The 144,179-nt window shown below is 40.6% G+C and overlaps 4 protein-coding genes across 13 annotated transcripts; 2 read left to right on the top strand and 2 right to left on the bottom strand.

Annotated features, from left to right (window-relative positions):
* The first annotated feature begins 84,846 nt into the window (after nt 1-84,846).
* Nucleotides 84,847-91,353, top strand: LOC117766926 (chromobox protein homolog 1-like). 2 transcript variants are annotated; one of them, XM_034594382.1, is made up of 5 exons: nt 84,847-85,107; nt 87,959-88,259; nt 88,511-88,682; nt 88,863-88,957; nt 91,079-91,353. In XM_034594382.1, exons 2-5 carry the CDS (start codon nt 88,213-88,215, stop codon nt 91,227-91,229), a joined length of 465 nt encoding a protein of 154 aa, XP_034450273.1. In that variant the 5' UTR covers nt 84,847-85,107; nt 87,959-88,212; the 3' UTR covers nt 91,230-91,353. The 2 variants fall into 2 exon arrangements, with proteins under 2 accessions (XP_034450273.1, XP_034450274.1); XM_034594383.1 differs by having other exon boundaries at nt 87,956-88,259.
* A 5,771-nt stretch (nt 91,354-97,124) lies between these two features.
* LOC117766872 (endoplasmic reticulum membrane sensor NFE2L1-like) lies at nt 97,125-113,716 on the bottom strand. Of its 2 annotated transcripts, none has more exons than XM_034594284.1 (9): nt 113,688-113,716; nt 111,393-112,056; nt 110,737-110,928; nt 101,480-101,665; nt 100,078-100,146; nt 99,834-99,980; nt 99,566-99,734; nt 98,429-99,112; nt 97,125-98,291 (listed from the first exon to the last, which is right to left on the bottom strand). In XM_034594284.1, exons 2-9 carry the CDS (start codon nt 111,675-111,677, stop codon nt 97,294-97,296), a joined length of 2,730 nt encoding a protein of 909 aa, XP_034450175.1. In that variant the 5' UTR covers nt 111,678-112,056; nt 113,688-113,716; the 3' UTR covers nt 97,125-97,293. The 2 variants fall into 2 exon arrangements, with proteins under 2 accessions (XP_034450175.1, XP_034450173.1); XM_034594282.1 differs by having other exon boundaries at nt 97,126-98,291; nt 113,580-113,700.
* A 4,664-nt stretch (nt 113,717-118,380) lies between these two features.
* praf2 (PRA1 domain family, member 2) lies at nt 118,381-121,263 on the bottom strand. The gene is made up of 3 exons (XM_034594378.1): nt 121,053-121,263; nt 120,013-120,230; nt 118,381-119,796 (listed from the first exon to the last, which is right to left on the bottom strand). The coding sequence occupies exons 1-3, from the start codon at nt 121,229-121,231 to the stop codon at nt 119,657-119,659; spliced, it is 537 nt and encodes a 178-aa protein (XP_034450269.1). The 5' UTR covers nt 121,232-121,263; the 3' UTR covers nt 118,381-119,656.
* Nucleotides 121,264-124,350: 3,087 nt separating this feature from the next.
* copz2 (COPI coat complex subunit zeta 2) lies at nt 124,351-142,549 on the top strand. Of its 8 annotated transcripts, none has more exons than XM_034594377.1 (10): nt 124,351-124,502; nt 128,553-128,621; nt 129,232-129,316; nt 130,766-130,857; nt 131,627-131,682; nt 132,950-133,027; nt 133,242-133,293; nt 134,321-134,359; nt 135,738-135,770; nt 138,165-139,330. In XM_034594377.1, exons 1-10 carry the CDS (start codon nt 124,485-124,487, stop codon nt 138,210-138,212), a joined length of 570 nt encoding a protein of 189 aa, XP_034450268.1. In that variant the 5' UTR covers nt 124,351-124,484; the 3' UTR covers nt 138,213-139,330. The 8 variants fall into 8 exon arrangements, 5 of the variants coding, with proteins under 5 accessions (XP_034450268.1, XP_034450267.1, XP_034450264.1 ...); XR_004614784.1 differs by lacking the exon at nt 135,738-135,770 and adding an exon at nt 133,528-133,632 and having other exon boundaries at nt 124,352-124,502; XR_004614783.1 differs by lacking the exon at nt 124,351-124,502 and adding an exon at nt 133,528-133,632 and having other exon boundaries at nt 128,514-128,621.
* The last annotated feature ends 1,630 nt before the right edge of the window (nt 142,550-144,179 follow it).

The following is a 144,179-nucleotide window of genomic DNA, read 5'->3' as shown; positions in this document are numbered from 1 at the left end:
AATTTTTGAATGTTCTTCAATGTATATATATATATGTGTGTGTGTGTGTATGTGTGAAAAGGAAATGTGAAAAGGTCAGTGATGTTGTTTAATTTCATTAATACCTCGGGAAAAAAGACAGTTAATTATATATTTACTGAGGTTTAAAAACTTTGGGGGATCAGCGTTAAAAGCAAACATCAATAATGAATTAAAGATTTATTCAATCATTTTTGATAAGTATCATTCTTGGAAATAAAATACTCTAAATCATTATAACAAAACATATTCCATCATTGGGTCATATTTGGTTTATATTTGATTTTAAATGGAAAATGTATGGCATTTTATGGAGAATACCTTTTTTTCAACCTTCATATATTTTAGTTCATAAGTTACATCACTGGAGACTGTGCATGGATTCTTTTATTAACGGGAGAACCGAAGGTGAATGATGATATTTTAACATAATTGTAACTGATTATTATTACCCTCCATTCTGGAGTTCAGATAATAAGAAAAACACCTCTGTTAACACACGCACGCACGCACACACACACACACACACACACACACACACACACACACACACACACACACACACACACACACACACACACACACACACACACACTCCAGTCAGTAATGTCCAACCTGTAAAGCTCTCAGGCCTTTTTGCTTTTTGCCACCTGCTGGTTGAAAACAGTAAAACTCTTTCCACATATTTCTTTCCTCTGTCAGTCAGGCAGCTGACTCGTTGACCCAGAGATGCTTCAACACTAAACAGTAACAAGTATGCGGGGTCAAAGGTCAGATGTGAAGTGATCACAGAGGGAGAGGAGGAGGAGCTACAGAGGTGAACTCACTATCTCAAGGCCCAATTATGTGAGATTGAGATTCACAAAGCAAAACATTTCAGTCAAATATATTCATCCAATGAATTGCATTGATGTATAGAAATTGTATCTGTACAGTGAGCACCTCAACTTGGTCACAACCCCAGAGTGTCATCATGCCCTAACCTGCTGTTTTGCTGTGAGGTGATTGAAGTTCATGAGCACTGTCCTCCCAGAAGATGTTAGTATTGTTTAAGTATTGTTTACATCTGTAGAGTTATACATCAGTCTATTTGACGCCACTAACAGGATTTCTATCGATATCATTCATCAACTGCTAATACTGTCTTTAGTACTCCCATGTGTACTTTTGGTTCAGGGCCAGTTTTGGTGCAGCTCCCTTGGTTCCAATGAAGGAGAGTCCTCGAGCTACAGCATGTGGGTGTGTTATTCAAAGCTGCCGTCTGTATCTGCTTATGGCTCAGGAATTGCTGTATTTGGATTTTTAATGAAAGTGGATTAATCCCACGCTGCAACTTTGTAATAATTACAAATCAATCCTTATGAAAATCTGCTTCATTTTCTGTGTCAAAAATGATTTTCTACTGTCATTTATACTTTTCTTGTAGTTACACTAAAAATATACAGAAAAACTAAATTGATCAAATAATACTACCTGTTTTCTAGAGTAATATTTTTTCTTAGCATTTAGGAAAAACTGGGTCTAAACATTATTGATCCTGTCACATCCAATGAGGGACAGCGCTGTAGGCCTCGACCCCCAGTATCAGTTTGTTCTTGTGTATGGGAGTATATCACTCCGACCAGGTTGTACAGCACGTGGATGCAAATGATGTCAATCACGAATGTGTGTCCCCAAACTTTTGGCCAAGAAGTTTCTTTTACATTCACCCAGTTGGTGTAGGTCAAAGATCATAAGCAAATAAACACATACTGTACTTACATACAGACTCACTGTCTGTGTGTGTCGGTCGCTCCTCAGTGGTGGATGGAGTCTGTCTGCTCCGCTTCATTACACACTAATCAATATTTTAGAGAAGCTCTCACACATTCATCACAGGAGACCTCGTTAGCAGGGAACCACCTCCTTGTCTGTCTCCAACACGTACTAATTACTTTTTTTTTTTTCATCCCACTCTGTGTCTCTAACTCTTTCCTCTGTCTCACAAGTCTGGTGATCTGCCAGAGTGGTAAATCAAAAGTTTGGGTGAGCCATGCTGTAATGAACACAGCATGCTGTTTTTGTGTTGGTGGTTCGCCATTACACACTCATACACACACACACACACACACCAAGAGAGAGAGAGCGAGAGAGAGATGGAGAGATCTTGTATGCTTGTTATAAACAACAATATTGATGGTGTATGATCGTGTAGAAGAAGCCTGTGCAGTCTTGAATACGCACACTGTCTCTGACCTCACTTCCACAACACACATGAAAAACACACTATTACTCACACACACATGTGCACCTGCAGCTCTGTAGCAGATATTGCTCTCTCTTACACACACACACACACACACACACACCGTCACAAATGATAAAATGCACGTGCAAAAATTACGAAAGCTGTATTTTTCTTGGCTGTTTTGGGGCAGTGTCGTGTTAAATGGCAGCAGGGCAACACCTGCTGTCTGAAAGGTGAACTGCAGCCTCCAGTGGCTCTTCAGTCAGCTCATATGATCATATGATGAAGTATGTTATGTAATATTAGATATTATTATAATCATTTTAAAGACATTTTTAACATTAAGATGTGTTAATATTTAGAACTGTACAATATCTTAAATAGAGCAGACGTGAGTGAGTTTATTTCACTACGAATTGTATTTGATTTAAAGTTTATGATTAAAAATTGATAGTATAATTGTTCTCCTATATAATGTTTCTATTTATAACTTACATCTTAACATAATCATAATGTAGTTCATTCTAAAATAGAAATATTTTATAATTTTTTATAATTTTTTATTTGTTGTAATATTACCACCGAAAAACATTATTGATACATGAAATTCTTACAAAAATCTTGACAAAATTGTAATATTTCTTGATGCAAATAATCCATTCAAACCCACTGAAAGCTGAAAAGAGGGCTGTTTACCTCGGCTCATGGAAAAGGTTACACAACAATGTAGATATTACATTTGAGTTTAAAATGCTGAATGGGATTAATCCATGAGTAAAGTGTATAATATCTGAAGTATTATTTACCATTCATAGCATGCTGGTTTCAGCTCAGAAAGTAGGCTATAACTTTCCTATTAGTGTTTCCTGACTTTGGTTCTTTTGTGGTTCGTATTCCTCAGGGGGAACAGAAGAATAAAACCGGCACTGATTTTGTCTGTGATCACTCTCTTCATGTCTCTTCATTGTCTGAACTTGTCTCATTACAGACACTTTCCAGCGGCAGAGCTGTACTAATGTGTTAATGGTATTTTTGGGGAGAAAAGTGACCCTGTGACAACAGGCTGCAGAGCCAAGGTTAACCCTGCTGCAGGGCAAAGCCAGGGCATGGGGTCAGGGGTCAGAGGTAAAGAGGTCAGACGGAGAGAACACAGAGAGAGAGAGGAACGGAGGGGTCAGTAAGTTCACTGTGGTCAAATGTGTCTATGCATGTATATGTCTTATATGTAATAATAATAATAATCGGCTTGAAAACAAAACATTCCACATTTGTTTCATTTAACAACAACCCACATATGTTGTCTGCAACATGTCTATCAAATGAAATGACCATTGTGTCCCTGTGCACTCAAATAAATCCTGGAGGAGCATTTCCTGAATCATTTAATAATCTAAATCTCTGTTGAAAAATAAATAATCAAACCTTTAATTATGTGATTAACAGTTTGGGATAATAATTCATTAAAGTTAGACAATCACCATCATCATGGTTACAATAATAAAACCTGCTAAAACTAGGATGGCACTCAGTAGAGCGCATACCTCCGCCAAGACCCAACAGTCCCCTTAAATTCAATCTTGCTGGATCAAATTTCACACACTCAAAGAAATTTGTCCCCTTAATATGTTAGACTTTTTTCCATTAAGATCCCTGAAAAATGTTCCTGGGGAATCAGTGAAAACTAAAATAACACAATCTTACAATGTTTAAAGGCTTAATTCCCAGACCCATACTACAAGCATCCATTCATGGTAAACAGCCCAGTAGTTTTTACGTAATCGTACAAATAATCAAGGAACAAATGGACAGGAGTGAAAACAAAACCTCTTGGCGGAGGTAACACACAACATTGAGAAGGAAATGGGAAATAAACAGCAGTCTGCAATTTGCACTGTTAGATGTGAATTAAAACAAAAAACTTAACAGGGCCTAGCAGAAAGAAATCTACCTTGTTTAATGGAAACACAATATAATAGATTATATTAAAGAACAGGTTGTATTATTATTCATTCATTATTCAATAGTTACCGAAATATAGGCTACGTTTACTGGTAATAACACTGGTCATGCAGATAAAATATGTGTAGTTGGAGGAATTTTATGTTGACTGGAACAAAATGATCATCTTAATATTCGGCTGGAATGTCACATTTACAGAACTTTACACAACTACAGTCTCTGGTGGTATGCACTCAGTCCCCTCCCACCACCCCCTCCCCACTGAGGGGACGATATCAGCCAGGTGATGAGCAGCGCCGGGTGTTTGCCAGGTTTATTTGAAACTCTATCCGAAGTTTAGGTCTCAGAGAGTTTTCTTCCCGCATGCTCTCAGAGTCCTTGAAAAGCTGTTTGACAAACTTAAAGCAGGCTGACATGTGCCTTTTACTCAAAGTGGCTTCCGTCTTGCCACCGATCTGATGGATGGAGATCTGCTGAGATGGTCGTCCTACCAGAAGATTCCCCCACTCTGTGCTCAGGACTCCTGAAGCTCTGTCAGAGGGATCACGAGGTCTAGAGTGATCTTGGTCACCTCCTTCACCGAGGCCATTCCCCTCCCATTTACTAAGTTTGGCTGAGTGGCTAACTCTAGGAAAAGCCTTTGCGACAAATTCAAGCACGATTTGTGGTTAATGAATTAACTTTAGGTTTAGCTCTGGATTTTCAGTTCAACCTGCTCCAGGGCAGGTTAGGTTTGAGATATCAGATCTAACAGTCCAACTACTGACCAATCAGATCACAGGAGAACTAGTGTCATTGATGTACAGGATCCTCACAGGGAAAAAATGGTTTACAGCAAAGTGAGATTATCAACTATTTTTATATATAAGTGGAATTATGCTGTTCCAGACTTTTCATGTTTTCACTGCGTTTTTAAAACAGAGGAAGACTTTATCACACTGAATAAATACACAAGCTAATAAATACTGTTTGTGAGTTTATGCCTTCGTAATTTGGAGAAATACTGATCTAATACTAAAACTAAACCCTCTGGTGTCTTTTATTGAAAAATATTTACCATGATTCTGAATGAACCATTCCAACTGACCTTATCAGACTACTCTCCTTTTCAGCTCCCATTCATAATAGTTTGTTCATCATCAGACAAAAGGTCAAACATACTCACTCAATGATACACGGAATAAACGTATTATACTTCCTGTGCTTGTTCAGAGTATAACCTATACTGTCTATATAGACTGACCCTGAGTGGTTGATTTCTTTTCAAGTTATCGGATCATATAGTAGATGTGGACACAGTTTTATAAAGAAAATATATATTTAGTTAATTTTGAACCCAGAAATTCTACATGCTAAATTGCATTTGTCACAATAAAATTATGAAAAGTTGGATAACATGTTTTCAGGGATAAAACATTTGCTGAGATTTAAAATGTGATCACTGGGGTTGGATGTTTACTGGAGCTAAATAATTGTGGTTCATTTTTACTGGGGTCTAAAGTTGTATGCACCAGTCAGTGTAATCACTCGACTTGCACAGACACCTGCAGTCATTTTTGTCATAAGAATTTGATAGTGGTTTTGGATTGTATCAAATTGAAAATACTTTACATATTTTTTACATTTTCAAAAAAGTGTAATTCTTATCGTGAGCAGTTCACATAGAAAGCAGAACGAGCTTTGGTTTCTGTGTTCTCTATTCATTCCTTAACACCGTTCTTTGTGTCTGTCTTCGAGATCATTTGCATAGATAGTATATACTGAGTACACAGCTAAATCCTCCACTTACAAGGCACTAGTGCACATAGATGCACACTTAGACACACATGCCCACACGTCTCATAAACTATGTTTGACCCTGGAAGTGAGGACAAGATGATGAGAGGAGGTCACAATGTCAAACTGTGAGAGAAACCAGCTCCACGAATTCCAAGAACTGGATTTATATTTAAATATAGTAATGATATTTATTATTACCGTTCTTTCTTTCTGTTTCTTTCTTTCTGTTTCTTTCTTTCTCTATTTCAGATCAGACCCATTTGTTTACTTCCTGTCTCTTAAGGCAGCCGTCGCCATGACAACAGGCATGGTATAACCTCTCCGTGACCTCGGTGGCGTGGAAGTCTACCCCCCCATTCACCCCAGTCACCCTGCAGGGGTGAATTCTAGGTCGTGACGGGAGCTCGAGGTCACTGTGAGTTTGTACAGACACAGAACATTTGATTTTCTCTTGTATTTCATTTTTAGACCACAGAGGTTTTAATTCATGAGTTCCTATCAACATTTTAATTGCAAAAACAAAGTACCTTAAGTGTAAAGTTTTGACATCTTAACATTTTTGTTCTATTTTGATTTTTTTAATTTCAAATTTTTTAATTTGCAATTCTTCCACAGATATGTTCCAAAACCAAGCTTGAAGGAGTAATCCATAAGTGTTTCAATACACCCCCATAAATTTAGGGTCTGTTGTAAGATAAAATACATTTGAAAATCATGTTACAATTTTTATTTGTGAAAGCAAGCTGCCTGTGGTCTACAACCTCATGTTATAATAACACTGACAATCTTCAGAAATCTCCAAAGACACAAAATACCTCTCACAGCCCGAAGATAACTTTTTATGTGTAGAAACATTGAAGCCGCCCTTCAAGAACCAGGAGATTAACAAACCCTCAGACCAAAGTGAAATGTAATATTAACTTGGCAGAAAAATAGATGCGGAGGCTTCAAAATCTGTTAAAATGAAATAGTCTATTTGCAAAAGAATATATAAAAATAATCTGAATTACATAGAAGAAAAAAGTGACAGCAAAACACAAGGGTGAAAATACATTTGCTCACGATTATAGGAAAATTTGTTTGTTCTGCCAAAGCAAATGGAGAAAATAGTTGCAAGAAAAAACACTATTTAAACCATTTATTACTGGTTACTCCTTGAGACCCTGTTACACCATGCTTCAGTAATTATAGTGAATAGAAGAAATTTGAATTTAAGACACAATCAAAACAAATGTGAACTTTAGGGATCTCTTTGTTCTCTTTGCATGTGAATCTCTCCCCCTGTGGAATAATCTAATCCAACATCTGCTGCTGCCACACACACACACAGACACACACACATATTTTTAAATGCATACACCCACAGAGACACAGGCATCGAGACAAGCAGCTTGAAACTTCTTGCTTGTAACACACTCAGGCACACTTGGCATTAACACAATCAGAGATATTTACGAGTTTCCTTGCTTATTAGAGAGTGGGAGTCTGAACCATCTAACTAAAGTGAACTTCCTAATTTGCTCACCATCTCTCTCTCTCTCTCTCTCTCTCCTAGGTTGTTACTATGGAAACATGGTCATTTAATTGTAACACAAAGCCTCCTGCTGAGCATCACTCTCAAAACACTAACAAACACGTACACACACACACGCACACACACACACACACACAGTAAAGCAGCATGGTTTGGACAATACTTTTAAGGGAGTTATGTGAAGAACAAGCTTTTGCCAAGGCTTCTTGAAGTCAGTAAATTCCTAAATAAATCGAATGTGTTTTCTTGCACCAGTTTATTTGTTTCCTGGCTGTAAATGGTTTGTATTTATATAGAGCTTTTCTAGTCTTGATGACCACTCAAAGAACTTTTCATTACAGTTTGCCATTCACCCATTCACACACACATTCATACAGTGCATCTATTAGCAGCATTCAAATTTTTTCTATGAGGGGCAATTCGGGGTTGAGCATCTTGCCCAAGGACATTTCGGCAAGATGGGGAAGTCTGGGATCGACCTTGTGATTGGAGGACGACCGCTCTACCACTCAGACTGTGCTTTAACATGTTAACATATCTTTCTTTCTTTCAGTTAAGGTTCATTCATAAAAGTTGTATCATTCATGTAACCAGAGTACTAAAAGCTTTGTGACTCAGCGGGCACTGTACAGCCCTCTCTCCTTAGCATTGGATTGTTCCTTCTCTGTGTGGTCTAATAATATCAGACTGGTGACCTGAGAGACACATGTCACCAAACTCCGAACAAGCGCTCAACTCTCAGACCAGTCTGACGAACTGTCTCCACATTCAGTTGAGGTCCTACACTTGAACACTCAATTTACACATAACAACTTTAAACACATAACAAGTTTACATCTGAACATGTCTTCATCATCTTCTTCATCAGCAAACTGCATTACAAGTGGATCATCACGAGACGCACAACGGCCAAACATAAGTTGACCCGTTAAGAAGTGAACCAGCGTCATCGGACTGAAAACCCTGTGATGTCCAGGTTTTTAAATCCAACTAGGGGGTGTCACACAAAGCAGCAAAAGGACATAAGAGCTAATGTTTCCTGTGGCAGTAAAGCTCCAATACCGACTTATGACTGTGATCCTGCTCCTGCATGTGACTGCAGACAGTGTGACAGATAAGATTAGAACACATCATTCTATTCCAGTGGAAGAAATTCAGGTACTAAATAAATATACCTAGAATAAGACTTCAATCATATTGTTATGTAGAATGAAATAAAGAATATGAGACAAAATAAAAATGAAAGTGTGCGTGTAATATATGTGCAAACATAAAGTACAGACAATGGCAGGAGAGAGGCAACAGTGACATAACAATAAAAAGGGAATGTGAGCTGCGCAGTTTGGCACATCACTCTGTAGTTATGTGGGTTATTTAAGTCTGATGGGACCAATGATGTCGATTGTTGAGTGTGACAGCAGCAAGGACCAAGGACCAGCGGTAGCGCTCCCTCACACACTGCAGGTGGAGCAGCCTCATGCTGAGTGCGCGACTAAGAGCACTCGGGGTGTCATGTAGTGGGTGGCTGGTATGGTCCATAATGGCCGACACTTTGGTCATCATTCTTTTCTCCCCCACCACCTCTAATGAGTCTGCAGAGCACTGTGGGAAAGAGCCAGCCCTCCTTATGAGGTTGTCCAGCATCTTCCTGTCTGTTACCTTGATGCCACTGTCCCAGAAGACCATAGTAGATGGCCAATGCAACCAGAATTATGAAACAGTTTGAGGAGGTCCATATTCACTTTGAGGATCAACCTCTATGTTCAATGTTCAATGTTCAAATTCACTTCAATTCAATATTCTATAGCGGCAAATCACAAAATACATTATCTCAAGGCACTTTACATAGTAAGGTTGAGATCTAATCAAATTATAAAGAGACCCATATACTGGTTTAACAGAATTAGACAGAGGGCAGTCCCCTGCAGAGCCCTGTGCCACAGATCGCCATGTCTGGCACACAGTCCAGTAGTCTCACATGCTATGGGTCATAAAAGTGGTCAGTTGTTTAGGACACTTGGCTGTGATCCACCTCTAGTTGTCCTTATGCAGTGATGGTTGTAAGACATTATCATCTACCTAGATATATGGCTCCTCGGGTAACAGCAGCCAATCCATGGTTGAGCTTATCAGAGGATGTAGATGGACAAGGACAAGCATTCTAGAGTCTTCATCACACACAATGTTACGGTCATTTGGTTTTTAGTTGTCCTTACTCTCACAGACTCTCACAGTGTACAGTATTTGAAACTGCACACCTTAAAAAGCTCGTCCACATAGTGGGAAATGGAGCTGATGCCATCACAGCTTCCTCCAACGGCTCCACACTACTTTTACTCACTGATGCTTAACCCTCGTGTTGTTCCTGGGTCGGATTGACCCAGAGAGTGTGTGTGTCTGTGTGTGTGTGTGATCATACGCAAGCCCTGGCCGGTCAGGGTTAGGGTTAGGGTGACCCAAGGATTGTCATTATCCAATTCTCCTGGGGTAATTGAGACCAATGGTTTGTCATTCTCGATTCTCCTGGGGGGTCATTTAGACCCCAGAGAGGGCGCTGTGGTGCTCTGTGGGGTCATTTAGACCCACACCTGATTCCAATTACAATCTAGGGGGGTTCATTAGACCCACATATAAGTCTCAGTGTGCCACTCTCTCCCGGACCATGGCACGATGTCGCGTCAGGAGCGTTTCACCAGAGAACAGGTTCTCCAACAGCTATTCTCCCAGCAACCATCCTCTGAACCCGAAGAGGACGCGAAAGAGACAGACCGAGAAGTGGAGTGGAGAAGCAGACCAAGAAGCAAACAGAAAAGCAGACCGAAAAGCAGACCGAGAAGAAGACAGAGAGGACGGCGACGATGACGACGGCGACGAAGACGACAACGGTGACTACGAAGACAACGACGGTGACTACGAATACGACCCAGTGGGTGATGCTTCTGCAGATTCGTCATCCTTGGACGAAGAAGAAGAAGAAGGACAAGACCACGGCGACACCACCACCACCACCACCGGACTCGTGGAAAGAGAGACCTTCCCGTCAAGAAACAGGGAAATAACATGGTCCTCGAGGGCGTACGGCCGAGAGGAGGGCCACTGCTCCTCCTCCTCCTCCTCCTCCTCTTCCTCCTCCTCTGCTGCGGCTCAAAGCGGGGTCCCCCGGGGCCCCACAATCCACGCGACGTCCCGCACCGGTGACCTAGCCTCGGCGTTGAGCGGCGGACGCCCAGAATGGAACCAGGGGTTGCGGGTAGTGCTCGATGTAACGGAGGGACTGCACGGTCGTAACGTCCCGTGCGACAATTACTTCACCTCCTACGAACTCGCGCGGCAGCTCCTGGAGAGGAAGCTCACCGTGGTCGGCACGGTTCGGAAGAACAAGCCCGGGCTGCTCGCGGTCAAGGGAAGAGAGGTGTTCTCATCCAAGTTCGCATTCACGCCCACCGCCACTCTGGTGTCCTACATCCCAAAGAAAAACAGGAACATGGTGCTCCTGAGCACACGGCACACCGAGGCCGACATCAGCGACCGCGAGGACGGGAAACCGGTCATCGTCCTGGACAACAACCGCAACAAAGGTGGCGTGGACAACCTAGACAAGGTGATCGGAACGTACAGCTGCAGGAGGATGACCGCGCGCTGGCCCCTGGTCGTCTTTCACAACATTCTCGACGTCTCTTCCTACAACGCCTTTGTGATATGGAGAGAGATCAACCCAGACTGGATGCCGGGCAAGCGGAACAAGCGGAGGGTGTTCATAGAGCAGCTGGGAAAGGCTCTCGTGACTCCGTTCATCGCACGAAGGGAGCGCATCCCCCGCACGGAAGCATCCGCCGCGGTTGTGAAGGCTGTAAAAGCCGCCGCCGCAGCCGCCGCCGCCGCCGCCGCACAGAGAGCTGTTGACTACGACGCTCGACCCGAGTGTCCGGCCTCCTCCATAGCCCTAGCAGCAGCCCCGCTCGGGGCAAGTAAGACGAAGAGGTGTCAGATATGCCCCAGGAAAAAGGACTGTAAAACTCACACCATGTGCCGCGGGTGTAACAAATACATCTGCAAGGGCTGCTCACTTGTCTATTGCCCTACGTGTGCGTCCTAATATGGGGTGGGCTATGTGAGGGGGCCAACAGCCGGGGGAAGCAGGGACAACACAAGGGTTAAACTTCAACACAATTATCCCACAACACCTGATTCTAGAGCTGAGCCAGCTATAGGCTGCTTCACCTTGCCCCACAAGTGTGTTTTGGACTTGTTCTGGCAGATCACAGTCAGTTCAGCTCTGCAGCTACACCACCAACACCATTACACTGAGCAACAGCTCTCCCCAGGGTTGTGATGACGCAGCAATGGTAGGCTTTTATGGCTCAGGTGTCAAAGCGGGTTGTACACTAACCACAGGGTTGGCGGTTCAATCCATGGCTTTTCCTCTCCACCTGCTTCCTTGGGCAAGATACTGAGCCATAAAAAGCTGTGCTTGAGAGTTTGTGAATGGTGTGTGATAGAAAAAGCGTTGCATAAAATAGCACTGTATGAATGTGTCTTGTATTCACTAATGAATTAAAAAAACACACTGGTCTGTCTCGTTGTCTTACGTTCTGGCTTAAATACGCAGCCTTGGCTTTATATTTGGAAAACTGGAACAAAAGGGTATTTGTTACAGCAACAAGGGTATTTGTGCTTGTGCACAGGACATGTTTCTGTTTCCTTAATGTCCAGAAAAGCCATTTTATAGCTTGGAAACATCTTCAACACACAGTCCTTTGAGATTTTATTGAGACAAAGATGCAGAGAAGTAATTGTTGTTGAGTTTACTGCTTTTTAAACACCACTAAAAACTTCACATATGTCCTTTTATATCTTCCAAATCGAATTAACACATCATCAGAAGAGGTAAAGGAGGTAATTAATGAGGCTTGTGACTGTGTGGAGACAGACATGGAGGCAGGGAGGTAATTATTGCCAATATTATTGCTTTTTAAATGTAGTAAATGTAGTAGAAAGCGTAGATGTGTAGAAACAGCAACTTCAAATGTGAAAACAAGCAGAGAGAGAAGATTTTTAACAAGACAGATTTGAGTACGGTGATTATTGTAGTCGTTATTGCTTTTTAAAAGCGCATTACACCAAATATTATCACCCCACTGTACGCTCTCTGTGGAGCCATAGCGCTGCCACTACTTGTGTGTTTGTGTGTATCTGAATTTGAGAGTTAAGTTGGCTGTTAGATAGAGATGTGTGTTTTGATGTCAGAGCGAAAGGCACCAGCCTGCTCCATGTTCATTCAGTCACCCTTCTAATCAGTACCTGTCTTCCAGAGCAGAAACCTCACCTCCTCTATCAATACTGCTGCTCTGTATTGCAAAAAGTCTCCGGCACACTAACAGCCACATTTGACAGAGAAGAAGTCGGGGCGCATTTAAAAAAAAGGTTTCCTGATAAAGTAAACTGACCTGGATGTATATAAGGAAAAGCTGGTTGAATTTCATACTGGCTCTATATAATTTCTCTTCAGCTTATTTTGATTGATTAATTGCATGGAAAACATCCTTATTTAGAAAGATCTGTGCACTCGGGTAAATTTAAGTGTCAGTTCAATGGTGAACCTCAATTCACTCAGAGTGTATTTAAGGGAAAACTGTCTTGGGGACAAAGTTAAGTAAAGATTGAAATTAAACTTCAGCAATGCCAAACAAAGAAAATAGTTCAATGCTTCTTTTGGCCACATGGGGGGCAGTGATACATAGTTGCCATTACAACACTTATCATCGTCACCTTAAAATGGCAGACTTTTGAATTTCTGATGATGTCCAAACTTAGGGGCCGCCACCTTCGGGGACCAGAATAGACCATGAAGGCCAAACCTTGACCTGCACGGTCTGGTCCACGGAGGATTTCTGTGATCTGGGTCACCAGCTTTTCCCACCCTTGCTCCTGTCGCGTGGCAACAAAACTGCAGTTGGACACAATAAGAAAGTTAGCCACCTGTTTAGTTTTATTTTTATATATAGGCTAATGTTAGCTATTTGGTTGATTTGAAGCTTGATATACATATTTAAAAGTATAAGCACATGGAGTCTTTGTTGCTTGGGGATGAAAGGACGCATTTGTAGAAGCCTTCAAATGGGAGAGCTGACAAATAAGATATTGTATGCAATGCGAAAGGTGCAGCTCATGACGAATCCAAACATTATTAGCTGACTGTGCAGTTGCCCTCAGCACCCTGGAGTCTTTTAGCTCATTGTTTTGTTTTTATGGCCTACTGTTTGGGTTTACTCTCAGCGCTCACCTTTGTGACATCAAGGCTTCAGGAAGTTACTGTTTCTAGTAACGAAAAAGTCAAGCGAATAAGCCTCCATAAAACTCCAATGTGTTGCTTTTACACAGTTTTGTTTGCTAGAGTTTTTATGCAAATTAAAGGTTAATTGTGTAGAATTTAGTGACATCTAGTGTTGAGGTTGCATGTTGCAGCTGAATACCCCTCACCTCACCCTCACCTTCCAAACATGACAGAGAACCTGTGTTAGCCGTCAAAAGGTTTTTAGTTTGTCCAGTTTGGACTACTGTAAAAAACATGGCAGACTCCGTAGAGGGGACCTGCTCCTGATGTAAATATAAAATGATTAAGTATAAAGGGTCAATTCTAGGATAAAGAAAACAACAGTTTGTACAATCACTAAGATTATTTCATATTCAATTTCTGCCAATAGACCCCCTTCATCAACACAATGAACCTTTAAACAAAAGAGATGTAACTTACACAGCCTCTTTAATGCCACCTCACTTCCTCCTTTGCTGCCATCATATTTCCCACAACAAATAGTGGGCTATGTCACTCAAATGTAACATGTGTCGTTAAGGGGCCTTTACTGAAATCACTGATGGTAACTGAGTTCCTTTGTTGAAAAGATTCCAGTAATCACAGTTTAAATGCATTTTGAATTCCAAAATCAGGTTCCTGGTTTCATTAGAAAGTCTCTGCAGAATAAACAATTGCGTCCAAACACAGCATTCAGAGATACACGGCCACGATGATGCATTAGCCAATGGGTAATTCCTCTCCAAATATACAACATACTGCAGCTTCCACATGCAGATATTGCAGAAAGTAGAGAGTTATTCAATTATAATTCAAAGTAATGCAGAATCATCTAATACTTACATATCCTTTTGGCAATGTGAGTTGAGTTGTCTCCCCTATCTATAGAAGCAAAGTGAAATATTGACAAATACCATCACTTTCTTACAGCTTTTCCGATTCATGTAGACACACCTTCATGCTAATGAAGGTTGGTACCGTTTATCCATGGAAATATCATCCAAGTGCATAAGTGCATCAGTATGATGAGTGTTAAATTGACTCAATGTTTTTCCGCCTAGGAGTGATTACTGGACTGGCCATAGCTAACTGCATCAGGCTGATGTCACACACTGAAAGCCTTCCGCTCTTTCTGCTGGATTACGTAGATGTGTCATGAATCACAGGGATTAAAGCAGGTAAACAGATTGAGGAGGCTGAGGAGAGAAAACACAAAAACAAATATCTTTCTGGCTTTCTTTCTGTCTTTCTGTCTTTCATTCCATCCTCTCGCTCTCGTCTTATACTATTTCTCTATAACTCTCTCTCTAAATGCAAATGGGGTGGAACGTGTATTTGTAGCCAAGGCAACAACAACATTATCGTTAATGGTCGCCGCAGAGACGCTGGAGCTGTAATGGCCGAGAGCGCTCTGTCGCCGTGGGTTACCAGCTGGGTCTCACACACACACTCAAACGAATACATCGGATGGAAGCAGTGTGTACTCCTTTCATTCAAATCCACTTTGCATTGATTTTGCAGTTTGGCTGAAAATGCAACAACTCTGCGTCTCTACCTCCACGGCTCCACCTAAATCAATCACACACACACATACACACACACACGCATGCACACACACACGCATGCACACACAGACACTGTGTTTCGGACAAGTGGCTTGTCTGAGTGACGCCAGACATTCACACACATGCACATGCACGCACAGACACACACACACAGAGTGCTGGTGACGCCAGCCTGGTAGCAGTGTATTGGGTCAGTATTGAACTCAAACACTTAGTAACCTCATGAGTGCCTGTCTGTCCACTTGTCTGTCTCCCTCACCCTCTCTTTACAAACCTGGTTGCCTCTCTTTATGAGTCTCTATCTATAGGTCAATTAGTCTCTGTTGTGTTGTGTATATATATATATGAATTTAATGTCCAAAAACTTTGGTATGGTTTTAGTCAGTGACAGTTTTTTTTCTTCTGGATCTGGTCTAACGCCTCTTTTCATAAAGGGAATTTGAATGCGCCAGCATTAATTAAATTATATACAACAAGTTTCATATTAGAGTCATTCTGAGTTGATATGAGGAAAAGACAATTTCTCCTGGGAGCTGATGTTATGGTCTATGAGCTCTGAACTCACTTAAGGCTGTCAAATATTTTGGGAGCACAGATAGAGAGCCCTTGTAAATGAAGACAAAGAGGCTGATGTCTTTTAGATGCCAGTTTTAACCATCCAACCTTTTCATATCACTCAATGCAAGGGCAAAATCCTCACCCAGAGTTTTGGAGGGACGGAATGAGAAGTGAGTGAGTGAGTGAGTGAGTGAGTGAGTGAGTGAGTGAGCGTGTGCGTGTGTGTGTGTGTGTGTGTGTGTGTGTGTGTGTGTGTGTGTGTGTGTGTGTGTGTGTGTGACTAAGTGTACCTATTACACAAAAAAGAATGAACTTGAACGTGTGTCAATGGATGACAATAGTTAACATGTCTTTTAGGCCTTCCCAATCACTCTCACCCACTCACTGAGCTTAACTCTTTATTCAAAGAGTCTCATAACCTTGCTTACCTCCTGGATACTGACTTCTGGTCATCAGCGATGCTAGGGAGGCCACTTAGCATATAGTCTAGCAACTAACACACCTCTAGCTCAAAAATAGATGGGGACATGTGGATGTAATTTCCACCACATAAGTTTAAATAGACATATGTTTTTCTGATTTCGGAACCGTTGGAATTAAGCCCCTTTCACTGCATCAACTGAAAAACATCCAACAGGCTTTTATTGAGAGTTTTTACCTGAAGTAAAAATTGAATTTGAAATCTCTTCGGGTGACACAGTGTTAACAGGAGCACTGAGGTGTAGGATCCATATATCAAAGTTGTCCACACCAGGAGACTAGTTTATCATTCAATTTTCCAATGTGTAAATGATGTATGAAGTACGAAGTAAGAGGGGGGCCATTGTGTGATGTTGAAGTATTGCTTTGGATAGCATGTAATATAATCAAACATGTCACATAGTGAATAACAATCAGTTCAAAGTGAACTTACTCTGTTTCTGCAACACATTGCATATGCATATATATTCATCTGTTTCATGTCTGTTCTTTTCTGCAGCCCTGTCTTGCAGAGGATTTTTGTCGGCAGCCCTCCTGAAGGAACCTGTTCAAACGAGTTCAAAGGCAGGCACTTTGATACTGGATCAGTTAACACAGCTGAACAATGAAGTAAAGACTATACAGTAATACTGAACATTAACTGTTTATGCTTTATAGTGTGCTACAAAGGTGAGTTGTTTCTTTCTACTCTCTCTACACATCCACACACTCATTAAGATTTCTTTTATCATAGGGTACACCCAAACTCAGCTGCTCTCCAATGCTTTAATCTCATTCTTTATAATCCTCATCCTCACATTCCGTACCCCTCCTAATGGCACATTAAACAAGGCACATAAGTCCTCAAAATGGCAATGGCAATTTTATTAATACAGCGCATTTTATTACACATAAACTCAATGCGCTTTACATTGAAATCTAAGCATAATCATGAGAAAAGAGGGGACATAGAAAACATAAATATAACAGTATAAGCATGAGTAGAATGAAGAAACTGAATCAATGTACACTCAACATCTATCAATCATACCACAAGTGTCATGAAAAAAACACAATCAATCAAATAGAAACCCCTGTGGCAACACGTGAAAAAAACTGCACAAGAAACAAGTGGTAGCATACAAGTACACACACACACACACACACACACACACACACACACACACACACACGTGTATATGTACCCACACAGAGTTATTAACCATAACTATAAGCCTGTTAAAATATGAAAGTATTAACTTCTGTATAAATGAGGAACCAGCAGTGAAGGACTCAGCAGGCAGCTTGTTCCAGAGAGCAGAACACAGTGAATGCACCCACTCCAGACATGGATCTAATTCTAGGCAGAGCTAGAAGACCTCTGCCTGATGACCTGAGAGGTCTGATCAAGTTACAATCAGTGAACATGTAGGAGCCAAACCATTAAGAGCATTACAGACTATTAGAAATGTTTTGAGGCCAATTAAGTATCTAGGATTCAGTTTGAGCTAAGTTTTGTAATAACTTTTAAACTGATAAAACACTGTTCTGTTGATATTGATATTGTGATTTTCTAAATTGATTTAAATTTTGAAAATAATGCCATGGATTGCGACTTGTTCAATTTATTTCGAAGACATTGATACCAATTTTAAATAAATTGCTCTCTAACTGTTGTTTCTAATCAGCTCTAAGTTGAAACTAAAATGAATATCATTGGTACAGTTTATTTGTTAACATAACTGAGATCATCGGAGGAAAAGAAAAGCTGTGTTGGTGCTACGATGGTACTGTGAGGTTTATTGGTAATTAACATTTTGATAGATGTTTGTGTTTTTTGGGTGATTAACTTGCAGAAGAGGAATTGTCCATTGATAAAAAAAAAAGACATGCACCAGTGTCCTTGAGGCAAACAAGATTGTATTTTTATTTATTTTTAAATTTTGCCTGTATTGCACCATATCGGTCAAGAAGGATGATGATGAAACAGCTGGTGGGTGGAGGCATTAATATCCTTAACAAGAGCGCCTGAGCAAGAGGTACGGCATCTGTTGACCTGAAAAATAACGGACTAAATATTCTTACTACGCTTCAAGTCCAGGGCTAGAGGCCTGGGACTTTGGCTGATGAGAATATCTGCTGTTTCATCCAATAATACAATTTAACATGTAAAATGTGAAATGCAAAACACATAATCATTTTGTACAATTAAAAGATGTTATCTCTAAGTTAAATCTGCTAATGAATTTTGTTTTGTGCTTTGAGTTGGTGGCGGTGTCCAAGAGCTTCAGTCATTGATGCATTTACAGGACAAGAGATTATAATATGCCTACTAAGCAGTGGATGCTACAGAGTCCCACTATCGGTAAATGACATGACACTTCTGCCAAGCCGGGGTTAGCTGGTTAGCATGCTAACCTCAACAGAAGCAAACTAGCATACAGTTAACATTGGCGCTGTTTTCCATTGTGGAGACAGCTCTTGGCGAGTAAAGGAATGAAGTTTAATGCTTTCTGCTTGACTATTATGTAAACAGCTGTTAATGATAACGTTGGCTGCAAGAATTTACCTATAAGCCCTTTAAATCAATTAGTAGTAGTAGTTTGCAAGAAAGAATTCTATAAATTACACAGCCCATAAGACCCAAACTCACAGCTCTCGAAACCAGAATAGCAGCCCGACCAGCAACTTACAACCTTGAGTTAAAGATCCACAACGACAAGCTATGTGAAGTGACCTCAATTAGATTCAGGCTGTGGCATTCAAACAATGTTTGACGGGCTGTGTAATCTTTGATGCGGTGCTATTACCGATTGAGGTCACGTGACCAGAAAAAGAAGTAAAGAATAAAAAAAGATTATCATTGACAGGGAGGTGCCTGGGATTCTTTTGACACCAGTTCTTCACTCTGAGTAAAAAAAAAAAAATTTGAAAAAAGATGCTTTTGCAAAATTGCAAAAACCCGTATACAGAACAGATACAGTTAGTTAGTTAATAATAAAAATCCAATAGACATACATACATATACACAAGTACTGAACAAGTGATTTCAGGGTGAACATTAAGTACATGACCCTGACAGAGAGAGAAGGAGAGAGGAACAAATGAGAAGGGTAAGACTAAGACGAAGTGTGTGTTATAGAGAGAGAGAGAGGGAGTGATAGAGAGTGATAGACAGGAGGACGCCACTGTCTCCATCCTTCTCACACACTCTCTTTGTCTCCGATGTGTGTGCAACTGGGGAAGTGTGTAAGGGTGTAGGTGGGTTGATTAACAAGGTTGCAGGTCAAACGTTATCACACACACACACACACACACACACACACACACACACACACACACACACACACACACACACACACATATATATATATTTGATATACATACATTTACCAAGTACTTAATAAGGAACATCATACTAATACCGGGTTGTTCCTCCCTTTCTCAAAAACAGCCTCAGTTCTTCATGGCATTGATTCCACAAGATTCCTTTTGGAGTCTGTGTGATGTCGTCATGATTGCATCATTTCTGCAGATTTGTGAGCTGCATATTTATTCTGCCACTCTCCTGTTCTACCACATCCATGGTTCCATTCATGAAACCAGTTTGAGATAAGTTCTGCTATCCTGCTGAAGGTAGCCATTACAAAATGTAAAACTGTGGAGATGAAAGCATGAAGATGGTCAACAATAATGCTCAGATAGGAGGTATAATTCGAACAGATTGATTGGTAAATAAGGGGCCTAAAGTGTACCAATAAGACTGCAGTATGTGAAGTCTCTCTGGATATCCACAAGTGTCTTTCAAATGTATACATGAAAGCAGTTACTATGCTGTATATGCAAGCTTGAATGGTCATCCTGCCGGCTTCAAGAGCAAGCTGTGGGCATCGGATGAGCTGCACACTGCTGGTGAGCATCAGGATGTGTGCAGCAGTACAGGTGAACAGAAGGCTGTGGGTAAGTGGCAGGCTGTGGATGGTGCTGTTGATGGTGGCTCACACAGGTAGCATGGAACTAATTGGCAATTACAACCCTGATACACTAAATAAGGATAGAACTGAGAGCTGTGAGGTAAAGGACAGGGACTGTGGTTATACTGAAAGACAAACTGTGCAAATAAAAAGGAAGGCAGCGGATGAAAGATGAATGTGTGACACTCAACCATGTGACACTGATGCTGAAAGTATAACAGCAGGTGAAGTGAGTGAAAATATAAAAAAAAGGACAATAAGGAAATGTTGGAGGATGACTCCCTCTCAGTTCTCTGACACTGTGTCACAGCATGATAAGCAGCTTTATTTATTACCAGGGATCAATTATTTCCTGGATGAAACACATTGCAGGCTGTCTGTGGAGATAACTGACTTCTTGTCAGTTTGTCAAGAAAAAACTCTTCCTGATGTAGACGTATTGTTAACAGATGTTAACAGAATATGTTTTATCTTAAAATCTTAACTCAGAGAAGAAATTCAGAAGACGTTTCCCTAAATGCCTTAAAACTCTTTGCAATGTGTGATTTGTCATTAGGACTGATTGGAATGTAGAGCTGTGTGTCATCACCGTAGCAGTGAAAGTGGACATTATGTTTATGGATGATGTTGCCAGGGGGGAGCATATAGATGGAAAATAGAATGGGACCTAGGACTGAACCCTGCAGGACACCATACTGCACTTAAGACTGAGCCGGTAATAGTCACTGAAAATCTTTAGTTAGGAGGTATGACCGTATCAGGGCATGTGGGTGATTCCTGCCCAGTTCTCCAGTCTATCGATGAGTATGTGACTGATTGTTGTAAATCACTGCGTTTATTACATTAAAAAGCATGGCGTTTTGTTTGTTTTGCTCAGCTGCAGTGGCTGTGGAGTTGATACATCTCTACCTTTTCTGCTGCTTTTTTCTGGAGATAATTCTTTAGAAAGTGGCAGTTATTTGATTTATGTAGCTTAATATTGCTGCATAAAGTTTATGATCAGCCACTGTGGGGTTCATGGACTATCAACTATCAATTACGAATTATCAGTTGTATGCACAGGCTCCAAAGTGCCTGACTTGAAGTTATTGGTTGCTTATGGTGCAGCTCTGAACTGGAACAGTGTATATCCACTGTAATAGGCTTGGAAGCCTAAACATGTTCTTTTCAATCGTTTAATCATATATCATTATTATCAGCATATAGGATTTTTCTCCTTTCCAAAGTTAAAACTGCAGCAGTTTACACAGGGTACTTTGACTGACTTACTTTGTACTTATTGAAAATAATCTTATTACTTTAGATTTTACCAAATTATGGTAAAATGACTTTTATATTATATAGATAGTCCAGAAGGCTACTTCTTCCACTTGGATATTATGTCTAATTTAAGCTAAAACAGTTGCACTATAGAACACGTGCCAGCTAGCTAATTGTTAAGAATAGTGTTAATACGTAAGCATCAGTTACACCATTGTGTCAATAATAGGCCGACATATACGGTAGAGAGTGACGGGTAAACTTAAGCAAAGTGTTTTTGATCAGTGTTTGAAATATTGCTACAGTGTCACCTGGAAGGTCAAAGGTTGTGGGAGAGAGCAGAGTGGCTGCTGGAGGAACTGTGCTGCAGGGTTCAGCTCCCAAATTAGATTTAAGACTTTTAACATTCTCGCTCACATAAAAACATTTTATAGTTAGTATTTAACATGTTTGATATTTACAAGTTGCATCTCAATTAAAGTTATTTACTCCCTGGGCATTAGAAAAAATGATGGCAGTTATGCATGCTTAGTAAGTGTGTTATGTGTGGGCATGTGTGTGCATGTGTGTTTGTGTGTGTCACCTGAAACCTGCAGAATGTTGTTTTTCACACACTCTCACACATGAAACTACTGTACATGCTGCAACTCTACAACACATGCACACAGATGTAAATATATCATCTCTAGTTGTGGTAGTTGGAAACTGTCTGCAGAGGGTTAGCTGCAGGGCCATGTTTGATTGGGTGACTGATAGTTAGACCTTAACCATAGATAGATTGATAGAGGGCAAGTATGCAAGGAAGGAGCGGGAGGGGGGGTGTTGAGATGAATGGCAGCAGTAACCGTGGGTGAGGACGAGAGACATGTGTGATGTCAGAGTGCCTCCAAGTGGCCGGACAGGACGCTGAGTGCAGTGTGCGAGTGTCGGACTTCCACTTTTTGTCTCATTAGATTCCTTTATTCTTTCTAGTTTATAATTGGACTGAAGCTTCTTTATTGGTTCTATAGAATGCTGTAGGATTCCTGATGTAATACATTTTTTACATGTAATACATATATTTGCATCAGGATTCTTTACATATTTTTAAATTTCCTACATTTTCTTTTACAATTGATGATAAGCGATTCTCAACATTGAGTTAAACATATTTCAAAACTCTTCCCACTGTTAACACGACGTCAGTTAATGTGGACTAAATCATTTTAGACGGATGTCAAACAAAATGCTTTCACTTAACAAATCTTTCAAATTATATAAAAATTGAATGTGTGTTCTCAACCTAACACAACACAATACTTACTGTATATTATTTTACATATATTATACATATGCATTTAAATATAAATTTAAAAAAATCAAGAAAATAACATAAATTCCAGGTGGCCCAGAATGTTTTGTAATTGTATGGGAGAATGTGGCATTTAAGTGGATTACAGCACATTCCAGGAAGATTTTACTTTTCCTCCCATCTTACTATCCATTCCTCAACCTAATATAAGAAATTATGTTCCTCAGGTGGGAGGTTTATGGCCAAATATCTCTCCTGGATGCAATGAACACTGGATGTCTGTACATATCTGCAAAGGATTGTTAGGGATGGACCAGACGTGCTTAAAGATTGTTTCCTGGGTGTATTGAAAGACATGAGGTTTGATGTGGAATGAAAGCTTGTGGCCAAATGCTGAAGTGATGTGTTTCTATATCCGAAGCTTTTCTACACATGAAATAAAACAAATAAGAAATAACCTATTGAAGCACATTGTAGCATTTATGATTGATTTCAGTTAAAAGACTGTGCTGCTATAAAAGAAAGAAAAACTCATAGGTCGTCTGAGAAAGCAGCTTAATACAACCCAAAATTATGTTTTATTGTTAGGGGACCTCCAGCACCCACAGTAATTATGATAGGAGCAAGGGAAGACGTTAGGTGATAAAGCACAAAGCGACAAAAGTCTGCATTAGGAGCAGGGTTGAAGAGGATGGATGGGTCACAAAACACAGGACTATGACACACAATGCTGTTTGTTTCCTGTACAAAACCAGAGTTGTTTTATCCATCACTGTTATAAAAACCTTAATTATATGTTACTACTGTTACCATGACAATGCAGGTCCTCTAACCTTTGCAAAGTACTCACCCAAACTATAATCTTTTCCTCAACCTAACCAGGTAGAGTTCCTGCCTAATCCAACCAAACTGTGACAAAACTCTGGCAACCTATTATGGGTCTTAACTGAAGGTAGAGACAAGCAATCTTTGTTTATTTAGGTTATAGGACTTGTTGGAAGAATGCATAATACATACAATAATTTTCTGTTGTAGTTTTCATTGTAGTAGATTCTTGGTTTATACTGAATTACTAAATTAAAGATACTTCAGGGACACTAGTGATCTGCATTGTGGGGCCCCCTTTTATCAATTTGGCTTTAGGTCAGTGTATTGTATTCTGCAATGTAGTTGTTTTGATTGCATTAGTGTATTTAACTGTTGTCTCAGTGTTAAGTCTTTTGAAAGTGAACTCAGTGTAGAGAAATGTGGTTTGCCCATTATAAATATAAATTGTATATATATACACACACAAGAATAAACTTAAAGATAAAATTAGAAATTGATGTAAATGTATAAATTATATATTATAAAAAAATGGACATGAATAACAGTTGTTACAATTAAATGATACAGTTTTCTGAATTCGAATTTGAGAATTGACTATTGTATTCATTATTAGATTATTCTTTTTCAATTGATTTACAATTAATCATTTCAACTTTTCTATAGTCACAATTTTAATATAGGTGGTGATGAATAAATATTAAAATTTTCTTTAAATAAATTAAATTAGACTATTTTTCAACAAGATAATTTTGGAAAAACACTTTAAAGTTGATTGGTTTTAAAATAATGTTATTATGATGTTCATTGTTTTCGGGGGTGAGGCCCAAAAATATAGTCTATGAAAATTGTGCATATGATGGATTAAATAGATTTTTTGATTAAATGATAGATTGAAATACAGAACTCCCACAGTTGCCACAGTGTTGTGTGTTGGAACACAGTCTCCATGTGCTGCTGCAGGATGAATTTACAACATGAAAAGAACAAAAGCAGCTGTAACTTCTTCTTTTCTTCCTCTCAAACAGCTTCGTTACGACTCTGTTGTCTTTACAAATACGCACAGAGGCACAGGACCCATGGTGAACTATGGGGACTGGAGAAACACTGGTTATTAACTACACTGCCACTGTGGAGCCAAATAATGGTCCCTATATATAAAACCTTATAAGCAACTAAACATGATTTTAAAACTAAATTAATCAATACATTTTTTTATTTAAATACCACAAAATGTATTACATTGAAATACCTAAAGTTGGAATTTTTGTAATATTTTGGTTTCTGAATTTCATCGGAATAAGCTCACAGATTTGTTGAACAGACTTACATTTTTAGATGTGATGATTACCAATCGAATCTGAAGAAAATTTTGACACAAAAAAATTAATTAAGTAACAGAATCTGACAGTTACTGAAGCGTATAACAATTTAATTTCCTTTTTTGGCAATTTCAAAGGAAACTTCAAACTAAAGCAATCCAGAATTTTAAATAGACAGGTGGTCACAAAATTCTATTAACTTAATTTCCAATTTAACCTAATTTTAAAATAGATATAATTCATTCAACTCCTCCAGTTTAAGTTCTGCCTTGTCCAGAGTTTTGAACTTACATTTCACTCACTGGGCTACATTTGAACAAATACAGTGTATTTTAATTCAACAAAATATGTACTTACAATTTGAGTAAAAAAACTCCATCTACTAAATTGAGTTTCAGTTTGAAGAGATAAAGTTCGTATTGCATGACTAGCTGCTACAGTGTAGAAACTAATGTGTAATTTCCTCTTCACAGTGCGGTGGACTTTGGATTGTACTGGTGGCAGTGTCACCAATCTGCAAGCAAAGATACTGAATGATGAAGTAATTCGTCACATAACAGTGAGTTTAACATTAAATATGTTATTCTAGAAAATACTATCTGCATGTGAATTTAAAAAAGTTGTGGCTTCAAACATGGCAGCTGGCAGTGTGTCGAGTCCCCCCCCCCCCAATGCTAGTGTGTGTTTCCACTGGACACGCTATTAAAAGGTCAGATGTTCCGACATTTCAACACTCTGGTCAAGTGGGAACAGCTATTGATAAATAAAACAACCAAAGAAGATAAAATAAACAGATTACTACTGCAGACTGTATTTTACTGAGTCTTAAACTAACTTCAAAGAGACTTAGTACATACCATGATAACCTATTAACCAGCTCTCCAACAGAGCACAGTGGTTCAGTGGACTGACACACTGTGACACAAAGTCTGAGTGGCCACATGCCTCTGAACAGGCCACTGACCCAGAACAAAAACTACATGGTGACAAAGTTTCTATCAGCCCTCTTTCTCTCTTTCTCTCTTTCTTTCTTTCTTTCTTTCTTTCTTTCTTTCTGTCAACATATTGTCCAAATTTTGAACCCATTTTATGAGATGATAATTGTGACACTTTTACTGGCTGTTTTTATCGCTACACTAGTCATCAGGACACTCATAGTGATGTGGAGCGGCACATCAACACTGACCGTCACAATCACACCATCATCTTAGGTGATGAGAGAGTCATTAGTCCCTAATGGCAATTTTTTTAATTCAAATCCTTTTGAAGAATATTTTAGCTTTAGCAACCTGATGGCTGTTATTATATTCTCTGTTGTAAAGAGCAGGTTCACTCATGCTTCTGATTTCCGTACTTGATGCAACAGCTGCTACTGCAGTGGGGGGAGTCAGCGGACATAGTATACCTCAAAGACTTGGGGATGGTGAGTCAAAGAATTTAGCTAAATGACCTTTCAGCTCTGAGGATAGTGAGGAAATAGAGTAGTTTTAGTGATAATATGTCAGTTTTATGCCACAAAAGTGTGTAATGTTCACTTGCATTGGCAAAATAAGAAGTACAGTGCAAAACAACACACACGCATACACACGCATTGGGACATGTGAACACATGATTGATTCTCATAATATACACAAGACCTTTCATAACATTTTTCATGTCACTTTCACGTATGTTATATACTATATATATTTATTTGTGTATTTTTATGTAAAATGTGTTTTTTATCCAAAAACATTTAATCTCTCCAGTAGTTCAGGTTGTTAAACACATAAACACTTCCACAAGACAAATTTAAATGCTGTTTTCAGTCAGCTGACAGGGCATTTATGTCAGAATGCTCATTAGTATTATTCTATGGTTTAAATCTGTAACTATTGTATTAGAATGTTTGCTTACCAAGGCCCAACAGTCTCCTTAAATTCAGTCAAGCTGCACCAATTTGCACACACTTTTTTTGTTCCATCAAGATCAATTAATTATTGCCAGGGAAAATTGTGAAATGTCAAAAACAAATCACAATATTAAACAAAGTGAAAAAAATATAGATCTGGGGTTAGGGTTAGGGTTAGGACTATCTGGATCGGCTCCTTCCTCCTGATCTGAGCCAAAATCTAACCTGATCTTTCTTGGACAATATCCCACCCTTCCACCAAGTTTGGTTGAAACCTGTTCAGTAGTTTTTGCAGAATCTTGCTGACATACAAACCAACAAACAAAGAAACAAACAAATGGACAAGGGTGAAAACATAACCTAATCCTTGGCAGAGGAAATAAACCAATCAAACTAAATATTTTGGCTTCTGGGACCATAACAATCACCATAGCTCCTCAGCATGTAACTCATGATATGTGGTACATTTGGTACATTTTCTAAATATTTAACAATAGTATGTAAACTGGGGAAAATGTCTGATGGCATGGCAGGTTGTTTCACTTCCAAACTGTGGGATCATTTCCTCTGTAAAGCAGCCCTCCTCTCAACTCTGCTAATTTTCTCAACCTCTCATTTTCGAGCCAGGTGGTTTTTCTTTTTCTCCCTCTATATCCAACCCATCAGCGTGGAGGATGGAAAGCCATCTATTAATGAACAAATTGTAATTGTCGTTAGGCTGACTGTGCAGGGAGATGGGCCTTTCAGAAATAAAGGAATATCCTACTTAATTAATAGTGGCATCAATCATGGTGTGGCCCGATTGGCTAAGAGGCGGTCCATCAAGACACGAGAGAGGGAGAGAGGTAAAGTGATGACAGAGAAAGAGAGGAAGGCGTAGAGGAGGTAAAGAGAGAGGTATTAATAGATTCTACTAAGTATGCTCCTTTCTTACTTTATGTGCTTCTCCATTAAAGATGAAAAAGGGGACTGCCAGGAATATGTATACATCGATATAATTAATTCAGATATTCCTCATATACATGAACATTTTGTCCATCAATGTTGACTTTTTACTAGTTTTATTACTTTTCTTCTTTCTGTTTTTAATCTTGCTGGGTAAATGTGCACAGGAAGTCTACTCCCTTATTTCTGGAGAAAGAAATACCAGCAGGAATCAGTGTGTGCCTGTACTGTAACACACACAAAAGCCTTGTTCAAAACTCACCGACACCACCACACAACTGTTATAGTTCAACACCAAGCTGAGGATTGACCTGGAAATGTCTCTGTTATAAATGAACTTTTTTACAACAGCATCTTATTCCAATTACTCTTAAGCCTAGAAGACTTACCAGGGTTTTCAATCCTCAACCAACCAACAAACCAGGTTTGATGGAGTTTCTATGGCCTTTCAGAGAGGGGCAGAGATAAACCTTTTCAGATAGGAACTCTGGAGATTTTCAGCACAATTGGGTCCGAACTTTCTCTGGAGTTTGTCTTTTACATAAGAAGAACACAACAGGAGATTCTCCACTCAGACGCGTTCACAACAACACAGAAAGTGTTCAGGTGATGGGTGGTGCTGCAGGCAGAGGTGGAGATCACATGTTTGTTTTTACAGCGATATCAAGACCGACATCGGCCCTTATCGCCCTCTAGACGTCTTTGTCGGCATGTTCAACATGTACAGCACCGCGTTTTCATGAGATATTTTAATTCTTTTTTGGGGGGGTTTCAGTTTTGCATTTTTGCGTGTTGGAGACGTCATCAATCCTCCCACTCGATTGCTGTGAATCCAGCAAAGAATCTCTAGCTGTGTTCTCAGGCTCATACGGAAATTATATGAAGTTTTCACCAGGGAGCTGGTGGGAGAAACTCTGCAAAGTCCACAGCCTCTCACTCAAACATTTGCACACATACAGTTCAGGTGAGTCAATCATCCAATTGTTTGAATTGAAACCCTACACTTTTCAAACCCACTTCTACATTTACTCATGTCTATCCGATCTGTGTTATAACTGAAGGCTTCAGTACAGTAGGAGACCTTAAAGTTAGTACCAGCTCTGTTCAATAAGACAAATGATAATATGAAGAAGTGCACCACAAAGTGCACAGTAAGTGCTAGTTATGCGTGTGGGTGTTAAGAGAGGAGGATGTTCTCGGGAGAAATTCGTTTTCGGGTTGTTTCGCTCTACCTGAAGTGAAGGACATGTAGCCTATGACCTGCTCTGACAACATTTGAGAGCTCATTCCAACATCGAGGAAACACAAACAACACTATAATGAGTCAACTGAACTCTAGAGCACTATCTAACACGTTGGTCCAGAAACTCCCATATTCTTTACATTTTATAAATATACAGGTAAACATTTGTACAACAATGGTAAAGAAGGTAAAGAAGAAGAAATTAAGGTAAAGGTAAAGAAGAAGAAGAAATTAAGTGGAGGAGGAGAAGAACCTTTCTACAGGCAACAGAACAGACTTGTAGAAACATTGACCAGGTCTGGATTTGGGACAATGGAGGCAGAAACTGAAAAAAACTAAAAGACTGTTTAAAAATATCTAGCACGTACTCTCTGTAGCCGAATTTAGATATCACATCCTGCCTCCGCCTGCTGCCCCTCACCTGAGCGCTCCGGAGATTTCTCTGTCGTTGTGAACGTGTCTGACCAAAGCTGCAGCTGCATTGTCCATATGTGAAAGGCAAACTCTGGAGAAAGTCCGGACCTGCATTCTCCAGAGTTCATGTCTTAAAACAGCTTCACAGAACTGCATTGTCTTAATTGCTGTGCTACCACAGCGTAGTACACTTATATAACAGTAGTTACAGTAGCATTTCAAATTTAGTAATAACACAATCCCTAGGGGAGAAAGAAGACAGCTGTTCACCCCAGAGTAGACATTGTCACCGGATCCCCTCACTGTGGGATCAAGGTCTGTGCCGTTCCCTTGGTGGACACCACACGTGCTCTCGCCTGGTTGTCAAGAATATGGTGAAGGATGACTCATCTGACCATATCACTTTTTCCCCCACATCTGTGTAGACGAGTGCCTGTGGTTTTTTGCACCACTGAACTTTCGTATGTGCATTTATCATTTTTACTGAGGGGGTTAAACATTCCAATCCTAGCTTTCTACCTGGGTATTTACGTCTTCATTGCCCGAGCCCTAACCTACAACTTTAACAGGTTTGTGTGCACTTCGATAGAGCAAACATGTAACCTTCACGTTTCAGAATCTGTAGTATTATAGGGTGGACCACCAACAAATAACGATACTGATTAGCATAAGTTCTGGATACACCTTCATTGTTTCACTTAAATCTAAAGATGAAAACAAGATTTGTGATCCTCTAAGATAATGTGACCGGTCAAGAAACAGCCTTTGGACCAAACAGATCCATCGCACTGGCAGGAGAGAGACATAGAGAGACACAGACAGACACGTTTATGGAGAGGATAAAATCGAATCACGAGACATTTACACACACGCAAACACACACTCACACACACACACACACACACGCACTGGCTTAGCAGATGTCAGTTGTAGCTCCCATCCCGCAGGCAGTGATGAAGTATTGTGTGTGTGTGTGATTGCGTGTGTGTGTTCATTTGTCTCCCTCAAGCTAGCAAGCAAGCCATCCAAAACACAACCTGCTGTTTGGACAATACACCCTGATGGCAGGCAGTAAAACAATTGTGTGTGTGGGTGTTACTATATTCTCTCTGTAGCACTGTACTGTGTGTGAGGTCTCAGAATGTAACTCTTCCTCTCTGTCTAAACATGCTGCTTATTAAAATCAGTTGTAGAAAGCCAAAGATGGAGTGGTCACATTTAAGTGACATTGGAAGAAGAACATTGCTCTGGTTTCACTTGCTGTATGTTTCGGGTATTGATTAGAGCCTACGGTCAAAAATAAACATTATTTAGGGCTCCCAGTCAGTCGTATTGATCCGCATGAACACAAACATACATACTCTGATGTCATTCTGTGATCTCCAGAGGTATAGCACTGTTTGTTCCACAAGCGTTTAAGTTGTGGCTCATTTTGAAGCCACAGTTGCTTTTTTATGTTTTTTTCAAAAGACAAAGCACCTGGCAACTATTCCAGTGATTGTTTGGACAAACTGAAGCTACCTTTCATAGGAGACAGTTGCCAGCACTTCCCCTCGAGCGAGAGGCACACGTGTCTTTGTGTTTACACTGTTAGGTGAGTGGCAGAGAGGGCACCGAGCAGTTTGTTACCCAGACGGAGGCTTGTACTGCAAACTTGAACTTTTCTAGAAATTACCCGGAGGATTTGAATGCACATGTTCAAATCAGCTGTACTGGATATTGAATGGACCCTCTGAGTTGATGTTTTAGATTTTTTTTTCTATCTTTATTCAAGAGCATTGTCTTTCAGTTTGAGAACAGGACTTACTGATTTCATTCATTTGCTCTGCTTGTGGTCAAACTGTGCGACGCACTCGGATATTTGGCTGCTTGTCCTGCACTCCAGCTTCAGCTCTTCTCCTCACGCTCATGCTGCCTCTTTGCACACGTCTCTCTGATTTCTCCTCTGCTCTTGGATTTTTATTTGTGCAACCAATAGAATGTGAGGTGTAGTGAAAACATGCATATTTGTGCGTGTTTTAGCTTTATTTCTTTGAGAGTCCTGCACAGGCGCTTACTTTAACTATTCATGCACTCCAGGACTTTATTCTCGCGCACACAGAAGCACCATCAGGAGAAGAGCTGGAGCTGGAGCACAGGAAATCGAAACACAAGCAGGGTGTATTTAAATGTGAGTTCATGGTTTTGAGTTAGCGAATTACAAAATTTGAACAGGAAATCGGTGAGTCCTGCTGTCAAACTGAAAGACTGTGCTCTTGAACAAAGATAGGGGAAAAGCCAAGGGAAACCTGCTGACGCATCATGAATAGATTGATTACAGTACAACAGTTTATGTCCTCAATTTCACACATTGACCAAAAACCACCAGCGGTGGCTGGAGGCATAATGTTTCTTGGTTGTCCGTCCAGCCCATCCTAGACAGTGTGGTAAAGAAATGACTCGAGGGAATTCATTCAAATTTGGCCCAAACATTCACTTGGACTCACAGATTGCTGGTTAGATTTTGCTAGTCAAAGGTCAAAGATCAATACACACGTCACTACTCAAGGCCACCAGATTCTGGTCAAAGGTCACGGTGCCCCCCTGTTTTGGGACAGGGCATCTCAAGGCAGCTTGAGGGAGCTAAATTTGACACACTCATTCACTTGGACTCAGGGATAAGCTAAATACATCTTGGTGGTGAAAGGTCAAAGTTATGCTGACGTCACAAAACATATTTTTTGACATAACTCAAGAATTAATGACCCAACTATGAAAACCTTTCAGACAAATGTTTAATTGGATACAATGATAAAGTGATGACATTATAAATGCTAAAGGTCAAAGGTCAACTTCACTGTCACACCATAACGTCCCACAAAAACACTTCCCATGGTTTGTCGTCCTAACTCAGGAGGAGAAGGGGTGATTGTGAGCATATATCCTGAAACTTGACTGGATCTTCAACTTAAATTATTTTTGTCCTGCCTACCTTTGCTACATTAACAAACTCACACCTGCCGTGCAGTAACTCCAGCCTCAGACGTTGCTGGTATAAGGTTTGTCTGTTGTCTCCCTCACCTCTCCTCCTTGTTGGTTTTTCCATCCCTCTGTGTGCATCTGTCTCGCTGATAATAAATTGTACGTTTTTCTGCTGGTAAGTCTGTCACTGTTATCTCCCCACTTCATGCCTCAGTCAACCCCCCCCCCATCTCCTGCCTTTTTTTTCTGTCTGTTCAGTCCTTGTCTTTTTCATCTCAATTCAACCCTCCTCCTCCCTCCAATTCCATTCATCCCCCTCTTTTGCCTGCTAAGTTTAAAGTTTAGTTTGTTGCCATAACGTTTCTTGCCTAAGTCCATTTCTTTCTTTACTTCTGTGTTTCTTTATTTCTTGAATAACAAAATTAAAAAATGGTTTTGTTTGTTGATTCTTTTAATTAATCCTTTCTTTCCCTGTTCCCCTAAGTTTGTTTCTTCCTCATTTTTCTTCTCACCCGTTCCTCTCATTCCTTCCCTGTCAATGTTAGTGTCAGCTCACAGACTGCTGGTAAGGCTCCACAGATAGCATCTCTATTGAAGCCCCAACCAGCCCGACCCTGTCACCCTGTCCTCTTTTATTCCCTTCTCTAATGGTGGTTCTTGTGTTTTCTTTGGGTTATGTTCTGTCTCCTGTACCTCCTTCCTGTCTGACATCCACACCTTGTCGCTATAAAACTGTCACGATGCTCATAAGGTGGCAGCCCGGTCTTCTCTGATCTCCTTCAAACCCTTGAAAACACATGCTCAGATGGCTGGAAAAATATTCAACCAGGCAGGTGCCATCAAGCATGAGGCCACCCAGTTAAGTTTGACTTGGCATTAAAATGTTTCTGTCATGCGTAACAATGGTTCAGGGTCAACTACAAAGGAACCACATAGTTTAACAACTTTTTTTATTGCGTTAAGAAAAGAGGAGGAAATTGGGTGAGAGAGTATGGAAATTACACGCAGTGAACAGTCAGCCAGGAGTTGAACTGGCAACCTGCTGCAAGGAGTATACAGGTATGTGGTATTCGCCCCAAACTATCGGACGTATGCATCTCTAATCAGCCCACTGATTTTGCCTGCTGAAGTAAGCTAGTGAATTGGATGAAGGTGCTTCCTCAAGCTCACTTGTTCTTAAACAATATTCTTGAAAAAGTTTGTCGACGGTCAGCAGGATTGCTCCAAAACAACTGAACCCATTTTTATAAATTTTATTCAACCGGGTTTAGCCGCTGACTCAAACTATGCACCATTATGCACCATAATACCAAAGTGACAATGTGGAAGAACAGGTGTTTGGGGCGTGGGATGAAGATGAAAGAGGCACTACCCTCCCTATTACAAGTCAGTGTATCATCAAAATTATATTGAAGTTGCTATTTTAAGGTAAAATAGTAATGAAGTTGCTTTAACTGTGTTTATCATTCTCCTTTATCCCTCTATCCTCCTGCCATTTGTAAGTACGGTGAGGAAGAGAGAAAAGCATACAAATACTTTATCAATAAAGACATTGAGGCATCTCAGTGTGACCCCCACATCACACACACACACACACACACACACACACACACACACACACACACACACACACACACACACACACACAGACAGAGTATTTAGACTTACCTGCCCTCTCCTGTCCGGTCTTCCCACAATGGAGGACATTTGTCTGTTAACGAAACACTTAAAAGACAAACTTACACACACACTCCTCTTTTGGTAGTAAGTCAACAAAACAGGTGTTGACCTGATGCTTCTCTCTCACACACACAGAAGGAACAAATGTAAACATGCAGGAACACACTGTGATGAGGGAAATATGGCTGACACGTAATGGATAGACAAAGCTAATATTTGTGTCGTTTCCTGCTTCTTTCCTTCCTTTCTTTTCTCTCCTCCACTTCTTCTCTTTTCCACAACCTCCTCTCATTTCTATATCTTCTCCTCCTCTTCCCCATCACTCACTCTATCCCTTCATCTGCTAGTCTTTTAGCCTTTATTCATTATTCAGATTAAATAAACACAAACTGGGTGGTGGAATCCCACCCAAACATGAACAGCTGCATTTACTTTATTTATGTATTTATTAACCTAAACTGAGGTGCTTGTTGAGGTTCAAAGTGCTACATTGGTGTCACGTCTGTGGGATAGGTAGCCCGGCACAGACTTCGACAGCCCATTTTATCAATCGGTACAGGGTGTGGCAGTATTATTTCTCAAGGTGATGAATGTTTCTCTTTTTCGATCAAGGTTGTTGTTTCTGTAGATGGCTTTACCTCTTCTCAAGCAGTCTGGATTGTCTATGTGCAGAGTGCCACAGGGCGCTATTCTAGGACCACTTTTATTTTTGTTATTTTTTTTACTTTACGTAATCCCTTTTTTACTTACGTAATAAACGGTGTTGCTATTGCTACACATATTATACTTAGCTGTAATTGTCCTGCATTCAATCTGAATCAGCTACATTTTCTTTCCTATACTTGCCTTGCTAGAGTTCTTATTATAAGCCCTGAGCAAACTCATGAACATGCTGCCTGGTCTTAGCTCTCTTTGCCCAGCATGTGATACTCAATGCTAACAACCTTGGAGTTATGTAGACCAGACAGGGACAGGGACAGGTAGACTGGTCAGGGTTGAGGGAGGGATAATCTTAAAGACAACCTGGTCCAGAATGATTAGGACCTGACACTCTGATGAAAGTTCACATGCAAAACAATCCATAGCACCACAATGTCTTTTTCATTTCTTTGTAGTCTGTTAGGGTCTAAACTTTTCAGATGTTGAGAAATTAAACGGTCAGTTATATACGGTAAGACACACTTTTGCCTGCTTGGACATTAAGATCTGAAACAGTGTTTAACTGTTTAACTTAAAGCCGTGAGGACCTATATGTGTCTTAACATAACAAAAAAAGGTTTTGGAAGAAACACAATGTTAACAGGATGACATTTTAAGACAAAACGTTCTCTGTCATCAGAGGCAACTAAAGGATTATTAAACATACAGGGATGCCTTTTCATTGTGTATTGTATTATCTATTGTATTGTCAAGGGTTCTTTCTTTCTCATTTTCTTTAGCTATGTATTTACCTTCTTTATCTCACCAGTGTCTCACCAACTCTCCCTCCTCTTCCATCTCTCTGTCCCTCTCTCTCTCTATCTCCAGGGTTTCTGTTAGTTAATGAGGTTTAAACTTAGATCCCCATCAGTGCCTCCAGCTTGGATTCACTGAGACCTGCTTTACTGTGTGCGGTGTGATTATTCACTAAAAGTCCCACGTGTGTAGGTAAGTGCATCAGTGTGATTAACACAACTCAGCCATGTGTATGTGATGTGTGATTCCTAACACACAGGCGGGCATGTGTGCACACATCCTGTGATTTTACGTTCATGTGCACGTGCAAAAAAGAGCACAGAAAGGCAGCTGCTGTTAATGTGGACCTCATTAAAAACATAATATGAATCATTATTACTATTTTATCTGTTTTTAGTCATTTCTATAGCTCTATTTAAAAATGTTCATGTCTGTATGGTTTTCTATCAAGTAGTCACTGATGATTTGGTGAAACCATTTACACAATCATATCATATTTCATCAGTAATTCTAGTGTATCTCACCCCGTACATGGTAAGATTTGTAATTATTGTTACACAACAGAGTTTGCAATTTAAAGATAAAACATGAGATGTTACTTTAGCTAAAAAAGAAAGTTGGAAAATACTGCTGCACCACTAGAGTCGCGATGTGCCCAGTTCTCAACAGTTTCAATGTCTATCTTAGCTAATATGTCAGAAACATAAATATTTGCAACACCTCCTGGACCCATTTCAAAGTAAAAGCACTCCAGCATTTCTGTTGACTCAATCCAGTTAATTGTTTTACCAAGGTTTTTATTGTTATCGAACCAGGAGATGTACTTAGAGTCCTGGCATTTAGCTGAGAACGAAGGCTACTTTTATTCAAGGAAATACAGTGATCATACTAGAAACCTCACATCGGAGCCAAGCAGCAGACAAACTTCCTGCGTGAACAACAGACGTACACCAGAAGCAGCAGGTCAGCGAGGCAGCCGTCGCACAAGCACCCAGTGTGGCCCAGGTGATAAAAAAGCAGAATATTGAGTTATAACCTGTGTGTATAGAGATATGTATGTTTCAGGATTCAGATAAGCATGGGACTCAATGTGGAGAACACAGTACAACAAATATGGGAACTGAGCACAGCAAGTTAAACAGTAATTGCAACTTGAAATTTAGTGACCAGCTGATAAATAATATACCAATATGCAAAGGGAAAGTATTGCAGGGGAATCCAGTTTCCAGGGGAACAGGGCGAAGAGTCCAGGGAGGGGAAGTCCAGGGGGAACCGACGGCTGGGTGTGACCAATACTGAGCAGAAAGCAGACGACTGGCAGGAAAGTTTAGCCGAATACCACAAGATTAGGTGATATTCTAGCAAGGAGGTGGTGATCAAGCTGGAACTGATATACTGGATGAGGTGAAGAATGACTGAGAGATGACAAACAGGTGATGGGAGGAGTGGCAGGGAGGAGAAGGAAGGTGCATTTTTCATGTTCTAAAAGCTGAGAAAAATGGTCTCGCAGCCACATTTCTTTCCAACCCCTGAGCTAACTCTAAGTTCCTTGGAACCAATATCTCCAAGGATCCTAAACGGGACACAAACACAAGCTGCATAGCCAAGCCAGGTAACAGAGGTTGTAATTCCTGAAGCGGCTGAAGAATGTTCAACACTGTTATCATGCTCTCATTATCCATTACTGTCAGGTACTGGGCACTAAACACACAGAGGCAAGTTTATCAGGAACCTGTGTTTCAAAGCAAATACGTGGTGCACATGTACAACATGTACTGCAACAAATAATGCTTACACTATGAATATTTTATTTGAAAAAAAAAATCTCCAACCATACATACACACATGTGGGACTTTTAGTAAATAATCACACAAGTATAAACTTAAATCTTGTCCTCCATGACATTTCCTCACTGTGTGTCTGTGTGAGTTTGTGTGTGTGTGTGTGTGTGTGTGTGTGTGTGTGTGTGTGTGTGTGTGTGTGTGTGTGTGTTCTTTGTCTGCCTATGCATGTGTTTGTATGTGCACACCATCATGAATTTTAAATGGAGTCCCTACGCAACACTGTGAATAAAAATGTTTGTCCAAGAATACAATAAATATGCATGTGCACAGTCATTCTCATGTGTGTCTTTGTGTGTGTGACTGTTTATCGGAGCAGAAAAGAGCAGGAAGTAGCAAGTACCACTGCCCTGAGGTACACCTTCATTAGCTCACCAGGGAAACGTTCTGTTCGTGTGTGTGTGTGTGTGTGTGTGTGTGTGTGTGTGTGTGTGTGTGTGTGTGTGTGTGTGTGTGTGTGTGTGTGTGTGTGTTTGTGTGTATTTGGTCCTTTGCTCCAGCGGCTCTTGAAGTAATGTGTTTCACAATCTACTAGCTTCCTCCTTCCCTGTAGCACCGCTACACTAATGACTAACCAAGGGCTGATGCGCACACACATACACACACACACACACACACACACACACACACACACACACACACACACACACACACACACACACACACACACACACACACACATACACACTCACACAGCAGTGAATTTATAGCTGCAGAGCATAGATACCAAGCCCAGATTAACCAGGGAGAGAAGGGTGGGAGTATAAAGTATATAACAAAACTGAGTACCCAGCTGTGCAATAGCTAAAACTGTAATTCAAAACTGATTGGGATCTTTTGTATTGAAATGAAAGATATTTGACCTCATGTATGAATACAATCAAACAAGTAAAACAAATTTGATTTGATTTGTAATTTTTAGTTCAGGCGAATAGCATGAACAAGTTCATACAATAACTACAATGTGAACTTCATAAAGATGGAAGAGGAAACAAGAGCATCACAAGGCTTCTCGACACAAGTATTGGGAAATAGTCAAAGTTATCAAATTGACATAAAGTCTAATGATTTATTCACATAAACTAATGCATTGCGTTTGAGTAACGCACAAGAGTAAAATCCACCATTAAAGGCCATTATTGGCCTGTGTATATGTTAACTTGTAAAAGTTGAAAAGTCAGAAAACCATCCTTCAATTATCATTCACTCTTCCAGTAGTTTCTTTATTTGTGATGCATTTACACAGAAACATAAGAGCAGCCTGTTAAGTTGACAGCTTATGTTGCATCATTGTGCCTGCTGGAAGTGAAAGCTGGTGTAGCTACATTTTAATTGCCTAACTAATTAGATGAGCTTGACCTCTGAGTGCACTGCTGCTTTTGCTCAGAATGGTTCAATTATTCAGTGGCTTAATTTGCTTTCTGACCCCAGAGCTGCAGGATCCAGATCTGAATAATAATAATAATAATACAACTGGTGCTGCTATCATATCTTATTGTTTTCATTACAACAACCAGTCTGACAGAGCTTAAATATGATGGTACCACAGCTGTTCCTGGTCTCTCTCTCCTCTCTCACTCGTCTCTCTGCCCCTCTCTCCCCCTCTCTTCTCTCCTCTCTTTTCCACCCATCTCTCCTCTCTTCTACATTTTTTCTCTGCTCACTCCAACCGGTCGAGGCAGATGGCCGCCCACATTGAGTCTGGTTCTAGAGGTTTCTTCCTGTTAATGAGTGAGTTTTTGACTCTCCTCAGTCGCCAAAGTGTTATTGTGGGAACTGTGGAGTTTCTCTATCATTTGTAAGGTCTCGACCTTCTATTATATGCTTTGAGATAATAAGGATAAGGATTTGGCCCGATAAAAATAAAATTGAGTTGATTTCACAGCAAACTACTCACGTTCATTCACCTACATCACTAAATGTTATGCCAATTGCAACCTACTACTTACAAGGTATTTGCTAATACAACATGTTTGACCGACAACTGCAAAATATCCTCTACGAGTTGAAATTATTCATAAAGTCATGTGTTCCATTATAGTAGACTGATGTATGTGAACAGTAGACGAACAGTTACATAACCTCCTCAACGAGCCTCAACTTAACCATGTGCATGCATCATAGTGTTACACCTCTGGCTTGTAAAGAGTTTGGACCCAAACATTTGTTTTAAATGAACCCTTAGTACATCCACTGTATATTTCTCCATAGTGCTCCTCAAATGTAACTTTTCTTTATTGCTAATAAGCAAATGTTAGTGACTGCTACTGCTCTTGACGTGAACTTTCTACTCCTCTACTAGGTTTGATTGTTGTCCTTGTAGGAGTCAGGCCAGATTCCTCTTCCTGTTGTTTGGTATGTAGTTTATTTGTTACCGGGCAGACTGATGACCATATTAATTCAAGGTGACGCTCAATTGGTTGAAGTAATGTTGCATAGACAGCATCGCTTCCAGTGATTGGATGATCAGTCATTGTCTTCCAGCCCCAAGGGTGACAGTCTGTCTCCCCCTAACCCTAAACAAAACAGGATTACATCACATCCTGTCTGTCTGTCTGTCTGTCTGTCTCTCAGTCTGTCCATCCAACATGTTCTGCTGAACTGTCTGTAACTGTAGAGGTCTGTCCACAAACAGAAATTAAATGAAGCTCCGGTGATCTAAATATTAGTCTGACCACAGATGGCTAATCAGATACCATCTTATGTTACATCCATCACACACACACACACACACACACACACACACACACACACACACACACACACAGTGTATGTGATAAAATTGTTCACAAATGCCAGTTTTATAAAATTATTAATAAAAACACCCAAATAACATTTGTATTCCATCAGTGAATTGTTCCTGTGTAAATCCATAACTGCATTTCTGACTTAAGTTGCACATCTGGCATGAAACAAAATGTTGTAAACGACATATTTTCAGGATAGCTGGAACGAAGTTTCTCCACAGGTCCAAGATGTTCACCCTAACCAAGAGGGGAGGAGGATCCCTGAATGTCTGGATTCTTGTAGATTCAAAGGGGTTTACTCCATCATGCCTCTGACAGGGTGCAGGTGATACACGGCATTCAGAGTATTGCACGCGATGGCAAGTCAAACACATGTATGGACACATTTATAGATCACTCTTTCTAAGAAGGCTGTACTTCTACTCTTCACATCCCAATCACCACTACAGAGAATACAACTGGCACCTGACCACGATCATTTTCCTGAATTGAAATATCCTACCTCTCTTAAAAGCCATTTGTTTTATTGCATGGTTGGTTTTGGTCTGATCACCTGCTTTGTGTTGAGCACATCATTTACATCTAGGTGTCACTATGCCAGCGCATGGGTATGTAGTTATTGTCCCAAGCTATGTATTACAACTAGTAGCCGATTGAAATTAAATTATGAGTTGTGTCCCAATGAAGGGGGCGCCGCTTTCAGGGGCTGCATTTGCTAGGACCAGGCTGTCCCATTTCAAAGGCTCCAACGTGTGGATCCTTCTCAGGCCAACCTATCCCACAATTCATTGGGTGACAAACTGTTTTTCATCTTGTTTGATTATGGTGGTGGCATGTGAAAAGACCAAAACATCCAATGCTTACATCTTTAAATGTGTGTATCAGGCTTCAAACACCTAATGTTGTGTTCAAAACCGAGGGGGATTAATTTTTTTCTTGTCTTGTCCAAATGCAGCTGTGTTGCTTGGTGGCAGCGGTAAGGGTGGGACAAGCTGGTCATGCAAACTACTGAAATCCTCCACAGACCAGACCATCTCATTTCTGTTCAGCCTTCGTTGTCTACGTGGCCCCCCCGAAGGCTGCCTCCTTCATGGCCCTGAATTGGGACACAGCTGTAGTGAGAATCTCAAAGCTGGTCCTGACAATCAGCTTTTCCTCCATATTTGTTTAATGTAGTTCAGTCAGACAACTCACGTTCAAATGTTTATTATTATTTATAGTCTCAGACTCAGTCACTCACCCTGATATGATTACATAGATATGATGGGAGCGATGAGCAAATACTTGTAACCCCCCCACCCCCCCCTGTCGGTGCCTACAGGTGGATGCTGGGGTGGTGGAGGGGCTGAAGCAACTGGCAGCAACATTGACGCAGCAGTGGGGCAAGCAAAGGGAGTGATGGGAAATTTGTTCTGCTTAAACAGACCGCCTAATAAGGTGGGTGTGTATCATAGATGATTGTGGAGAGTGAGGTACGTCACATGATGTATGTCACGAGGTGGATGTCACATGATTGGAGCAGCGCAGCTCAAGTTGGCTGCCTGAACTAGCTCGGAGGCGTCGATCCATTCGGATGGAGTATAGAAAAACCTCCATTTTACAACAGAGTCCGAACAAGCTCCACACGTTAGGGAATATCTGCACGAAGCTGTATAGGCTAATTAGAGCTTTTTGGATACATTTTATTTATTAATAAACTCACAAATGAATAAATAACGAAATCATTATTTCACAACCATAAGGGGGAATTGGAATCATGACTTCAGTCCTGATCACAGACCTGACCGTTTACATGCTGGTACTCAGTAGAAATAAATAATGTGTTCTCTTTGTATTATTCAGTTGTTCTTAGAATTGTCACTGTAACAAGCTCATTAATGAACTTGTCAGTCAGCATTATTGTAAAGATTTCACACATGAAGGAGTATTTGTGCTTAACTGACTGTAAAGGGCGACTTTTAGGGATCTGAGGTTTGATGTCAATACACTTCTCACCTCTTGATACATTCAGTACATACACACTTACAAAACACTCCCATACACACCCTGACACACAAACACTCACATACACACAAACAAACGCACACACACTGATTAAAACAAATTAAAATCTATTCATACACACTTTATCCAAACAAACGCAGCAAATAAACCACTGCACATGCACACACGTACACACATATACACACAAAGCTGGCTCCCACAAATTAATTTGCCAGCCTTCTCATATCAGGCTGATGGAGAGAGAGTTAGGGTTGAAAGGCCGGAGGGAAGGAAACACACCGTTTTCCAGCTGATTAATTTTTCCAATTTCATCGAGACACGACCGTAACCTGCTTCAATTAAAACACCACTCTGGAGACAGATACTGTGTGCGTGAGTGTGTGTGTATGTATGCAGAGAAGATGGTTGTATTTTATTGAGTGGAAAATTGAATCAAATTGTGTCTTTCAAACAGTCTGTTCTCCTCCTCCACTCCCTCACTACACCTTCTCCTCCTCTATTTCTTCTTCCTCCTCTTTTCTAATAATCCGTCCTGTCCCCTGTACATGATCCAGGTTCTTTCTTCATTTCTTTCTTTTTTACCAGAAAAACAAGACTAAAGCTGCTTTCAGACATGCACTGAACTCCAGAGAATGTCCGGAGATTGTCCGGGGGCTCTTTGTTAGAATGCAAATGACCAAGTGAGAGGCTTTGGACATTCTCAGTTAATAGGCAACATGCTCACATACTCCATGGGCCTAAAAACATAGAAGCTTAAGGAAATTGTGGTTGCATCTACAGAGCAATTCATATGAATGGTTGTATTATAATGTTGTATATACAGGGATATTTTACTAGAGAAGTTTGATCTGCCGGTGGCGTAAGATGAACAGTTCAGACAACAGTTCAGACAAGTCTTACAGCTGATTCCTTCTGGCAATCTGAATGTGGGCTGTATGTGAGAACGCTAATGTTAGAGTCAGTAGCTTCTTCATTTTCTGGATTTATTCCTCCCACCCCTCTTGTAACGTGTCTGAGGAATGTCAGAGTGAGCCCATGTGAGAACGTCCATTTAATTTACAGTAAGTGAGTGGGCGTATGGACGATTCCAACTCGCGACCGATGCAAAACTGAAAAAAAAACTAAACAATTATCTCAGGATGATAAGGTACCGTACATGGTGAAATAAGCCGTCACCCGTGTCAATGTGCTCTAAACGAAAGTAGGTGATTTCGGAGCCAGAATTCATACGTCATTTGCTGCATCTCGGATATTCTACCCAGACACCACCCCTGGCTTTAATGTTGTGGACATTTTCCTGTTGTGAACGCGTCTGAGCATGGACAATCTCGTGCTGCATTCTTCATATGTGAAAGACAAACTCCAGATCCAATTTTCCTGACATTTTCAAGAGTTCTTGTCTGGAAATAATTTCATTTGATGGTCACTTTTTAGAAAGTTACTAACTCAAACTATGTACAACAGATTTATCAAATCCTAATTGCTTTCTTGTTGTGTTTGCAGTCTTTCTGTGAGCTTCTTTTAAACCAGGAAGTAATGTACAGTGCGAGGAGTGAGGCGCGCCATTGCTTCTGATTCTGTGATTCAGTTTAGTCTGAAGATTCAGTAATTAAAAGTAGTTTGTTCCTGCTCTGAGCATCTGTTATAGGCTGCTCTCTGTTCAAATCATATATAGACTGTATAAGGGTGGACAACATGACAGCTTCCAAAAGCAAAGCCATAACATCTCCATCGCCCCCTGGTTGCTGGCTGCAGTAATGGTCATAAACCCCACATCCTCCATGTTAGCAAATGTGACATGAGCCAAAGAGTTAAGATACTCACCACTTTTTTTCCAATGGTGTCTATCTACTGATATATGTTTGAGATTTAATTTTCGATAAGTTTGGTTTGGATTTTATATTGAGTGCCATAGAAATGGAGTGAAACGTCATGATTGACAGCTGAGACTGACTCGCATTTGGTCAAGCATGTACATTGAATAGGACATTGATATCACAGCCCCACTCTGCAGAACATCAGGGGGAGAAGAGTGTCGTGGATTAATGGGTCAACAAAGCATGTGATTACATCCATAACGGACAACTAGTCGCCTCAGCTAGATCACTGTGATTTGTGTACATTCGAAAAGAGGTGGAAGGGTAACTTGGAGGATGAAGCGGAACTAATAAGAGGGGAAAAAACACCATGATGAATTAGAAGAACAGAAATCGGGTAATCTTGTTCTCCATCTGATGTCAGCAAATAAAAAACAGGCTACGTATTAGCGCATCTGTCTCTAATCTGTCTAACCCTCATAGCAGTGCATATCTTGGTCTGTTGCTTTCCAGCCACCTCCAGGGCTTTTACCTTGTGTTCTTATGCTCAGCAAATATCACGATTACAGTAACAGTGAAATCAATTTAAATGTTAACATCACACAAATTGCTATCTCATTAATGGTGCTCCATCCAACAAACTCTGCACATCCAACCACAACACAGTGCTCTCTCTCTCTCTTTCTCTCTCAGGCTCGCTCTCCTCCCCTCCCCACTGACACACTCATGAATCTCCATTAGGAGAAGAATGAAGACACACACCAATGTCACTTTGAAGAAAGAGAGGGAAGAGGAGGAAGAGAAGGGAGGGGAAAGAGAAATGAGGCAAGGGAAGGAGTGGAGGAAAAAAGGAAGTAGCAGGTTGCTGAGTAATCTAACAAAGTCACTTTGACAGTCAATTGGTGAAATGAGCAGTAGAAGAGCAGGAAGAAGAAGTCACATGGTCTAACGTTTCATACGTCATCTGATTTGTTTCTTGTACATCAGTAACAGCAAAACACGTGGTTCATAACCTGACAAAAATGTAATGTACATAAAAATGTAATCTAAAAAATATGAACTAAAACATAATAAATAGTATCATATTGAATCAATTAGTTTACAAGCAGCTAATAATATTTTTTTTATTATTATCATTTTTTATCATTTTGATACTCTGATTATTTTTATTTCACCATATCGCTGGTGCTGATCTTCGTCATTCAGATGATAATTTTCAGAAATTTGTCTTCATAGTAAAAGCAAAACATTTGTTTTGTCACAAAAATACTTTCAAGACGAATTACTGAACCTTTGAAAAGTTGTGAACTTGGGTCTTAAAAAAAAGAAAAACATTGACTCTAAAATCTTGACTTTAGTTTAGTTTTGCCTATTTAGAACTTTTTTTTAAAGGTAAAATAGAAAACGCATTTGTTGAAAAAAATCCTCAACTTAAGTAGGAGGAAAAAAACTAACAAAAAAAACATAATAACAAATATTCATGTGACATAAATGAGCATAGATTCATACATTTTCCGTCGGGAAGAAGTAGGAAGAAGCAACACGCTTGTCTTGCCCTATAATCAATTCCAATCTTCACTGCAGATAAACCAGGTAGGATGAACGCAAAGTTTAATGATAATAATTATAATAATTTCCTATGAATACATTTTATTTACTAGTGTTTATTTTATTTTTTTTTTTTAAATACGACCAAAATTGTGTTCATACCTCTAAGAAAACTCAACATATGAGGAAACTGGTGAATGCAGCAAGTTCTCCTAAATCTCTCTTATGCTACACTTAAGAACAAATCTGTTTGTACGAATGGTTCTTGGATGAGGTCCAATGTTCCTCTGACTGATTTATTATCTATGAATAAAATTCCCAAAAAACTGTAAAAAAAAACAAAACAGAAATCATAGCAACTTAGCAATTTCCTAAAGAAAGCTCAGCTTCAGTTCCCTCATCAGAGGAGAACTTTGATGAACTGTGAAGTTCATATTGATCATCCTCCCTTTCGCCTCCTAACATACCAGATACTGTGTACGCTGGGGCCCATTCAGAGCCACTCAGGTATTGAACATATTGACAAACAGACCCATAGACTGTTTATAAAGATGGATGACAGAAATATAACTGAGCAATATCAAAGACCCATTCATGCCTTGAAAAAATATATATATTTTATGCTTTATGTGGTACTTTAACCTACAGCAAACCAACTACAACTCATCTTTCAACTTCAAGCTTATGAAATGTGATTTGGAAACATATTGTTTTATCCAAGTATCCATAACAGGCCCAAACCGTGGAGTGAGGGGCAGAGCTGCATTCACATTGAATGATGGCGACCGCAGCAGTGACATGAAAAGACAAACTTGGTGCAGGCCTGAAGCAGAAGTAGCAAAATCCACAAAAAGTTGCTTCAATGAATATCATCCTCTCTGTGTGTCCAGCCACAGAAACAGTGTGATGGCTTCCTTGTTTATTATGGCTACTTGATTCCTGTGATGGAAGTTTTCTGGAAGCTGGTGAAAGGAGAACTCAGGCAGCAGCTGATGTCTTAAGCAGAATATTTTAATGTAGACTTGAAGGTGGAACAATATAAAAAACGCTAACACAGTAACATGAGCAATTGTCACCCCCAAGTCTAAAGATGTCTCCCACAGCATCCCCATATATCTCCCTATGAATGAATGAAGAGGAAATCTAGGAGGTTATTTTAAAACTAAAAACAGGAAAAGCAGCAGGAATAGATCAAGTCGTGAATGACTATATTAAAAGCACTGCATGCTAAGAACAACTGTCATTACTACAACAAAGGAAAGGTAAAAATAAAGTAATAGTAGTAAATAAGTAAAAATAGAGATTTTCCATTGCTTTGAATATCTCAGTGTCACTATTGACTATGATGGTTCATTTAAAATTACCATCAAGGAGCTACATAAGCAAGCCTGCTGTGCAATGTTTGCTAATTTTTGTAGATGCAGATAATGTGACTTACATCGTATATTTTACGTTAGTTTAACTAACTTAGTTTAAGTTAGTTACACCAGTTATGTTGAGTTCATGTGAAGTGTGGGGGTTTGAAAGTATAGAGGTAATAGAAGAACTACATCTTAAATTTCTAAAGTACACCCTTAAAATTAAAAAGATAACCTGCAATAACATGGACTTTGGGGAGCTGGGTATGTACCCACTCTGTGTAGCAGTTAGAAAAAGAATGGTTGGCTACTGGGGAGGCTGAAGGAACAGAAACTAAACTCAGACGAATAATGTACAACTATTTGCTGAGCCTGCATATGTATCGCCATGGGTCTTGCAGTTGAAACAGATACTGGATGACTGGGGTTTGTCTTTTCTTGGGTTGAAACTAACTATTGAACATTGGCTGAAAGATCGAATTATTCAAAAGTGGCAGAGTGACCTCAGAAGTATGACATCATCTGATATCTATGTAGAATTCAAACAAGAGATCAAATTGTAAAAGTATCTGTTGTGCGAAAACCAAAATAAAGAAAGGCTATCTGTAATTTTAGACTGAATAATACCAAAATCCTAAAGGTCCTTGAAAGATTATAAAGGGCTGGATAGAAACCGAAGGATAGGCTTTGCCATGACACCCGTCTGGGAGATGAATATCACATTTTGTTTGAACGTAAGAATGTAAGCATTATGAATTATCGAGATAAGTATCTGCCATAGTATTATCCCAACCACCCATCTATGTTTAAATCAATTCTTTAATTACAATCAGACAAGCCAAAATGTATTCGTACACTGGGTGCTTTTTTGGAAGAAAGTCCTTCCTTTGTTGAAGTAACATTGTTCAGCCATGCCGAGGGCCATTGTTTTGTTTTTGTATGTTCGGTTTGTGCTCCACATCATGTGATCAAGGTCGTGAGTCACATTAAATAAATGAAATAAATAAAAATGACTGAAAGCCACCGACTGCAATGCAACAACATTTGAAAAAAAAGAGATCTTGTCTTTACCAGTGTGACAAGTGATTAAGCCGAGCCTTTTTAGACTTTTTCATCTTTTTTGTTTTGGCCTTGTCCTGTCTGGGGTCCATGTTAGCCTGCTCTGCAATGGTGAAAGGGGGTGGGGTCACACGAGCTGACGGAATACTTGGTACCCGAAACCTTCAGGCCTGCAGAAGGCTCTGCAGGAGGGGTCACAGGAGGTGGTGGAGGCAACCCCATAGGGTGGTGGCACTCCTTAGCTGCTTTCAGACATGCACTGGTGCATGTGTGAACACAAATGTCAGAGTGAGACGCTCTGCAGACTTTATCCACCCGGCCCACTAGTATCAAGTCCGTAGAAATCCAGGAGAAGTCGATGTGTGAGCACAGCAGGGGATCCCCTGCTGGATTCATCTCGAGCGAGTGGGGGGGTTGATGATGCTTCTAACACACAAATGCAACAATGAAAAAACGAAAAGAAAACAAATATCTCCTGGTAAAAAGCGGTGACACATTCATATCTACTGGCTGGCTGCAGTGCTTGTCTGTGCTTGTATGCATTTCTTTAAAATCTTTGGCTGATACAGCTCACAGATCTTGAGAGTGGCCACATTAGTAGTGGTTCTTATACGAGGTCAGCTGACTAGCTACTGACCTTCTAAATCCGGATGTTTTGAGTGTAGCCCTGTCGAACAGTTTCCTTGATCGACAGGACCACTCGGTCCTCAACTGCTTTGGTCAGCCCAACAGCCCTGATACCGAGCGGCTGGGAGGCCATGTTGAAGGAGGTGTCTTCTGGAGGCACCACCTCCAGCACCGCCTCTCAAGGACCCAGGAGCTTGGAGGTGAGGGGCTGCTGCTGCTTCTCTTTCAGGCCATTGGCAACTGTCTGACCAATCAATTCAACATTGTAGAACTTCTAGAACCTTCTAAATTGTACAATCTACACGCACACACACACACGCACACACACACACACACACACACACACACACACACACACACACACACACATACACACAGTAAGCAGCAGACAGCAAAGGGAAATGAGTTCAACATTCCTAATCTGTTCTACCGATAGTTCCCAGGGTGTGTGTGTGTGGTTTAAGTTGTGTATATGTTGTTATGTGCAATATGCAAGTCTATATGTGCTTGCATAGCTATTTCATGATATTTTCCTTGCATGTTTTTGTGTGTGTGTCAGGGAGTATTCTTAGCTCCTGCTGCGTTGTAACTGTCTCTCTGGGAAACAGGCATATCCTCCGAAGCCCCAGTTCCTCTCAGGGGTCACAGCATAGGTCAGAGTTGAGGTGTCAGGAAGGTCATTTCCGTGATGATAATTCTCCTCCCACTCAGACACCAGGGACATTTTTGGCACTGTGAAAATCATACAATCACACACCAGCGACTCCGCGCAGCATGGGGTGAGCGAGCATACACATCTATCTGTCTCTATTGCATACTTTCTCGCTCTGTTTGACCTGCCTCCAGGTTAGCCCTCTCTTTCTTCTTTGTCTCTCCTTCGCACTCTGTTCCCAGAAGAAAAGACAAGTTCTCTTTTTGATGTCTTGATGATGAACGATAAGGTACCACATCATCATTCTACGTTGCTACATTGCTACGCAGCAATGTCGAAATTTTGCATATCGATAAACACATTTGCCCCAAATGCTCTTATGCCTCGCTCAGCTGGTCATAACTTGGGGCTCTATGTCCAGCCTCATAGTTACACAAATAGAGGCTTAAGCTCAGATGGCCTCACTAAGACAAGCCACAAATACTGCATCTGGTCAGGAGCTGGCGTAAAGTCAAAGTGTAAGCTAGTAAACGTAGATTAATCAACCACTGACATTGCGCAAGGTTGTGTTCCAAGGACTGTAATATCTCAAAAAATATTGGATGGATTAACATGTATTATTATTATTATTGTTGTTGTTGTTGTTGTTGTTGTTGTTATTAATTTATTTATTTGACAGTAGATGATGAATTTTAATTACATTATTAACCCTTTAATTTTTCCTCTGGTTAAAGTATGTGTGTGTGTGTGTGTGTGTGTGTGTGTGTGTGTGTGTGTGTGTGTGTGTGTGTGTGTGTATATATATATATGAACACATGAACAGTGTACCATTAAAAGCTTTATTTAGCTTCTATGAGTTTTTAACACATAATTTGACCAATAAACAAACTTTGCAAGGGTTTATTGGTCAAATTATATTTTAAAACATTGTTAATAGAATAGTACAAAGAATAGATTTGGTAAATTAGCTGCTCTCGTACTGAAGAATGCACAATCTATTTGGAAGACTCGCACTCATACAAATACAAACTTTAAAAATAGGAGGGGCTGTTGTATTCGCTCTGCCTCTCACCTAATGAGCCACAATGGTGTGTGTGTGTGCGTCTTTGAGTAGGTGTGGTGCAGGGCACTGACCAGTTCCCAAGCTATGAAATTGTACAGGATGTTGCTATTTGCAAGGGCACACTGGCCAGCACACACCCATACACATGCATACACGCACATACACACACACATACTCTTGCACACACACACACACACATACATACAGCCTACCATTCGTTCCTTGTCACCGTCTTGCATTCCTTCGCCATCTTCCATTTTTCCTCCCACACTCCCTCCTCTCTGTGCCGTGTGATCCAGCCATCCATCCATCCTGTACTCCTCCACAGGGATCCCTCCTCCTCTTCCCCCCCTCGTCTTCCTTGCCTTCCCTCCGTCTGATCTCTGACCTCGTCCAAACAGACAAACATTTATGTAGCAAAAGCAACAGCGATATTCTGGTAATTGAGCAGAGGCTTACCCCCAGATTGACCAACAGTATCTTGTTTTTGTCCCAAGTAGTGCATGTGTTATCTGATGTTGACTGTGTAGTGATTTATTGTTTTTCAGTAGTTTAGTTTGAACATCACAAATATATGCCAGGATGTAGAAGAAAAAGAATAACAGGGTAAAAATTGGAAAAGGAAAAAACCACAATGAGATCCTAACTGTAACTCCTGAAGATCACATACATCTTGTATGACTGAATGAATCAGTCAACAGACAGTGAATGAATAAACAATATGCAGACAGGCCTTACTTTCAGCTTATAGTGTCTATATAAGTTCATGTTCACAGACATTTTTAGTTCATGATGTTGTGTAACTCACGTACTCCTCTCATAGTATGACCCTTTCTCAACAGAGTATAGATGAACAATTTGATTGGAAACTGGTTTTTTTTCTTTTATGCCTTCAGTTCCCCTGCAGCCATATTTGTTTAGGAATTTGATTTGATAGTGGAAAAATATCTCTCTGAATTCAAAAGTTATAATATGTGTGGCAAAGTGATTCCATCTCAAATATTCACTTTGGGATATTCTTAAAATACATTATCATGTGTGCTTCCTGTTGTCTTGGTAGTAGAGCTACATTAGGAAACTATCATCTATTGGATCCTATATAAACCTACATGTGGCCATGATGGACACTTTGAGCTTTGACGTTCCCATTGGAATGACACGAGGGAGATTTTTTGGACCATCCAGAAGTATTTAAAATTCCATGCTCCAAAGAAAAACAACTGCAAAAATAGAAATCTCCAAGATAACTTGTCTTTATAATGGGTTTATGTGATGGCCATCAGTTTGAATAAATTCATCTTGTGTTTTTTACATTGGTTTTTGATAGCAGAAGTCCCTGGATACTCTGGAGCATAACTTAATAGTATAACAGATGATGTGTCAATTCAAAAGACAGATGAGTCTGTGGTTTTTAACACGGTTCAAGTTCAATTTGTTTTATTTGGTATATCATTGACGCTTTATATACACATATATACTGTTGTACATCTGAGAAATGCCAGACTTATGACAAGTACACACCAATATTTTAGTTCACACCTTATTGGCTTGTTCCATAGATTGTCATCTTCATCCTGTACTGTGTTAAAAACTGGGTGCCTAATATTGCCATGAGTGGACAACCAATTGAAAATCTCTGTGCCCAACAATACCGACACCACAAGTTAACTTTGAACTGCAGTGGCTATTCAAAATGTGCCTGTTAGTAGAAGCTAATTGTTTTTGACTGCTTTCATTTGCAGCTTTCTTGACAGCATAATCCAAAGTTGAAAAACGACAAACAAATGACCCGATACAGAAAAAGTCAATGTTTGGAGGTATGGCTCTCCTGGGGCTGGCGGGGGGGAAAGTTTAGACTAAAAAAAGATGTGTAAATGTTTAGTCTCTGGATTTGGAAGTAGCCCATGCCCTCAGTGAAAAGCACAGTAAATACAGCATTAATAAAAGGAATGAGGCTGTTTTCTCACCTTCCTCACCTCAATCTCTCTGCCTTCATTCTGCAGTTATCTCGACCCCAGAGCTACAGTATTCAGATCTGACACCATAAACTAAAATGCATCCATGATCTATACTGCTTATCTTTTTAGGGGTCACAGGGGAGCTGAATACCAAGTGGCATTGGACGAGAAGTGGGGTGAACCCTGGATGTGATGTGTGACATCCTGTCCTCTGCAGAGCTCAGAGTGAAAACACACAGACAGAAAACATTCACACTCAAATCCAACCATACAATAGAGTTTCCAATCAACCTAAACCCAATCTGCATGTCTTCGGACTGTGGGAGGAAGCTGGAAACCCACACAGACGCTGAGAGAATAAACAAACTCCACAGACAGACCCCGGCCAAGCTGGGATTCGAACCGGGAGGAGGAGTGCTCTCTCTCTGCAGGGTGACACATATAGTGCTGATTGGTCCTCGGTCTGTTGAGCAACTCAATTATTTCTGTTGATACCAGTAACACCATGACACCTCAAACAGCAAGCCTGTTAATACACACACAAACACACGCGCGCGCACACACACACACACACACACACACACACAGCTGATACAGCAGGGTTAAACTGCTCGATCTCCTCCTTCAGAAAAGGTCATTGTTAAACACTTCATCTCTCTATCTCATATTAACTGACATATAAACACACACACATTTACATATCTTTCTGCTGAAGACATTTACGTTTTTTTGGTTAAAAGCTTGTAATCCCACCAGCCATCTGTGCATGTCTGCGTGCATGTGTGTGCAGAACCACGGGGGTTCCAGATGTGTGTTCTGCAAAATACCACGTAAAATCTAAAAGCCATGGATTCAAATTAGTAGAAGAAAATTAGGCCAAGATGGAATGAGGATAGAAGGAAGGAAGGAAAGAAAGAAAGGATAGTGAGAAAAAAGGAGATAATCAGTGAAGGAAGGAGGGATGAGCTCAGCTGTGTCCTCTTCTCATTTTTAATCTCAACCCAATTAATTGGGCTGAATTAATCTCACAGTGGGCAAACACACACACACACTCATACACACACAGACACACACACACACACACATACACACACACACACACCCCTGCATACACTCACACACACAAATGCATTTCTGCTTTCATAACCCAAGGATAACGTATGCTCGCTCTCACATATGAACACATGCACCATTTTCCATATGAAACACAAAGTCAACCTTGTGAATGAGCAAACACACACACACACACACAAACACACGCATTCACACAAACACACACACACACACAACCTGCTGTGAGCTCAGTGGCAGACATCACAGTCGGACATGAAATACTGTCCAATAGCATCATTCATCTGCTCCCTCTTTCTCTCTCTCTCTCCATCCCTCCATCTTCACCCTCATTACTCTTCTAACTCCTCCTCCCTCTTCCTCTCATCACCATTCTGCTCTCTCAGTCCTTTCCCATGTCTACTTCTCCCTTTCTTCATCGTTTCTTTTATCTCGTCTTCCTCTAACCAGACAACAACTCAGGTTTTCTCTTTACTAAACTGTGTGATATGGCGAAACAATGCCTATCATGTAGGCTACCTTGTTACCATAACAACAGACTGCTCATTTCACATGCTGTATCAGACAATGCTAACTTTTTTTTGCTTTAACAATCACATTTTATAATGACGTCATACTGGCGTCAACCATGAATTATTAGAAATTATTAGATCCATGTAAGTTTTTGGTTGTATCTTTTGTGTTATAGGAATCAGAAATGCAATGAAACATTTATAAATTTATAAATAAACATGATGTTATTTTCTGAATAAACCCATGACACCATATGATTAAGAATACTTGTCTGATCAATATAAGCTATAGATTGGCTTTATTATTTGCAAAGATAGCCTGGGAATTGTCTTTTTGTTTTTCAGACCATATTTGTGTTGACTTCGACCTTTAACTGATCTGCTCCAAAGGTTAATCATCTGGAGATGCTCTCCCAAGTAATACTTCCAACAAGTTTAGTGTATAATTGTCCATGCATTGTTTAATTATTTTGCACAGACACGCACACGAACACACACACACACACACACACACACACACACACACACCCACACACACACACACGGACATAATAACAGAACCACCAGTTCAGTATAGTGTAACATACTGTCGGCCATTTTCACTTTGAACTTTGATAGCAGGACCACAGCCCCATTAGACTGTGGCTAATGATATTCACATGTAGCCTACAGTAGATACCTCACTGGCTGCTGCCAACAATGTGTCAACACAACTGCCATATTGAAACAAGGTATTTTTAGTTCTCAGGTGCAGTATTCATATTTTCACACACTATTTTCATAAATTGTACAAAGAGTATATCATTAGGTTTGTGCATGTTGTTGGAGTGTAACATTCTGGTTGATTGATCAAATCAAGCAGAAGAGGAGAACACAACAAGATGATGTAATTAAAAGAGCTCCATCCAAAAAAATTAAAACCATGATGGCAATATGATTTTTCATGTTGTATATTTATATAAGGAAGGTTCATCTCCTCTTGTAACATTCAAGTGACAAGATTCGTCCATGCCATGGTTTCTTTGCAAATCCATTTTCCATTGCACTTTGTTGCATTTTGCTTTCATCGATACATATAAATAAAAAGTTTTAAACTGTGCCTCGACTTACTCGTGAAATTTTGACTTTTTGATTTTTCACTGCAAGCAAAAATGCTCATAAAAATACAAATGTGTGTGTGTGTCTCTGTCTGTCTGTCTGTCTGTTTGTCCATCAAATGTCTACAGTATATATTTTTTTTAAATCCTAGTGATGTAAGTCATCTTTTAATAGCCACAAAAAAAAATAAGCAGTTCCTTATGATGGATTAAGCATGCCAGTGTTGACCAGTAGCAGCTTGCTGGTGGATTGATTTCCCATGAACCCTAGGAAGAAACAATAAGACCCAGTCATACTGGGGGGAAACAGTGTTGCTTCCTGATGCCACCTGGTGGAAGAACAGAAAACTATAATGCCATGTCTGCCATTACACATCGGTGACAGTCATTCTCCTGTGACCTGTGATCTTATTCCGGGAACTGAAGATGATTGTGCCGTTGGATTCAGGAAAAACAGTAGTTCAGCGTCAATAAGACACAAGAGAAGCAACTGGAGAAACTACACACATACACACACACACACACACACACACACACACACACACACACACACACACACACACACACACACACACACACACACACACACACACACACACCACAGCCAGTCACCGAGTCTGTATTGTTTCAATGTGTATTTAGTCACACTATTAGAGAGGGAGGTCCAAAGATCACAGGTCTTGGATCACGCCCCTCCTCAATGTCCACCCACACAAACACACACACACATACACACACAGAGAAACACACACACACTGACCTCTGACCTGCTGACTCCTCATTTGTCTCACTTTTGCTGTCTGACCTTCTCTTCTTTTCTTCCTTTTACTCACCACACCTCTCGCTTGCCCTCTCTCTGTAGTTTTTTTCCTGTCAGGTCATATATTTACATAGATAATTGCTCTTTTCATCTTTTTACAAGAAGTCCAACCTGATAAACTCTCATCTTCTGTCTGTGCTTTAAAAGATAAGTCTCTTTTATGGTTGACAATTACAAACTAATAACTAAATAACAACAATGATCTAAAACATAAAAAGCTTATTACTGCGGCCCATGCAGCTCCACTGATGTCCAATAAACTGTTAAAATCAGTGAGCCTCATGTTGGACTGAGTGACAGTTCCTTCAGTATCATAAATACAAACTCTAGTTTATTTTATTTATTCAGTCACCGTCCACTGCCCTGCATCCACAAGTAAGTAGCTAGGTAGATAGATAGATAGATAGATAGATAGATAGATAGATAGATAGATAGATAGATAGATAGATAGCATGTGTTTACTTGCTGATTCTATTTGGACAAACATGGCAATGGACGGGGAGAGCAAGGGGCATATATGTACGGGGTTCTTTCTGAGTATATCTCTCTCACTATAACCTCTTTTTCAGTCACCTTTTGAACCTTTGACCAGCTGCCAGGTTCACCCGTCTACACACACACACACACACACACATTGATCCATAAGCCCTTAGGAGGGGTCATCCAGGGGCTACAGTGACCAGTGCAAGGGTCAGTCTGGGGTTACTACGTTACCACGGCAAAGGAGGCAAACCTCTGTCAAGGTCAGTGAATGGTCATTGCAAACATACTCGCACACTATAGACTTCTGTCACACTCTGGTATGCAAATATGACATAATTATACGTGTGCAAATACACACACACACAAAGATACTTTTTTTCCAGACTTAAACTCAACTCCGGATAATTCCACACTATATTTAAATTGTAAGTAATTACAGTTATAGATGTCATTTAAAAATTATGACACCAGCAGATTCGGTGTCAGTGGACAGCAGCTTGATAAAAAGATGGTACATAGTTATTGTTATTAGTATTTTTTTTCTTTCATCTAAAACCTGCTGCTTGGGATACAGAAATGACCAATTCCCATCATATGTAATGACTTAGTAAGAGTGGAAAGGGAAAAATCACTTTTAGGAAATTTCAAACAGACGCGGACTCGGTGGCCATTTGCCTTGACTGGTTGGGGTGAGCGGAGAGAAATGGGAGAGAGAGGAGATAAAGGAGGGAAGAGAAGAGAGGGAGAACAGGAACTATGCTGTTGTATCCAAGCTCTGTTGGACTGGTTGCTATCGTGCTGATAATAATAGTGATTGTGATGCAGAGGAAAATCCCAACCCACACTGGGACTATGCAACTCTGCACCGTTACATTGGCAGTGACCACTTTGTCCAGAAGGTGGCTCTGCATCCCTCTCCAGGACAATGACCTGGCATGTAACGCTACACCTCGGCCTAGGCACAGCGACCTGGCCTTCAACCCTGACCTCTGACACCAGCTGGGTTCAGCCCGGGGTCGGCTCTCACACACACCCACCGGTTCAGACAGGGGTCAGTGGGTAGGCACCACTGAGGGTCCCTACAATGATTCAGCTGCGTGATGCTCTTTATCAAGCACAATAAGCCTGACACTTTAATGAGACAGCTTCAAATGAGCATTCGCTGAACATCAGTTTGTTTTGATTTGGTCATTATCAACATTATGGATAATGCATTAAAATAATAGATTAGATTAAAGCTGCACTGCCAATATCGTTGTATTAACGATTGATCAAACGTCTATGTGCAATGTGAAAGAAGATTGCCTTTGTTGATAAACCCAATTATCACCAAAGTCTGCAGCTTTTCTCAGCACTACAAGGCTTTTTGGCTACTTTTAGGGAAGTGATTTGGTTTCTCATCGACTATCATCAACCCTGGAGCGGCCATAGAGAGAAAGAATCTAAACGTCGAGGCCACATTTTACGACATTGAGCACTCAAATTGCTACTGCGTGCACACCAGATTAAATTCATTCCAATGGTTTGATGAATTTGTGCACAGGAGACCCAGCACAACAAAGCAGCCTTTCCCAGAGCGAGCTGATATCCTGAAGTAGAGACTTTATTCTGTCATTCTTCTCATTTTCCAAAGACAAGTGTTGCAGTATGAATGTCTTAGAGAGGCTGTGAAATCTTAATTACACCCAAGCACACCCCATTCAATATAATTTATCAAATTGTGTCAGACATGGTGAAGTTAATGTGAGGATGCGTGTGACTGTGTATGTGTGGTTATCCAAATAAGGTTTTACCGGAAACCAAACACATTGACTCGTGGTGTGGTTTTGTATCTGCACGATTCATCTTTTGAATGATGGATTTTATCTTTGGAAAGTCTTACATAAAGTACATCATAGAGGAGCAGAGCAAATTAAGACTGCATGTTATGTCGCCATTAACACGCCAGTCCCGTGCATTTCCATGGCAGCCAGAGTTGGTGAAACAATCGCCTCGGCAGCCATCTTGAGTGGAGCACATGGCTCAGTGAGGAATTGTCAGCTTCAGCTCTTTTCCCCTTCACTGATCTCAGTCCGGGTTTTTATTTATCATTCATATTTATATCATTCAGAAGTGCTTCTTACAAAGAAATCCACCTCGTGCTATGCAAACATCATCATCACTTCCTCTTTAAATGGTAATTCATATTCATTTATAGTCATTGTTTGCTAATGCGAATATGCCATAAAGCTTCAATTTGATAAAAGGAAATAAGTCACCTTCACATGAAATACTGAGGCTGTGTGAGCATAGAAATCTCTTCTGCCACGTTAAATTCTAAAGCCAATAGAATTATTTGTCAAAAACATAAATATGAGAATACCTTGTTGATAATTGTTCATGTCAGTAAAAATACACTGAACCAGCTTTTTGCAGATAAAAAAATGGAACGTAAAAAATGTGCTTCATGGCCCCTTCTTCTACCTTGATATGAGGTAGAAATACACATATAATTTATAAACAATTGTATTCCTTTAGATCATAATAAAACAATAATATCAAAGTCTAGATGATTGAAAATAATTTATGTTCTCTACTTCCTCTGCCATCATGGGAGATGCTGACAATAAGACCAGACATGACAACTAAAGCATGCTTATCATTTTTGTTTCTTAATGACAACTCAAAGTTCATGTATAAGGTTTGGGAGAGAGAGTGTGTGTGTGTGTCTTTTTTAAATACGTTTTTAGGATTTATATATATATACATATATATATATATCCTAAAAACGTATTTATGTATTTACATACATTTGTTGACTTCCATTGTGCCCTATGTTGAGTGTCAGCAGAGGTTGAAGTTGAGTCTGGGTTCAAATCCGGGTCAGAACACAGAGAGCCGTAGTTCATATTGTCTTTAGATCTAATCGACACTACAATTCAAGTTGAATTGGTTTTCTGCTACATCACAGACTCAAAGTATCAACTTGTATTCTCTGTTGTCTGCAGGGGTAGTGTCTCCATTTTTTTGTATTCACCTTTCATTTAAAAAATTTCATTGGACAGTGGAACGTACATTCTGCGGCTGGTGTTTTCCAATGATAATAACATTACTTATATTGTATAATTAAGGGGGAAAACCCTTCAAAGAGACTTTTCACTGTTGAACTGCACTCTATGTTTATTCTACACTGAGAGTTTGAAGTTTGAAGTTGATCTAATGATTTTTTAATCGATAGAAAAACTGAGTATCCTCCATTTATATTTAGATTTACAATAAGGCCCATATAACCCATTCCTGCAACATGCACACAGCATACTGTCTTATATATTCCAAACAACAGGTACACAGAGAGGGCCAACTACCAGTGAGATTTGTTCTGATATACCCCTTACCTCTCATGTAGCCTTATACACACAAATCCCATTCTGTCACACAACTTCAATGTTATGTATCATGTGCGTTATTATGTAAATTTCTTCTTGGGTATGCAACATACACCTGTATATCACGATGACTACACCACCGTGCAGCACAAATCTGCAAAAAGATAAAGTTAGCAAATGAACACAGGAGCATTTAGCAGCTGAAGACCCAAGCCACTGTAATGGCGGTGGTGGAGACCAAAATGTAGCTTCAAGAGGAGTGGACATAGTGATATCAAGTCCCCTGAAACACACCTTCAAATGAGTGCTAATGGTTCTGACTTTGGTGATCCTCTGACTTTCCATGCGGAGTTGGGTTAAAAGTCTCAGCTGTTCCTTGATTGTTAATGTTTTTGCAAAATATCTTAAAAAATATTAACAATCAAGCAACAGCTGTACTTTGATAATGACCAAATGTCAGCAATCACACTAAACTTAGAACATGGCAAGCATTATACCCAGTATATTGGGAATAAAATTGTTCATTAATGTGTATAAATTAAGTTACTGGAGGAAACCTCTCGACACACCAAAGAGCCCACATAGTATGCAACCACCAGATTTCTGTAATCCAGGGGACAAACATGTCTAATTAGCATTGGCCCCACAAAATTATTTTTTTTCAATATTGCATAAATGCAACATTTTTGGGTTTCTTTTCATTTCTTTTTGTAAATTTCCATGATGATTTATAAATAAACAGTCAATGGTCTACAGCTCTTTTCTTGTCACTGTGAGGCTTTGATAATACATCGTACGGATGCAGGTGACTGCAGACTTGATCTTTAAGCTTGTCCTCAAAACCTAAACTGACCCGATCGTTCATGTGCCTATTGCATCTTGTGAAGCACCACTTTCAGAGGACATATTAAATGGCACTTAAAATAGACGCAGGGTATTCAAGGCAGACATCATATGCACACAAACTGGGTAATAAAACAATATCAACAATTATCATAATATAATTTTCATCAATATAATAAAGTCCAATATATATCAATATAATTCCTATGCTTTTTGCAAGCCCAGTGAGGAGGTTTAACACATAATTAACATTCCTCAGATTTGTAAAACGTTTTGCTGTTTGTCTTTTCTGCTCATAAAGAAGAGATTGAAACCACAACCTTCCCTCAGGAGCAAAATCAGGCTTAAAACTGATGTGACAATTATAGTGATAGTTATCAATATCAACTGAATTTTTATCTTGACATAATTTTTGCCAATATGGCCCAGCCCCAACACAAATGTGTAGTAGTAGCAAGTATATGTCTGGCCCTACAATAATATAATAATATTTATCTTTTTGTATAGAGCCCTTTTCAAAACCAAGTTACAAAGTGCTTCACAAGGCAGCAATCAAATATAATCATCAGATTTAAAAGTTTAAATTAAAACCAAAAAGAAAGATTCAAGTAGGATAAAATCAGGAAAGACTGAAATAAAAGTTTTTGTCTCAAGAAGGGACTTAATTAGCAGTTACAGGTTCATTAATTTGCTAAGGCAGATTTTTACAGAGCCTTGGAGCCCTAACTGAAAATGCTCTGTCCCCTTTTCAACCAAGTTTTACCGGATTTCACCTATAACTAATAACAGAAGGATTAAAACAGGCATCACCTGAATGACTGAGGACAACCATTCACATACCAGGATTATGGTTGAAATTACAAACATGACAAGTTGCATGCCCCTGCTTTGGACAGACGTCACTGGTAGTTTCAACCTGAATGATCACAATCTCTCAGGAGCAGATTGTATAGAGTCTCCAACAGCAGTAATTGAGCTTGTGTGTGTGTTTTATGATACTACACTATACTGTATAAGTAGGTATATATTAATTAATTTTCAAACACATTAGGGCCCATTCACATTGTTATAGAGCAGAAGAAAGGAAGTAAGACTGGGTCTGGGTGTATTCATTTCTTCATTTTGTTTGGATGTATTGGAAATGAAGACGTGCAGAAAAGATTTCCGGGCTGCGATCACTGTGCAGCAGACGTGAGACATGAGAGAGAGATGGAAGAGGAAGACAGAAACGTACTGGGTTCAACAGCAGGGCAACGACTCTCTTCATATACTCCATCACACACGCACGCACACACCCTGGGGGCACACAGCACAGCATGCTGCCATGCATTAAGGCATTTTTGTATGTGAGTGTGTGCAGATATACCAAATGAGCACCTTCTGGTTTCTCGGGCTCAAAGAAAAAAAACAACCATGGAGGGAGAGCTGCAAGCAAGAACTAAAAGAAGAGTCAAGGAAGAGAAAAAAAAGCAAGTAGGAGGTGGAAGAAGGGAAAACAAATTGATGATTACAAAACTGCATATCACCGTTAAAAATGACAAAGGATGCATGAAGACAAGTGACTCCACTTTAAATCAGTGTTTGTATTCAGTTCTTTCAAATCAGCATGGATTACATAATAAGCCTGGGGAAAAGAAAATTAAGAGAGAGAAAACAAGAGGAGGAGGGAAAGTAGGTAGAAACCAAGGATTAAGAGAATAAACATTAGCTTACTTGATTGTGTGTGTGTGTGTGTGTGTGTGTGTGTGTGTGTGTGTGTGTGTGTGTGTGTGTGTGTGTGTGTGTGTGTGTGTGTGTGTGTATATATATATATATATATATTTTGAAAGTTGTATAATATTTTTTATTTTTGTATTTATTCATATTTAAGATTTAAAAAACTGAAACCTCATTAACATGAGGTTCAGAAAAAATAAATAAACCTCAATTAATTATATGTACCAGAACAAAATTACATTATAAAAGTAAGTCATTGTGAAAATCCACTATTTGATAGGTATGCAGCTTTTATTAAATGATTTATACAATTACATATATAATTAATGGTATAAAAGAACTGCCAGATTAAAATCAGTTTAAAAAGCATTTTCTACATTACAGGTGGTGAAGACAATGAGGATCACTGGAGCATGAACTCATCTGACAGATTCAGGGTTCATGGGACAAAACAAAGTTGGGAACTAGGCTTCTCAAATGGCCTCAGGAATCTACAGTGCTGGGCTTGGCTGAGATTTGCTGATAATGTTTTGCTACTGACGAGGCTTTGTCTAACCTTTTTACTACAACTCTATGCTGACCAGTGGTCTCTGCTGTTTCCGTAGAATGTTCCCTCAGCGCTGCCCCAATGGAATTTGTCTCACAACACTTTGATGCTCCTACCATAAAGTCCTTTGCAGCCATACTGCAGAGAAGCCTTTGAGAACCCTAACCCTCACCCGAACCCTGAGGTGCTTCGTCTGCTCTTCGACCTGTGTGCTCTTTGTAGTCTCTCTGATCACATTGTGGTTATGGTCCGGTGCAGCATGGAGCTGCGCCTCAAAGCTCTCTGTCAGGAACTTTTTTCTCTTTGTGTCATACTTATGCTCACATTTCAAAATCATCTCACCAGACGCCCACTGGTGTGTGTTGGTGATGTGGTGCAGGGCAGATATCCACTCTCCTTCAGCTTAGTCACACTTCTGTTACATGAGCTAGCACAGCATGGAGGCTTGGTGATCGTCCTCCAATCAAGTAGCTTCTCATTGTGGCACTTCGGCGGACTCTTTTTCACACAGTAGACAATGTGCCGCAGATCATACGTGATGTTGACATACTCCTCTCGCATTAATCTCTGAACAGACAAGTGGCAATCAGTTGCTATGGCACAACGATGGAGACAATGTGTTCCTCCAGCTTCTCCAGACCTTCGACCTCTAGCCAGTAACTGCTCTTCACTTCCATGACGTTCACAGTCTCAACCACCAGCCCTGACTTTGTGTCAATCAGTGAATGGCTGCCATATGATGCATCGTGACCTGGGCTTTACTCACTACAGGGATGACATCAGGCCTTTTGGATGTTGATCCACTGCGGAGGTGTTTAACAGACCTCGATGAATGGAGTGCATTTATTCCCTGTAACAAACGCTGCAGGAACTGACTGCACTCCATTACACCCTCAACATAGAATAGGAATGCCAGGTATAGCTGTGGCCATTGTGCATTATGTCTTCACCTCCATCTCAAATCCATTATTACAAACTGTTGGCAGCTCCATAAGACATTGAACTATCCCAACAACATGCAGTGCAGAGTTCTAATAGCTTTTGTGTAAATGCTACGCTCTATCTGTCTTCTGGCTGATTGAACTCCTCACCCTCAGATTCAGTCAAGTTAATTTCCCTTTGTTCTTCACTCACGCAAAATTCATCATCGGGCTCATCTACGCTCTGCACTCTCCTCATGGACCGACCCCTCACTGCTCATGCACTCAAATGATATCTCACTGTGGTGATGAAGCCCTTGGCATTGGGATGCTGACCAACACAATGAGGTCATCTACTGATGTACAGTAATGGTTGTTGATGAAGGAACACCATGTTATTTTTCTGTCATCAATGACTGTGCCAATGCTCACATGTGCCCTTTTCCTTCCCCTCAATTTTATCGTTCCAGATCAGTCTGGGTACTGACATTCACCATGTTTCTGCTGCCTTGACTTTCTTCCACTTCCTGACACGCTTAACCCCCTTCTCACTGGTCGAAAAACCCACTAACACATCTGGCTGCTGTCTGCAAACTCCTCTCCTAGCAATGGGAAAGGAGTGAATTGTCTTTTTTTAGCACATTTAACCCGTTAAGGTTGATGTAGAATTACAAATTTCTTATCAACTGGCGCTCCGCAAACACCCTGCTCCCCATGGTTATCTGACATTTGAAAACAGATAGTTCAGTGCTGTTAGGCAAAAATAATTTTATCAAAGGATAATCCACACTCTCTATACCCAGCACAAATATATTTATATATAGAAGTACATTTTTTTAATGAAAGGATAAAATAGATCCTGTTTCCAGTTTCCTGCAGACTGTTGTTTGCCTGCGTTTCCACTGCAGTATAAAGACCACAAAGACAATGCTATATAGAGCAACATACAACAACAGTAATCATGGAGGAGATTCAAATCGTGCTTCTGTTGATCACAAAAAAGACAAACAATAGCAACAAATTATATAAAGAAACAATGCATAAATGGCATTGTGTGGCTGAAAATAAAAAGTGCAGTACTTGACCAATCCTTCCTTTTCAGTACAGCAAACCCCACTCAAAGTTTCCCGTACTTTCATTAAGTATTACACCCTGAGCAGGGACTTTTTGGGGGGGGTAAAAAGATTGCCTCACAACCTAATTTAGACCCTTGTCCCAGCGGCGGAAAAGTACAGAGTTCCTGCAAAGGTTAGTTCCTGAGGAAATTGTCTGTGGTGGAAATGCATTTTATGTCCAATCAATTAAATTTGCCATGGGCATGACTCCAATTAGTTTGTAGATACATCTTAGGGATAATTAAAGCAAAAGGAATACATAGAACATCATTGGGAGGGCCACAGCAAAATTTCTTAATACTAATCGATTTTTAATAAGTTTGAATTTTTTTACTTTGTCATTGTTAAGTGGATATTGGTGGGAAAAATACCATTTCTATCCAACTAAAATTATACCCACAATCAAGTGTATTGTACAGTACATACAGTATGGATACACACACGTATACAGGAGTTGAAGAGAATAAAAGGAAAAAATTACTATTCATACATTTTACTGAAAAATGTGACAGTACATATACACATTTGACTGCCTTAAAAGTTCAATCATGCACTGTATGTAAGTTTAAGCCCATGGACGCACAAACACACGGTTACCCTCTCCCCAAGGCTCAACACATGACATATATGTGTGTGTTGTCATGGCAACGACTGTCACGCCTCCAAGTTCTCCCTCTCACCCTTTTTCTTCAACGTACTCGACCCAACGAGCGTCTTCATTAGATTGGAAATCGGGGAGAAAAAAAATGACAAACAATAACTACCATTGTGTGTTTGTGTGTGTTTGTTCGTTCCCAGCATCTCTTTCCCTTCACTGTCTACACTCTCTATCCCTCTCTACCGATCTATCCTCTTCCATTATCTCTCTCTCCATCGTCAGGTCATTGTGAGGTCGGGAGGAAAAATGAGGTGCCTCGCTGCCACTGATGAAAATCTCTCTCTCTCTCTCTCTCTCTCTCTCTCTCTCTCTCTCTCTCTCTCTCTTCAGTGATTTCCCATTTTGCCTCTTTCCTCTCCTCTCAGATCTCTTCTTCATATCTTTCTCATTCTTGTAGTTGTCCCTCTAAACACTTTAAAAAGAGGAAACCTACAGTTACGTTTAAGAGTTTTGTGAAATTTACATCAATGTAGATTTTAGACTGAGCGACAAAAATATGGACACAAAATGCAATGAACTAGAATTGTGCAGACTGTTTCTGCTCGCAAATTCACTGGATCACAGAATGGCCTGGGTGGGTTATGCCTGTATGTACTGTATGCCTGAAATTACTACTTCCTGCGATGTACTCACACGTGTTCAGCTGCCTTGAACAGGCACACAGGAAGGTGGAGTGAAAATCCAGCTCTCAAAGAGGCAGGGGAGATAAGGTAGTCATTTGTCGTTAACTTCGTTAGGCTTTATTCTGCTTTTATAACAATAACAGCAACGTAAAAAACCTAATCTCAAAGAAATTTCATTTCATTTTCGAAGTTGATGTTGATGTGAAATTTGGGTTCATGCAATTTAGAATTTTTACAATACGCTGCACCAACTCCAAATTCAATTTATTTGAAATGTATCACTTATTTGGCTCTATTTTAAATATTAAAGCATGTGGTCTGAAGCACATCGCACCGGTACATTTAAGGGTTATCAAATTGGGCATGTTTTGGGCATAGCACACCATTTCCTTTAAAGGTTCAGTGTGTAGAATTTAGTGACATCTAGTGGTGAAGTTCACCCGCCCCTTCCGAACATGAAAGAGAACCTGTAGGAACCTTCAGTTGTCATAAAAACTCAAAACCTGTTTAGTTTTCCAGTTCGGACGACTGTAAAAAACATGGCAGCCTCCATAGCAGCAGGTCCTCCCCTGCTCCTGATGTAAATATAAAGTATTTAAATATAGAGGGCCCATTCTAGGGTAAATAAAACAACAATTCATACAATTTAGGTGATTACACACTAGTGAAAACATCACCAGGATTATTTTTAATTAAATGTCTGCCAACAGATCCTTTTCATCTGAACCTTTAAAGGCTGGATACTCTTGAAACGTTGCAGGTGGGTAAGAGAGAGGAAACTGTTTCACTTTGAGGACATCATCTCTTTATGTATACGCATTGTGCTCCTGCCTGTGTAGACACATATTACCATCTTGATAATTCAACCTTAAAACAATTATTTAATATTGCCCCACTGACTTTGGACCAGGTTTTTTGGTACGTTTTTGCTGCCTTTAGATAGCAATAGACCAACATTGGGCCAGACCACACCTCATTTGAACACAAACACAAGGGCACAGTGCATTTGAAAAGCCAGATGTTAATGAGTGTAAGTGTGAAAGGAGCTATAGAGACAAAGAACCTTTCATGCTCACATTCCAACCAAAAGGCAATCAACGTATCCTACTTGTCTTTGGACTGTGAGAGGAAGTCAGAGTATTCAGAAGAACAAGGCACAAGGATACAGGCCCGAGACGGACACAACCTTTGAACCCAGGACCTTCCTAGTGAAAGGTGACAGTGCTAAACGCTGCACCACCGTGCCCCAAAGTCCATTTTAAATCGTTGACTCTACATCTATGCATACAACGTGGTCTGGGTTCCTTGTGGCTCTGAGAGGGATTCGAGACAGATGTAGCTTCCAGATTTCTGAAAGTTCTGAAAGTGAAATTAGACCATTATATTCAACTGTATTTTTTTATTTAGTATGATTTGTGAACATTTACATGCCAAGGTTAGCAGATTAACACAAAATCAGAAAATTTAAAATGTCTTGCATTGTAATGCATCATAAATTAGGAAATGAATGGTTACGATACAGGCAGGGGCATGGATGCAAAAATAACTAAATGTATATTATATATTTCATATATATCAGTATGTTTATATGTGGAATATGTACTGCATAAGTCCTAATAATGGTATTAGCTGATGCCCCCCAGTGAATATATGCATGTAGTAAAGGTAGAAATAAAAAAGATTCGAAGGTTCTCAACGTTCAAACTTTCAAATCTGCTTTTTCCCCCTTTATGCTCATCACCACTTTCAGCTGGAAACATCATACAAGGTTGAACATGTCCAGCATGTTTCATACATTATTAAATGTATTAAATTATTTTATATCATTTTATAATTTACAAAACATAAATATGCTGAATTTAGTTTCCACTTCCTTTCCAGTGGATTGGTTGTGCTCTGCACCACTGCACCATCTGCTGCTAGAAAGTGACATTATACCAACCAGCTGTGACCTGTAACAACTGGAGTCCCTGTTTGTTGTCATGCTGGCATCAATAATGTGATCAAAAATAGCAATAATAAAATAAAAGCATATAAAAACAACCAGGGAATATTAAATGAATTTGAATACACTGAATGGTCAAATGGACAATGCTTTGTGTTAGTTATGTAACACACTAAATTTAGAACCTTACAGTTTTATTTTATTGGTTTGATTAATATATTGTTTTAATGTTTTATTTTATATTTGTATGTACATAATATATATATATACTTAGACAGTATACACTATATGTGAGTTCATATACGTTTGTATGTATGTGTGTGAGAGAACGTGTGTGTTTATAATACATTCATGAAGAATATAACTTATATATATATATTTATTATATTATTAATATTATATACAAATAACAATAGCTTTCTAAATGAATTAAATGAAATTAAAATAAAGGTTTAGTTATAATTTGTTTCATGTTTTGTTTTCATTCTTTGTTTGTACCTGAGAAAATACCAAATAAAACCATAAAAGAGCTGCTGTATATTATAAAACAATAACATGAAATTAAAGGGCAATTTCACAAACTTTATAAAAAAATAAACTTTCGATTTATCTGTTTGTAGACACACACACACCCCCACACACACACACAGACATTATTTGTTATATTTTTTGTAGAATCATTGGACTGATTTCCTCCATCCCTACATTCCCAGCAAAAGGTACGTGACGGAGCAGAGTGTGCTTTCACTGTCGAGTTAGAGAAATTTGATTTGTCACAAAAGAATATGATGATGATAAATCCACACACTTCTGGGGTCACATGGTAACCATATATGTTATTATACTGTGTTTCTCATAGCAAATGAAAGCCATACATTTCAGCACACTTTCAGGTATCAGGTTATTTCTTATTGCTGAATCCCCTGCTGATCCTCAGATACTGACGCCAGCTGTAATTTAGTGTTCAGTATTCACACTGACTTTATGCCTCAGCGCAGAGCTTCCCTTCCTCTCACCTCTGCATTTAGCATGCCACATATGACATGTAACTGGGTATGTAACATTCACACAAGAATGTCAGCTGTCTGACAAAAGCAATATGCATGAATCAGTCTTAAACACACAGTAACTCTGTGAGCTGCCTTACCTTACCACTGGCAATAATACCTGCAGTTTCTGTGTAAAAGCCTTCATAAGATCCAGTGCTAGAACCAGGAGCTAACAGCTAACACCACTCTCTGCTCTAACAGGCAGGTGTCCTTCTTGAGGTGATGAACATTTTCCAATAATTACTTTTTCCTTCCAGTTTGATGACCAGAAACCACTCCTCATATCGTCTCATTCATTTTGTTTTCTCCTCATGTTTGTGTACACATCTCACTGATGAAAGCCATCAATAGAAGATGTGACAGTGATAAGAGTATCATAGCTGCTCATACTGACCGTTGTGGGTTCTAACAGTATTAACATAACATGTGAATGATGCTTGTCATGTTTCAGGGTTGAATCTGCAGGATGAGGAGTAAACTGGCTACCAAGCCCCATCTGGTGGTAGAAAGTAGAACTGCAGCCACAAGAAATGATGTGAAGATCAGCTGTCAGCGTCACCAAAAAGCTCAAATAAAGTCAAGTGAGAAGAAGGAGGAAAGAAACAAGTTGAGTTTCTGCATTTGAACACATATCCAATATCAATATACTGGTACAAATCAATGCTGAGGTTTCAGCCTCAAACCAGTATGTTTTTGTCCTGAATATACCAATAGATGAAATATTTTACTTTAAGTCATTTATTCTTTGACTGGCTACAGAAAATATTGAAATCCTTTCACCTGTTGCACACTTTATTGTATTGTTGTCTTAAATTGATGAAATTGCCCGTCAATCTAGACTCAATCCATGAGTGAAAGCATGTTTCAAACTTTCTTTTACAAATTTATCAAAAATCGAAATCTCTCACTGACAAAGGAATTCAGACCCTTAATAACTGTCATGTCTGGAAAATAAATAATTGTTTGAATCAACAGACAATATAATATTTCTCACTTGCTTGCAGAGTTCTTGAAATGTCGTTTCAACTCCAAACAGCCTGTCATGTAAATGTCGTGGCTTTTATCTTACTGCTCTATCATAACAGTCTGAATGATAGTGTTCTGTTGAGATGGCCGTCCTTATCCTTGGTCAGTCAAGCTTGATCCCAACTTCTCCTCCACCCTCACACTCACCACCGGCTCTGCACCAGGCTGCATGCTGAGCCCAATTCTTTACTCAATTTATATTAACGACTGCACAGCAGTTCATGTCACAAACTCAATAATTATATTCACAGACAACACCGTGGTGGTCAGACTCCTTTCAGGAAGAGATGACTCTGCCCATCAATCAATCAATACATTTATATTCATACAGTTCATATTCACAAATCACAATTTGTCTCATAGCACTTAACAAGGTGCAACATCCTCTGCCCTTGACCCTCGACTAGAGTAAGAAAGAAATACAGAAAAAAACTGACAAAATAAGAGGGGCAAAAACGTGAAGGAGAAACCTCACAGAGAGCTGCATCCCTCTCCCAGGATGGATGTGATAAGGTGAGGTCTGGAAACATCCAATGTTTCTGCTCCTCAGGTCTACCAACACCACGGCTGCTGTCAAAAAGCACAGCGGTGTATATGTACTTCCGAATCCTGAGAAAAAAGCTGCTAGTGACCTTTCATTGCTCCACAATAGAGTAGTTGAACTTATCACAGACAAACAGCTCTGCACAGGGTTGTTAACACAGGACAAATCATCAGCTGCTCTCCTCCCTCACTCCAATACTCTGCAAACACCCACTATACCTGTGCAGAGCCCAAAACCTCCGGCCTCCGTCTGGCTCTGCCCTCCGGCTGGAACAGTTTCTTCCCTCGGGCCATTCAGTCTCGCAATCAATATTATTATAATAAAAAACTGTCATAGTGTAACTGTCACAATGGCAATAACATTCTCACTAGGTTTCACTGTATTGTGACCTGTGCAATGTTTACTATGAATTGTATGAACTGTACAATGACCACAGGGGACTGTGCAACTTGCTGACTGAGGCACTTTATCTGTTTTTTTAATCTATTTTAGGTTTGTTTTTAACTGCATGGTATAATTTGTGGGATTTGTTTGTTAACTTATATTTTGACATTTATCCACCAACCTGGACTAGCACTCTGAATTTCATTGTAATTTTTACTATACAAAGTCAATAAAGATTTTCTATTATTCTATTCTATTTTTATGGCTATTTTCTCTAATCTCTGCAGAGGACGACTGAATCTCTATGTTAGAGTGATCAGTGGATTGAAACATCTTCCACATCTGGTTTTATACTGTTGTTCTGATCTACGCCTCATCACAGCTTCATCACTTACTGTAGGTCTACACAGAGAGGTCCCTCAACATGCACTGAGAAGTGTAGGACCCTAGATACAGAAGAGTGTGCCTTTCTGAAACTATGTCCACTTCATTTTGTTTAGGCATACTGGTATATTACTTTTGCAGTTCAATAAAAGACTCACAAAAGACAGATTAATTAAATAACCAGGCATTTTTTAGTTGAGGGACGATTCACTGATCAGTTCAAGGGAGAACATCTGTGGAGTTAAAATGATTGTGTGAACATTACATTCATTTTCCACAACAGATAATTCAGACGTCCTCCTGAAAGTCTAACTGTTTTTGCATAAAACATTTACCGGCAGGTTTCTACATTTAGAATCATTTTAAGTGATCCATCACTTTCTTAAAAACTCTCCAGAATTGTTGTACTTCAAAGCACAGCTGGTGTCATTAGCATTGCATTTTTATAATTGATATAGAATTGGTGTGGTTCATGTGAACATTAGGAAGACTCACAAGAACTTATGAACATTTGTATTTACATTAAAGCTATTGTGTCATCATGAACCGTCTCATGTTGTGAAGGTTGTGTATATTGGGATATATCCTAGCCTATCTTTTATTAACTTATTATCCAATATATAACGTGTGTAGCTGCTTTATCTGCTGCTGCTATCTAGCAATAATTATAAGACTGAGTCGTGACTTAAAAATGATTAGAACTTGATCCCAGCTTCCAAATGACCATATTAAAAAGGGTTTTTGAGATATCCTGAGCCAGATGCAAGTCACCAGCAGATGGCAGTATTGCATAAGCAGAGGCAAGAGACACGCACACACTCAAGTCAAGACTCAACAGTTTATATGGCCTCAATACTACATCACTAAATTTAAGCTTATATGAACCTATGAAAAATATCCCAAAACAGCATGTCTAGAAGTGTCAATATAATTATTTACCAAAGGAACATAACTTCTATAAACTCTCTTCCTGCATATTGGATGCAATGTTTGATACTCTTTCCAATCTTGAGAAGGTGCGCATGAAGCTGAGATTTGTTTAATGTGATGTAGCTCTGACGCATTGAAGCCTCCTTTTGGTTAATTTGGTGCTTGGAGAAGTGCATTGTGGGAAGACATGAGGATTATGACTCCAACTCTTTGCAATGATGTAGCTTTTAGTTGTAAGTAAAAAGTAGAACAAGAGACTGACTACACATCATTTACTGTGTCCAACATCATATTATGCTTCAAGACCGTAGTAAATAACATCATTCATTGTAATGAATATTAATAGTGTACATGTAATGATAGACTGCTACTATAGGGTGACCAAGATGAGTAATAGTATAGTGATCAGTAATGATGACCTGAGATGAGATACAATACAAGGTGAAAGCTCATTCAGCAGGTAATTGTGAAAGGGGCCCTTGTTGCCCCAGTTGAGCTGCTAGAACCAGACAAAGTACATGTGTGCTTGTGTGATAACATTTTGCATATTCCTACTCTGCAAGAACAAAAGCCTGCTACAACATTTGAATATTCTGGTGATTTGGCCGGAGGTTTAAGAACATGCAAAGCATGTAATACTAACCGAACATATTTGTTTAGCCTTTTAATGATGATGTGCCTAACAACCCAAAACATGAAATTACTGAGCTGCAAAGCAAGGACGAGCTCAGAAGTTTGCATCTCTGTTTAGAACAACCTACTTTTGTCAGCAGTTCTTTTAAAAGCAAAGACTCAGTTCCACTCAAGAATGACCTCACGACCTTGAAAACCTGCTGCCAGCACCACCATCATCACTACTATCTGACATCAGATGCCTTGCAAACATTTCCAGCAATCATATCAGAGAGGAGAGTTGAAATTGAAATCCCTGTACAATAATTACCTCCTATTTTCAGCCCTGTCCGTGTGTTTGTTGGTTGGTTTGTAAGCAAGATAACGCAAAAACTAATGGATGGGTTACCACGAAATCAGGAACATCACACTTGAACTCTGTAAGACAGATTGTTGTAATGAAAATTATCACAAGTCGCATGTTAGAACTGCTTTCCTGTAAAAAAACTGTGGCAGTAGACCATGCCATGGGGCTCTCACCACAGCAGCCAGAGACAAACCATTCCGTTTTGAGCATATTTTATTAGTAACCACAACATAAATTCAAAACGCAAACTTAAACTTCCCTGAGCTTTCCAGCTCAGTAGCTCAGTGTCGCTGAGAGTCCGTGCGAGTACTGAGTCCTGTCAGTCCTCCCCCCCCCCCCCCGAGGCAGTGCAGACGCTGCCTTTTAAGCGTGAGGACCAATCAGCTAACAGCTCTCACCTGTGCTGATTGATCCTCTGTGGTGCAGGTGAGGGTGCTCTCCCAGCCCCCTCACCTCCACATACCCCCATCACCAAATTCAGGACAGGGAGCTATCCGGCCTGACCTACTCCCCCCAGGGCAAAGCCGCACAGGCGCCCTGGCAACAGGTACAGGGCCTGCACGTGTCCGTCTCTCCGCCGACGAGGGACCAGGAACAGGGCTGCAGGGCCTGCAGGGCCTGCAGGCGTCGGCCTCACCACCGACGAGGGACCAGGAACAGGGGCTGCAGGGCCTGCAGGCATCGGCCTCACCACCGACGAGGGACCATGAACAGGGGCTGCAGGACCTGCAGGCGTCGGCCTCACCACCGACGAGGGAACAGGAACAGGGGCTGCAGGGCCTGCAGGCGTAGGCCTCACCACCGACGAGGGAACAGGAACAGGGGCTGCAGGGCCTGCAGGCGTCGGACTCTCTACCAACGAGGGACACGGGATAGGGGCTGCAGGTGTCGGCTTCTCCACCGACGAGGGACCATGAACAGGGGCTGCAGGACCTGCAGGCGTCGGCCTCACCACCGACGAGGGAACAGGAACAGGGGCTGCAGGGCCTGCAGGGCCTGCAGGCGTCGGACTCTCTACCAACGAGGGACATGGGATAGGGGCTGCAGGTGTCGGCCTCTCCACCGACGAGGGACCATGAACAGGGGCTGCAGGACCTGCAGGCGTAGGCCTCACCACCGACGAGGGAACAGGAACAGGGGCTGGAGGGCCTGCAGGCGTCGGACTCTCTACCAACGAGGGACACGGGATAGGGGCTGCAGGTGTCGGCCTCTCCACCGACGAGGGACACGGGACGGGGGCTGCAGGGGCTGCAGGTGTCGGCATCTCTGCCAACCTTAGGTTAGGAACTGGAGCAGGGGGCGTGGAAACAGGAGCAGGGGACACTGGCTTCACTGCCATCTCATCATGCAACTCTTTCAGTACAGTGGTCTTATACCTCTCAGGTAATACCAGCTGTGTTTCGTTTGTTGTCTTCCTGCGGAGAATGCCATCTTCATCAATATGAAGTCTTTCCCATCCATGCAGTAGACACTTGCTTTGCATACTGAAGCTGTTAAGTCCTCGTCCTGTTGGTTTTTGGTCCCTCAACTTGCACTGCATTACTGGACCAATGTTCTTGTCATCTTGCTGTGCTTGTTGAATCTCAGCCCCTGAGAATGGTTTGTGCGTCTCTTCACTCACTGCTGTACATTGGAGAGAGGTAAGTACTGGACAGACCCATGGTGAGCTGGAGTCTTGAGTCTCAACAGCTTGGGTTGTCGCTGCCACACAATCTGATGCCAACTCTTCGGTACACTGTCCCATTATCATCTCGATATTTATGGGCATTCTTGACAGACTGTCAGCATTTTCTTTTCCTGGCCGATATCGGATGGTAAAATGGAAATCTGCAAGCTCCGCTACCCATCTGCATCCAGTTGCATTGAGCTTGGCACTTGACAGGACATAAGTGAGCGGATTATTATCGCTAAACACAGTGAAAGTAGGTGCATAATACAGGTAATCTCTGAATTTTTCTGTGACTGCCCATTTTAAAGCGATAAATTCCAGTTTTCCTGAGTGGAGATGGTAATTCCGTTCAGAGGCAGTCAGTGTCCGGGAACCGTAGGCTATCACACAGAGTTTATCATCCTGTCGTTGATATAGAACTGCCCCGAGCCCTTGGGTTGAGGCATCGGTATGGAGGATAAATGGCAGTGAAAAGTCTGGGAACCCGAGAACTGGTGGTTCGACCAGACAGTCTAATAGCCGTTCCAATATGTGTTGATGCTCATATTGATGCACACAATTGGTTTGTTTGACGGCACTCCTTTACTCTTCACTGTAACTCGTCTTGTGTTTATCCTGTTTTGTGGCACATTGTTGTCTTCTGTTGTCCCTTTCAGCAGGTTGTACAGTGGCCCCGCGATACGGGAGAAGTCCTGTATATTTTGCCTGTAATAACTTAACAAGCCCATGATAGCTCTTAGTTCTCCTACGTTGCTAGGTCTCTTCTCTTTCAAGGCTCTCACAGCTATGGTGTCGGCTGGATCGATTTTGCTGCCTTCAGCTGACACAACTCTTCCCAGATAGCGGACCTCATGTTTAAATAATGAACACTTGCTGGGTTTTAGTTTGATCCCGTAACAGCTGAAGCACTTTTCTGATGTGGTTTACATGATTCTCAAATGATTGACTATATACTAGTGTGTCATCCAAGTAGGGGATGCAGATGTTGTCTCACACGTCTTCCAAACACTCCTCCATACAGCGTTGAAAGGCTGCGGGTGCATTCATTAGCCCAAATGGAATCCTTATCCATTCATACAGGCCCCATGGAGTCACAAATGCAGTCAAAGGCCGGCTGTCTTCATCCATAAAGCCCTGATGGTAGGCCTTTCCTTGGTCTAGCAATGAAAAACACGAGTGGCCACCAAGACTGTCAAGGATGTCCTGCACTCGAGGAATCGGTTGTCTATCAGGGTGAGTCTTTTTGTTTAGCTGTCGGTAATCTATGCAAAGGCGTAGGCTGCCATCTTTTTTTCTAACACAGACAACCGGTGAGGCATAAGGTGAGTTGGATTTCGTCACCCATCCTTGCACAATAAGATTGTGCAGATAGTCTTTCATCTCTTTATATAGCGGCTTCGGCACCGACAGGTAAGTGCGCGCTACAGGATCCATATCCTTTAACGATATACTTAACTTCAGCTTCTTGATACATCTGATGTCATCATCTGATTTAGAAAAAGAGGAGCATTCTTCACGAAGCATGTTCTGTACTACTACTCTTTCAGGTTCATTTAGATGGCTCAGGTCTATTGGTGGATTCCATGGAGTGTCAGTAACTTGCTCACTCTCTGTATTCACTTGACTCACTGACACTGGAGGGCTATGACTAGGTTTCTCAAAAATGGTAGCTGGGTACACAGCCTGAACTTGCTGTAAGGTACCCACGACAGTTCTTCCTGACAACTCAATATCATGATCAGTGGGATTTTGCACATCCAGCACAATGTAAGGTGAAACACCACTGCTGAGCTTTACCAACGTCTCACAAAACTCAAGGCCTTCAGCCCACTGTGGGTTTATGTCTGGCTCAAAGAGAAGGGTAATGTCTTTCTTCAGTGGCCGTGTCTGCGCCTTACAGTCAATCTGAACAGAGGTGTGTTTAGGTATGATGACCTTCTCTTTTATCGTTTTCACAACATAGCCACATGACTGCTCGACAGTCACCAGATCAATGAAGCCGGTAACATCTTATTTCTCAAGGCTAGGGAAAGCCACTCTTAATGTCTCATGCAGCTGCTCTCTTCCCGTAGCATCCAGTTGTTCTGTAGCGCTGTTTTTTAATATTTGTTCAATGACATTAAAGCCTAGGATGGGCTGTGAGAGACTTCCACCTCTCATCACTAGCATGGGGACAACAAGTTCTTTGGGGTCGGCTCCCTCTGCAGCTAATCCAAAAGTGACCTCAATGAAACCCTTATAAGGCATGCTCTGTCCGTTAGCAGCTGTGATTTTCAAATCGCCGGGTGCGTCAAGTAACTCAGAGACATCTCTTAATTTCTCACATGGCAAATGTCTCCTTTTCCACTTTTCATCAACAATACAGACTTGAGAGCCTGTATCCCATAATGCTTGAGTCCTACGGCCTTGTATGAAGCACTCAACCATACACCGTTTCCCTACCAGAGCAACAAGGCGAAAATGACTGTCCTTCTTGGTGCGGGTGGCATTTGCCCTTGGGTGGGAGAGCTGGTTTACTTGTGGGTGAGGGTGCTGGTTGCATCGTTTTCTATGTTTTGGCCAATGTTCAGCTTGACCGATTTTAGAACAGTAAGTGTCTTTTTTACAGGATGCACATGTTTTGAGTCTTTGGTCTTTCCCATGGACACCACAGTGGGAGCAATGCTGTTGGGACATTCCGCTGTTGCCGGTTACTCCCTGTCCCATGGGGGTAACCCTCTTCCGTTTAACGGAACATCATTTTCTTGTCTGGTTCCTCTCACCCTGCAACCTGCGAGAAAGTGTTCGCTACTACCGCATCTGTAGCAATGAGTGCAATATTCACTTCCACTTTGCTGACAGCCACTACATTTTCTCAGGCGTGCACGATTCGGAGCAGGATACTGGTGCTGTGGTAAGAAGCTTTGTTGATATTGAGCTGTATCTCCCCTTCGTCCTGGTCCTGGGGGAGGCCAGTAGCTTTGTGGTGCATTCTGGAACTGGGGAGGGGGAATGCATTCCTGCGCCACAGGATGTTGAGTTTCTCGAGGAGCAGCTCATCACTTGTTGCCGTTTGTTGCAGGTACGGCTGGAGGTCGCTTCTAATGCTTTCATTAGATTATCATCTGACAGGCCTGTCAGAACGGTATGGAGAAACATACTCTGTACGAGGACAGGATCGTATCTTAGACCAGATTCTGTTTCCTGTGAAACAGGTTTTTTTGTCTTGCGCCATATCTGTCTGTTTTGCATCTGAGGCTACCTGTTCTAGTGCACCATTTTGGGCAGCCTGTTGCAACTCGACAATTTTATCTCTCAAAATCAGTAGCTCTGCCATACCCTCATCCTCAAGTTCATCCAACTCTTCTCTCTCTAAGTGCCTTGTGACATGTAAGATGAGAGAGGAGCGACTTTTGCCTGATACCTCTTCAAATTTTGAACCAGCAATAGTTAGAAAATCACAAACTTCAATCAACGCATCTCTTGTCAATGTGTACAGGGCACTACCAACTTCTATTTTCAAGTCCTCTCGCTTTGAAGAATCCATTTCAGTCTCTGATCCGTGGACAGTATCAGTGTGATGCAGAGCTTTCTCTTTGCAGAATAGACAACACAGTTCTCCTGGCACCAGTGGTTGACCTCAGATTGCATGCAAGTCTCTCTACGCAGTTGTTGAACCACCACACGCTATCGTCCACCTTGGCTGTAGATGTGAAGGGTTGAATGATGATCGGGGACGTCTATCTGGGACAGCTGGCCCTCGTCACATTCATCCCAGAATGTTGCGCCCTGAAAAGGGGAGATATCAATAAAGATGCTTGGACACGATGTTTCCTCTCTGGCAGCTTCATTGAGAATGGCACTGTGGCTGAGAGCTCCCCTATCCGGCCCCTGCAGGTATGACTAATCAATCACCAAATGTCACCTCTCAAACAGGCTATACCAGTAGATTACAGATTAGCTCATCTGGCAGGTAGAAATCCTTATTCTTTTAACAAAAAGGTTTTTAACTCTGTTAACCCTTTTTGTTTAAAACTTTAACCTTTTTCACAGGACTTTGTTCTTATATCTTAAACATTTTAACCCTTTGTAAGACTATAAATGAATTCCATTTATTTTTTATGTCCCTATGACTGCTTTTATTGCCTATTGAATTTATATCAATAATCAGCTTCCTAATAAAATCAATCTATCACATGTGCATATCCATCTGTCAGAAGCCTTAAATTATAAGGATAAGGGATTGGGATCTCCGTCTGTATTTGTTTATTGTATGTATTATTGTGTATATATTTGTTTCTTTATATCCAAATGTTATAAATGGGGGGAAGTGACGTCTCGACGGGGGGGTTGTTTTGTTTGTGCCGGCCGGTGAGCGACCAGCGACGTTCAGTGAACTACGGACCTGAGGACCTACAAAGAATTATTTCCAAATAAACTGGATTATTGCCTGGGCGAAACTTTCAGGGATTACCGTGAGGACCGGACTCTTTTTCTGGGCGGTCAGAGGTGGTGAGAATAGCGTTATATCATTGTTTGCGGCAATCTCATCACACCACACCTGCTTAAACTTTGTGTTTTTTGGGATTCAAGGCTATAAGGGACAAACTATTTCGTTTGATGAACTGAGGGACTGTATGAACCTGGGGTTTGGGGGAAATATTGATGTATGTGATTTGTTTTAAGTTGAGTGGTTGTGTTCACTTTCTCGTCTTTGTTTGCGGGCATACGTCCAGGTGCTATGTGTGTATGATTAGGTTTATTGAAAATACAGATGATTAAATGCAACATTCTTTCGGTTAATTTCATTATTATATATATTATTTCATATGTGGTGGGGCCAGACGATGGGGTTATCGGTCCTATGAAGTATTATTCGTTTATTGTAAGATGGTCAGGCGGCGACGCCCCTACACAGCGTGACAGATCCACCCGTGCTCCTTTAGAATAGCGTATGTAATTTTCTCCTTACATCCTAAGCAAGGTCAATTGTTACACTGTCTGCAGCTCCAGAGAGAGGCAGAAGAGAGGACATGGAAATACACATTGCAGCAGTTTTTTCGACTTTAAACCACTGATATATCATCTTAGGGGTACCAATACCTCAAATTAAATCCCAGTAAGGTGTAACATATGGGCCCTTTAACTAAAGGAAGTTAAGTGACATCTATTCCTTAATGGCGGATAGGCACTCTATTAGGACACTCATGCGGCTGACATTGTCTGGCTTGAAGGACATGTATATTTGGGTGTCATCGGCATAGGAATGGTATGATATCCCATTAAAATGGCTGATGACGTTTCCTAATGGGAGCATGTAGAGTGAAAATAGAGTGGGACCAAGAATGGAACCTTGTGGCACTCCACACAACAGTGGAGCCAAGGATGAGGTGTTATTTCCGATGGAAAAGGATATTTGTCTATCTGAGAGATATGACTTGAACCAACTAAGGGCAGTGCCAGATATGCCGAGGCATTGCGATAGTCTATTGATTGGAATGTTATTATCAATAGATGATATACGCTCCTCATTTTCAAATCCACCTTCTGTAACTACATTTCCATCAACTTCATCTTCATCCCCTTTGCTTTCCTCTTTCACCCCGTCTCCCAATCAAGTTCTTACCCTAGTAACCGAGCCCGCCCAACCACCTGCCCCCTTGACCCCATCCCATCTCACATTCTCCAGTCTATTGCTCCTGACCTTCTTCCTTTTCTCACCCATCTTATCAACACTTCCCTGTCAACTGGCTGTTTCCCTAACTCTCTGAAGAAGGCAAGAGTAAATCCTCTCCTGAAGAAACCCACCCTCAACCCGTCTGAAGTAAACAACTACAGACCTGTCTCTCTTCTTCCCTTTCTTTCCAAAACTCTCGAGCGAGCTATCTTTAATCAACTCTCCTCCTATCTTCACCATAATAACCTTCTTGACCCTCACCAGTCTGGTTTCAAGGCAGGCCACTCAACTGAGACTGCCCTCCTTGCTGTCTCTGAGCAACTTCACACTGCTAGAGCGGCCTCTCTCTCCTCTGTCCTCACTACTGGGGTCCCTCAAGGTTACGTCCTGGGTCCCCTCCTCTTCTCTCTGTACACCAACTCTCTCGGCTCTGGCATTCACTCACATGGCTTTTCCTACCATAGCTATGCTGATGAAACCCAACTAATCCTCTCTTTTCCCCAATCTGAAACACAGGTAGCAGCACGAATCTCTGCCTGTCGGACTGACATCTCTCAGTGGATGTCTGCACACCACCTGAAAATTAACCTTGACAAGACTGAACTACTTCTCCTTCCAGGGAAAGGCTCTCCCACCCACGACCTGACTATTACCTTTGACAACTCCGTATTAGCCCCCACCCAGACTGCTAGGAATCTGGGTGTGACACTCGACAGTCAACTCTCCCTTACTGCCAACATTACTGCAACAACACGTTCTTGTAGATACATGCTGCACAACATCAGGAGAATACGTCCCCTTCTCACTCAGAAGGCGGCGCAGGTTCTGGTCCAGGCCCTGGTCATCTCACACCTAGACTATTGTAACTCCCTCCTGGCAGGTCTACCTGCTAGTGCCATCCGAACTCGGCAGCTCATCCAGAATGCAGCAGCTCGACTGGTCTTTAACCTACCTAAATTCACTCACACTACTCCACTCCTCCGCTCCCTTCACTGGTTAGCGCTGGCTGCCCGCATCCGTTTCAAAACATTAGTACTTGCGTAACGTGCGAACGGATCGGGACCAGTCTACATCCAGGACATGGTCAAACGTTACACCCCAGCCCGTTCACTCCGCTCTGCATCAGCCAATCGGCTTGCTGCTCCCTCACTGCGAGCTAAACACTGTCCTGGCTCCTAAATGGTGGAATGAGCTCCCCAATGACATCAGGACAGCAGAAAGTCTATAAATCTTCCGCCGCAAACTAAAAACACACCTCTTCCGACTACACCTTGAATAAAAATTTAAACTAACAATTTAGTAGAACTTAAATGGCACTTACTTATAGCACTTTGTAGTTTGACTTTCTTGAAGAAATTGTACTTTCTTGATTCTTGTTGTTCTGGGTTTGTACCCTCATGGTTGAATGCACCAATTGTAAGTCGCTTTGGATAAAAGCGTCAGCTAAATGAAATGTAATGTAATGTAATGTAGTGTCAAATACAGCACTGAGGACACAAGGAGTAGTAATACCTTGCATCACCAGCATCGGCAGACATTAGTAAATCATTAGTAATTTTGAGGAGAGCGGTCTCCGTACTGTGACGTTTACGGAATCCTGACTGGAATTTGTCGAAAATTTTATTATTCTCAAACGCGTCTAGCAATTGGGTCAGAACCACCTTTTCAAGAATTTTGGATATGTAAGGGGGTTTTGAAATGTGACTTTAATTTTGTGGGAGGGATTTGTCAAGATTCGGCTTTTTCAATAAAGGTTGAATGGTAGCTTTCTTAAAGTAATCGGGGACTTAGCCAGAGGAAAGGGAGCAATTAATAATTCTTAGAAGGCTAGGGCCAATAGTATAGATTACTTCTTGTAGGAGTGATGTGGGTAGGATGTCGAGAGGGCTTGAGGACGAGGGGATGTGCAACACAGTGTCGATGAAATCAGGAAGTGAAACCTGAAAGTTGCTTAGTAGAATGGGACGGGCAGGATACTGCGATATTTTTGGATGATGGTGGTCGCTGGTGCAATGTTGGTTCTAATGTCATGGATTTTTTACTTAAAGAAAGATAAAAAAAATTCACAGTCAGTATGTGAAGTGGCTAAAAGGGCAGAATGAGCAGGGTTTATAATTCTATTGATGGTTTTAAAACGGATTCTGGGATTGTGTTGATTACTGGTGATTAGATTGGAGAAATATTTTGCTCTTGCAGTTTTAATTTTGTTATTATAGGAATTCAGGAGGTCTTTCATGTACAAATAGTGGACATGCAGTTTAGTTTTTTTCCACTTCCTTTCGCTTTTTCTGCACAGCCTTATGAGTTCTCGTAGCCTGTCATCAACCCATGGAGAAGTGATAACAGGTGATTTCATTCTTTTTTTAATAGGGCCTATGATATCTAATGTGGTTTTAAAGGTATTATTAAAGCCATTGAGTAAAATATTCAGGCATGCTCCAAAATCTTGTGGAAAGTGTTAAGACTAAAATCTATGTTTTTCTTTGTGTGTGTGTCTGTGAAGATGGCAATGAAACTGAACTCTAAACAAATGCAGTATGTTAGACAGGGGTGGGGGCAGGGGCAGTTTGGGCTGAATATGTGGAGAATGTGTGGCCTTCACATAGTGACTTTTAGTAGCCGTTGCTGGCTGGTTTTAATCTTGAAGTTGGTTAGTGTGTGTGTGCGTCACATTGCAGTTCAGTCTCGCACCTGTCTGATAATGCCTGTTGTGGAGACTGTACATCTGTGGCATACAATACACTGTACTTTAACTTGTTCTCATACCTAACTTACTATATTACAGCCTAAACTCCATTAGCTTTATTCAAACATCACACATACATGAATGCACTGTTTTCATAAGAAACTGTGACCTACCCTTAGAAAGAATTCAAGCAGCTGCCACTAGGTTCTGAAGGACAGATAGGAAAGGCGTTGTTTTGTCTAGAAAATGTGCATGCTTACGCACACAGAACATACAGCCGATAACGCAGGAACAAGGTTTCTCACTCCAATGAACAACAACACCATATCTGCAAAAATACTGAAGACCCACAAGGCTTCAGCTGAAGGCCTGTAAAACATGAAACCAAACACTGTCAGAATGTGAAGATTTTCCCAGCTACTGTCAGAGGAGGGGCGAACTTGGGAGCGGCTCCTCATCATTCGCAGATTCCAGTGCCAAGAGGCTGGGGACCACGCCTGCGCACCAGCAAGGGAGAGCCCAGGTCTGAACCATGATGACTCCCCCTCGTTATTGACCAATGAAGTGATACCTACTATTATAAGTACTGTACCTGCCGTCCGTTCGGGGCGACTCTTGACTACCCCGTGCTACTAGAAAGCCGAGGCTGTGTATTGAGTGCCCATAGCTATGTGCACATAGCTATGCTGTACCTTTTCATTGCTTCTGAATAAAAACTTGTTGAACCAAACCGAGACCGGCTCTTCTCATACCTCGGGACAAAAGAACACGACAAAAGCCTTCCCAGAAGAGTGGAAGTTGTTATAGCTGCAAAGAGAGGAACAACTCCATATCATGACCTATGGATATAGAATGGGATGTCATAAAGGCTCCCGTAGGTGTCCCAATACCTTTGTCCATTTAGTGTATGTGTGTGGTGCAGCTTAGTTGAATACAGGGGGACTGTTGGTGGTATGCGCTCCACTGAGAGCCATTCTAGTTTAGTGTGGACCTTTTGGGATGCACGGGAATCGAGAGAGCTCAACGTACTGCAAGTTCAGAAAACATCTTTATCAATTTGACGACACATGCGCTGTAAAAAGTCACAACACACGCAAATACAGACACGCGCTGCTAATAGCAAAACGACAACGGAAATGTTTCCAGGGGGACTAAAAAAATTGATAAACCTGGCTTTGTGAAGTTATTGAAGTCTGCTACTCGTCAGTGGTGATGGAAATTCACAAAGCATTAAACTACAGCCAGGTTCAGCACCTTATTCGGGTCCCCTGGAAATAGTTCCGTTTTGTCGTCTTGTTCCTGTGTTTTGAGTTACATTTTGAGTATGTATGCGTGTGTTTCACCTCCATGTCTCCTCCGGGTGGGTCTGGTTTTGTTAGTGTCTGCAGCGGGTCGTCGGCTCCCTCACCCATCCCCCCCCCCCCCCCCTCTCAGTAAAAGTAAAACTTCACATCCCACAATGCACTCGCCACGCTGTCCACCACCGGCGTCACATCCGGCAGTGCTGTTGGCGGGCAGAACGGGAGCTGGTGCTGGTTGTTAGCGACGCTGGGGCTATTGTGTGATTCAGCAGCGAAGCACACTGAGGAAAACTCGCCCGCAGACCTCCGCCAGGCCCCCGGTAGCACTGTGCAGCAGTCGGCGCGTCCTCGAGCTGTTACCCGGTCACAACACAGGATTGCATCGGTGCTCGTCCTCGGGCCCAACTCAAGCCCACTCCAAGCTTTCCCCGTGAAGGTAAGGCTCACTAGCCGCGGTGAGAAAACACACCAGCCATGTTGCCCCCTGGCTGCCGGAGCAGGGCCGCCACACAGGTTTTCTTGTTCGTTTTTTTTTTGTGTGTGCGTGTGTTTGTTTGTGTGAATCGCTAAATGTCGCGGCGTAATCTGGAAAATGTCCGAATCTGTTTCGGCATTCGTCGGCTGTGTGGTGGTGGTAGCAGCGCGCGAGGCTGCAGCGTGCTCGTGCAGGCGTGCTCGTGCAGGCGTTTGTTTGGCGCTGCTCTCGTGAAGCAGGGGTCTTTGTGTGACTTTGTGCACATCGAACCTTCAGTGTGCAGATGTTACAGGTTCGTGCACAAGTGTGTGAAACTGCGGCTGTCGCGGTGTGTTCCTTTTTTCATCTGGTTGCTGGAGAGGGGCGTTTTACTTCTTCCACAGCAAACCACTAAACATGAGGTGTTTGAATGACACACACACACAAACCCACAACTTGCAGGCTGACAGAATTAGATTTTTTTTCTAGTTGTGTGTTTTCATATTTAAGACCGAACTGTGTGAATATATAGTTCAATGTCCTGTGGTGTTGAGCCGCTCCAACTCAGTGTTTGAAATCGAGCTGGATAAAGTACAGACACTCGGCGCCACAGCAGCCGTTCGTGTCCTTTCTTCCACATCTGGCACGGGTCACTAAAACGAGTAAATGGGGTTCCGCGGGTTCATCCCACCAACGGCACCATTCTGCGCTGTAAAACCTCACTTTAACATGGCGGCTCCTGTGCTTTTCTTCGGAGCCTGTGAGTTCAAGAGGAGCCTGCGCTCAACCCTCCCCCCTGTGTTTCGGGGGGCGCCATTGCTGCACAGAGATCCCACTCTCAGGTGGGCTCCGTCCGAATACTGTCACCAGAGTGCAGCCTCCTCAAGCACCTCAGCTGCAGCCGCAAGTGTCCGTGTGCAATCACACAGTCGGGGGCAAATCCTTGTAGCTTGTACCTGGTTTGCGTTGGGCAAATGCAGCTGGAAGTGGTTAATCAGTATGATTCAGTATTTTGTTGTTAGTAGATAAACTTGCATATATTACATTATTCAGGATGCTTAAATTTAACTTAGCATAGTGCAACTTCATAGTAGTTGTCTAACGCTAGTAAACTGTTGATTATTTGTGCCCTCGTGGCATAAATGTCGTCATCCACTCATGTCTGCAAGGGTACACATGGACCCCCATGCGGAGCCAAAATGTGTGTCCACACTGACCGAAAGGTACATGCTCCGGGTACAATATGTTTTGTTCTTCAATGCTTTCCAGTCGAGCCTGTGGAACGCTCTTGGTTTGGTAGCAAAGAAGCCGTTGTAAATCTCTTGGAAAGATGGCTGCATGCTCGCACAGGACTGGAATTTTCAGCCGACATACACGGCTCAATCACAGACGATATTCAGAAGTTAGCAAGCGAGTCACAGAGAATTCAGTTTGTAGTAGTTGTCAGGCACTGCGCCTTCATTTGTTTTGGGGGCGTGGCTGTGATGAGATGGGAGGGGTGAGATGTGCCAGTTGCATTTTTTTTCAAAGTGTAGCCTACTCTTGCTGGCTTTTCCAGCATTCCAAATCCGTGCTTTAAAACATGCTCAAGTTTAGTTCACTTAACACAATTGAGCAGTTTTCAGACACGAAGTCCAGAGAATGTCCGCAGAATTGGGTCTAGACTTTCTACGGACTTTGTCTTTCACACATGGACAATTATAGAGCTTTTTTCCTATCTTTATTCAAGAGCGTGGTCTTTCAGTTTGAGAGCATGACTTGTTGAATTTATGTTCAGACTTTGTATAACTTTTCATCAAAACCCTGCTCTTGCACTCAAATAGCCCCTGTTTGCAGTAAATTTGCTCTGCTTCTGCTCAAACTGTGTGCTTGCACTCAGATATATTGTTGCTCGCACGGATTTCCGGTGCTCCAGCTTCGTCTGCTCTTGGATTTTTGCAGTCGCGTTCGCTTTACTTCAGAGCGTCCCGTGCGGGCGGTTACTCTTTAACAGGGTTCATCCACTCCCGCCCTCCACGGCTTTATTATATCGACCATCTAGCACACAGAGTAGCAAAAAACAAAACGGTGTAGCTATTATTATAAAATAAAAAGTATGTGTGCTGGTATATACAATAACTGTCTATTTATTCCAAAAGTCAAGGAAAAAAGCAAGGGGAAGTCCATATAATAAAGCCGTGGATGAACCCGGTTAAAGAGTAACCGCCCGCACGGGGCGCTCTAAAGTAAAGTGAACGCGCCCGCAACAAGGCAGGGATCCTTTCATTCATTTTCATACATTCAACAAGTCATTCTCTCAAACTGAAAGGCGTGGTCTTTCAGTTTGAGATAAAGAGCTCCATGAGGAATGCAGTGGGAGATTCTCAACGCATATGCATTCACAACAACACAAAATTCTCTCGGAGGATTCAGGTGAGGGGTGGTGCAGGGTGTCGGACGCAGGACATAAAGACACCTGCCTCAAGATTTTTTCACCTAAAGCTCTCTTGATGTCTTTGTCTGTTTTTTTTGTTGTTTTTTTTCACTTTTGTGTCTGTCATGTGTTGCAAACATCAGCACACCCACTTGCTTGCTGTGAATTCTCCGGAGGATCTTCTGCTGTCTTTTCACATTGTCTCCTTTTGGACATTCTGCAGAGTTTTTACTAGGGGCTGGGGGGGAGTGCAGAAAGTTCGGAGGCTCTCACTTGGACATTTGCATTCTCACTTTTCCTATAACATTCACCTCTGGAGAATGTCTGGAGGTTCTCCAGAGTTCAGGGCATGCCGAAAGCAGCTTTAGTTGTTGTAATCATTTCATCACCATTTCTGCACTTTCCTTTTTGGTTCAGCAGAGGCTCCCTCAGCAGACGTCAAGCTGGCGACCGTAGCAGCCAAGAAAGGCAAGAAGGCCGAGGAGGAGGAGCAGCCTGCCGCACCTGCAGCAGCCGCACCAGCACCACCAGCAGCAGCAGCCGCACCAGCACCACCAGCAGCAGCGGCAGCAGCAGCAGCAGCTCCGGCCGTGGCAGAAGCAGCAGCAGCAGCAGCAGCTGAGGAGGAAGAGGAGGAGGAGTATGTGGTGGAGAAAGTTTTGGACCGCCGGGTAATGAAGGGCAGAGTGGAGTTTCTGTTGAAATGGAAGGGATTCTCAGAGTGAGTACGAGTCTGGCTTAACTAATAACTTTCACTTTAACTCATTAGGATATGATTTCTGTACTGGTTGGATGTTTTGGTCCCAGGTGGAAGTCTTGTAATTTTTATTTTCAGTTTTAGATGTAATGCGTTTACAATAATACTTAAACATTTCTAATATCGAGTTTTGCTCAGTTAAGCATTTAGAAATTTACAATTTTGAGTGAGGTTTTATCAAAGCAGCTACAATTTTTGTGTGCGCCTTTTTCCAGCGAGGACAATACCTGGGAGCCACAGGACAACTTGGACTGTCCTGACCTTATCGCAGAGTACATGCAGAAACACAAAGAGAAGGAAGAGAAAAAGAAAGAAACCAAGAGGAAAGCTCCCAACGAGGCCACAGGAGACACAGCAGAACGAGGGAGTAAGAAGAAGAAGGAGGAGGTAAATGACAGAGAGGTTGCCTCAAACTATCTCAGCAGCCAGCCAGATTACAAAAACATTATTTTTTTTAACTTAGCAGCGCACAGGGGGCTTTAATGCTCATTCTAGGAGCATAGTCTCCTGCCAGTCTGTTTTTGTCTTCTTGAGTCATCCTTGTTTTCTTTTACTTCCTGTCTCCAGGGGGAGAAAGCCAGAGGTTTTGGTAGAGGTCTGCAGCCAGAGAGGATTATTGGAGCAACAGACTCGAGTGGAGAACTGATGTTCCTCATGAAGTGGTGGGTCTTCACTGTCAGTTTAAAAGTATCCAGTGAGAATCCATAAGGCTAATTTCATTTCAGTATGCACAGTATGTTTTACAAACAATGCGAATTGAATGTAATTTAGACCTCTGTCTGGTCTGAGTTATCAGGAAATGAGATACCCCCATCCTTGCATACAAAGTACTGAGGCTGATAATGTTATTAGAACTGAAGAATCAAATGCAGGTTAAAGGTCATCTTAACTAATAAGTGTACAATAATTTTTGTTTTCACACTAAAAAACAGAGGTCACAAACCTGTCGATCAATACCAACTGTTCGATCTTGAAAGCCTTCACTGTCGATCTCCGTAACGCTCTGGACACACTGGCTGTGGTTGTCTGTTGCTCACACGGGCAGCGTGTCCACTAGAGCTGCTGGTATATTTCCTTCATTATAAGTCGAATTATGTACTAAACTAAATGCCAGGACTCTACAGTATGAATACGTGCATCTTCATTTCTTGCGATAACAATCAAAGCCCTGTTAGAACAAATGAATAGATTCAGAAAGTGAAACGCTGGAGTGCTTTTCTTTGAAAGGGGTTGGGGAAGTGTTGGGAATACATATGTTTGTGACATAGACAGATAAACATTGTGTTTCACATAGGGCTGGGTGATATGGCCTAAAACAAATGATAGTTTTAGGCTATATCGCGGTACACGATATATATCTTCGTCTTTTTCATCTCTCCAGGGTAAAACCAGATTGGCATAGGTAAAATGAAGTCCCTCAGTCCCATGATTGGTCTTTAGGGGCAATCTATAAATGACAACAAAAGGGTGAACCACAAAAGAAAAGGGGTTGTGGGTGCTCTTAAATCAAAGAAATACATATAGTTAAAAGAACACTCCCAACTTATAGTTTCAAAACGGTCTCATCAGCCTGTCTCTGCACAAAACAAACAAAAATTGAACCTCACCCTGAACTTGTAATAAGAGATAAACAATGCAGACCTGGACAGTGTGTACACAATGCAGCTGTACAATATTTCTGTGTAAGTGGCAGGAGATTTGTCCTCCTGTGGACTACAGGAGAGAATGCTGTCTGTCTTTCGTCCCTTAACTGGCCTCAGTGGCCTCTCTCAAACAAGTTAATACTCAAGTATAACTTGCTGCAGTGTTTGGTAATAAGCATAATGTCTGCTCATAGTGTTAAAGTGGTAAGAGTGTTGTCGGTGGTTGTTGATGTTCTGGACTAAATTATCTACTTTTGGTTTGTTTTTGTCTTTCGGATTTTATGTCCATGAGGAAGGGTAGAATATTAGAAACACCATGACAACACTATATATTAGGAAAACATGGGATATGCGATGACGTTGTTGAATGTTGCGATGACTATATGACCTAATGTAGTTAAAGTTAACATGTTATGATCTTGGTCTTTACAATAATCCAAATAATATACAGCCTAATGCTATAAAATGAAGCCTACATAAAAACAAACAAGAAAACACTTAACAAATGAACTACAATTTTATTGAGTATGGAAATAATGAACCATACTCATTTATAGTTAACCCTAAATTACATTGTAAGTCTGGCATTTCATGGTTATTAAGCTCAGACCCAGGATTAGCCTGCACACTACTGGTAGCCTCACAAACTAATTAAACCCTCTGCTTTTGCAAACCCATTTTTTTACTACAGAAGTCTGGTGCCATTGGCTAAGATAGGGCGACTTGCAGTATCCAAACAAAACTATTGCTGTTGTTACAACACTAATTCCTGCATTTATTTATTCCTACTTTATTTATTCCTACTTATTTTCCTCTGATAGGCCAAATATATTGACATGCAAAGCGTGAATGCATGTCTCATGGAACACTATTTTTCGCAGTTCAAACAGTCTTGTGCAATACATATATTAATATCGCGATGACGGTAAATTTTATATATATATATATATATATTATGCAGGTTGTAGTATCCCTGTTCACTTGGAATGTGGGAAAGTATATAAAAAATAAAGGACAGGTCTAAAAATTCACAACATGTCATAGCTTTTTGATGAAAGTTTCTGTCACTACACTCACTCTCTGACATGTTTCTTTCTCTCCTCTGCCTTTTATATTTTTTCTTTCAAATTAAAAATACAGGAAGAATTCAGATGAGGCGGACCTCGTCCCAGCCAAGGAGGCCAATGTCAAATGTCCCCAGGTGGTCATCTCTTTCTATGAGGAACGCCTCACCTGGCACTCTTACCCCACGGAGGAGGAGGAGAAGAAAGAGGAGGAGAAAAAAGACTAGATGAGTAGAGGATGAGGAGGCGGAGTTGTAGGGCAGAAAATCAACTTCAACTACATGCTGGTGAACTGTTGTGCAAGTTAGAAGACTCCTGCAGCCACTTTGGCAGAGAAAGTGATTAAAAAAATAAAAAATCCCAAATCATTGGGATTGAACTGCCAATGTAGCTGAGAGAGAGAAGAAGTGTGTTTTCCTGCCCTGGAAGGAGACAGCCCTGCTTTCCTCAAAAGATGCTCCCACTTGTGTGTCAACTGAACATGTAAGAAACACTTAAAAGAGGTATGTTGACACTTAAGTTCCTCTCCTTTTGCTTTACTTCCCTCACCAAGAACATGTCACTTAATGGGAGTCGGTGCCTTTGTTCTGCTAGTATTTTTCATTGTCGTCACAAACTATTAAACTGAATCCTGTGAAATTATTAAAAAAGTGTTTGTCTCCTACATTTAGTGACAAGTGCTTGGTGTTGGAAATAACAGGGATACAGAACAGGCTGTCAATTTACCTCTTTAATACATGCATTCATGTGAGAAGCAAGCAGAGTGTTTGGCTGTTGCTGGCAAGTTTGTCACTCCCCCCAGTCACCGGTTCTCTTTTAGACGTCCTGTATTAGATAAGAGGGTGAAAGTGGATTGTGGTGGTTTGGTGAGAACAAACTTTCCTCCCTGTTTTGACAGAATACACCGGAGGGAACTTCTTTTGAATGGGAAAGAAGTGAGGTATTGAGGAGTGAAAGAATGGACAGAAACCTTTTCTCACACTATCTGTTCTCTTTGTGCCACCTGCGTTCTCATTATCCCGGTTCTACATTTGAAACTCCACACATCAAAGGACTGTAAATTTCAGACTAGCTAGATACAATCGTTACGTGAACAGACCAGTTGTTGGCTTTAGCCTTTGCGTGTCCTACCAGCCAATTGTGCAGCCAACCAGCCAGTGTTCAGATGTCCTGCATTTTTTGTGCTTAACTTTTTCTTCTTTTTTTTTTTTTAAATACCTGACAGCTTTTTTCGTCATTGTAGCCATGGACAAAGCTCCAGCTTGTACTTTGCTTCGTGTTAGTTTAATTTTTTAATTTTTGAAAATTAAAACTGTTTTTTAAAAAAAGTATTTTATCAAACCTGAGCTTAGTTTTTTGTGCTCATTTTATGGAGGTTCATTGGCAAACATTTTTTGTGAATGTAAATCTGTTGATCTGTTACAATATACAGAGTGGGTTTAATGTAAGTGCACAGACTTCAGTTCATTTCCTGGTAGCTGTGGCAGGTTTGATCCAAAAACTTCTAAAGTTGGTTGGTGAGCTGTCAGGTGGCTGGTGTGTGTGTACACACTGAACTGCTTCAGACAGATCAGCAGCTGGCTGGTTGTCATTTCCACTGAGTGATGGGTACACTGTTTGACCTCAATTGAAGACTTGCATGGAGCAGATTCTCATAGCAGTGTAGAATTGGCTCAGACTGGTAGCAGTCCAAGGCTTTTGTCGAACCAACACCTCCAGCCTGAAGAAGCTGAGATCCCCTTTGACCTAAAGATTAGAGGGGAGATGAGTCGAGGACCAACTCATGATCCTTCAGATAGAAACACATCATGCAGAATGACACTGTGCCAGGCTGTCAATACTGTATCTTTTTAAAAGCACCCAAAAAAGATCTAAAACCTATCGCCCAGACGGTCTGACCAATATTAGCCTATGGCAAATATATAAGTTTTCGACAGAAATACCAAAGATGTTTGCAAACTGTAATCTTAGCATTTGTCCACCTGACAAATTGTTTTATTTTAACTGTATGGGACAGAATATGGTATATGACTAAATTGTCCTCAGTACATTCCTTTGTCACAAAACAAATGAGTATTGATGCATTTGTAATCATTGAATTAAAAAAACTCCAATATGTCAATGTCTGTATTGGCTTCAGCAATCCTGCTTAATATTAATAATTGTTATGTTGGAGTGTCTGTTTTTGGCACAAGGCCGAACAGGCGATCAATCTTTTTTTGACGCCTTCTGTACCTGTATTAACAGTGCAGGGTGGGGCTGTTGTGTTGTTCACCAGTGATGAATTCAGCTGTCACTATTAGTCATAGGCTCTAGTTGTTTTATAGATCTACGGTCAGCCTCTTGTTTGGCTGATGAGAAGGTGAGAGTTGCCTGTTTGGCTGGTTAGGTGGAGGTTCCCTGATGAGGTCAATGTTCTATCACTCAGTGGATATGCACTCAATAACAAATACAACTGTTCTCCTGCCCATGGAGGATAAAATAAAAAATTATGAAAAATCTTCATTTCCAGAACCTTGTTTATAATCTTTTCACACATGTATTTTCTAGGCTGTATTATTTAGCTTGCACTTGCCGGGCGACACTCAAGACATAATGACTCTGCAAATTTTCAGTAGCTCCTGGTTCCTCTTGCTCGCAGATCGTACTATGTTCCACACTCCCTTTCATATTTGCAAATAGGGTAATAGGATAGAGCTTTTGAATTCTGCATGATCAATATAATCACTTCATATTGAATGTAGCCCGGCTGTGCTTATTTCCAGGTATACTCTATTAAAGCTAATATTGTAGCTCACTCTGTTAGCGGACCTAGGTTAGCAAGTTCAAATCTCCTTTCCCATAACAGTTTACTATGGGTGGCCTTTCCTGCTTTGAGTTATCTTGAAGAGAGAATTTAATTCTGAAAAATATATTTCCATAATTATATTTTTCTATTCCCAGTGGATGTTACCTCTCTGCTTCACCTCACACTGCGTCACATCACGATCCTAGACAGAGCAGCTATTTTTAAATAAAATTACCCTTTTTCCCACAGAATTTGGTAATTTTTAATGAACCCTAACCACGTGTGACATGTTGAAGAAGGTATGTAATGACCTAAAGCAGTAAGTTGCATAAAAGACGGTACAAGTGACCACAGGTTGTGTAAGCATAATCAAATTCCTACTGCATTTCACAAAACTACTCGCTATACATTTAACTGGTACCACATTCTGAACCAAAAACGTTTTTTAATCTTGTCATAATAACGAGATCTCTGACTCGTGTGCAGCCCAATTTACAGTACAGCGCTATTTTCAGAGTGCTCGCTCGAGCTGTCATGCTACCGCTAGCTCGCACTATGGTCCACCGTCCACGCAGCAGTTGTGGCATGCAATGCAGTTCTTTACCTCACGCGAGAACTTATCTGTCACTCTTCAGTCTGTACACCTGTCACTGTGAATCTGTTGCGTGTGCAGTGCTCCCCTTGCTACCACCAACTTCTTCCTAAATCATTCTGTGAGACACTGCAACATCCATTTGTCTTTTCATCTGGGTCCAAATTACAGGTCTAAATGTCAATCTGAAAATTTGTATTCTTTTAGCCAGTGTTTGTATAGCTGTAGAAACGTTGGTTGTTACAGGCTCTTATGTCTTCACTGTGTGCACCAGTCTTATGACTAAAATATCCTGCAGTCAGACTCCCCCTTGACAGGAAGGGATTGAATTAGCTGTATCTGGGTCCGCTACTTAGCTTTTCTATCTTGTCTCTGAAACTTTTCTCAGTGTTTAGCAGATTAGCTTGTGTTATCTTGTTGCTTGTATATTGGTTTCACGTGGATTGTCACTGTCAGGCTGATCTTACTTTGTCTGTTTTGGACAATAAAGTTTTTTTGTTTTCATAATAATTTGTACTGTGGTGTCTCAAATGCTTCCGGTCAAATGGCATACAGTAAGAAAGACAGCCACCACATCTCTCTTTACATTTAGGAGCTGTCTGATGGCTAAAACCATCCGCCTTTGTTTTGTGCTGCCATTTGTGTCCAACAAAACAAGTTTGAGCATGTCACATTATTAAAAACTCCTTGTCAGTATCAACATGGTATCAGTTTTAATATTCCCTGAATGTATAAAACCCAGTCTGCAGCCAATGCTAACAAGAGTGTATATTTTGTTAATACAGTCAACATTTGATTGCCAAGTTCTGCCAACTGTCCTGGTTATACACATAATTGAAGCTCAGTGGGGGCGGCTGTGGTCCAGGAGGTTGAGCAGGTCGACCTCTAGCCAGAGGGTTGGTGGTTCAATCCCATATGCCCAAGTGTCCTTGGGGCAAGATAATACTGAACCCCAAATTGGCCCGATGGCTGCGCTGACAGTGTGAGTGGTCACCAAGACTAGAAAAGCACTAAATATACAGACCCAGTTATAATGCACAACAGCAAATGGCAACATTTGCGCTGATACCTGTTTTTCTAACCATGTAAACACAAGAGAAGGAATTTAGTTTTTAATATTACAAAAGTTGAGGTGCATGTCCTTGAATACTACAAGGCACAGTGGGCAAACACAAATAAAAATGCTTAACAACCACAACAATGAATATAATCTTGTTCCATCTGAAGATGTGAGGCATGCATGCAGGTTTAAACGTTCTCACTGTCAAAAGATTTTTTTATTTTTGTGTAAACAAATTCATTCCATTTACTTGCCTCTGCTGTTCAAGGGGCACAGGTGTATATGGAGAGTAATGTGATTTACAAACAAGGTATCCACCAAGTGAAGCATCAACTTTTTTTTGTCCTAAGAGTAAATGAAACGGGAAATAATTAATGTATCACAAACTGAAAATGTGTTTTGACTGTGTACTGTATAGGGGAAAAAAACAACTAGCTTATCCTGGCTGTGCTCATTCCTGAGAAACTCCTTTTCACTATCTTTGAATAAAAGACTTTCCCTGTACATTTATGTCAAAGTTTATTAGCACCAACAGGTCAAACTGCTGCCAATTCCTTGTACTAGTAATTGCTCTCTGAGTTCGGTCTTGCTCAGCTCTGTCTACAACCACCAGAGGGTGACATGCTAACTTCAAAACTCCCTCACTATCCTTGAAGTCTTAGAACCTGATGTTATAAATCTGTCGTTTGTTCTTTGTAATTTGTCTCTAAATTGATACATCTTCCACCTTCCATATCCCCAACCCCCATACAGGAACATTAATAGCTTCACAACTTAACTCTGACATGGTGTATTTATCCCATATTTTACAGACCTGCCATGATTGACAGTAGGTTTCATTAATGGCAGAGCCACCCCCCCTTCTGCTACATTTGGAAAACAGATTCCTGCCATCTTCTTCTTTGGAACAGGCACCAGGAGTTCTACAGTTTCACAGAGACTGATATGTTGTAAATTTGTAAAAACCCAAATCCACATATTTAAAAAGGCACAGTTAAAACCCACTGCTATCATGCTTTCAGTTGACAGGAAATAGAAAACCAATGCCGACACAACTTCTTCAGAAAATTAATCATTCGTCATTCAGTTAAACAGTGTATAACAAAAAAGCTCCGTCTGTGATTCCAAAACCCCAAAAGCCTTAAATATTTGTACACCGAGTTTTTTTAGACTTTACTTTGTACCTCTTCAACACAACAGTAAATTGGAGGGAGGGTCCACCAGCCTATATCGGCTGTGAGTGGCCAGGTGTGGGGCTCCAAGCTCCCTGTCCACTAAATTCTTCATTGTCTTACTTCCATCACTTGCTTTGTTCACAGCTGAATCACGTGATGAATGGTGACATATCCCACCTTCTTCTCAATTTGTTCATCATACCAGCAATCTGTCTTTGGTGGCTCTGTCATTGTCTGCACTTGGCTGAATTAGCTGACAGCCAGGGTCCAGCCTGCTGTCAGCCTGCTGGATTGTCCCTCCTCGTGGGCAGCTGATAGGCATAGAGAGGTTTGTTTTTAATGATGGTCCCAGGTCATCAATTGTCTGTTATTTGGAGTCCAATGAGTACAGACATCCCAAATTTATCCCAGTTGTATCCCACGCCTGTCAAGAGTTGGATGCAAGTCTTTTTCCAGTGTAGAAAAATGTTTATAGTGAAAAACAGAGCAACTCATCCTAGAAGAGAAGCTCGCCTTATCATCAACATCATCAGGACAATAAAAAGAACCCACTGCGTCAAAGAACCCTTTCCTGCGTCTTGATTCCCTCTCTAGCCAGCCACTTATCTCTTTGGGTGTTTGAGAATTTAATGTTATCTTTCAGCATCTTCATTCAACACCATATAATATTTCCTCCTCACTTCTTCTTGTTCCTCTGTTTCTTGCTTGTTTTTTCTCCCGTCAGTGGCACCAATCCTTCTTGTTGGTGTGAAGCCACCATGACACTACCATTGGGACCAAAATTAAGAGAGTACTCTGCAGAGTCCAGTGGCCTTCCTTCTCCATCCCTCAGCCTGGAAAAGACTTCCTGATACAAAGTGCCCAGTCTGCGTTTCATTTCTTGCAGATTCCTCAAGGTGTCCTGTTTCTCTCGGAGCAGTCGCGAACGGCGGCGCCTCAAACCTGAAACATTGTCCTCCAGTCCCAGCAGCACACTCAGTTTCCTCTTCCTGCAGTTCTGGGCTGCGATCTTGTTCTTACCACGGCGCCGTATGTCCCTGATGAGGCTAAGCTGCTCCTCATTGAGTTTATAATTGGTCAGCAAGTCATTAAACTCTTCCACTGGCAAATTAATAATCAGCTCGCTGGAGAAGGGGATCTTCAAGCCTCGAGCACGTCGCTCATCTCGGCTCCGCATTTTGGTCTCAGAGATGTGTCTGGAAGAGGAGTAGTGGTAATGGTTGGGATGTTGTGGAGAGGATTTTGTGTGTTTGGTGGGTATATTGCGTGATGGAGAGGAGGCGGAGGGCAGGGGCTGGTTGTATGTGTGATCATGGTCAATCTGCTCCAGCCAAGTAAAGCCATTTAACAGCTTGTGATCACCATAGTTAACAGGGAGGAGTTTCTTAATATCTTCAGGATACCCTCCTACTGCCCCCATCTCCTCCTCATCCAGCTCCTCCTGCTTTATGGTCACCTCCACTTCCATATCTGAAGCCAATAATCCTTCCTCAGCATCTTCTTCCTTGTCTTCATAGAAGGGACTTTCCACATCTGAAATAGAGGATAATGAGGAGTTTGATGCAGACGAGGAGGAAGATGAATAATAAGAGGACTCAGAATCAAATGGAGAAGCAGGGCTGTAGCTGAAGTCCAGGGAGAGACCAGAGTCAGTGTCTGCCTCATCATCACCATCTAGAAGCAAAGATCAATGTAAGTTCTATGGTTTTACAATAAGGACTCAAATTTAGTTTTGTGCCCTCAAAGGAATGTTCACAGTTTTGTAATACAAAAGAAAGTTGAAACTGTTAGTTGGCTGCTTATTTAATTACCTTGCTGATGTCTTCCTGGTTCACTCTGATCCTCTGTGACTGCCGTGGAAGAGTGATCACCATCCCTGTCAGTGTCATGTTTGGCTATTTCACTGTCAAGGTAGCCCTCCTCCTCCAGCCGTGCTGCCATCTCTGGACTGAATCCTTCCTCCAGAGCCAGGTCCAACAATCTCATCTCATCCAAGATGGCAGCATCTTCTAGGAGGTCACTAATTTGGCCAGGGAGATCTTCATCACCAACATCCTCCTCATCAACTAGAAAGACACTGGAGGGAGATATCAGAAGGTTCTGAGTCATATCATTCCTGTCTGGGGACAGGGAAGGACTGGGAGCTGTTAAGTGACGTGAATTTAAGTTAACGTTAAAGCTAGCGAGGTCTCCAGGGTAGGGAGCATATTCTACACACGGACTTTCTTCCAAGTTATCCACTGGATCTTGAGCTAACAGGTTTATGTTGAAGGTACTCGAGTTATCATCTGCATTTTGTCCCATAGAGAAATCTTCTGAAGGTTCCTCAGCCAAGAGATCCATGTGATCTGGAGGCCTGTGTAAGGTATTCACGTTTGAGTTTTTTGAAATATCCCATGTATTGAAGGCTGAAGTGTGATCATCCAACTCCGCACTGGGAGTGAGGGGGAGAAGGGCTGGTTCGAGCTGGGGCTGGCTGGCAGGCCACAAGAAACCTAGAGAGAAAGAGACGTCGTTTAGTTAAATGTAAACGATTATAGAATATGCAACAGAACTTTTCATATGAGCATTCATGGAAGATTGATAATAAAAAAACATGATTTATTGTCTAGTTTCCATATTTTATAAAAGGTCCAAATATTAGTTGACCAAAAGGTCTAACTTGTTTAGATTTTTCATTGGAGTTTCTCAATTATCATGACAATGATAATATCACATTGTCTATATGTGGAATTTGACAACTAAACAATGTCCAGACGAATTAGCAACTTTATCCATAAAGGAAAACGAGATGTGGTAGATAAATAGGTTTGACCTTCTTTTGAGACTTTTATTGTCAAATGCTGTCTCCAAGGTCAAGAATCAATATTTCAGCTCAGTTGTGAGGTGAAGTGTTTGTCAACTGGCTAGGAATTCTGACAACAAACTCCTGATTTTGAATGACTTACCATGCTGCAGGGGAATTTCTACTAGATGGGCATCCTGATGAGCATCGGCTATGCCATTGTCAAGGTTGTTACAGTTTAGGTTCAAAGTTTCTGACTCAACAGGCGGCGTCACAGGGGGTCTCGACTCTAAGACGTTGTCAAATGATCTCATCGTGTCAACATCTGTGTTCTGGAGAGGAAGGATACACAACCAATCGAGTTTTGTTTGTTTCTTGACACATCTTTTTTTGCTAAATGGAATTTCACATTTGTTCTATCTTCCACTGACCTCAGGTTCCATGATAGCAAACAGGTCCTGCCAGTCAAGCTCCAGGTCCAAAGTGGGGTTATCAGTGGGGATGATGGGGGACAGCAGGGGCTCCCTGCCAGAGTGGTGACGTCCCAGGTCTCCCCCTCTACGGCCAACATCACTTAACTGATGGACATAAAAAGCAGTTAAATAAGTACAGTTTGAGGCTGGACAAGGAATCATCACAACGGACTGAAAAGAAGAGAGAAGGCTATGGCAATACCTGTTGTTCCTCTGTGAAGGGAAAGGTTTCCTCCAAGAGCCTCAAACACTCCTGAAGGGGGAAAGAAGTCTGAAAATAAGGAAAAAGGTAGGCAAAGAGGTTTAGAGAGAAATGGCAAAGACATTGATTTGTGTTTGACTATCTGGTTGACTTCTCCAGTAATATCTATCTTTTATTAGCCATGCTAGTGGCATGGCTCAAGGGGTGGCACTGTTGGTCTGTCTACCTGCCTGCCTGTCAATCATTCCAGACTATACTATCTAAACAACAATCCTGTCGAGAACATGATGTCCATATAAAAGTCATGGCAATCAATCCTATTTAAAATTTTCAAAACCACACGTGACAACCTAATGCTTGCTACAGGATATGCCATGGGATAACCACATTCATAAGGATTAATCCTCTGGGGACCCTGAATACATGTATCAAATCTTATTGCAATCCATCCAATAGTTGAAGATATATTTTAGTCCAAAATGTCATCTCTCATATCCTGCAGCTATTCATGGAAATAGAGCTATTTTGAAACTCTGGCTATTTCTTGTTTCTGAGAGAAATTATCTTGAAATTATTTCAACTTTCATTTGTAACACATAGTTAAGCATAGCTATATGTATTACAAACCAAGTGTAACAGGCACCCTGGCATGCAGCTGCCTAAGTGTGTCACCCACTATTTTCTATTCTGCTGAGCTGGCCCTGGTCCAGCATTCAAAGATGAAGCGTCTGACTCTGATTTCAAGCATGTAAGACTGATCAGCTCGACTAACACACACAACTTTACATATACCTTCGAGCCTATACATACTCTATACTCACCAAGTACCTTTTAGGAACACCTGGAGCTACCAAATTTTTCAAATGATATTCGGTTTGGGTCCGTCACGTTGGCTGGGGTGATTTTTTACAGAAGTAATAGCATAAAACAAGCAATGGCCATGTGTGTTAGGGACAGACACAAGCTCAGTGCTTTAACTAACTTACATTAACTGGGTAAGTTAGTCAGGCTTGAGTCGGGTTTGGATAAAGAAGACAGGATGCTTGTTGGGTTCAGGTCGGGCTCGGTTAGTTTCCTCTCGCTCTCATACAGGTTTGGACAGAAAAATGCAACTGCACTATAAGGCAGAGTTCTTTCAAAGGGCTTCAAAGTCTTAGAAAAATACAGACTTGTGTCCAATGCCAAACTGAAGTGCACGCCCTCTGCTTTATACTCAGTTTCTAGCAAAACTGTATGTTCTCTATTTTGCTTAACTATTTTTTTCCATGTGCCTTTTCACAATGGCACAAGTGAATTCACTTCAGTATAATCAGAACATTTACTGGGTAAAGGATTCCCAATAAAGAGATTAAACAAACAAGATATTGCACGTTAGTTAGTGAGTTGGCTCTCAACGTCTTACCTGTTCCGCTTCATTGTGAGTCAACTCTCTGTTGTTAGCACGGCTGTCAGAACGCTCTGTTCTTCCTCCTCCTAGTGTCCTCATGTAATGGCTATGCATCCTGGCCATGTCTTCCTCTTCATCCTCCTCTTCCTCTCCACTCTCATCCAGATCATCACTGTAATGAAGCTCATTATGTATTTCTTCCTGGTTGAGACAAAAAGGATAAATGCTCAAGTCAGACAAGCAAATGTGCCAAAAGACCTCAACAGTGGGTTAACACGGCAAGTTCTTCAGTGTAAGGTTTAAACAGGCCAGCTTGATGTTTCAAAGCACTGGTTCCACTGCGTCGCAACCCCAAGACCTTCGGCATGTACAGCAGAAGTAATAACCACTACACTATTTCTTGGCCAAGATATAGTCCAACACATATGCCTTTTATGTGCCTTAAGACTGACTTCCATCTTGTCACTCTCCCATAAAAAGTCTGACTGATGGAGTGTTAATGGGATTGTCGTTCTACAACCAGGTTCTCCTGTCTCTCTAAAGGATTTCTGAAGCTGTGTGTGAGTGATTGTTAGATTCTTGGTCCCCTCCTTATATTGTGTACAAAAGGTGTACATAATGCTCAGTCAATTTGGACTCCAGTCAAGATAGACACATCAAGGATAATTAAACATAATTAAAACAACAATGCTCCACCTGACCACACTTTGATGTCTTGGCAAATGTCTGAACACCTTTGTAAATGAGTTCAGTTTGGGATATTTGGTTAAAGAAAATCAATTATGTGTAATGGATTATTAGCAAAATGGCACTTATCTAATTTAAATCTCCAACACAAAATGAAGAGGTCTGAAAAACGTTCTTTTATCAATCTTATAACTAAGATTTTTCCCAAAATGTCATGTAGTACACTGCTGGACTAAGATCTGCACCCAGCATACATTGATTACCGGCAGGGTTGGGGACCAAAACTAAGTTCCTCAAAAATGTTAAATCCGTGTGGTACTACTGTACTACCAGTCTGTATGTTTAGAATGTAAAGGCTCCTGTTTTACCCAGAGACAGACAGCCAGGCTCAGAATAGCTTTAACCTTCTCCTGACCTGGCTTTGTGGTTACAGACAAACCCAGAGACCCGCAGCAGCTGGCCTGAAACGTATGTAGTCTGGAACATACATACATATGGGTTAAGCCAAAGCCAGTCTCCTTGTGCACGTATTCCTCACTTCACTAAAAGCGCTAAAGTCATTCAATTTTACTTATCTCACCCATTTGCCTAAAAACTAAAACTGGGGGATTTTTGCCTATTTATCTTAATGAGGAGACCCTAAAATTAAACGTAGAATATGAAACACGACACAGCAAATCAAAGTGGTAAAACTACACACATGCTCAGAGCTTGACACTCGGGATAGACGACAGCTCATCACGCTCTCCGGCACGATGAGTCATTAAGAAGTCTTTGTTGAAGTTAATATTAATATACAATCAAATATACAAAGACACCCCCTCACAAAGGCATAGGGCACTAAAAGGCACCAAGCCAATGTCAAGAGGGAGAAAAAACAAGTCATATATATATATATATAACAACTTGAGATTAGAGCACTGACTAGTTGAGGTCAGTACCAGGATTTAAAGGGTTTGGATCTATTCTGTGAGAAGATTTGGGAATGGCTACTAAGTTTACAGTCTAGGCTTCATTAACATCCAATTAAAAGCCTTTAAATTTGTATTTTCTCTCATTCATTTTGTGACCAAAGACAATTCTTTTAAGTGTCAAACTTGGAATATATTCTGCAGCCAGTACAGCCTCACAGGGTTTTGAACCCAGGGCATTATGCGTGTAAAGCAGACACGATAACCACTACCCTATGGAACACTATATTCAGCCAGTAATCACTGGATATAAGAGTTCAGTCAGGCAACTCAAGTGGGACAGATTATATGTGAATGTAGAACAGTGGCAGCTGAGGACAGCATAGCCTTAAGGTGTGTGGCAGCAAAGGAATGGGCAGAACGATGACAGCTGAAGTAGAGCAGCGTGACACCCGTCTCTAACCAGAGGTGAACCACACAATGCAGGACTGATAACCTCTACCCCATGGGACCTCTTGGGACGTTAAATAACAGCTGCAAAAACATGGCAAGAAAAAAAACATGGGAAAGAATGAAAATACTCTGTTTACCTGCATACGATTAACAAGTGCCCTGTTAAAAACAGAGACGTGACTGAAACCTGTAATAAAATCTTTTATATTACATTTGTAGCTGATTCCAGACGGTCAGTCTAGGACTATTTTTCCAATGGTAGTTTTCCTTACTCTTGTTAAGGGTTAAGGACAGAGGATGTGGTACCTTGTTAAGCCCTATGAGACAAATTATGATTTGTGAATATGGGCTATGCAGATAAAATTTGATTGAATGATTGACATGTTCAAATACCATATTACACACTCAACTTTCACATCATCTCTTTTCTCTCGTGGCATGAAAAACAAAAGCCTGTTTCAGACATGAACTCCAGTTTTGCCTTTCAAGCATAATCGATGCAGCAGATTATCGGTTCCGACGTTTTAACACAGACATCTCATGAGGGTTCAGGTGAGGGGTGGAGCAGCAGACAGAGGCAGGATGTAAGGTATAAATTCCACCGTGGAGATCTGGTGTTTTTGTTCACAGCACATCAGCACCGGCGTCGACTCTTGCCACCAAAACCTCTCTAGACATCCTCGCCTGTGTCTTCTACGTGTTTCTTTCACAAATGTTTTTTCATTAATGTTGCATAAGTGAATTTTGCCAACCTCTACACTGTCAAGAACTCCATATCCTTCAACTTAGCTAACTATCTATATGGTAATTTTGGTTATAGTTTTTATAGGTTATAGGTTATAGGTTGTAGTCATTTAATTGTTAATCAGAGTTCCAAATTTGTAGTTAGAACCTTTATGAGACTTATTCAATAAATTGGCTATATTTTTCCTTCCTTTGAAGGGTGGTGCCCCGAGGTAACTTTAATCAATTAAAGTTATTATTTAATATTAATAATAAAATATTAATATTTAATATTTTATTTTGATAACCAAATTTATTGAATGCCGAAAGGCACACCATTTTATGGTATGTTTGATGCATTATGGCACAACATTGTTTTAAAATATATTTAGATCTTCATCCAATTTACAATAATCATTAACAGCATTAGTTGGAAAAAGTATATGAACTCCTCAGCTAATGACATGAAGATAAGATATTTATAAAAAATAGGGTTAGGGGCTCAAATAATTTGTGTGTGCTGTTCACATCTGCTGATGTGACGCATGCCTTGCAGAAAATATCTAATATCTGATTGGAGATCAAGATTAGTTGATTTGCATGAAGCTGGAAAGGGTTAAGAGTCATCGCAATGTGTTCAATAAAGAGATGATCGATTATAACGGTTTGTTGCACCAGCAAAGATCTGTTTTCTTTCTGCACCATCTGGATAAGGAGGCACAAGTTAGAAGCTCTTTGTTTACGGGTCTCTGCCTCTTTGCATCTGAGTGTGGGGGTGTGTGTGTCTGTAGCTGCAGTAAACAGGGGGATTGCAAAACTGAAAGAGGTAAATGTGTGTCAGTGCGCAATAGGCCAGTGATCAGGTTTCAAAACAAGCCAGTCGGTCACAAGGCGGGAAGGAAAGTAAAGTGTTTTGTGCATATACGTGACTGTGTACGGGTGCCATTTGATATGAGGGGAATTCAACAACACTTTAATATTTACTTTCAGTTTGAGTCAGAGAGGGGAGCCGATCTGTGTACTCAGATCTTTGTGTGCTATATCAAGTTTGATATGTCCTGTGAGTGTGTTTGGTAAAATGACACTGAGCTTCAGCTGTAGGAGCAGCTCCTAACACACTGAAATGCTTCAGTCCCAAACATTTTTTTCCTCATTTGTTGTGCTTTCAGCACATTAAGAGATCCTTTTCTTTTCCTTGTGTCACAAAAAAAAAAACCTCAGTATCCCAAAAAATATACAGTTTCCTACAAAGACAAGCATACAAAAAATGTCTTTATCAGGTTGTTGTGAAAGTAAATACTCAAACAAATACAAAATATGTATTTGAATATGCCTCCTTGTCTGCATTGTTGACAGTGTTGTGCATGAACGAGTTCAAAAGAACGCGTTCATTGAACACGTTCATTTTTATGAGAACGATGAACTGAACGCAACTTAATGACAAATAATGAATTTGAACGGTGAACACGTTCATATTATCTGAGGTCTCGCTAAAACGTTACGGAATGTTTTCCTTCTCCTGAGGAGAGACGCTGTCCAAATCGAATGCTTGCACCATGTCGTTGCTCAGTGCCCGTAACATTTCCGCGATGTAGCCTAACCTAAACCGACTAACTCGACTTCGCACCACGTTACCCATGATTCATCGCACACACGTAGTCCAAACAAGCAACGTATTCCAAGACAACAGCTCTCGGTCTTTCATAAAAATGGCAAGTGAAAGCAGAGACGCAAACTCAGCGACTACATCCGATGCACCTTATTATTATTTCCGCATCTAATTTAAAACGGCATGTGGAGCTGAAGCATCCAGCTAGCCTAAAAAGTTATCTCCAAGTAATTGAAAGTCAAAAAAAGACCAACACCCCCTGCCAACAGCCCCAAATGACCCAAACCACATTGTCTGCAGCCTTCAAGGGTATGATTTCCCAGCAACAGGTAGACAAACTTGTGCAGGGTATGAATAAATAAACAGGCAAAATTAGCAATAATAAAACTTTTTTTAAAAAAACATTTCTTTTAGGAATTGATACATATGAAGTACAGTTTAAGGCAAGGGGTAGTGATGGATAAAGTTTTCTTTAAAAAACAAGTTAAGTCTTTCATTCTCACTTTCCACCTTAAAACTATGAAATGAACTGAACTAAGAACTAGTTCAGAATTTAAATGGTGAACTATGAACGTGAACTATTCATGTTCACTTGTATGAACTGAACTTTGAACTAGTTCATGAGAGGTGTGAACTTGCACAACACTGATTGTTGATGCCTATGTGTGTTTATCATGTAGGCTTTATCCTGTTGCTGCGGTGTACCAAAATAAATCCACAAACATCTAAACTGAAGTGATGTAATATCATATGTGCACATATGCAAACAGTTTCCCAAGTAAATGGAGCTTGTTGCTCTGCTTGACACGGGAACTCTTCTGTGTGTGTGTGTGTGTGCGCGTGTCCAAGCTGGACATGTAGGCCAGTATCTAGGTTATTTATATATGGTACAGACAGTTTGTTTGCACCACGCCTGCATTGTGCCCAGTGCATTTTATGGAGTCCTTTAGGAGTTTAGTTTTGTTATACTTTACTGTGTGATTCTAAATTATGTGATTGAAGTTGTTAATTTCATTGTTAATGATGATGGATCATGGCGACCTCATTTATGACCAAAACTAAAATGTAATGGGTCTTACAACAATCAGAAATATTTACATGTATCTTCTTAGCATAATATTTTGTGCCTAACAGTGTAGTAAGTATACATCCAGCTTCACTCTGTAGAATTTCTGCTCAACTCTGTAAGCCTCAGGGTGAGGAACGGCTCCTTTAGCTATTTTTGATGTCCCTCCATACACACAGAGTTCTACAGATTCATTTCAGTTTCAACATGTCTTCTATGGCCACAACATAAGTCAGGTACTGTAAGTTGGTGTCATTGGAAAAAACTTGTCCAGGCATGTCTGAGGTGTGGCCATTAATAAATGGTACTCAAAGTACAAGCTCGTGCAAGCAGGAACATGAGGTCCGTGGTGCCAAACAGATCGCTTCCATCCATAACACTTATCCTTCTTCAGGGTACCCACATGTAGGACAGTTAGGTGACCTGGATACTACCCTGGTCACCTAACTATCCTACATGTTTATTGAATTAGAGCAGGGATTTACCATCAAATACAATAGAATAGATAACATTCAAAAGGGGCAATATTAAACTTTTGCTATTGCTGCATAGCCAACAATAGCATTAACGAGTGGAAATCAAGAACAGTGTTAACTGTTTCTTTGCCTCTATGTCTATCAACTCTTTCCTTCTATTGCAGATTACATAGAGAACCTTTAAATCAGGTACAAGATTAAAGAGATGTGGCAACAATTTAACGGAGTTCAGAAATTCACAGCTCTATCTCTGACTTGGAAAGACAATGAAATTCGAGATTAGTGTTGTGTTGACAGCACATCAACACTCGTGTCAACACAGAGCAACACAAACAGCAGAACTGACATGAAGTCCTTCCACCAGCATGCTATACCGAGGCACCAGACCTTGTCTGATTCTTCCTGTTGTTGTGAATGCATGTGACCCGGATAGTCTCCTGCTGCATTCTTCATGTGAAAGGCAAACTCTCAATCTTCTGGACATTTTCCAGAGCTCATGTCTGAAAACGGCTTAAGCTTCATCTGCGCCTTCCTAATACTTTTTCTGGGAAGGCCAACTACCCTAACAAGCTTATTCTTAAACCATGACATTAAAATACTTAAAGTGGGTCTTGTACACATTGACAGCTACAGTAGTGTAAGCACCATGACTGATAAGAGCACCCAGGCTGCTGTATGTGCCTGTGTTTAAATGTGTTTAACCGTATTCCCACCACCAGGGTGCGTTAACTGTACTGATGGTGCAGCTACAATTTCCTGGTGAGGTCATCTATGGTGAGGCAGGTTTTCTGATGACTCATCTAACTCTGACTCATTATTTCACGTGACATTACAGTCAGTTTTGGTGACAGACAAAAACAGCACCATTTCTCTACTATAAACTCATAAATGAATAGCTAGTTAATTCCCAAATCTTTAGGTCTATAGTCTTCAAATCAATGTACTAATATATTACAAACAGACTGTTTGAAAACAAATGATTTTAACTTCTAAAAGCAACCTTTTCTTATATTAGTGCCAAGGACTTTGGTGATCTCTTGGCTTTTTGTTTCTTGCACCACCCAACGTTTTGGTTTTAATTGAATCATCCCAACAGCTATTGAATGGACTTACATTCTACTATTTGCTAAACCAAGAAGGTGATCATGGAAAGTATCACACCCATTGAAAACTTCTGCATATTTGCACAGTCACCATGACCATGTTTGACTGCAAAGATTAGCATCAACTAGCATGGCTGTACTTTTATACTTTCAATTTTACAATCTAGACTACAGGTTTTTGGAATTTGAAATGATGGATTCTGGGAGTGCAGAGGTCAACACTGTCGCCTCCCCAAAAGAAGGTTCCCTGGTTCTGCCAGGGTCTTTCTGTGTGGAGTTTGAATTTTCTCAACGTGTCTGTGGGTTTTCCTGGGTACTACAGCTTCCTCCCACAGTCCAAAGACATGCAGATGGAATTAGGTTGATTGGAGACTCTCAATTAATTGTCGGTGTGAATGTGAGAGTTGAATGTCACTGTGATAATCGACCTGTCCATGGTGTACCCCGCCTCTCGCCCAGTGTCAGCTGGGATTGGCTCCAGCCCCCTGTGACCCTCAAAGGATAAGCATTGGACATAATGGATGGATGGATTCTACATTAAAATGCCAAGTTTCAAATTTTATTTGATTGGTTTTAGTCAATATTGAAAGAATATGTGAGATAACACAAATCCCAAATTCCAATGGTTCAAACTTAATTGGACACTGACTACTGTCTCTTGCCAGTTTGAATCATTGGCTGCTGAGGATTACATTGCAGTGGTGATTGTGTCTGCTTTACTCATAGATGTGGTCAATGTGACCTCCATGCCCACTAAACACAGTGATTGATGAGGTGTTGAAAGAAAGTAGGCAGGATTTAAACATCTCTCTCAAGCTCTCTTCTTTGATTCTTACCAGGCAAAATTTGGATAAAAAGATATTTTTTCAACTTGCATGTCTCATTATTCTAAACTCCCACCCTTTGCAACCTTTCGAGTGTGAGTGCAACAGCCAATAATAGTTTTGACTGCAGAAGCGGTTGGACCACTTGCTGTATGGAACAGTTTGTTTCAAGCAAAGTAGCTGGAAACTATTTCATAATAGCAGAGACACCAAGTTTGAGTCTCACGGTTGTAAAAGCTGTGCACAAGGAAGATTATTGCTCCAGATCCCACAGATTTATGGCCTGGGTCAATGTCAACAGACACAGCTGATCTGAACTGAACATAACAGCATGAACCCTTGTACCTGAGCGGAACTCTGAGGAAATCTCTGACCTGGTTAATATTCAGTAATGAATCTCATCTTGTGGCAAACAAAACAACTGTATAGTCACACTCAAGAACCAGAGCTAGAGTTTGGTGTGGGAGATTTCTCATTCGGACTACAGTTTGCTACCTTGCCAGCATTTAGTTAGTCTAGAACTTTCTGCCTGACATCCCATCTCCCCCGTGTGTCTAACCCCTTCTTTGGAAAATTGTAATATGTATAACAGGACGTGTGGGAGGGGCGTAGGTGGCTGGAGGGTGTAACCAATCATGTTCCGGCTTCGTGCCTCCCTCCCAGGGTCCTGAATGGAGCGGCTTCCGTTCCTGGTCTCCCATCCAGTGCAACCAATCAGAATCCGGAACTGGTTAAGACAGCTCGACAGTCGAGACAGCTTTCACTTTTATTTGTTTGTATATCTTGTAGCTATATTTTGATTTGTTGCAACTAGTTATCTTAGAAGGAAAAGCTATCTAGGACTTGCCCAGGTTGAGTTAACACATACACTGATCTGCACTCACAGAGAACCAGTAGGGGTGCTGCTTTTTCTGTTTTCACTTTGTAGAAATAGAGGAGTTAGATAGGTGTTGCTGTCTTTTTCTATTTTACCCTAGTTACATACTGTAAATGATTACCGTTTTTACTCGAGTCCTCATTTGGTTATATTTATTTCTTAGATCCAAACAGCATCTTTTATTCCCATTTCCCCTTTGCTTGTTTGTTTGCACAATTTTATCTGACCTCTGTAAAATAGAAGTATTTTTGCAGAGAAAACCTGGGGTTATGAGTCAAGTTGTAACACTTAGTAAATATCCTTCAAGATCGATGTTTTTTGGTCATAAAATGTATAATTCCTAGAAATAAGGTGGGATTTGCGTGAGCTGTTGAGAGCACTGATTTAAAAATCCTGTTCAACACAGTAGAAACTGTCCCGGTCTTGGCTAAAAAGACAATTTGACCCAATAAAACATCCTTAATTGTGCAACTCTGATGTTATTCAAGAACATTCTAAACACTAAATGTTCTAAACAAGACAGTGCGAATTAAAGAGCTGTACCTCTTTTTCTTCAGCCTCAACTTCTTCCTGCAAGGTACCAAGTCCAGGTCTGGGCTCCACAGTCAGACCAATCAGGTCTCTCTCCAGCCGGGCAGGAGCTCTCTCCAGCAGGGAGGACTGATCTGGACGTTCAATGGGTAGAGGATCTGGCTCCCTCTGGACCAGCCATGTCTCCAGCTCAGCATGAGGAATCTGTGGAGAAAGTTAAGATACAAATTGGCACTCGTTTCCCCCTCATGAACTACAGGCCCTGCTGGTAGTCCAACCAAAAACTGCTTATTGCATGCATTGGACCTGTATAGCTCACATGGTTCCAGACATTTAGTGACATTTACAAATGTGGAGCTATAACAGTCGTTTAACAGTAGAGAACAGTTTTATTCATAGCTTTTGATAATTAGTTAGAGAAGAACCATAAATGATCCCTTGAACTAGCTTTTATTCCATTTAACATCTGAAACTGCAGTTACTTATTTTAATTCATGTAAAAATCACAAGTTGTGCTTCAAAGCAAGTGAATTAATGAGAATCAGAGGTGATGGTGGACAGTGTTAGTGCTAATCTAGCCATTCATATTATGTGGACAAATATAATACCTTGTAATTCTAATTGCATCTGAATGTGAGTGTTCAGCTAAAGCCTGACAGGTTTCCTACCTGTAGTCTGTCCAGAGAGCGGACCCAGCCCAGCAGCCTTCTTGTTGTGAAAAATCCGTCCAGGTCTACATTCTTGGGGTGCAAGCCGTGGCCATCCTCCAGGTGGTTGCGGAGATTGTGGAACTGCGTCTGGGTCAGTGCCGAGGTCTGACCCATCATCGATTGCAAGGAGGGAGGCAGGTAGGGCTCCAGTCCCACGTCGACCCTCACTCCACAGAGACTCAGCAGGATGGCCACCTGGATGAGGCCCTCTGTGAAGTATTTCTTTAGGCACAGCATGGTCATTGCTGTCTCCGAAGAGAAACAAAGGAGTAACAGGTGGGACCCTAGTCCCCACCAGTCAGTTTGTAGTGTTCTTGGGAAAGTTGTAAGGTCCTTAGCAGCTCTGTCGGGCACTGCTCTGTAAGAAGAGCTCCCTGTGGAGGGAGAGGGGCTGGGAAAAAACCCTCAAATCCCCATTCACACTGGGCCTAAACTAGAAAATCGCTTCAGTACTTAAAAAAAGGTCTAAAATTAAAGTCCTTTTTTTTATAACTTAAATACTAATTTAAAATTGTACCTGATAGTTATTAATAAAAATCAAAAACAGAGACTTGCTGTTGAAGATTCTTCTTCTCACAGGCTCATCCAAAAGAAGTTGGTCTTCATGGAGACTCCACTCTTCCTGTGAACAAATACATCCATTTACTTCAGAGTAGAAGACTGACTAACAAAGTGCAATTCTGAATGTTCACTTCCTTTAATGTTTTAGCTTTTCTCTCAACCTGATAATCGTTTGCTCAACTAATCAATACATTCTTTAAGACATTCAGCTTGCAATCACAGAAAACAGAAAATCTTCATGTCTGCAAACCTCAAACCAGTGAATTTTGATGGTGTATGGTTACAAAAATGATTTTATTAACATTAAGTACTTTGTATGGTATTTTTATGTTGTGCTTCTGCCATTACTTCAACAACTGCTCCTATAGCTATTAGGCAACTAGTTCACTACTATTACTGCTGCAGTCTTCTATACTGCTATTCTGCCATACACTTATCATGTCACCGCCACCACTCTGCTAATGATGATAATAGCAGGTCCAGTCTTTTGTTGTCTGTGACCTGCTCTGCAGGGAGGCAGCAGTTGTACTGTAGGTTTGACAGTGAGTGTGGGAAGATAAGGCAGAAAGACACACAGACAGGGCAGAGCCGAGCAGAGCAGGCTTGCTGCACCACCCTCAGAAACTTCGACCTAGTTCCAGAAAGGGTTTGGTAACCACCTGCCTTCCCCACACTGCCTGGGTTACTCACTGCTGCCACATGATGTAATTCCCAGTGTTTCCCTGTCTCCTCCCTCACAACAGTCACTGGGTTTTCATTCCATGCTCTGATATTCTGTTGACAAAGTCTGAGAAGACCTCAGCAACACTTCAATACCCAGCTTTACAGAAAACCAACTATACTCATAACTGTACTGTATCTTCTCATACCCCATGTAGGCAAATATTACCTCATACTGTGTTGTACAGAGGAGATTATGGTCTCAGTATTCCATGGTTACATGGTCAACAATAGACAAAGGTGGAGCCTACAAACCTAGCAGGTCATTTATCCCTTCCTCAGCTCTTAGACACTCATAACTCTTCCCATGTTAACCTTGTTGTTTCACGCTGTGTGTGGTGTATCTTTTCACAAACTGTCACAGAGGCACATTTCCCTACTGGTCAACAATCAGGGTGTAATATCCTGCTCTCCTCTCTGTAAAGCTGCACAGGTCAAATAAAGTCAATGGAAAGTTAAATATCACTACCAGTTTTTAGTACTATTAGTAACGTTTTATTTGAATATTTTCTATGACTATTATTATTAGAATCAATTAAAAACAAAAGTATTATTTTTAATCATATTTTTTTAATTTACAGGCTGCATACATTCGAGCCCTGTGTAATACACTAACATGCCTTATACTGATGTGCACTTTGTCAAGTACAACTAACTCAGTTTCTGTCTGCTTGTCGTTGTTGTTCCTGATTTCCTCCTGCGTGTTTCTGAAAACACAGGAAATCTACACGAGCCGGACCAACAAGTCTCACAATGTTGCCACCAGCCTGTGACAGACAGTGAACTGTGGCTGTGATAAACAATGACAGCGACACAAACATTACACACAAACAAACAAACAAACAAACATCAACGTGAACTCACCGGAAAACAAAGTAATATCCCTCCGCTGGCGAGTAAGTAAGAAGAAGAAGAGATAGAAGCAGCTGCTGTTAGAACCAACCGAGTGAGGATATGAAGGATGAGTCTCACCAGACTGAGGAGGTGGAGGAGGTGGAGGGAGGTGGAGGAGGTGGAGGAGGTGGAGGAGGTGGCGGTGAATCTCTGCTTCTGTTGCTGCCTGACAGTGACTCTGTGCCGGCTTCAGTTTCTCTGTTGCTGCGGAGGGTGCAACTGCTTTAAAGCGCCACCCCGTCATGACGTGTATAACTCCTCCCCGGGAAAACCCACTAAGTAAGTAAGTAAGTTAGTGTGTGGGTGTGTATGTCTGTGTGTGCGCGTGGGTGCGTGTGTCTGTGTGTGTATGTGTGTATGTTTGTGTGTGCGCGTGGGTGCGTGTGTGCGCGCGCGTGCGTGTGCGCACGCGCGTTATATAATTAAAAACTTTAAACAATGGTATTTATTGTCTTTATATCCAACAAAAACATGGTCATGAAAAAAAGTATATAAATATATAAATATATTTATAGACACAAATTCCAACATTCATGGAAAAGAAAGAAAAAACTTGTTTTCCTCCCACGTAAGACATGTAAAATCAATGAATTTGAACATTGTGTAGTAGTTTAACATTTACTGTAGTTTTTGTGTGTTTTTGATCACCATAACAAAGCCTCCATATAAACATATACATATATACCTATATCTATATATTTCTATTATAAAATAAATAATAAATAAAATCTTCAAGATGCTAATTTAAGCTATCTGTATAGAACTGTAAATGTGATGTTGGTGACACAAACTGAAGTTGTAGCACTTTAGACATTCTTATTAAAATGTGTCTGTATAGATGTTTGCACAACACAACATCAATGATTCTGTACGATTCATCAAAGATCAAACTGGAAATCAAATTCCCATCACAGCCACTGTATTGAACCTTTGTAACTTTGACACCTGACGCGATTACATGAGAACTGTCAAATAAAAAACGAATGTTTACGCACAGACTTTTTACTTGATTTCAGGTTAGAAAATCTATTATTTTACAACATATCAAAACAATGAGGTGGTGTCTCATATTTTTATGATCAAATAAGTATAATTCATTATTTAACAATTTAATATCACTGCAAACTTCCACTAGTCTCAATTAGGCGCCTCTTATGCACCTCAACATTTGAGTCAGAGCAGCTGGCTCTGTGAAAAGATAAATACCCAGTGATTCCAACAACACTTATGGTTGTTCTTAAGGTATGTCCATGCTAACCATCTAATGTTCCATCTAGGCTACTGTATGAAGAAAGAAAGAATAAAAATAAAAAATGAAAAAATGAAAAATAATAATAAATAAATATATATAGGGACCTGGAATTGAGAGCATATTGTAAAGTTACCTCTATATAACTGACAGTGGATTCAATAAAGATGGACAGCATCAGTAAAGGTTGGAGAACAATCTTTAGTTTCCATTGTAGCTATGCTTAGCAATGGTGATCTCTCCCGTTAGTCTTCACTTGATATATTAGATCCCTTGTAAGAGTTGTCTAGTTGGCCGTGTGTGTATGTTCACTGAAAAACAGGCAATAGACACATTCTTTTTCTTGAGAAAACTTTTTTTTAAACACATTTAATTGCAGCTTTTGACAAAAGGTCAAATACACGGTCTTGGTGAGTAAACTTCAAACATTTCGCTGAACAGAAGGCAACACTTGACATTAATAATCTTAAACTGTGAAATTAGATAAATGTGGACAGTCATGCAGAAAAGTTTCCTCTGAGTTTACATTCTAGTATTTCAGTTAATGCTTATGAGTTACAGAGTATACTACACCACGTTTCTTTCTCTTCACTGCCACTAACTTGTAAAAACTAGGCAGGATGTAAATAATAGAATCTCCTGCTGCATTGTGCATGTGTGTAAGGAAACCTCTGGAGAAAGTCCAGGACCAATTGTGCGGACATTCTCTAGTGTTGTCTGAAAACATAATTATACAAGGCAAATATCAATGCAATGGCACATACAAAATACAATTAGCCACTTACAGAGTCTTTCTTTTGTTCAGAGCAAAGAGGCTAACAATGTAATATAATAATAATAATAATAATAATAATAATAATATTAACCCATAATCAACTAAAACTCTTTGACCAGAGGAAAATGCTATAGTGGAGGAAACCCTCCTACAGCCAGTTTCAAAAACCTGGATTAAAACAGTGGTCCAGAAGAGTCGGAGGGAATGATACAGGATGCAGGGGCTACAGACTTCAGCACCTACAGATGTTTACAACATCACAGTCCACAACAGGCAGCTTATATTCAATATAAAATAGCCCCTACTTTCCACTGCATGGAGCGCAGCAGTTTCTGTAGTACAAAATTAATATTTACTATAACACTGCTGACATGTAGACAAGAATAAGGTTGTAATATTACAACACTTTCACAAGAATAAAGTGAGAATGTTACGAGACTAGATTGTAATTTTACGAGAATAAAGTCATAATATCACAAGATTTAAGTAATAACTTTAGGCTGCATCTCATTTCAAAGGGGGAATATCAGAAAATGAGGAAATGAGGAACGTGGAGTATCTTGTTAAATTATACTTTAAAAGGTCCAGTGGGTAAGATTTAGGTGAAAGGGATCTATTGTCAGAAATTGAATATAAAATAATCCTAGTGATGTTTTCACTAATGTGTAATCACCTAAATTGTACGAATTGTTGTTTTCTTTACCGTAGAATGGGCCGTTTATATTTAAATATCATATATTTACATCGGGAGCGGGTCCTCTCTACGGAGGCCGCCATGTTTTTGACAGTAGTCCAAACTCGACAAACTAAACACCTTTTTAGTTTTTACGACAACTGAAGGCTACCACACACTCCTCGCGTTTGGAAGGGGAGAGTAAGTTGAGGGGTATTCAGCTGCAACATGCAACTCCACCACTAGATGTCACTAGATCCTACACACTGAACCTTTAAGGCTAAAGGTTATAAAAACAAGGAGATCCTTTGGCTCATCAGCACCACATTATTAAGTAGCAGGACTTTGAAAAGACTGTGCAAGGAACTGAGTCTGTTGTGGAGAAGGAACCACACAGACCCGGAGGAAATTGCCTCTTTTTGTGGAGGAGGAAATGTTTGGTAGAGGTCGATTGTAAGGCTTTCGCTGGTTACTAAAACTAAAAACAAAAATGAGATTGGTTCAAGATTTTCATTTCAGAGGGAGCTGAACTCCAGGGAGCATGGGTTATCCTTGCTGCTTCTTTTCTAAAAATTTTTTTTTAATTAATTCTCATAATATTTTATGACCTTTTTCTCCTTAAAATACAATTTTATTCTCGTAATATTAAGAAATTATTCTTAAAATCTCAAAAAAACAAAAACAAACTTCAATTGGCCTTAATACTCTATCGTTGACATGAGCATAAAAAACACTTCTTCTTAGTTCATAAAAACAACACAGGAGTGCTTTTTAGTTATCTTTCTTCAAACAAGAACAGTCCTTCATCACATCTACAAAGCAGGAAACCAATCGTGTGCAATACTGGACAACCTGCAAACAATATAGTAGTCGAATGTTAATGTTTATGGAGTGTTTGTTTCTGCATTTATGGTAGACCTATGTCATAATGTTGTATGATATACTTATTTTGGATTACAGTTATTACTGGCTGGTTCGCAATTCCACATTTCTTCTTTATATTTCAATTAAAAGACTAAATTTAGGCCTTGGGAATGTCATTGGTTTGGAAAATGGAACTTCGAGGTGAGATAACTTTGATTTAAATAAATAATAACTCATATAAACCATAAAAATAACGTAATAGCGTTGGACCTTTTTCTGTTGTACTTTACTGGTGTCCCATTACGCTTGGACTATCACAGGATAAACATCCCGAGTCTGACACAACACCATTCGTGGTGAGGCGAGTGGTCTTAACTAGCTAGACCTTTGACTTTATATAAAGATGGAAGACATAACAACGCCCCAAAAGTGAAGCCAAACCATCATCTTGATTGCCCCCTGGTGGCTTGACGCAGCATAGGTCAGAAATCCAACTTTTTCCATGTTCGCACATGGGACAAGGCGTCATTTTTGGCAGGAAGAAGTGGAGATGCATCCTCCATCTTTATATAGAGTCATTGGTTTAGACATGTCTGTAATTAAACCAACTGACATTAGAAGAGTGCACTGGTTTATATTTGGAGGAAGTTGTAGTGGTTTTGTACGCTAACTGATTAAATTGTGAATTAATCCTAATTGTCTTGTGCTGTACTAGATGCCAATCAGTTTTTCCACAGAAATGATTTAATCTATCGCGGTAACAGGGGCTCACATGCAGGCTAACGTGGGTCACTTGGTTCATAATGAAAAGTTTTAGTATGGCGAGCTGCCACAGTCGGGACAATTCATGGGAAACACTGGAATATGGAGCCCAGCAAAGCTTCACAACAAGTTTCATTGTTTTCATGAAAGAAACCTTCACCTGGAGAGATAGCATTTAGTTACAGAACCTAGCTTAACGCAGCTTTTTCTTTGGTCTCCATAAATCTAGTGGTTATGGAGATACATCACTGAACAATTTAGAATTGTGACATATTGGAGGTGGAAATGAAAAGTAAGGGGATCATCAGCCAATAGGATTCATCCCCTGGGAATAAGCACTGAATAAGTGTGCTAAATTTGTATCTATTCAGTTCAACAAATCCACCAACAGCTGCAGCAAGTGGGTCAAAAAACTAAAAGTGACAGAGGAAAATTGCGAACTACTTACTGGCTGAGATAACAAGAATTGAAATGATTAAGGAATAAAGTGGACGTTCAAAGAGTTTTGTTGTTAGTTATACTACAGTAGAGCTTCTCCCAGCACAGGGAGACTGGGCAGATTCCACCGACCAGCAGTGAAGAATTCGGGGCAGCTCTGTGGGTGAAGCCTTTTCTCTGACATAAATACAGGTTTAGAAATGTGGGAACTAAAAGGATTTGCTTCCTTCATATTTTCCTACTTCTCCCAACTCAGGGAACTGATGAGTTTCTCTTCACGTGAATACTCAGATTTCCTTGAAATTAAGCATGTTTAAGAATACAAGCTTTACAACTACATTTTCCTGGATTTTACTCGACTCTTCATTTTTTTTAAAGCACTGTGGTGAGTTCACTTCACTTATATTTCATGCTTCTTGCAGTGAGTTTAGAGGTTTTAGTGACAAACACTGAAGTTATAGTCTTTAGTTGCATATCACAGTTGTTCCTCATGAATGAGACTGCTATAATTAAAAGAGTGAAAAGGCCTGTTATCATTACAATACTTTGGTTGCATACAAAGTTTGTACTTAGACCCTGTGGATAGTCAGGTAAGCAGGATGTGGAAGTATAGTGGAGACTTTATAGAATAACGTCCATATATTTTTAAATGAGTCAAAGTGTTAGGAGAATCAAGTTGTGACATTTTCAGAATCGTTATAATTTCATAAGAAAAAGTAACATTTCAAGATTAAAGCTACATTTTCACGGGATAAATACTCTGAGTAGTGATTTTAATGAATAAAATAAAATAAACTATGATGACTACTAATCTGTCATATCAGGCCTCAGTATGACTATGCTGAACAGAGAGCAGAACACACTCCACACTGCAACTACAGTGCTGCACACGTCATGTATGTAGAGCAAAAACAGTCATGTAAAAAATAAATGAAATAATACAATGAACAGTCAATGAAAGTGCAAGTTTTGGCAGGAAACAGTCAGGGATACTTTAAACGTGTTAATGATGATTCCTGTCGTTCTCCTATTGGACCACAGAGTAGGTCTCATCCTTCACTGCTGAATAATAATTTGTTCATTACATAAACCACCCCTTTCGTTCCATTTACTCTTTTTTTCCAATGCTTTTTCTTCTTGTAATTCTCTCCGCCTATATTCTTCCTCTCCTCTTCCAATTTCCCACCCACTTCTTAAACTCAATTTCTCTATTCATTCCCCTTAGACTGCACCCAACCTGTCCTCCTCCACCCGCACACACCTTCTCTTCCTTCTCCTCCTCCTCTCTAGGATCCAGCTTCCTGTTCCTGTCCCAGGGCCTCTAACAGGAGTCCCATGGGTGTCCTCTTCAAACCGATGCTTTCCAGTTTATTTTCCAGCTTGTTCTTGAGGCTCCGCAGTCTCATCGACGCATGGAGCAGAACCACTGTGAAGTAGCGATGCAGACAGAGGGAAGAAGTTATGCACTCTGAATAGTTTAAGTTAAATGAGCTGAATCTTTTTAAACAAAAAATAGTTGATTCTGAGTGGTGACAACACAGTGAACTCAAATTACAAAACATTTTCTAAGGAGTGAACAATGCCCTCTATTATGCAACATATTTCAGTGTGTGTGTGTGTGTGTTTGTTCCTGTTGTCTTACTCATTATAGGGAAGGCTATGCCAAACAGGAAGACAGCCACGCCTCCCAGCACCAAAATTAAGAGGTAACTGGCCACCAGGACGGCCAACACACAGATCAACGGGTGGTTTCTACGGAAACGGCGAATGGGAGCTTGGTTCTCGGCAGCCCAGACAAAGCCAAGGAACAACAAGGAGACCACCACTGCCCCTACAAACAGCTGGAAGGGTCGGAAATACCTGAGAGCAAAGACACATATGGGAGGTGATGGAAATATCTTTGCCTCAGAGTTACATCAAAACTTACTGGGACACACATCAACAAAACAGCCTTTCAGAGGCTGAGAGGAAGAATACAATTAATGGATCAATTAAACTTATTATTTACAGAAATGCAAGTCTACTCCACATAAGATGCATAGCATTCTGTTATTTTGACTTTAAATACAGCCAGAAAATGCTAGCATCCATTATTCGCCAGTGCGTTAATCACACTGATATTTTGTCCTGACTCTCAGGTGTCTAGGGTCGATGTCTGCACTGTATGAATGAGTGTGTGAATGGCTGACTGGTAAAACTGTACTGTGAAGTACTTTGAGCTATATAAATACAGACTACAGCTGTGATACCTGGGACCGTTTGTGTCACTATAATCGTGATAGAAAAATGTCTCACTGTTTCATGTTTACACTGAAGTGTGTGAACACAGGGAATTTCCCTGATGTGGGCTCAATAAGGATTTATCTTATCTTAACACTTGAAGTGATCAACACTGTACATTATAGCAGTGATGAGGGCAGGAGTTCCCTGAAGTGAATGGTCCTCTGACCGACAGTGGAAACAGATGATGAGGATCTGCAGCCTCCCTCTGTTTCCAACAGATCGAAACAAAAGAGGAAAAGTCAGTCTGGTCTTCGTCAGACAAATAGACTTCTCTGATGTGTCAAACTGTAAGTGAGGTTTAGTGTGCACTTCCAGTGTGTTGGCTCTGAGAGACAGAGCGAGAGGGGGAGACAGGGGGGGTGCGGGAGGAGAGGGACACGTCAGAATAACACAACTCACCCCACGAGCAGCAGCAGGCCCAGCGCGGACAGGAAGTAGTTGCTCTGGTAGTAGAGCAGGTTGTTGATGATCCGGTTGTTCCAGCGGTCCAGGTCGCGAACATCTGGCAGCGCAAACCTCGCCGAGCTCAGGAGGAAATCATCCAGGCTCCGGAGGGGAGGCGGCCGCACGCCTTCCATCTTTACTCCAAGAAAAGAAACTGGGCTTCCCGGCATGCAACGCGGGGAGAAGGGGGCGGGGTCGTGTTGTGCGAGGGTGGGTACGTCACCCGATCAGTGACTGTGTGTGTGTGGTGGGGGGGGTCCATTCAGACCTTTTGACTCTGTTGAAGGATTATTTATATTGTCTGAGAAATTTGATTGTTTAAAAGTTATTACACATTTTAAAGATGAGAACTAAAAGATCTCGTCATTACAAACTGAATGATTCCTTATGGTCACATCTATAAATGTAGAATGACAGTTTCACAGAATTTCTATGTGAATTCAAAGAATATATCAGGACTCCACTTTTGGTCTTATAGACACTAAAAAAGTAACACAACGATCCAAATGTACAATGAACTTTTCAATAAGGAATAAGACACAGTTTCCTCTTTTTTTTCTATTCTTTTCTCGCCTCTATGTTTATTTTCAGCCAACAAATTTAAAAAGTAATCATGGAACCTAATGAACTTCAGAAAGATGATTTCTAAGAGAAGGATTTTATTATTATTATTATCATTATTATTATTATTATTATGGTTATGATTTTGATTTTGATTTTGATTTTGATTTAGATTTAGATTTAGATTTAGATTATTATAGGTTGCATTTGGGGATTGGCCATCATTGATTGGCCATTTTCTAGGCACGAAAGGATAGAGAGCAGCAAAAGGCCAGGTTGGAAACAAACCTGTGGCTACTAATAATAATAAACATCCTTCTCTGTGAAATAAGGTTACTGATGTTCATTAGGCTCCATGATTACTTTTAAAATGTGTTGGCTGAAGTAAGAAGACCTTGGATTATTGATTATAAAAAGACACTTGTTGTAAAAGACTTACAACAACCAATCTTTTTCTCTTTTTATTTAATAGTGGTATTCTACTGATTTTGTTTTTTCAAACAGAGTTGAGCTGACTGGTCTCGTGAAGGATAGTTATAAATAACAGTTGAATAATGTCTTTTTTGGCTCTTCACCTATTGTCTGAGAAAATAACCCTTGATAATGTCACCAAGGTTATCTCAATGCAACGGGTTGAGACTTCAAACGTTTCAAGAGAAAGCTTTTGCTACCAAGTGGAACATCAAGCTTTGTCCGTGGTTGTCAGGTGGGAAGGAATTAGCAAAAAGAAAACTTCTGTCAAGTTGCATTATGACAAATTGCTTTGCAGCTTTACTCACAGTACACGAGTTCCCAGATATCAGGATATGTTATGTTCACACATCCAACAGGATTTGGCCACATGCGTCCCAGACCATCTCCAATTGTGGTGTGATTGATCGGATCTCAAGACCCATTGAGGATGCCCTGGGGTGCGTTCACACATGTCCTAGGCGGTTCTCCACTTGTGAGTGGATCACTCAGGACTATCTGCAGACTCAGTGAAGAGACGGGAAAAGGTCTGGAGACACCCTCTGGCTTAAAGAAGAAACGCAGGTTAGAAGGGAGAACATGGCTCTGGACAGAATTGAAACCAACCTTTCTTTCCATATAGTTCCACAGCTAGACCACTAAGCTATCACTTCACGATAAAGATGGCAAACTCAGTATTTGTAGATCTGTGATCACATAGGCATTCATCAAACACCTTATTGGCTTTAGAGATGTGACGTTGAATAGCCCTGGTTTTGTGACACATCAGATGAAATGTGATACTAGTGTCAGTCCATCAAAACTGGTGTTAAATTGACACTAATGTTTGATATGACTGGAATATCTGAAATATGATAATTGCACATAAAATTATAAAACAGCCTCACAGTTTCCACTGGCATTTCTCATGTCATTATCAAGACAGACACACCTACAAAACACATAAGACATTTTATTTACATAGCACACTTCAAAAGAGAGAAACAATAAAGATAAAAACATAACCTCATTAAACATTGAAGGCAATTCTCAAGAGCTGAGATTTGAAAGTGTGAAATGATTTGACTTGTTGACTGAGACTTTAACCTTTAGTGTTTTTTATAAAGAGTGGGTTGGTCGGTTCTTTGTGTGGTTCATGACTTTTTTGAAGAGGGTAGATTGGGTTAATGTTTGATTAATTAGTATTTGCCCACACTTTGTGTATGGGTGTATGTTGCATACAGTGTTATCCTACAGCCAACTTCATCCTGGTAGACTGAACACGATGTAGACTGAACATGAACTCTTCTCTTTTTCAATATAAATTTCTTAACAAAAACACTGTTTCACAAGAAAAGAGAGGATTAAAGCAGCTTGGTTTGGACCGACCCAATTTACAGATTCAGCAGCAGGCAAGTGATCGAGGACGAGCTCACACCTGCGGGGCTTCTCCTGCTCCTGTTCTCCGAAACAGAGTTGACTAACTGGATGTGGTGTCAGTAACGTCTTTTATTGCTGCCCCTGTTTGCTGTTTAAAAGTGTCGGCATGCAGGTACTGTGGAAAACGCTGGGGGTACGACATCTAAAACATCTCTCTGAAAAACCGGTCAACAAGAAAGTCTCCCCAGTCATTTAGACCAGTGGTTCTCAAATGGGGGTACGTGTACCCCTGGGGGTACGTGTACCCCCGGGGGTACATGAGATTTTTTTTAAATATATTTAAAATTAGCATCCATTCAAAAATCCTTTAAAAATAATTATTTAATAAATATTCAATACAATATAAGTGTTTAATAAATCAGACACTGATGGCACAGCGCTGTGTATTACATCCTTTTTTCAACCAAAAATGCTTTGCGCTGGTTAGGGGGTACTTGACTGAAAAAATATTTCACAGGGGGTACATCACTGAAAAAAGGTTGAGAACCACTGATTTAGACAACGCAATGAGGCTACATTTTTTCGGCAGGCGTATCATTGCTCAGCAGCTCGATAAAGGCTGCAGGATTGGCATATTGTGTGTTGTGTTGTTTTTGTTGAGTCTGGCTTCAGTTTGTTTGCCCACCCCCCAACACTGCGTCGCCCCCCCATAGATTCATAGATTTTATAGAATCTATCTGGTCATAGATTTTATGACCAGCCGCCACAGCTGAACACCATGTCGCCCCTGAGGAAGCAGTGACTTTTATTGTGAAAGGCCAGAGAGCCCGAGGAGGAGGAGGGGGAAGAGGAGGAAGAGTGTCGGGAGCGCGCTCGGCTGCACACTCCGTCCCGTGCTGCTCTCCGGTTGGCTGCTGGGTTAGCGGGAGCGCGGGCAGCAGAGATCTCGGAGTGACAGTCAGAGCTTCCACGTCAACACAGCGAGCAGCGGCGGCGATGGAGTCCTCGTCTCTGGTGAGCCTCTCCTCTCCGAGCCCGGGGAGCTTTGCTTTGCCGGGGCGGAGGGGCGTCATGTCGGCGTCAGTGTCAGTGTGTGTTGGTGTGTTGGTGTGTTGGTGTGTGTATATATACGCGTGTACATGTGAACTGTTTGTGTGAGCGTGCGGGACATTTGTTGCATCGTGACAGTTTCGGTGGTGAGCGACACACCGGAGGAAAAGAGGGGAGGTGGCTCAGCTGCAGGTTGTTTATATACACAAGGTTTGATTTCTCCTCATCGTTCATGTGAGTGGGATCCTCAGTGTTCCACTGTGGACGCACAGGCCTGATGTGACACACACACACACACACACACACACACACACACACACACACACACACACACATTTTGATTTCATTCTGAGTGTAAAAATAGTCTGTGCTGGTTACACTGCGACAACTTATTAGGGTGTTTAGTTAACTCCATTACAATAGACTGGCTGCCACAAGTGGGTAACTGGCACAGCTGTTACACACCTATCCACACACACACACACACACACACACACACTGAGAGAGCGAGCGAGCGAGAGAGAGAGAGAGAGAGAGAGAATCCCGTGCAGAGCTCAACAGGACAGCACATAAGCCAAAGCTCCAGATCCTGCAGGGATCACTTGTAGACAGACACCAGTGAGGAGACACGGTCGTGTGTGTTTGTGTGCGTGCGTGCGCGCGCGCGCGCGTGTGTGTGTGTGGTTAAAGCAGGTCTGTGTGTTTAAATGTCTGCTTGTGTTGAGCATGTGTGTGCACAGATCGGTTGACGTGTAGAGCAGAGTACGTGCCACGTCCACCATTCTCCTCCTCCTCTCTCTCTCTCTCTCTCTCTCTCTCTCTCTCTCTCTCTCTCTCTCATTTGCCTTGCGCACCATGTCTCTCAGCCTTGTTTGTATTTCCATGTCATTCTTTCTTTAAAGACTTAAATACATAACTTAACTTCATGAATTCATATGATGCAACATTCACTCCAGTGTACTTTTTACTTGAGTGTATTAGGTATTAGGGTACTGATACTACAGTTTAAATGTAAACACATAAGTATCGTCATCACAATGAACTTAAACTGTCAGCGGTACAAGTTGAGTCATTAGTATTTTTGCATGCGCCTTCATGGTTAATGAGATGGAGCTTATTTGAATGAGTTTATTTTCTGTTAAAAGATTATTCTCTTCACAGTCATATTTCATCAGCTCATTGAGTGTTTTGAATGAAACATGTATTCAGCAAAGTAATTTGTAAGTGTAGTTGAGTTGAAGTATAAAACTAAATGAACTGCTCAAAGTATCCAATGTGCTTGGCTTTCCACCACTGGCATTTACCTGACTGTATAATAATATAACACTGTTAAAGGAGCCGTAATGTGCATAATGAGCCAATTTTACTTTGATGGATAATTAATTCAGGTCAAAACCAACTTTGTTTTAGAAGGTTCACCCTCATATCACTTTTGTTTCCCAGGTAGAAGAGAAGATTGACACAAGTGTGTAATCTTCAATCGATATGAGACTACAGCTAGCTTAGGAAGACTGGAGACACACATTTTTGCTAATTGTGAAAAGTAAGGAATTTCTTAAGTATACAGTGTCAGCTCCTTTAAATTCAACTTTCAGTGATATGTTTTTTTTTGATGGAACCTAAAAAAAGAGTCTGAAAATCTAATGTCGTATTTTTTATAGAGGTCATGAAACAACCCGCAGTCACTGCCAGTAATTCTGTATTATTACAGCATCTAAATGGCTAGAATGTCTTGAATATACAGTGTATCATGCCCATAATGTGGTATAAATGAAAATAGCAGTCTAGAAATACAGCCAAGGCCAAATTGCATGAGGCTGCAATCTTTTATGTATTTGTTCTTATTACGGGGAACAGACTCCAGTCTGCTAAACCAGTCTTCTGGTTTAGTCTAAATCCATGATCTATTTATACACGCACGTCAGACAAAATCTGTCATTATGTTTTAACCAAACAGACAGTTTTTAAATTTTTTGGAAATTAGCTGTCATGTTGATGCAGAGTGACTTACAATACTGAGTCAAATAAGCCCTCTCCCTCTACAGTAGACATTTAGTTTGTATATTTGCTGTTAAACTCATCATCTAATGTACAGAGCTGCTCCCCCAGGATCAGCAGGTGGTTGTGCTGGCAGTTTAAAAAACAAATATTTTCATCTTTGTCTTGTTCATGTATAGTGCATGTTAAGTGTCATTATTTCCAACAGGTTTGATCACACAAACTCTCATTCTCACAAAATCATTGTTACCTTCTTACTTCTACGAGGCTAGTTGAACGTATTGATGAAACTAGTTTGCTAACATACAAAGCACTTAGAGTGAAATATCTGACCTGACTGACACTTAATTTAAATTCTGTTTAACAAATAGAAAACGTTATTGTATGTAGGCCCCATCTCATAGGAGAAAAAAGTACATCTGCCCCCTTGAAGGTGAAGGTTTGAATTATCGCTTGATGACCCCTCAGTTGACAGATATTGTTGGGTAGTAGAGCATTTGTTCTTTTTCTCGTTTTTGCAAATGGTACAGCCAGCTGTTTAGCTTGGACTAATATGACTAACTTGGCTTGTTTTCTTATACTAGTGCAGCACACATTCTAAACCTGCCTTTTTGGAATGGGCTGTTTGCTTGGTCTGTGGTAAAAAACTGTCACTTTTCTATTGTTTGTCTACTGGATGTTGTGTGCAGACTCTTTGGGGCAGTCAGAAGACTTTGTGTTCATCCTACCTGGTTTATCTGCAGTGAAGCCGTTGTGCTCCCATGATCAACCTTTTGCACTGATGATATAGTGAATGTTTTTCATGAAATGAAACTGAATTTGCTTTATTACTGTTCATGTGTGTGGCTTATACAAGTTAGCATGTTTGACCTTTTCACACATTGCATGTCGGCTAGTTCAGAGCAGAGCAGAACAGTCGTCTGTTAAGCAATCGACACAATCTTCAGAACCTATTTCACAACTTTTCAAAATAAAAGCTCTGTAATTAAGTTCTTCATAAACTATTGCAGCAACAAAACAAACATTGTGCCCTTACTTTGAAGTAAAATTGCTAAAGAGGAAGTGACTTTAAATGTTGCTAACATGATGTAGATCTGCACCCATGACACCAATAAATGTCTGTGTTAATTGTAGTGCATTTCCTCAGCAAACTTTTGCAAAGCAATCTTTTTTTTGAATATTTTGGGGTTATTTAATTTCATTGTTTATCCTTTCTGAAGATTTCAACTATATTGCAAGAGCTTCATCAGCACATATACTTTGCCATTTGTCCTGGAATTGAAGTAAAGTTCAGATTTCCCACCTTAAATGTGGCAACTTAGAAATAAAAAGTGTAACAGCTGTCCGTCTTCTAATACATCAGCAACGCACCAGTCTTAAGACAACCTGAATGATGATGGAAAATGGAATTGGATGTACTTCTAGATGCGTGGTTATGATCACCATTAATAGATTAATTAATTTACTACTTTCTTAATCAAAGCTCTTAAATACATCTTCCCTTCAAGTTCAGTTTATGTAACAGGTAATACTGTGGTAATATTGGAGTCTGGATGTTGTAAGTTTCTGGTCTAAGTTCTGTGATACACTCTGACTGTGAATCTATGCTAGTCAGTGCATAACAGAACTTTGTCCCGGGTCTGAAAACACTTCGCAAGGACGTACAGACAGATGGAGGAAAGAATAAATGAAGCGTGTGCAGGAGAATGGAAATGTGAAACCAGCCTGAACTAACAACCAGAAGCATGTCAATATGGAAGAAACTGTGAATGCAGCCTGGTGTTAAGTGTATAAACTGGTTGGACTGGGCAGCGTGTTGTTTGATGTGTGGCCCAGAGTGAATACAAAGCAGGGCGTAGCTGGGAAATCAGGGTTTATCTGGACAATATAGGTTGATACGCCACTCTGACCAGGTGTGGGAGGACTGGCTGACTGTGGCATTATGTCCTAGATATCTGCCTGAAGTGACTCAGCAAAGCTGAAATATCTAAGATGGTCTGTCTTTTATTATTGCAGGAACCTTCCCTCTACACAGTGAAAGCTGTTTTCATTCTTGACAATGATGGCAACAGACTTCTGTCAAAGGTAAGGTTTAAGGACCATACCAGTGAACTCAAACACATTTACTGCAAATTACCAAAATTATATGTCATGACTGCTGAATAGTCTAGACTCTGATTGGCTGGAAGGTGTGGATTACATTTTAATAACCTGACACTCAAGGCCTTGCTATTTCTTTACCATTCTAAATTGATGAACTTGTATTAATAATGGGCCTCATTCACCAACCGTTCTTAAGAAGAAATCTTTTCTTAAAATCACAGTTTTATGAAGATTCTAACATTCAACAATGTTTTCTTACCTGGGATTTGTTCTTATTTAAGAACAGAATCTAAGCTCACTTAAGAGCACTCTTATGCACACTTGACAACTGACATGCTCATGCAATTTAATCAATAAATAATATGATTTAAATTATAATATTTTTATTTGTTAATCTCAAGAAAGAAATGCATCACTTAAAAAAGGAACTTAAGCATTATGACTTAAAATTACAAAAAGCTCTGGTATGGTCCCTACAAAATTTTGAGGATTACTCACACATCCTTGCAGTGCCATTTACTCGTAGCCCCAAAGGTTTGGAAACACTTGAAAGGAGCCAGAGTAACTTTACTCATATATGTTTCTGTTCCAGTATTATGACCCTGAGCTCTACCCCTCCATGAAAGAGCAGAAGAGCTTCGAGAAGAACATTTTCAACAAGACACACAAAGCAGACAGTAAGCTCCTCTCTGTGTTTTTCTGTTTCGGTGTCACTGGACACAACCATCCATCCAACTGTTCTCGGTGGCATGGGGGGGATTTCCTATTTTAGAAATCAATCAACAAGCAAATGGCAATTAAAATAAAGTGAAAATTATGGCAGATCTGGCATTTGTACTTTTTGTATCTATAGTTTTGAACTGATAGGGAAAATGTATTGTGATTATCTTTAATTATCCGTCTTGAACTTGAATTTATGTTTCTTAAAAATAGAGGGGAGTTGATTAAAAGTTATGTTGTTAGCCCCAGTTGTTCCTGATCTCTGATCTTAAATATAACCACATGCAGACTTTGGATAATAAGTTATACGAGAGCCTGTAAGTAATATGATTAAATTGAAAAGTTGAAAACCTTCATACTCAGGCTATTTGCTAAGTATTTGGTTTGACTTTAGCCATTGCTTTAATTGCATATACTTAACTTATACTTAACTAAAAAGCAGTTCAGGAATAATTCCTTATTTGGGCAAAAAAACAACCTGTTTAGACCAAAGCTGAGGCCAGCATCTCCATCAGGTTAAGAGAGCCAGAAGAACGCAAACCAGCCACCGACAATGTCACCCTGGCCCAAACCCAGTCACACTAGGCCCATGGTCCTCAAGATAGGGGATTGTTTGCACCTATTCAACTATGTTACAACCAGCGAGCTAAAAAAGAAATGCAAAAATTGACATACTAGAAGAATAACTGTTTTGCCATTTTTCCTTTTAAAACCGGGCCTGATTAGAATGTTTAACACTGACACTCACACACATCTCCTGTGTCATCTGCTTCCATTCAACCATCTAGTGACCCATCAGTTTTACAGGATACGAGCCTAAAGCAGCTTTCACACAAGCCACTAAGGATCTAAACCATATTTGGTCATGGCCCATTGGTGGAGGTGTTAGCACAGTTCCTGAAAATCTACAGAAATAGTAACTTTGGATTTTCTTTTTAAATTTGTCTTTATATAACCTTTAAACCAAAATCCCATTTATTTATCTATTCAGAGAAACCACACACTTTCTGAGGTTTTTCGTGCCAAGGTGAAGTGGGATTCTCATTTTCTCCCAGCTGATACCTGAGTCTTTACTCCAGGCCTCTTTATCACCAACCCACTTGGTCCCTCCTTTTGTCCAAAATTCCTCCTTCATTCTTGCTTTTCTCCTCTTTCTTCTACACCTGTCACACTATATACCCTCTCTCTCTCCCACCTCATCCTCCCTTTGTTTTGCTCTTCTGTGTGTGGCATTTCTTCACTCCCCGTTTTTCTCTCTCCTTTCCTTGTCTCCTTCTTTCTCTCTCTTCTTTTCTTTTCTTTCCAACTCAGTTTTTTCTCTCACTTACATCTTCTTCCTAAGTAAAAACAGAGGTTTGGGTCTTACCTTTCATCCCTAACCCATCCTTTTCTCCTTCTCTTTCTAGATGAGATAGCTTTCCTGGAGGGGATGACCATTGTCTATAAAGGCAGTATAGACCTCTTCTTCTATGTGGTGGGAAGTGCTCAGGAGAATGAGGTAGGGTCAGCTTAGTTCTCTCATTGCAACAATGAAGTTTTTTTCTGAAAATAATAATGATCTGAGACACTCTCTCAGAGGTCGTATCATGTCACTACAGACTAGCTGTATATATATATATATATATATATATATATATATATATATATATATATATATATATATATCATGATAATTTTTGAAGGTGCCATTTTCTGATCATTCTTCTGAGAGATTTTCTCCAGACCTTTGTGATCCTGAAAATGTTCTCTCCACCACGAGATCAGGGGGACTTCCATGATAATTTAAGAGCCTGACACTGATGTTATATATACTGAAACTGAAAGAGAGGATTGGTTGTGGCGACTTTCAGTTTTCAGCATAAAAAAGGAAAATAAAGAAGCTCTGATAACCCACTGTATGCTAACTGTCTTATATCATAGCAGAGAGACAAAGTTAGCAAGTGGCTATTGTGGAGTATGTAGCAGCTTAAGCTCTTTTCAGAGAACGAGTATTTTAACTAATGTTCATTAGAAGAACACGAAATGCTAATATTGCTCTAGGTCTGTTGCATGTGTACATAGGCAAGTGTTTTTTATGTTTTTGTGTTAAAGGGAATGCAACTGTTGTTTTTTAGTTTGTTCTGCTGACCTCATTTTCTAAACAAGCAAAAATTTGTTGGCAAACAGGTTTAACTTTTTTGAATTCTGCCCCAAGTGGTCATAAAGAAACTCATGAAGGCAGCTTTAAAGTCAGAATTTTAACAAATCTTTCTTTTCCCCCTCTGCAGCTGATGCTGATGTCAGTGCTGAACTGCCTGTTTGACTCCCTCAGTCACATCCTCAGGTACGTTCACTCACAAAACCTTAAAAAAAGTCCAGCTCCTAACACAGAAATTCACAATGTTTGATATCCAGAATAGTTCTGACAACGACACTCAGTGCTCACCAATGCATTGTGCTTTTGTGATATTAGAGCTTTTATCCTGCGTGTAGCCTCGGCACCATCAGTGCTCATGGTAGTCCACCTACTCCTCCACACTAACACTACCAGAGCCCCTCTCAGAGAAATAATGAGTCTTCGTGTTGAGACGGATGTGAAATTCAACACTGGGATCGCTCAATGTGACTGCAGCATTAACAGCCAAAGCGTGGCTGATGTGGTTGCTACGGTAACCGATGCTGTAGCAATGCAGAGTGCGAGCGATGGAGACAATAAGTGATTATATTATCTTAGAGTATGAAAGGTGACAGAATAATGATGATAATAAGAAGATGTAAGTGTCACAATATAAAATCAATGAAGCTGTTGAACTTTACTTTAAGCATCAATAGTAAATGGTCTCTAAAGGCTGTTTAAGAATGTTTTATCATCATACTGGCCAGGTAGTGAAATTGGGGTGAAAACATGTATTTGTTTGTGCTGCAAATTAAAGTGAATCGAGAAATCCAACCACTTTATCATGTTTTATAACAGCCAGTATTTTTAATTCAGTGATGGTTTGATTATCAAAGAGGACAGGTGAGTGTGGGGGACCTGGAGCTGTTTAAAGGCATCTTTGACAGAAGGGAGAGTTGAAATCAATGTTATTAGTGATATTTTATTTTATTTTATTAAGAAAATGAGAAACTATACAAAATATATTGACTAAGGAACAAAGAAAACAAACACAAACGCCCTGGATCCAGGGTAACGACTCCTAAAGGATCTAATTTGCGGTAAAAGAGAAAAGAGAGGGAGTTGAGAGGCTTCCAACGCATGGCATCCCAGAACATATGAAGATTGCTACTAATTGCTGGGACAAAGAGTACAAGTAGGGTAACAAGCAATGTTATTAATTACTTTGACTTCTGAGGTATTATTTATACAGGATGGCTGTTTCCCCTGTTTCTGGTGTTTATGCTTAACTACCCTTAACTTCTATGACTCCAGCTTTGTAATTAAACTGTAGAACCGCGGTGCCCAAAATGTCTAACTGGTCTCTCTAAGTCAACATCATCATACGAGAAATAGCCGTTTAGAAGAACACTGAACTAGAAGTGAAAACATAATGATACTCATCGGGATGCAGACTGTTGTGGATGTGACCAATTGATTTGTTTTTTATCTGCAGGAAAAATGTGGAGCGGAGATGTTTACTGGATAACATGGAAGGAGTGTTCCTAGTTGTGGATGAAATTATTGATGGAGGGTAAGAGAAAATGTCTGCAATTACCGTCTGCAAGACATACGCTCTACAAAAACATTGTGACAATTTACCGTGTGTTCAAACTAGCCAACGTCTAAGCTAAGCTTGGATTTGTTTTTTTATCATAGATTGATCAGTTGATCATTTTTTTTAAATATTTGTTCAGTTTATGTAATTCTACCCCTGGGTCTGATTGGCTGCTTAATCTTGTTGTCAGGGTGATTCTGGAGAGTGACCCACAGCAGGTCCTACAGAAGGTCAACTACAAGGTAAGAAGACTATCAATTATTCTGACCTACCTGTCATATCCGTTGGCTTATTTATGTAAATCAATGCAAAATCAAATGAAATAGATTAGGACTAATTATTATATTATATAAAACATCAGAGCAGACTACATTAAGGCTCATATTGTAGCTTTTCTCTTTGGCTTCTTGCCTCCTCTTACCTGCTTTACCTTTCTCTCTCTCCTTCTCCCTGTCTTTTGTTCTGATTGGTGTCAGCTAATGTCAGAGCAAGCCTATGGCTTTGTCCTGTTTGATTACATCACTGGTAACCTAGAGGGACAGACAGACAAGGGCCAGCTGCAGTAGACAGACAGACAGAGGGTGAGAGAGAGAGTCAAAGAGGAAGATAGTGAAGTGAAGCGAGTGCATGAATGAATGAGAGTGCGACAGTGACAGGGGAGAGACCAAGGAGGGATGGGCGAGACAGATGAGGTAAATGCATGGTGAGAGAGCATGACGACTAACAGAGGGGTGCAAAAAAAACAGGCTGGCGACAGGATTTTGTATATTAAAACATTAACCAGCAGGTGGTGCTAGAGGAAAAGTCAAGAGAGCACAACATTCCTCAGGTCTTATCCTCTGGGGACCAGGAATACATGAAAATTGAATGGAAATATATTTAAAAGAGATATTTCAGTTTGTGGATCGACAGAGAGAGAACAACATTGTCCACTCTTGAACCACATCAGATAAATTGTTTAAAATTCTAAACTTCTAATAGTAGTGAGTAGTGATTGGCTACTAACCAGCACACTTTTAATAACACCAACTTACAGTATTTAATGGTGTTTGCGCTGTTGTGTGTGTGTGTGTGTGTGTGTGTGTGTGTGTGTGTGTGTGTGTGTGTGTGTGTGTGTGTGTGTGTGTGTGTGTGTGTGTGTGTGTGTGTGTGTGTGTGTGTGTGTGTGTGTGTGTGTGTGTGTGTAAAGTAGTTTGCATAAAGTAGTTTGCATTCTGTATGGTTTTTGCATTTCTTCTGTGCACCCAACGATGTCATTGTGTTTTGCAGGCGGATGAGAACCCATTATCTGAACATAGCGTTGCTCAGGTAAGACGCACACAAACCTTTACTTTACACACCCGCAACAATGAATTAACTATGGAGTGGACTACTGTTTCTCGTTGCTATAAAGGTCTTATTATCACCCTTCTCCCAAGCAAATTAAAGTGATAGTTCAACGTTGCAGCCAAATACAATACAATTTAAATAACTGGGGAGTCCTTGTAACGTAATAAAACAACCGAAAAATGCCTCCATTCTGCTCCTGTGGTGTCATCCAAGTGTCCGTAAGCCCCGACATTCAAATTCAACTTGAAACGGCGTCATTTACACCATGTTTTAGCCTGTCCTCTGATATCCTCCTCTGGAGCCGCGTTCACCTTCGCGCACACACCGCAAAAGCTCGCGCCTCTATGCTCTCGCCCAAGGGTCACGTGACGACACCAGCAATACTCAGCAGTAACTGCAGCTGTGCAGTGATGCTAGCGGAAGTAGCGATGCTACTGCGCGCACCCTTGGGAATGTAAACGTGGTTCCAGAGGAGGATAACAGTGGACATTGTTTTTTTACATTTGAAGAAGTCCCCAGTTACTTAAATTGTATTGGATTTGGCTGCAACGTTGTTTACCCTTGAAACTCCATTTAACTGTGGCCCATGTCTTCAGATCGTGTTAATGTTGAGCCATTTGAATGCCACATTCATGAGGAGCTTCTAGGGCCGATCAGACTTGTGTTTACTCTCTGTTTACTTAGTGTAGACCAGAGGATAAAAGACAAAAGCAGAAATGAATGAAATAATTGGGCAGGAGACCTTTAAAAGCACTTCACATGCAAACACCTAAATCCTGCAGCAGATGAACATGTGAACTCACCCTGTGGTTGCATACACTGCATGTTTGCTTCACTACTGTACAGCTTCTCACATCTGCCTCCCCGTGATGACATTAGCTTATAGCACGAGGGAGCTTAACTCTCACACGTTCTAACAAATCAAAGAAACAGACAAACAGAGCTGTTCTCACACAGAATAATTAGTAGCAGTTCAACATCTGTCTGCACATTAGCCAGGCTGCATGCTAACGCGTGTTAAGGTAGCAACTAGCATGGCTTCATTTGCAAAGCAATGTACAGCACTAATTGGCTCAATAGTTAATGAACTAATTGATGGGTTAATGAATAAATGGTTTTATTAACAGTCTCTCTAGCAGAGTTGCTCTCTCAGTACTGGACAGATATTGAAGTGCTTCACAGATCACTCTTCTGCCAAAACACATGAATTTACTCTGGATCTAGTACTGGTCATTGCTTGAATTACAATGTTTTTCTGATGTCTGATTGTGTGCGTGTGTGTGCGCGTGTGCATGTGTGTGTGTGTGTGTGCTCAAGCTTCTAAGCCTCTCTTTATCTGTTGCTTTAACCCTCACAGCACATAACAGAGAAACTGGCCTTGACCTCTAACGTAAGTTTCTACTAACATCCCCACGCTACACTTCAAAACGTGTCTATTGTAGTACAAGCATGAAATTACTCTGGACCGCTGCAGTGCCTGTCAAAGCCTTTTGAAGGTTGGGGTAATTTGTTCAGCTTTTCATTTAGTCTATATGTAGGTAAACATGTGATGACATGTCATTAACTTGTGGCAGATATGCAGCAATAAGGAAGCAGAATGAGAAACACAGCTATAGAATAAAGTATAACATGACAGACCATGTGCAGTTCCACACAGGGGCTGTGATGTCTATCATGTCATATGTACCAATGATACGGTCTCAGAGGTGTAGTTGTGTTTTTGCTGTACACTCACCTCTGTGTAGTTCCTTATATCCACTTGAAATGTACTCAAGTGTCATATTATATCTTAAATTACTAGACTGACAGTAAAATATTGGATTTTTTTTAGTGATGCATTAATGTGTAAGTATCATTTTACTTTTCAAACTGGAGCTTAAAGTAATTTTAACAGGGTTAGGGTTAGGGTTAGGGGGTAGTACTTTTTTTTTATAAAAAAAGTTTATTTTTTATAAACTTTTATGTATGGAAATCAAAATCTGTAAAGTAACTCCAAAGCTGTCAAGTAATGCGAAAATGTCCATATACTGTTGTGAAAAGATGAAGCACCAAGAAATGAAGAGTACAAGTAACAGATTTATTTCAGACTCTCTGAACAAGCAAGTAGTTTTATCCTCATTCATCCTCTTTGTATGAGTGAAAACTTAAAAAGTGATTGTCAGTAGAGTGAATAACTCCACCAAGGTCCGACACTCCCCTTATGAAACACACTAATAAATTCAATACACCCAGATTTTTGTTTTGGATCTGCACCCAATTTCACACACTCGTAAATATCAGTCCTCTAAACATGCGTGATTTTGTAAAACATCGTATCTCACAATGTTAAAGAAAGAGGAAAACATGTTTCCTTCCTTCTGGTCCTGACCCATACTCCATCCCTCCACCAAGTTTCTTAGTAATGCTTCCAGGAGGTTCTGCATGATCCTGCAAACACTGTATGTAATAGAAAACAATGTAGAACTGTAGGAAGCCTCAGACCTCAGCACTGCACACATGTGCTGCAGAGTCAGAAGCAGGAGGCAGATTAGAGCAGCAGATAGAGCCTGTTACCTGAGCTCCAGGCACCCCCTGCTGTCAGGATGAGGAGGCAGCAACACCCTTAGTGCTGAAAAGTATGAGGACTGAACCAACAGTGGAAACAATGCTGCTGATGCAGAGAGGATCATTTCTGGCTCTGTTATATTTTTAAATTAACAGCCTCCACATAAAAATCCAATAAAAGGGAATTGAATTTAAGACCTTCAGATGAAAGAATGTAGTCGTTAAATGTTTGAAATAAACTGACGACAAGAACACGTCTGTCTCCCTACAAATGTGGGAGAAATATAATGTATTTATTTGTTTAACAGTTTCACTTTTCAATAACCAGTCAACTGACTCTGGGTACTATTGGAAAAAAACTAAAAATTAAGATTTGCACTTGATTTGATGAATTAAAAGCTATAATATTATTATTAAAATTCAACAGTGAGATTACTGACTGACTTCCAAAGAGAAAGGTTATTGTCATCATCTCACACTTACACTGTGTGTTGACAATGTTGACTGCTGACTATAAATTAACCCTTAATACAATTTCTACTCTGGTAAAGTTAATTTATTTATTATTTAAGGATTACAGTAATCGTAACTCATGACTGAAAGAGGCTGCATTTTTATAGTAATTAATCCCATCATATGCAGGCCTGTGTGTTAAGATGATGATTCATTGTCTAAGTTTTATTTATTATGTTCAGTAATTTAAACTTTTTGTTTGTTTGTAAAGTATCAACAGGTACTACATCATACTATCTACTGTGTCTGACCTCTAGTGTTTGAGTAGTGGTACTGCAACACTTCAGATAAATCACTGCACTGACTCCAAACATACATTTTATCTTCAACATGAATAAAACAACAAGTTAAACAACTTTTATGCAGTGTAAAGAATACAATAATTCAAAATACTCAGTACTGTTTAACTGTGAATAAACTCATTACAATCACATTCACAGGTACAGTTTATGCATTGTAATCCATAGTAATCCATAATCCATCAAAAGGTGTTTTCAAGCTGCTTTCTTTCCTGTTGCATCCTTAACCAAACTAATGAATACAGATCAATGAGGATTTTCTCAATTCACACAGTAATCAAACACATGTTCCTCAGGGAATGCTTTTTCTAGTTTATATTTTAAAGTATTATGTTTTTATTTTTATTGGGTGTTATGGGTTGTCCATGTGTTCTATTTTACTATCGTGCTCCGTTATATAACATTTTGTTCTTGCTTCGTGTCTCTAGGTTCTGCAGTCAGCCAAGGAGCAGATCAAATGGTCCATACTGAAATGACGTGGACCAGACAAATTTAGGATTCATATGATTTGTCCTTGAGAATATTTCTTGTCCCAAAGCTATTTTTGTAGTAACAGAGTAAAGGGAAGCTCATCACGAGCCTGTTGGGTAGTAGGCTGCTTTATATAAAAATTAACCAGTGCACTGGCATTTTGTTACATTGTGGGTGGTTAATGTAGTAGGTTTGAGAGTGATCATTGTCTATACACACGTGGAGATGTTATTTACATTTATACATGCTAAATGAATCCACCCTCTTCACTCTAAGGTGTCTCAGTAATCAAAAGTAGAGTCTTTCCGGGCTTCTGCTTAGAACCGGGCAGCTGTCAAAGACTAAACTAATCGAACATACTGGAAGCTTTGTTTATTGCTTTTATTTTGGTGGAGCAGGATCTTCCAGTCTTAATCATTCACATGTTTGCATGTCGGTGATGTGCAAACATTTTCAGATTACACATCTCTAGCCCCAAAATGTTACATGTCCAACTGATCATGGAACACTTTTGTTACCAGCATCTAGATAAACGACACAAGGCTGCGTCCTGTGAATTGTTACTGTTTGTGAGTCAGTATTTGATCTAAAGATTAAAATGAACAAGGAAAATCTGGGAAATAAGAAGTAACACACCACGATGTTAAATTATGCACCCTGACAGGATTTGTGCACTAAACTGCTCAGTTTAATAAAGATGCAGATGTTCTGACTTTGTGAAGGCTCCTTAAACAACATTACTGTTTTGTAAAGTTTATTTAAAGACTGTAAATGAATGTAAAGATAATAACACTAAACAAATGACTATGTGTTGGAGGCAGTATGTTACTGTTGCACTGTCAGAACCTATATTAAAGCTTCCCTTTGAATAGAATTCCCACATGAAGATAAGTTCATATCTGCACATATAATGGATTTTATAATGAAAGGGACCTAAAACTGTTTAGTCAATGTTTTTAGTCAAAAGTATTATAGATATTAAATATTTGAGTTGGTAAAAAGAAGAAATAGCCAAAGACAAAGTCATAATTTTGTTTACATTGGTATTAAAAGAAGCTGTTATTTTGTTAAGCTAATATTTGCGAGGCTGATAATAAAACTGTATATATGTGGTCGTTTCAAACTGTCTTTGTCTCCGACTTCATTTTATGTTTGGTTCTTTGTTTTTAATCCAATATGACCAAAATGTCAAAGCCAATGGTTGCTTCTGGTTTTATTACCTAAGGGAAATGAATCTCTGATCTAGGAAGATAAGCAGCAAAGCAAAAAACAACCAGCCCACTGTCTGCCTGTCTCTGTTGGTCGAGCCTGAGGCTCTTAATTTCAGGGTGGGTTGAGGATTTTGATTGATACACTCTCAACAACTAAATAATGGTATAAAATAAATCTCTGTAAAGACTGATATAAAACCATTTCTTCCATTAGGGCCTGTGGCTTCTTACCCAGGCTAACTAATCTAATGTTGCACATATGGCTGTCATGATGCTGTAAATCATTTAACTTTTCTTTAAATACATATTTAAGCTTAGTTTTGGTTACCGAATGTGAAATAACACTTATTAGAGAATTATTAGAGTGCAAGCAGATGGTGGAACGACACATGTTAGTGTAGAAACTAGACTCTGAGGCTACAAAGTTTATAGCCGACAATCTTTTGTTTTCCTTTTTATTATTTTTGTGACAACACTGAAAATAAATGGTGTGAAGAATTCATTTGTGCTGTGTAAACGTCCTATAGGGTGAGTCTTCATATCACAGCCGGCCGTTGTAGCAAAGCTGTCAAAAAAAAGCCAAGAATGAAAGAAGTATATGCTACTTAATGCCTCAGGGCTAAATTATGGATTTTAGGATGTCAATGTTTGTCAGTTGTCTGGTTGTCTATCCTGAGCAAAACAGCTATCGTCAAACTGTGTCATTGACAAAGATGCAGAAATACAGAATGAAGAAATGTTGAACTAGAGAGATAAAAAAGTTAAGCTTTGTAGAATACATTTTAAGATATTTATTTTATAACATTTCTTTCTTTCTTAATGTATTGATTTATGATGAGTTATTTATCTCAGCTTTCATATATCTGTATATTTAGTTTGATAACTGATGATCGAGTCAGTTTCCGGCCTCCACAGTTGACTTCCTTCAGGGAAGAAAGGCAGCAGACAAGTAAAGTCTGCTGCTGCAGGAGGCCATGATTGTGCGCTCAAGTAATCAATGAATAAGCCGCCTTGGAGAGGACTAATCGAATAATGAAGCATGCCCCTGTGAGCATGGATGACCAGTATTGACAGTGGTTACTTCTTCATCAAACGGGTTGTCATGGAAATAAAGCCTCTCTCCTTTTCAGCAATCAGGACAAATATACAACCTGCAACACCTCTGATAGATAGACATGGTCAACAGCTGTCATGTTAGCACGCTCACTTATCTGTCATCCACACATTTGGTCGTCACTGTGGGTTAAACTGTCTTCTCAGTGAATTGGGATCAGAACGACGTCATGTACATCAATGGTAACACAACTTAAAGTGGAATTCACTTTCAGTATCGTGTAAGTATGTGTTGGACCAGTTGTACTCACCAGGAACCAGGAAATGTCAGAAATCAAAGCATATTTCAGTCAGAAGAATAACTTTGCTTAGATATACAATATGCCTGCCCACATTACTGTTACATTACTATTACTGCCACTGTCTCTGCTCTTCCTTGCATGGCTCCCATTCATCTCTTTTTTTTGTATAAATACTTTATAACAATTGATACACCTTTACATTTATGTTAGACACTGTCTTTTCTCATCAAAGTTGTAAATATTATTATTTTGTTGATGTGTTACATTTGGTGTCTATTGCACCTCTGTCTGTCCTGTTTCTATGTTTCTTCCCTGATAAAAGGTTATTTTTGTTGTTTTTTGTAGATGATGTCACACCTAGTATGGGCTATACAAATGAAGTTTGATTGATTGATTAATTCAGTGACTCTAAAAAGTGCTCCAATCTGTTTGTTTGCCACAACAGTGGTAGACTTGCTGAACCAGGACCATAATGATTTTAAGAATAAATATATACTGCAGTTGAGTTAATGGAATAAAGTTTGCTTAGGTGTGGACATGTTTACATGGTAAATTGGGAATGCACAGCAGTCTACCATGTTAAAGTTCTTTGTAACTCTCTGCAGCGTTATATAAACATGCATCATTTCTTCAAAACTGACTGTACCACACAACAATAACAGAGTGACCTCATCAGCATCATCGTCCTCATCATCATCATCATCTTCATCATCCCCATCATCATCATCCTCAACAGGTGGTTTGGTTTTCAGCAGTGCAGGTATGGGTTTTCAGACAGTAAACTCTGGTTTTTATCCTCATCCAGTTTGATATGGCTGTTGTCAAATCTGAGGTTTGTGTGTGTGTGTGTGTGTGTGTGTGTGTGTAAGTGTGTAAGTGTGTAAGTGTGTGTATGAAGGGATCACTTCCTTTCATTGAGAAGTCATGACCACAGCAGAAGGAAATGATATCATAAAAGTAGACAGTTTGACAGATCACCTGTCAGACAGCACAGGACTCAGGACTCCTTAAAGTTTGTGTTCACAGTCGTTTCTGTTCTTTCCACTTATGTCGTCAGTCGCTTGTTGACAAGAGACACGGGCTGAATGGAGACTCCTTCTCACTGCCATGACGTGTGTGTGCCTGCTTCACTGCCTGGTTTATATACCACACTAATAGAGTCACTCTCACTACCACTGGCCGGAGGGAATTTACATACAGCCCCTGATTGGCCAGGGTTTTGACAGTGATATATTGGCCAGCCTCTGATTGGATAATTAACCTGTGATGTCAGTGAATGTGGGTTGGGCAGAAACAGGGAGAGAGACACCAAAGAGGAGAGAGAGAGAGAGAGAATATGAAAGGGAGAGTGGTATAGAGTGTGTATGTAAGAGAGAGAGTGGGCGGGATAGAAATGATACCCTGAAGGGCAGAGCCAGAGAGAGAGAGAGAGAGAGAGAGAATAGGAATATGGAGGGGAGAGAGACATAGAGTGTGAGTGGGAGAGAGTTAGTGGGTGGGATAAAATTGAGAAGAGAGAGAGAGAGAGAGAATGGGAATATGGAGGGGAGAGAGACATAGAGTGGGAGTGGGAGAGAGTTAGTGGGTGGGATAAAATTGAGAAGAGAGAGAGAGAGAGAGAGAGAGAGAGAGAATGGGAATATGGAGGGGAGAGAGACATAGAGTGTGAGTGTGAGAGAGAAAGTAGGTGGGATAAAATTGAGGAGAGAGAGAGAGAGAGAGAGAGAGAGAGAGAGAGAGAGAAAGTAGGTGGGATAAAATTGAGGAGAGAGAGAGGTGTGTAACCATAGGCAAAGCTTTGTGTGTGTGTGTGTGTGTGTGTGTGTGTGTGTGTGTGTGTGTGTGTGTGTGTGTGTGTGTGTGTGTGTGTGTTGCTCTATCTTAATTTATGAGACTTAAAAAGCTGGGTTGGTTGAGTGAGAAAGGATAGATCTCTACTCAGTCTCTACACTGACGTTTTAACTTTCCATTTGGCTTCTGTCGCTCAATGTTCAGGTGATGTTTGAGCTGTGTGTCATTTTGGCTCGTCTCTGCACGGCCAAATGCTCTGCCTGCAAACCATCACCTTTAATCTGATGGGGAAATGTAATTATGTGCTTTTTCTACAGCAGGCTCCAGCTGGAAGCCTGGCTGTAAAAACTAATTAGCAGCAAGAAACGCCAAGCCTCTGACACCATAAGGAGTCAAGAGGCACTGCCAACAACAGCCAGACACCGCGGCCGCCAGAAACCTCCAGGGATCTCCAGAGAGACCGAGAGAAAATCTGAAGACCCCTGGGGACCCCCAGAAGGAGCCACAATAAGTAGTAGTTGGACATTTTGGTTAATGTTCATGTTCTTGCTAAGAGTAACATGAGATGATAATTGATAGCATTCTCATGTTTGTGCATTAAATGTAGCTGTTCGAGCAGATGATTAGCTTCAATAGGGCGTCAACCTCATGTAACTCTGCAGCGACCCGATTGTGTATCTCACAAAACGTTCTCTTCTCTCCTTCTAAAGAGTTGAGCTCTGAAATAAAGAAATGTCTTTGTACTGAAACTCCACAACCCAACTCAATCTCTCACTTCAAAAATCTTAAAGATCAGGAACTTATGTCCGGAAACCTTTAAACATTCGGGGACCTACAGAAACTTCTTGTAGTGTTAAAAAATCTTGAGAAGCCTGTGAACAGACCTTCTTAAACCTGGAATAAAACCTCTGGGTATTTTCAGAACTGCCTCTGGAGGACCTTTCAACTCCAGAAACTCTCACATCGTTCTGATAGATCTAAAAACCTTGAGAAGTCTCCAACAGTCCACAGATACTTTGGAAACCTTTGAAAGCCTCCACAGAATGTTGGAGATCTCCACACCATACTGTATGACAACACTATAGATGGGCTGGTTTTGCACTGGTTTACAATGTCAGACCAGATCTGTCTGGTTTATTCAGCCTTACGGCCCCAATGAGGTTATATCACCACCACAAGAAATTAAAGCATGATCCGTAGAGACTTGTAGCAATCCAGAACTGTCGGTGTGCCCAAGTGGCGTAAGGTGGGCCTCATGGACAAACTCAATCAATCCTCCCTCGGCAGTGAAAAGAGAAACGCAACACATGGCCTTTATGCTGTTAAGCAGCATGGCTCCTTTTTTAAAATAAATAGACACTGAATAAATATAACCAAAGTCTTGGCTGCAGCGAAGTGAGGGGCCTCACGTCACCATCTGGCCAAAGATCATCTGTACAAGATGAATCATTCAATATTAAAAAGCCATTTCACCTTCCCATGAAGCACACACACACATCCCTGTCCAGCCTTGCACAGCTACACACCACACTTATGATGAGTTTTAGACCTAAATCAGGGTTAAAGAGTTTACATGTTGTATCCCTGAAACCTGGACCTCTATCCAGAGCCTAAA

The sequence above is a fragment of the Hippoglossus hippoglossus genome, chromosome 8 (assembly GCF_009819705.1).
Source record: "Hippoglossus hippoglossus isolate fHipHip1 chromosome 8, fHipHip1.pri, whole genome shotgun sequence".
NCBI classification, from domain to species: domain Eukaryota; kingdom Metazoa; phylum Chordata; class Actinopteri; order Pleuronectiformes; family Pleuronectidae; genus Hippoglossus; species Hippoglossus hippoglossus.
The sequence above is the reverse complement of the archived record's forward strand: the minus strand, read 5'-3'. Positions and strand labels throughout refer to the sequence as shown.

Coding starts and splice junctions, on each gene's coding strand:
- LOC117766926 (XM_034594382.1), top strand. CDS start 88,213: ATGAAGGGCAGAGTGGAGTTTCTGTTGAAATGGAAGGGATTCTCAGA. Junction 88,260..88,510: donor AAATGGAAGGGATTCTCAGA/GTGAGTACGAGT, acceptor GCCTTTTTCCAG/CGAGGACAATACCTGGGAGC. Junction 88,683..88,862: donor GTAAGAAGAAGAAGGAGGAG/GTAAATGACAGA, acceptor TCCTGTCTCCAG/GGGGAGAAAGCCAGAGGTTT.
- LOC117766872 (XM_034594284.1), bottom strand. CDS start 111,677: ATGACCATGCTGTGCCTAAAGAAATACTTCACAGAGGGCCTCATCCAG. Junction 101,666..110,736: donor TTGAGGCTGAAGAAAAAGAG/GTACAGCTCTTT, acceptor TGTCTCAACCAG/GAAGAAATACATAATGAGCT. Junction 99,113..99,565: donor AGAAATTCCCCTGCAGCATG/GTAAGTCATTCA, acceptor CTTTCTCTCTAG/GTTTCTTGTGGCCTGCCAGC.
- praf2 (XM_034594378.1), bottom strand. CDS start 121,231: ATGGAAGGCGTGCGGCCGCCTCCCCTCCGGAGCCTGGATGATTTCCTC. Junction 120,231..121,052: donor GGCCTGCTGCTGCTCGTGGG/GTGAGTTGTGTT, acceptor CTTTGCTCTCAG/GTATTTCCGACCCTTCCAGC. Junction 119,797..120,012: donor CATAGCCTTCCCTATAATGA/GTAAGACAACAG, acceptor GCTACTTCACAG/TGGTTCTGCTCCATGCGTCG.
- copz2 (XM_034594373.1), top strand. CDS start 128,529: ATGGTCTGTCTTTTATTATTGCAGGAACCTTCCCTCTACACAGTGAAA. Junction 128,622..129,231: donor GCAACAGACTTCTGTCAAAG/GTAAGGTTTAAG, acceptor TTTCTGTTCCAG/TATTATGACCCTGAGCTCTA. Junction 130,858..131,626: donor GAAGTGCTCAGGAGAATGAG/GTAGGGTCAGCT, acceptor CCCCCTCTGCAG/CTGATGCTGATGTCAGTGCT.